This window comes from Pseudophryne corroboree, assembly GCF_028390025.1.
Source record: "Pseudophryne corroboree isolate aPseCor3 chromosome 3 unlocalized genomic scaffold, aPseCor3.hap2 SUPER_3_unloc_72, whole genome shotgun sequence".
In the NCBI taxonomy this organism is placed as follows: domain Eukaryota; kingdom Metazoa; phylum Chordata; class Amphibia; order Anura; family Myobatrachidae; genus Pseudophryne; species Pseudophryne corroboree.
Window position 1 is genome coordinate 422,528 of NW_026967566.1, and position 120,707 is coordinate 543,234.

At 47.6% G+C, this 120,707-nt stretch overlaps 1 protein-coding gene across 1 annotated transcript; it reads right to left on the reverse strand.

Annotated features, from left to right (window-relative positions):
- Positions 1-2,446: 2,446 nt before the first annotated feature.
- LOC134984680 (oocyte zinc finger protein XlCOF6-like) lies at positions 2,447-73,466 on the reverse strand. The gene is made up of 7 exons (XM_063950204.1): positions 73,390-73,466; positions 71,647-71,795; positions 58,121-58,312; positions 56,797-56,875; positions 56,581-56,678; positions 56,176-56,482; positions 2,447-5,094 (listed from the first exon to the last, which is right to left on the reverse strand). Exons 2-7 carry the CDS (start codon positions 71,722-71,724, stop codon positions 3,443-3,445), a joined length of 2,406 nt encoding a protein of 801 aa, XP_063806274.1. The 5' UTR covers positions 71,725-71,795; positions 73,390-73,466; the 3' UTR covers positions 2,447-3,442.
- Positions 73,467-120,707: the final 47,241 nt, after the last annotated feature.

The following is a 120,707-nucleotide window of genomic DNA, read 5'->3' on the forward strand; positions in this document are numbered from 1 at the left end:
AAACGTCTATATATCTGTAGGTATTCTTTGCCGTGAAATAGCGCCACATGCGTGTTTTTAAAGTCCTATTGAAGCGCTCTATAACAGCCGCTTTCACATCGTTATTGGTCGTGAAATGATTTATACCGTATTTTTCTAACACCTTTTTTAGGTTTCTGTTTAGAAACTCTTTACCATTATCGGTTTGTAGCTTCATCGGCACATCGCCGCGCTGGAATATTTTTTCAAAAGCATTAGCGACCGTTGCTGCATTCTTAGCGGTCAGACTTTCACCCCACACCCTCTTACTGAATATATCGATGATTGTTAATATGTATTTAACGCCATCGTTGTATTTTGACAAATCTATCAGCGAGACCAAATCGCATTGCCACTGTTGGTTTATACCCGATACACAAATCATGTTCCTTTTATAGTTTTTTCTTGCTGGCTTGTGCAGCATGTAGGCGTCTTGTTCTTGTAACCACTTTCTTACGTCGGATCTTTTAAATTTATTTTTAACCGACCCATAATATTTATCAATGCTGCTAAAACTACCTGGTTTTAACACTGTGTAATATGCATCTTTCATCCGCCTGATTTGACGCGCTGCGTTGCGTGACATTCTGCGACTGGTGTTACGTGACACTCTGCGACTGGTGTTACGCGAAAATTTTTAATACGGTTTAATATCGAACACTATAAATTTATATAAAATTTAATATTAAAGCGATATAAAACACTATAATTTAATATTAAAGGGTGTGGCGCCTAGGAGAAAGGGGTGTTACCAACTGTCAAGTTTGACAGAAAGGTTGTCTTTATCTACTATGCTGAGTACATAGTCCTCTGTACTGGACCATCCTAATTTCTTAAATTTATAATAAAAAACATTTCAGTTTTTTTTTTTTTTTTTTGAAAAATTGTTGTTGGCCTTACCCTAGTCTCTTGCTCCAAGGGATCTGTATTGAGGTCATTAGTACCACAGCGTTGGTTTCTTGACCTCATTGTCCTAGACTTCTGATGATTGTGATAAATGCACTTCTTGTGTTCCTTCTAAGAGCACTGTTCAGAAATCTGCACGTTATCTTCTCTCCCCAATGTACGGTGGCAGCACTGATATTCTATGGGATACGCTTGATTCCTCTACTGGTTACTGTTGGCATAGTCCTTGCTAAAAAGGCTCTTGTTCTCCTGATCGAGTCAATGAGTCCAGACCAGAATTGGTGATTTTCTTCTATTTTTTTTATATATAAAGTTTTTTTGTTTTTAAATTGCGTTGTTTTTCTTGTTCAATTAATGGTTGTTAATGCATATGTAATATATTTTTGTAAAAATCAAAGGGTCAGTGAGACGTTATGGAGCCAATTTATCATTTATTATTTGCTGCTAATTCCCACGAAACTACTGGATCACCCAAATGTAAGAAGGGACTGAAGCGGGTATCTCCCATACCTTCATAAATGGACATCTCCAGGCAAGGGTCAGGTAAGTTTAATATTTATATACAACAACCCTAATTCACCTACAAGTAAAAAAAACAAACCACAGAACATTGGAATGGACATATTTTATTTAAAACCAACAAATGATAAAACTATTTAATTACACAGAGAGACCCTTCCACCCCCCCCCCCCCCCTTGTAATATCAATCCCACTATTCAAATGCGCTGTCAAAATGGGACATAGCCAAAATTACACTGGAAATCTTTTGCTTTTAAACGACTTTATTTTATATCTTTAATACACAGATTTTTGCCTATATTTTAAACTTACTAAATACTTTACTCTGCACAACAAACTATCGGGTCATTCAGACCCAGCCACAATAGTGGCCCGCAGCAGTTTACCCGGTGGTGGCAAAATGCACATGCGCAGCGGCCACACATATTGCGGTCGCATCTCTAAGGGGTGAATGCGGGCGGGCCTCATATCTCATCTTTTCCAAGTTACTACAAATGATATGAGATCGGTAGCAGCACTACTTTCAGGATTATTACACAGAACGCAGAGGCTGACACAGCAAATAACAGTAACACACACAAGGGATTAATTAGAAATAAGGAAGCATCATCATCATTAAGTCTAATTATCAACTGGTTCTGTGCAGGACACATACACCTCTTTACTGCCTCCAGCAGCCCCTGGTACTGCACTGCAGCCATACACCCTATCTCCCCCCACTGCTGTCACCTGCCCTGTCTCCTCCCACTACTGCCACCACCCTGTCTCCTCCCAGTAATGACACCCACCCTGTCTCCCTCCCACTACTGCCACAGTGTCTCTCCCCCTACTGCCAGTCGTGGCTCGCCCCTACCGTCTCCCCCCCTACTGCCATCCGCCCTGTCTCCCCCCACTACTGCCATCCGCCCCGTATCCCCCACTACTGCCACCCGACGTCTCCCTCTACTGCCATCTGCCCCATATCCCCCCCAATACTGCCACCCGCCCCATCTCCTCCCAGTACTTCCAAAGCCCCATCTTCCTCCACTACTGCCACCCACAGTCTTCCCCCCACTACTGCCAGCCACTGTGTCTCCCCCTGACACCTCAGCACCGCTTGAGGACAATATTACCCACTGACAATGCCTTCGGCAGGCCCCACTACAGCAATAGTGCCACCACTCTGTCTCCCCCCTGACATCTCAGCACTGCTTGGGAATTCTTGGTATTGCTGGTAACAGTCCTTCATCTCCATATGGAAGTAAGCAGGGCAGTAAGGAGGCAGAAGCTGCTTCTGGTACCATGGACCCTGGTCATTTAGGGCTGGGAGAGTCAGAAAGATTATGTAATAGAGTCACCATCTTACAGGTAGCCGGTGAAGGGAGCAGAGAATGGGTGTTATGTGGCAGGAACAGGTTGGTTAGGTAACAGCCTGGCTGCTGCATTCTGTAAAAGCTACAAGCGGTACAATTCTTTTGCTGGGAGACCCAGGTAGAGGACATTACAGTAGTCTATGTGTGATGATGCAATGCATGTATGACTGTAGGTAGAGCTTCTGAGGGAAATAAGTGCTGGAGTCTGGCTATGTTCCTCAGATGAGGATCTGATTGTGGCTGATACCTGATGTCTAAGTGTCACTCCATAATCCAGGACACCAAGAATCCGCACATGATCAGCATTTTGTAACTCTGAAGATCCAAGCACAAGTCTAGTTGGTTTGCAAAGCTGAGCTGTAGCCCTGCCCTTTGTTGGTGAGCTTCTATCATAAGGACGATTCACCAGGTTTGAGTCACAGCGAACTGGCATCACCCACACCTGGAGCTCAGCTAGACATTTAGGATTGGTACTGGGTTCTCAGTACTTGGAGCAAAAGACAGGTCATCTACATAGCAGTGGTAGATGAGGGCATGACACCTGATTATTTCACCCTGCAGGAGCATGTATTTTGCAAAAAGCATAGGAGATAGGAAAAGAAACTTGAAGAGCAACGCATGGCAATGATAAGTATACTCCAGAAGATTAACATGGCTTCTCACCTGTGTGACTTCTCTGGTGTGTAACAAGTTGTGATTTCTGTGCAAAACATTTCCCACACTTAGAACATGGAAATGGCTTCTCACCTGTGTGACTTCTCTGGTGTGTAACAAGTTGTGATTTCTGTGCAAAACATTTCCCACACTTAGAACATGGAAATGGCTTCTCACCTGTGTGACTTCTCTGGTGTGTAACAAGTTGTGATTTCTGTGTAAAACATTTCCCACACTCAGAACATGAAAATGGCTTCTCACCTGTGTGACTTCTGTGATGTTTAACAAGAACTGATTTGTGTGCAAAACCTTTCCCACACTCAGAACATGGAAATGGCTTCTCACCTGTGTGACTTCTGTGATGTATAAAAAGAGCTGATTTGCGTGCAAAACCTTTCCCACACTCAAAACATGGAAATGGCTTCTCACCTGTGTGACTTTGCTGATGTCTAACAAGATGTGATTTCATTGTAAAACATTTCCCACACTCGGAGCAAGAAAATGGCTTCGCACCTGTGTGACTTCTGCGATGTATAACAAGTTGTGATTTCCGGGCAAAACATTTCCCACACTCAGAGCAAGAAAATGGCTTCTCACCTGTGTGACTTCTGTTATGACTAACAAGATCTGATTTCTGTGCAAAACATTTCCCGCACTCAGGACATGGAAATGGCCTTTCACCTGTGTGACTTCGCTGATGTGTAACAAGTTGTGATTTCCGTGTAAAACATTTCCCACACTCAGAGCAAGAAATTGGATTCTCACCTGTGTGACTTCTGTTATGACTAACAAGATCTGATTTCTGTGCAAAACATTTCCCACACTCAGGACATGGAAATGGCTTCTCACCTGTGTGACTTCGCTGATGTGTAATAAGTTGTGATTTCCATGCAAAACATTTCCCACACTCAGAACATGGAAATGGCCTCTCACCTGTGTGACTTCGCTGATGTTTAATAAGTTGTGATTTCTGGGTAAAACATTTCCCACACTCAGAACATGGAAATGGCTTCTCACCTGTGTGACTTCGCTGATGTGTAATAAGTTGTGATTTCCATGCAAAACATTTCCCACACTCAGAACATGGAAATGGCCTCTCACCTGTGTGACTTTGCTGATGTGTAACAAGTTGTGATTTCCGTGCAAAATATTTCCCACACTCAGAACATGGGAATGGTGATGTACCTGTGTGACTTCTCTTATGTGCATCAAGAGTTGATTTGTATGTAAAACATTTCCCACACTCAGAACAGGAATATGGTTTCTCACCTGTATGTATTCTCTTATGTATTACAAGAAGTGATTTGTATGTAAAACATTTCCCACACTCAGAACATGGAAATGGCCTCTCACCTGTCTTAGCTGGCTGATGGGTAATAAGCTTTGTGTTCTGTATAAAACATTTGGCATCTATAGAACAGGGAAACACTGTATCTAATGTCAGAGCTGTAACAGATGCACCAATATCAGAGTGATCAGGAGAACATTTCCCAGGATCAGGGGGATCAGCTGATAGAGCTGGATGTATAATTGGGGTAATGGGGTTAGCTCCTGGAGAATCCTGTCTGCTGTCATTATCTTTTATGTCACAATCCGGGGATAACATTAGATGTCCTTCTGTGATATTCCTGCTTGTGTGTCCATCTGCTGGAAATAAAATATATTATGGAAATGTGACATTTTCTGTAACAATATTAATCTTGTAAACAATAGGAGAAGACGACTCTGAGACACTTAATTGTAAATGTGTGTGTGTATTAAAACACAACTTTTAATGAAGGCTTTATAATATTGTGTCTCAGACTATCATTGTGTCCACCCTCCTGAGAACACTCACAATAACAAATGTAATATTATAATAAGACTTAGATATATCTCTCTCTTGTACTGGTAACTAACCATGAAGTATAAATGGAGATGTAGTCACTCGCCATGTCCTATGTCAGCACCAATGTAAAACAATGGATGGGGAACATATCGTTTGAATTGGAGATTCTAGATGAACAATAACATCAGTCATATGAGCTGATGGATCAGAGAAATGTCTCCTAACGTTACTCCTGGAAGCATTGGTAAGGTAGCATTCCTTTATGTGTGTGCTCATACGCTGGTAAGCCTGTACATGTGTTACTCACCCTTATATAAGGTATATTGCTACAGCAGAGTAGGTGTGGAACAAGGTATTTTATATGCAATACACCATGTAATCATCATCTGCTAGGTTATAATACCCTGTTACACCCCCATCATCAGTGTCTTACCTCTATTCTCTCAATAGTAATAAGGATGATGTGTGTACGGTAAGTATGATACAGAGAATTACATATCAGAATCTATACAGTTGCCGCCATACTTCTGCTTCTCATACGTGTGCTACTGGCAGCAGTGAACATCTGAGTGAGAGTGCAGGGAAGACAGCAGAGTCTGATGAGAAAGAGATTGGATCTGCCTTTGCAGGAATGTACCACACCTGTCACCCCTGTTAGTATATAAAATAATAAATAAGAGGAGCGTGGTCCATCCAGATGTGTTTTCTGGACCTCTCCTCACTAAGTGGCTTCTTATCTACCCTATCTGATAGCTCTCAGTCGCCGCTGGGACCAAGACCCAATCTAATAAGTCCACTACTCCTACTGCCCTAAAGCCGCTCGCTCCGCTCACCGTTCACTGCCGCAGCCTAGTGACGCAGCTGAAGCCATAGGCCGTATTCTGGGGCTAAGTGTGCCCAGTCTTTCCTGCACGCTCCGGATACCTGACTTGGAGGCGCTTTTGCCTCAGGTGGGAGTACTGGCTCTTCCGCTACTGCTGGGGACAGAACGGGCTGCGCACAGTCACCGGAGCCCGGCAGTGATATTGGAAAGTGAGGTGATGATCAAGCACTCTTGCTCCATTGCCCTTTCTCCGAATTCCACTAGTCAATCTGCTAAGGTATCCATGTCGCCCCCCCCCCCGGGACGTTGGACCTCCGGCCCTGCTAGGTATGAAACATGGCTGCTGCTAGTAGAGATGGTGGGGATTGTGAGTCTCACCGGTTCTGTACGAAGGTCCACTGGTAGACCGCCCTCTTCGATGCCAACACCCTTAGCACTCTCTACCTCCACCCGGCGGAACTCCTGCGCTGCAGTTACTCCTCTCCTAACTCTGCTTCTTCAGTCAGGTGACCGAAAAGCCACCTGGGATTATCCCACCGCTATGCCAGCAATTCCTGTGATCGGATGGTTCTGTATGAAAGCCATTGCCCTGCCTTGCATCCCGCCCCAGTCACAGAATGGATGTTTAGGTCACACGGGATCTGGCCAAATAGAGGATTCCCACTTACCATGAGTAACCGCCTACTACTGACTCAATGACGAATCACCACTAGTCGCTGGACTTGGCCTCTGCACGGTAGCAGGTGGGAGGCGGAGCTTGGAGATGCTGAGTGCACCCTGGACAGCCGGAAAACAGAACTATGGAATAGCACTGCAGGTCACTAGATGAAGCGTCTTGAGGCAGATGATTATTCACCCAGTCTTAAAAAAGACTCTTCCCTATTGCTAGGGGCAACTGCAATACAGCAAGATGTTTACAGCAGCGTGAAAATGGTATAATAGCTCTGGAGGCTCACAGGCCTCCTCTTTTTATCTTACTCCAATACACATACCACAGAGGGTAAGTCCACCGTGCTGTTCTCAACCAATCATTGTTTATCCATGTGATGTGCATGCCTTGGTCACATGCACAGCTATCATTTTCCTCTATGGATGGTGGGGATAGTCACTCTCCTTTGACCGGCCCATCCTGGAGGGTTGGTATCCGCCCTGGTGACGTTCAGTCTAGACTGGGGGAAGTTTTCCCATCTAAACTACTTCCAGGAATCTGCCCAGGTACCCAGCTCATCATCTCCAGCCTAAACTTGGGCTCAAGAGATGGGCAGCCTAGATCCCCGATCAAGGTTTCCTGCCCACCGAGAGTTATCCCTATGGAGCTCCAGAAAACCGGCTTGTTTTAAAGCTGGGCTGCTCCTCTCTCTCCCCATGATACTTCCATGTGGGAGGCAAGAGAGGAAGGAATTCCATTTTGGGGGAAAAGTACTGGGGGAATCCAACAGCCTACACCAGGAATGTCTTTTTGGAGCCGAAATTGACGTCAGACACAACCCCGCAAATGCCTGCGTTTTTCCAAACACAAGCAGAAAACGGTCAGTTGCCACCCACAAACGTCCTCTTCCTATCACTCACCTTGTGATCGCCGTTGCAAATGGATTCTTCGTTAAATCCATCGCTCAGCAATGATTCGCTATGTACCCATGCGACATGCCTGCGTATTGCGGTGCATACGCATGCGCAGTAGTAATGTGTCCGCGTTCGCTGCAAAAAACTGCAGCGAGCGATCAACTCGGAATGAACCCCTAAATCCAGTCTGGGGCTTCTATTATAGCAGCACCATAAACCCATTACATATATAAAATGTGTATAACGTGCTCTATCTGCTGCAATGTGTATAACGTGCTCTACCTGCTGCAATGTGTATAACGTGCTCTACCTGCTGCAATGTGTATAACGTGCTCTACCTGGTGCAATGTGTATAACGTACTCTACCTGCTGCAATGTGTATAACGTGCTCTACCTGCTGCAATGTGTATAACGTGCTCTACCTGCTGCAATGTGTATAACGTGCTCTACCTGCTGCAATGTGTATAACGTGCTCTACCTGCTGCAATGTGTATAACGTGCTCTACCTGCTGCAATGTGTATAACGCGCTCTACCTGCTGCAATGTGTATAACGTGCTCTACCTGCTGCAATGTGTATAACATTCTCTACCTGGTGCAATGTGTATAACATTCTCTACCTGCTGCAATGTGTATAACATGCTCTACCTGCTGCAATGTGTATAACGAGCTCTACCTGCTGCAATGTGTATAACATTCTCTACCTGGTGCAATGTGTATAACATTCTCTACCTGGTGCAATGTGTATAACATTCTCTACCTGCTGCAATGTGTATAACGAGCTCTACCTGCTGCAATGTGTATAACGTGCTCTACCTGCTGCAATGTGTATAACGTGCTCTACCTGCTGCAATGTGTATAACGTGCTCTATCTGCTGCAATGTGTATAACGTGCTCTACCTGCTGCAATGTGTATAACGTGCTCTACCTGCTGCAATGTGTATAACGTGCTCTACCTGCTGCAATGTGTATAACGTGCTCTACCTGCTGCAATGTGTATAACGTGCTCTACCTGCTGCAATGTGTATAACGTGCTCTACCTGCTGCAATGTGTATAACGTGCTCTACCTGCTGCAATGTGTATAACGTGCTCTACCTGGTGCAATGTGTATAACGTGCTCTACCTGCTGCAATGTGTATAACGTGCTCTACCTGCTGCAATGTGTATAACGCGCTCTACCTGCTGCAATGTGTATAACGTGCTCTACCTGCTGCAATGTGTATAACGTGCTCTACCTGCTGCAATGTGTATAACGTGCTCTATCTGCTGCAATGTGTATAACGTGCTCTACCTGCTGCAATGTGTATAACGTGCTCTACCTGCTGCAATGTGTATAACGTGCTCTACCTGCTGCAATGTGTATAACGTGCTCTACCTGCTGCAATGTGTATAACGTGCTCTACCTGCTGCAATGTGTATAACGCGCTCTACCTGCTGCAATGTGTATAACGCGCTCTACCTGCTGCAATGTGTATAATGTGCTCTACCTGCTGCAATGTGTATAACGTGCTCTACCTGGCGCAATGTGTATAACATTCTCTACCTGGTGCAATGTGTATAACATTCTCTACCTGCTGCAATGTGTATAACGTGCTCTACCTGCTGCAATGTGTATAACGTGCTCTACCTGCTGCAATGTGTATAATGTGCTCTACCTGCTGCAATGTGTATAACGTGCTCTACCTGCTGCAATGTGTATAACGTGCTCTATCTGCTGCAATGTGTATAACGTGCTCTACCTGCTGCAATGTGTTTAACGTGCTCTACCTGCTGCAATGTGTATAACGTGCTCTACCTGCTGCAATGTGTATAACGTGCTCTGCCTGCTGCAATGTGTATAACGTGCTCTACCTGCTGCAATGTGTATAACGTGCTCTACCTGGTGCAATGTTTATAACGTGCTCTACCTGGTGCAATGTGTATAACGTGCTCTACCTGCTGCAATGTGTGTAACGTGCTCTACCTGCTGCAATGTGTGTAACGTGCTCTACCTGCTGCAATGTGTATAACGTGCTCTACCTGCTGCAATGTGTATAACGTGCTCTATCTGCTGCAATGTGTATAACGTGCTCTGCCTGCTGCAATGTGTATAACATTCTCTACCTGGTGCAATGTGTATAACGTGCTCTACCTGCTGCAATGTGTATAACATGCTCTACCTGCTGCAATGTGTATAACGTGCTCTACCTGCTGCAATGTGTATAACGTGCTCTATCTGCTGCAATGTGTATAACGTGCTCTGCCTGCTGCAATGTGTATAACATTCTCTACCTGGTGCAATGTGTATAACGTGCTCTGCCTGCTGCAATGTGTATAACGTGCTCTACCTGCTGCAATGTGTATAAAGTGCTCTACCTGCTGCAATGTGTATAACGTGCTCTACCTGCTGCAATGTGTATAACGTGCTCTACCTGCTGCAATGTGTATAACGTGCTCTATCTGCTGCAATGTGTATAACTTGCTCTACCTGCTGCAATGTGTATAACGTGCTCTACCTGCTGCAATGTGTATAACGTGCTCTACCTGCTGCAATGTGTATAACATGCTCTACCTGCTGCAATGTGTATAACGTGCTCTACCTGCTGCAATGTGTATAATGTGTTCTACCTGCTGCAATGTGTATAATGCGCTCTACCTGCTGCAATGTGTATAACATTCTCTACCTGGCGCAATGTGTATAACGTGCTCTACCTGGTGCAATGTGTATAACATGCTCTACCTGCTGCAATGTGTATAACGTGCTCTACCTGCTGCAATGTGTATAACGTGCTCTACCTGCTGCAATGTGTATAACGTGCTCTGCCTGCTGCAATGTGTATAACGTGCTCTACCAGCTGCAATGTGTATAACGTGCTCTACCTGCTGCAATGTGTATAACGTGCTCTACCTGCTGCAATGTGTATAACATTCTCTACCTGGCGCAATGTGTATAACATGCTCTACCTGCTGCAATGTGTATAACGTGCTCTATCTGCTGCAATGTGTATAACGTGCTCTACCTGCTGCAATGTGTTTAACGTGCTCTACCTGCTGCAATGTGTATAACATGCTCTACCTGCTGCAATGTGTATAACGTGCTCTACCTGCTGCAATGTGTATAACGTGCTCTACCTGCTGCAATGTGTATAACATGCTCTACCTGCTGCAATGTGTATAACGTGCTCTACCTGCTGCAATGTGTATAACATTCTCTACCTGGCGCAATGTGTATAACGTGCTCTACCTGCTGCAATGTGTATAACGTGCTCTACCTGCTGCAATGTTTATAACATTCTCTACCTGGCGCAATGTGTATAACGTGCTCTACCTGCTGCAATGTGTATAACATTCTCTACCTGCTGCAATGTGTATAACGTGCTCTACCTGCTGCAATGTGTATAACGTGCTCTACCTGGTGCAATGTGTATAACGTGCTCTACCTGCTGCAATGTGTATAACGTGCTCTACCTGGTGCAATGTGTATAACGTGCTCTACCTGCTGCAATGTGTATAACGTGCTCTACCTGGCACAAAGTGTGTAACTTGCTCTACCTGGTGCAATGTGTATAACGTGCTCTACCTGCTGCAATGTGTATAACGTGTTTTACCTGGTGCAATGTGTATAACGTGCTCTACCTGGTGCAATGTGTATAACGTGCTCTACCTGGTGCAATGTGTGTAACGTGCTCTACCTGGCGCAATGTGTATAACGTGCTCTACCTGGCGCAATGTGTATAACGTGCTCTACCTGGCGCAATGTGTATAACGTGCTCTACCTGGCGCAATGTGTATAACGTGCTCTACCTGGTGCAATGTGTATAACGTGCTCTACCTGCTGCAATGTGTATAACGTGCTCTACCTGGTGCAATGTGTATAACGTGCTCTACCTGGCGCAATGTGTATAACGTGCTCTACCTGGCGCAATGTGTATAACGTGCTCTACCTGGCACAATGTGTATAACGTGCTCTACCTGGCGCAATGTGTATAACGTGCACTACCTGCTGCAATGTGTATAATACGCTCTACCTGGTACAATGTGTATAACGTGCTCTACCTGGTGCAATGTGTATAACGTGCTCTACCTGGTGCAATGTGTATAACGTGCTCTACCTGGCGCAATGTGTATAACTTGCTCTACCTGGCACAATGTGTATAACGTGCACTACCTGCTGCAATGTGTATAATGCACTCTACCTGGAGCAATGTGTATAACGTGCTCTACCTGGCGCAATGTGTATAACGTGCTCTACCTGGCGCAATGTGTATAACGTGCACTACCTGCTGCAATGTGTGTAATGCACTCTACCTGGTGCAATGTGTGTAATGCACTCCACCTGGTGCAATGTGTATAACGCGCTCTGCCTGGTGCAATGTGTATAATGAGCTCTACCTGGTGCAATGTGTATAACGAGCTCTACCTGCTGCAATGTGTATAACGTGCTCTACCTGCTGCAATGTGTATAACATGCTCTACCTGCTGCAATGTGTATAATTTACTCTACCTGGTGCAATGTGTATAACGTGCTCTACCTGCTGCAATGTGTATAACGTGCTCTACATGGCGCAATGTGTATAACATGCTCTACCTGCTGCAATGTGTATAATGCACTCTACCTGCTGCAATGTGTATAACGTGCTCTACCTGGTGCAATGTGTATAAGGTGTTCTACCTGGCGCAATGTGTATAACGTGCTCTACCTGGGGCAATGTGTATAACGTGCTCTACCTGGTGCAATGTGTATAACGTGCTCTACCTGCTGCAATGTGTATAACGTGCTCTACCTGGTGCAATGTGTATAACGCGCTCTACCTGGTGCAATGTGTATAAGCAGCACTACTGAGTGGTGCAATGTGTATAACGTGCTCTACCTGGTGCAATGTGTATAACGCACTCTACCTGGTGCAATGTGTATAAGCAGCACTACTGAGTGGTGCAATGTGAATTGGCACTATGATGTGGCCACGCCCCTTCTCCACAAACTCATGCTCCTAAATTTTTTCATTACACTATGGGAGGGGGAGCACCAATTCACTTTCTGACAAAATGTCTAGTTACATTTCTGGTGCAAAGTGTCCAGTATAGCTACACAGCCCAGCAGCACTGTCACCCCCTCCCTCCCCCTTGCAGCACTGTCACCCCCTCCCTCTCCCTTGCTGCACTGTCACCCCCTCCCTCTCCCTTGCTGCACTGTCACCCCCTCCCTCCCCCTTGCAGTACTGTCACCCCCTCCCTCCCCCTTGCAGCACTGTCACCCTCCCTCCCCCTTGCAGCACTGTCACCCCCTCCCTCCCCCTTGCAGCACTGTCACCCCCTCCCTCTCCCTTGCTGCACTGTCACCCCCTCCCTCTCCCTTGCTGCACTGTCACCCCCTCCCTCCCCCTTGCAGTACTGTCACCCCCTCCCTCCCCCTTGCAGTACTGTCACCCCCTCCCTCCCACTTGCAGCACTGTCACCATCCCTCCTCCTTGCAGCACTGTCACCCCCTCCCTCCCCCTTGCAGCACTGTGACCCCCTCCCTCTCCCTTGCAGCACTGTCACCCCCTCCCTCCCCCTTGCAGCACTGTCACCCTCCCTCCCCCTTGCAGCACTTTTGTAGTGTCCAAATCAAGTCTGAGTTTTTATATTTAAATCATTAATAATAACCTTAATTCCAATGGAACCCAGAAGGGGACAGGTAGGACCCCAATTTTGAAAAGTGAGGGGTCCCTGGGACCCACTTTTTTTGGGATCATTGCGATCACTCCCTGGAGCGCTGAGGTGCCAGGTGTATAGCTCCTGGACCCCAGCGCCCTACTACTACCTGCCGCATAGGGAGGGGGGGTTTCCCTCACTGCCGCGGTCGCTGGAAAAGTCTATACATTTTAAAGATGGCACCTAGCGCCAGTATACACCACCGTTCAAAAGTTTGGGGTCATCCAATTTTGTGTTTTCCATGAAAACTCACTTATTTAGCAAATGAGTTGCACAATGAATAGAACATATAGTCAAGACATTGCAAAGGTTAAAAATAATTATTTTTATTTGAAATAATAATTTTCTCCTTCAAACTTTGTTCCTTTGCAGCAATTACAGCATTGCAGACCTTTGGCATTGTAGCTGTTAATTTGTTGAGGTATCTGAAGAAATTTCACCCCACGCTTCCTGAAGCTCCTCCCACAAGTTGGATTGGCTTGATGGGCACTTCTTGCGTACCATATGGTCAAGCTGCTCCCACAACAGCTCAGTTGGGTTGAGATCTGGTGACTGCGCTGGCCACTCCATTACAGACAGAATACCAGCTGCCGGCTTCTTCCATAAATAGGTCTTGCATAATTTGGAGGTGTGCTTTGGGTCATTGTCCTGTTGTAGGAGGAAACTGGCTCCAATCAAACGCTGTCCACAGGGTATGGCATGGCATTGCAAAATGGAGTGATAGCCTTCCTTACTCAAAATCCCTTTTACCTTGTACAAATCTCCCACTTTACCAGCACCAAAGCAGCTCCGGACCATCACATTACCTCCACCATGCTTGACAGATGGCGTCAGGCACTCTTCCAGCATCTTTTCACTTGTTCTGCGTCTCACAAATGTTCTTCTGTGTGATCCAAACAATTTGATTCGTCTATCCATAAGACTTTTTTCCTATCTTCCTCTGTCCAATGTCTGTGTTCTTTTGCCCATATTAATCTTTTCCTTTTATTGGCCAGTCCTTTTACTGCCCATATTAATATTTTCCTTTTATTGGCATTTTCTTTGCCACTCTGCCTAGAAGGCCAGCATCCCAGAGCCGCCTCTTCACTGTAAACATTGACAATGGCGTTTTGTGGGTACCATTTAATGAAGCAGTTAGGACCTGTGAGGCATCTGCTGCCAGTTGAGGACCTGTGAGGCGTCTATTTCTCAAACTAGAGACTCTAATGTACTTGTCTTCTTGCTCAGTTGTGCACCAGGGCCTCCCACTTCTCTTTCTACTCTGGTTAGAGCCTGTTTGTGCTGTTCCCTGAAGGGAGTAGTACACACAGTTGTAGGAAATGTTCAGTTTCTCAGCAAGTTCTCGCATGGAATAGCCTTCATTTCTAAGAACAAGCAAAGACTGTCGAGTTTCACATGAAAGGTCTCTTTTTCTTGCCACTTTCAGAGTATAATCGAACCCACAAATGTGATGCTCCAGACACTCAACTAACTCAAAGATAGTCCAGTGTTATAGCTTCTCTAACGAGCAAACCCATTTTCAGCTGTGCTAACATAACTGCACAAGGGCTTTCTAATCATCCATTAGTCTTCTACCGCGATTAGCAAACACAATGTACCATTAGAACACTGGAGTGATGGTTGCTGGAAATGGGCCTCTATACACCAATGTAGATATTCCATTAAAAACCAGACGTTTGCAGCTAGTACAGTCATTTACCACATCAACAATGTAAAGAGTGTATTTCTGATTGTTTTAATGTTATCTTCATTGAAAAGAAAAGTGCTTTTCCTTATAAAATAAATGTCTAAGTGACCCCAAGCTTTTGAACAGTAGTGTATGATCTGGTGCATCTGAAGATGTGAACCGGACCACTAGCTCAGGAGATGTTCTGGCATGGAACCTTCAGTACTGGATCGCCTCGTATGAGGCTAACATCTTTCCCAACAATCTTATGCAAAGATGGATGGAGACCCGATTCAGTCGTATAACTGCTCGGACCACATCCTGGAGCGTCCTTGCCTTGTCCTCTGGGAGGAACACTTTCTGAGCCACTGTATCCAGAAACATTCCCAGGAACTGGAGCTACTGAGTAGGCTCCTGTTACTGGGAATGTTTCTCAGAAGTAGGGACTTCGTAAATTGAGGATCCACCCATGATGTGACAGAAGCTGAATAGTGCGGCCTATATTGAGCAATAGAAGCTCACTGGATCTCGCTTTTTATCAAGAGATCATCTAGGTAAGGGACAATATTGATCCCTTGGACTCGGAGCTGGAACATCATCTCCACCATCACCTTTGTGAAGACCCTTGGAGCTGTGGTCAGGCCAAAGGGTGGCACCTGGAACTTGTAGCGACCGTTCAACAGGGCAAACCGTAGGTAAGCCTGGTGAGACGGCCATATCAGTAAATGGAGATGAGCATCATTTATATCAAACAAAACCATGAACTCCTGTTCTTCCAAACCCGGAATCACTGCTCGCAAGGATTCCATCTTGAACTTGAAAAACCTTTAGTGAAGGATTCAAGGATTTTAGATTCAAAATGGCCCTTAGCGAACCGTCCGGTTTTGGTACCACAAACAGGTTGGAGTAGTAACCCTTTCCCTGTTGTTGTAGTGGCACTGGAACAATGACTTGGGACTGGGCCAGCTTTAGGATGGCCTGTTGCAGCGTAACTCGTGTATCCTCCAAAACTAGTAAACTTGATTAGAAAAATCGTTGGGGAGCAGCACTGCTGAACTCCAGCTTGTAGCCAAGAAATTAGGTCCTTTACCCAGGCATCCTGGCAGGAGCTTTCCCAGATGCGGCTGAAGTGACGCATGTCGGTGTCCGGAGCCTTAACTCCGGTGCGGTATCCTTGGTGATGCGATCCCGGTGGTTGGCGCAGTTGCGGTGGCGCGGAGCTGCTTGCAGTGGGTCCTTGGGCACATGTGCGGCTTCCGGAGGTCAGGGTCCGGTGACCCAGATGCTGCGGCGGGTAGTTGCTGCAGCAGAGCCCTCTGGTGGTGAATCTGTCTCAGGAAATCAAGGCCGGAGCTGGGTTAGCTTAAGTGCTGCACCTGAGAATGTCCCCAGTGCTGGGGGTGGCCATGTTGGAGACTTGAGATCTGCCAATTGAATCCACACTCTGTGTCCAGCCAATCTGGTATAGTCTTCCCTTATAAAAGGGGACTGGCTCAGGGAGAGAGTGCCAGTGCTTCAAGTTACTTTCCTGTGAAAGGTGCTCCAGCTCTGTGCTCCCAGGCTGCTCCTGGTTCTGGTTGCCATCATCTGTCATGACCTATCACTGCTGCAGCCCTGGCGTTTAACCCATCGCCACTCGTGGAGGCGCTCACGGGGCTCCTGGTCGTAAAGGAGCTTCGGGTGCTAAACATTGGTTCCTGCGAGCGTCTCGCAAGCTCAAGCCACAGTCTTTGCTTCTTCCAGATCTGAGTTCTTCAGCCGCTGTTGTTTCCAAGCCCAAGCCAGTCTTCATTTCTTCAAAGTCAGAGTTTCTCAGCCTCATCTACCAGTCACAAGCCACAGTCTTCCACTTCTTCAAAAACCCAGTCTCCTTCAGCCTTGTCTACCAACCGCAAACCACAGTCTTCGCAATACCGGTGATCTTGAGCTCCATTCCTCAACTTGTTTAATCATAGACTTCAGTTCATTATTCCATGTATTTCAATTCCTCAAGTATCGGTGTACAGTTGTTTGTTCATTAAAAACACAGTTATCCTTCTACAGAGTTCTCATTCTCCAGCCAACTCTAACACCCACTAGTCCTCCACTTCATGAGGAAAAACTACATTCAACCTCCTTGTCTACTTCCTACACAGTAAGCTGTCCTCCCAGCCCAAGTTTTATTGTCGGAACCCCAATCTCCGCCGAGCATGACAACACAGTCGAAATCCCACCTCGAGATCCCCTCAGGGTGGGGGGGCACCATCATGCTGAGGCCCTAGTGGAAGCTGAACTGGTGCTTTGTTCCCGAGAACCTGCGACGGCTGATTTTCTTGTCTTGCCTCTGGTGCCTTCCACCGTGTTTGAGGTGCCTCCGGCTCTTGATCTGAACCTGGCAGTCCGAAAGGGGTAGGAACACCTAGCCAGTGGGGCCCCAGAAGGCAGAAAACTGGATTTACCTGCAGTAACCTTTGAAATCCATGTATCCAACTCAACCCCGAATAGCCACTCCCCTGAGAAAGGAAGATACTCCACACTCTGCGCTTAGAAACTGCGTCCGCTATCCACTGATGCAGCCACAAAGTTCTGCGTGCCGACAATGCCATGGCAGTAGTCCTAGCGTTAATAGCGCCTATCCCCTTGAGAGAGTCACTCAGGACGCGTGCATTGTCCTGATTGTGTTTATGAGAGTCACCAGGGACGTATCTCCAGCAAGGCTTTCTTGAATTCGAGTCGCCCATGTATGAATGGCATGTGTCATCCGGCAACCCGCTATCACAGGTCTTTGTGATACACCAGCCGCTGTGTAAATAGACTTTAATGTAGTCTCTATTTTCCTATCCCCAGGGTCCTTTAATGCAGAGGAGCCAGGGACTGGTAATACCACTTTTTTTGATTGGAGACTGATACGTCTACTGCCGGGGAATCTTCCCAGTTTTACCTGCCTTCCGGAGTAAATGGGAAAGTGTGCAGAAACCGATTTGTCACCTGGTATTTTTTCATCAGGATTTTTCCAGGTTAACTTAAACATGTCATCTAGTTCTTTAGAATCAGGGAAAGTGACACTAGTTTCTTTTTCTGTGCTAAGAAAAATGACTGCTGTACTGCAGCGTCTTCCAAAGGGACTTTTATCACATCCCTGATAGTAAGTATAAGGGAATTAATACCCTGTGCAGAAGGCGAGTCCTCTGTAATAGGATCCCATTCCTCCCACTCCTCCTGTACCTCGTCCTCAGATTCTGAGAGTAAATCAGGCAGCTCACGCTTATGTGGCCCTGAACTAGGGAGGGGGGGCTGTTTATCATCTGCCCTTGCAGCTAGGTCTGCTACAGCCTGCTGCCGTTGTTGTGTCTTTTGATTATTAGCAGTGAGCTGGGATGACATGTCTGTCATCATGGTTTTTATGGCACTGAGCCAGGATGGCTCCTGACCCTCCCCCCAGTCTCCTCACTAACTTGAGTGGACTGACTGCATTGTTCACATGAGAGGGAACCAGCCTCAGAGGGAGAGAATCTGGTGTGACATACACTGTATAATTGGTTTTACCATTTACAGTATACAAACACACAAACGTGTATATATAGCAAGCCTGCCCTTACTGTATGTGAGAAGGAGACACAGAAAGAGGAACAGCACACCCAGGCCCAGCAGACTCAGTGAGACTGCAGGCTGTCTGTATCACGGTGTAACACCGGAGTTCTTGTCCTTTTCAGGACACTAAAGCGTGTATAATAGCGTCTCTCCCCCATATTGACACCCATGTACCAGTTTCCTGTGTATCCCGAGTGTCTGCAGGAGCTGTGTGTCCTTGCTGCTGCAGCTGTAAGCAGAGGAAGTGTGCCGCGACCAGTTGCAAGGTGTTCCGCGGAGCCAGGGCAGTTTCCTGCACCTTCAGAGTGAACTGTTGGCCCGGGCTCTTCTTAGAGGATCAGTCATGCTCCGCTCGTGACGTATGCCTTGAAGATGCGGTGGTGTGATATCATAGGTCACGGCCGACGCTTCTCACCACCCTGCCAGCCCACCCGCCTGCATACACATCTGTCCAGTTCCTGCCTGCATACACAGCTTTCCTTGTGCTCCCACATCCACACCTGCCCGACCACCCACTGCTCAGTATTCGCAGCACACCACTATGAACAATCCCCACCACGGAGGGACCTGGAGGAGGGCTAATATTTGTTTTTTTTTCCTCTAGTGGGGAACAATAGGATTTATGTGGGGAGAATAAGGATTTATGTGGGGAACAATGTGAATAATTTATGTGGGGAGCAACAGAAATTTATGTAGGGAGCAATATGATTTATGTGGGGAGCAATGTGATTGTTTTTTCTGTGTAGACCAATTTTTTTACTACGAGGGCCAATGTGTGTTTTTTGTTTTTTTCTGTGGGGAACTGATGGTGTGCTTTGGCAATTTTAAAATATTGTTTGGTGTGCCGCAAGTAAAAAAAGGTTGAAAATCACTGCCGTAGAGGATGCTGGGGTCCACTTCATGACCATGGTGTATAGACTGTTCTGCAGGAGCCATGGGCACTCTTAAGACTTTTCAATGGGTGTGAACTGGCTTCTCCGTCTCTGCCCCTACTCCAGACCTCAGTTGTAGGAACTGTGCCCAGGGAGACTGACATTTCGAGGAAAGGAATTACTAATTGTGAGATATCTACCAACTCACACCCTCAACCATGCCGCACACATGGCATTTAACATAACACATGCCAATAGGCATGAACCAATTACAGCAACAAGCTGAAACTAACAAAACACAACTTGTGTAACTCTAATAACAAAACTGCAGGTAAAGTACGCACTGGGACGGGCACCTAGCATCCTCTACGGACTAGGAGAAAAGGATTTACCGGTAGGTATCAAAAACGAGTTATATGGTAAGAACTTACCTTTGTTAAAACTCTTTCTGCGAGGTACACTATGGGAGGGGATGCACTGTAGCGGGCACAAGAACCCAGCGTCCAAAGGAAGCATCCTGGGAAGCGGCAGTATCGAAGGCATAGAACCTTAGGAACGTGATCCCGGAGGCCCACGTAGCTGCCTTGCACAATTGATCAAGGTCTCTTTTTCTTGCCACTTTCAGAGTATAATCGAACCCACAAATGTGATGCTCCAGACACTCAACTAACTCAAAGATAGTCCAGTGTTATAGCTTCTCTAACGAGCAAACCCATTTTCAGCTGTGCTAACATAACTGCACAAGGGCTTTCTAATCATCCATTAGTCTTCTTCCGCGATTAGCAAACACAATGTACCATTAGAACACTGGAGTGATGGTTGCTGGAAATGGGCCTCTATACACCAATGTAGATATTCCATTAAAAACCAGACGTTTGCAGCTAGTACAGTCATTTACCACATCAACAATGTAAAGAGTGTATTTCTGATTGTTTTAATGTTATCTTCATTGAAAAGAAAAGTGCTTTTCCTTATAAAATAAATGTCTAAGTGACCCCAAGCTTTTGAACAGTAGTGTATGATCTGGTGCATCTGAAGATGTGAACCGGACCACTAGCTCAGGAGATGTTCTGGCATGGAACCTTCAGTACTGGATCGCCTCGTATGAGGCTAACATCTTTCCCAACAATCTTATGCAAAGATGGATGGAGACCCGATTCAGTCGTATAACTGCTCGGACCACATCCTGGAGCGTCCTTGCCTTGTCCTCTGGGAGGAACACTTTCTGAGCCACTGTATCCAGAAACATTCCAAGGAACTGGAGCTACTGAGTAGGCTCCTGTTACTGGGAATGTTTCTCAGAAGTAGGGACTTCGTAAATTGAGGATCCACCCATGATGTGACAGAAGCTGAATAGTGCGGCCTATATTGAGCAATAGAAGCTCACTGGATCTCGCTTTTTATCAAGAGATCATCTAGGTAAGGGACAATATTGATCCCTTGGACTCGGAGCTGGAACATCATCTCCACCATCACCTTTGTGAAGACCCTTGGAGCTGTGGTCAGGCCAAAGGGTGGCACCTGGAACTTGTAGCGACCGTTCAACAGGGCAAACCGTAGGTAAGCCTGGTGAGACGGCCATATCAGTAAATGGAGATGAGCATCATTTATATCAAACAAAACCATGAACTCCTGTTCTTCCAAACCCGGAATCACTGCTCGCAAGGATTCCATCTTGAACTTGAAAAACCTTTAGTGAAGGATTCAAGGATTTTAGATTCAAAATGGCCCTTAGCGAACCGTCCGGTTTTGGTACCACAAACAGGTTGGAGTAGTAACCCTTTCCCTGTTGTTGTAGTGGCACTGGAACAATGACTTGGGACTGGGCCAGCTTTAGGATGGCCTGTTGCAGCGTAACTCGTGTATCCTCCAAAACTAGTAAACTTGATTAGAAAAATCGTTGGGGAGCAGCACTGCTGAACTCCAGCTTGTAGCCAAGAAATTAGGTCCTTTACCCAGGCATCCTGGCAGGAGCTTTCCCAGATGCGGCTGAAGTGACGCATGTCGGTGTCCGGAGCCTTAACTCCGGTGCGGTATCCTTGGTGATGCGATCCCTGTGGTTGGCGCAGTTGCGGTGGCGCGGAACTGATGGTGTGCTTTGGCAATTTTAAAATATTGTTTGGTGTGCCGCAAGTAAAAAAAGGTTGAAAATCACTGCCGTAGAGGATGCTGGGGTCCACTTCATGACCATGGTGTATAGACTGTTCTGCAGGAGCCATGGGCACTCTTAAGACTTTTCAATGGGTGTGAACTGGCTTCTCCGTCTCTGCCCCTACTCCAGACCTCAGTTGTAGGAACTGTGCCCAGGGAGACTGACATTTCGAGGAAAGGAATTACTAATTGTGAGATATCTACCAACTCACACCCTCAACCATGCCGCACACATGGCATTTAACATAACACATGCCAATAGGCATGAACCAATTACAGCAACAAGCTGAAACTAACAAAACACAACTTGTGTAACTCTAATAACAAAACTGCAGGTAAAGTACGCACTGGGACGGGCACCTAGCATCCTCTACGGACTAGGAGAAAAGGATTTACCGGTAGGTATCAAAAACGAGTTATATGGTAAGAACTTACCTTTGTTAAAACTCTTTCTGCGAGGTACACTATGGGAGGGGATGCACTGTAGCGGGCACAAGAACCCAGCGTCCAAAGGAAGCATCCTGGGAAGCGGCAGTATCGAAGGCATAGAACCTTAGGAACGTGATCCCGGAGGCCCACGTAGCTGCCTTGCACAATTGATCAAGGGTCATACCACGTTGGGACGCCCAAGAAGATCCAACAGACCGAGTAGAATGGGCAGTAATGTGATCAGGAGCTGACAGACCAGCCCTCACATAAGCATTCTAATCCATCTGGCCAGGGTCCGCTTGTGAGCAGGCCAGCCACATTTGTGAAATCAAAACAAAACAAAGAGAGAATCAGATTTTCGAATTGAAGCAGTTCTCTTCACATAGATACGGAGAGCCCATACCACATCCAAAGACTGCTCTTTGGGAGACAAATCAGGAGAGACAAAGGCCGGAACCACAATCTCCTGATTAAGGTGGAACGAAGAAACCACCTTAGGTAAATATCTGGGACGAGTACTAAGAACCGCCCGGTCACAGTGAAAAATCAGATATGGGGAACAACAAGACAAGGCACCCAGATCCGACACTCTACTAGCAGAGGCATTAGCCAGCAAGAACACCACCTTAAAGGAAAGCCACTTAAGGTCAGCTGAACCAAGGGGTTCAAATGGAGGTTCCTGCAACGCCTCCAAAACCACGACAATTCCCAAGGAGCCACAGGCAGGACATAGTGAGGTTGGATACACCCTGAGTGAAAGTATGAACATCAGGTAAAGTCGCAATTTTTCTCTGAAACCACACCGACAAGGCAGAAATATGAACCTTTAGGGAGGCCAGATGCAGGCCTAACTCTAGGCCTTACTGCAGAAAAGCCAAAAGCTTGGCTGTACTAAACTTGGAAGCGTCATAATTGTTAGATGCGCATTAAACAAAGTAGGCATGCCAGACCCTATGGTAAATCCGAGCAGAAGCCGGTTTCCGGGCCCGCAACATAGTTTTAATGACTTCTTCAGAAAAACTCTTATCCCTCAAGACGGAAGCTTCAAGAGCCACGCCGTCAAAGACAGCCGGGCTAGGTCCTGGTAGACACAGGGGCCCTGAACGAGGAGGTCTGGGCGTTGTGGAAGTAGAACTGGACGCTCTGATGACAGGCCCTGCAGGTCTGAGAACCAGTGCCGTCTGGGCCACGCCAGAGCTATGAGAAGCAGATTTCCTTTTTCTTGCTTGAACTTCCGAATTACCCTGGGCAGGAGTGACAACGGAGGGAACACGTACGGCAGCCGAAACCTCCACGGCACCTCTAGCCATCCACGAATGCTGCTTGAGAATCCCTTGTCCTTGCTCCGAAGACCGGAACCTTGTGATTGTGTCGAGACGCCATCAGATCCACATCTGGAAGACCCCACTTTTCCATGAGTAGTTGAAACACTTCTGGATGGAGGCCCCCACTCGCCGGAATGCACGTCCTGACGACTGAGAAAGTCCGCTTCCCAATTCAGGACTCCCGGAATGAATATTGCCGATTTGGCCAGTAGATGGCATTCCGCCCAACGAAGAATCCGTGAGACTTCCTTCATTGCCAAACGGCTTTCTAGTGCCTCCTTGATGATTTTATGTAAGCCACTGTGGTGGCGTTGTCCGACTGTACTTGAACAGGATGGTTCTGAATTAAATGCTGGGCCAGGTTCAACGCATTGAAGACCGCCCGCAATTCCAGAATGTTGATCGAGAGGAGAGATTCCTCTTTGGTCCACCGACCCTGAAGGGAGTGCTGCTCCAGCACCGCCCCCCAACCTCTTAGACTGGCATCTGTCGTCAACAGGACCCAGTTGGATATCCAGAAGGGACGACCCCTGCACAATTGTTGGTCCTGGAGCCACTAAAACAACGACAGACACACCTCTGGAGTCAATAAGATCAATTCAGATCTGATCCGGTGAGGCAGGCCGTCCCACTTGGCTAGAATCAGCCTCTGGAGGGGGCGGGAATGGAATTGAGCATACTCCACCATGTCAAATGCTGATACCATGAGGCCCAGCACCTGCATTGCCGAATGTATCGACACTTGCGGACGAGAAAGGAAGCAACAAATCCTGTCCTGAAGCTTCAGGACTTTCTCCTGAGACAAGAACAACCTTTGGTTGTGAGTGTCCAACAGCGCTCCCAGGTGCACCATGCTCTGAGCAGGGACCAGAGAGGATTTCTTCCAGTTGATGAGCCACCTGTGGGCTTGTAGAAACCGGACCGTCATATCCAGATGACGTAGGAGAAGATCTGGGGAATTTGCCAGGATTAACAAGTCGTCCAGATACGGCAGTATCCTGACCCCTTGACGGCGGAGTACCACCATCATCACCGCCATGACTTTGGTGAAGACTCGCAGAGCCGTTGTTAAACCAAAACGTAACGTCCGAAACTGGTAATGGAGGTTGCCAATAGCAAACCTCAGGTATTGTTGATGTGACACTGCTATAGGAATATGCAGGTAAGCATCATGTATGTCCAGGGAGACCATGTAGTCCCCAAGTTCCAAGGCCAGAACTATAGAGCGAAGGGTTTCCATACGGAACTTGGAAACCTTCACAAACCTGTTCAATGCCTTGAGGTTAAGAATGGGCCGGGAGGACCCATTCGGTTTCAGGACTAGAAACAGCGGAGAATAGTATCCCCGTCCCCTCTGAGCAAGAGGCAACTGTACTACGACTCCTGTATCCAGGAGGGTCTGTATCACCGAGTGTAGAGTTTTTGCCTTTGTCTGGTCCAAAGGGACGTCTGTCTGGCAAAATCGATGAGGGGGTCAGTTTTTATAGGTTATGGCATAACCTCGAGTGACGACTTCCCGTACCCAGGCATTTGAAGTGGTCTTCAACCATTCCTGGGTATACCCTAGAAGCCGGCCCCCCACCCTGTGATCCCCCAGGGTAAGTCCCGCCCCGTCATGCGGCAAGCTTATCGATCTTGGCAGCTGGCTGACGGGCAGCCCAGGCTCTTTTGGGCTTCAGCTTACCAGGTTTGGAAGTGCGGGCCTGCTTTTAGTACGCCTGACCTTTTGCTTTACCTGAAGGATGAAAAGAGCGAAAGATGGTACCTTTAGCCTTCGACACAGAAGGAGCGGTATTAGGCAGACAGGCAGTTTTGGCAGTACAACTAATATGGTTTGATCTGCGCTAAAATGTATAAAGTGGCAGCTAATGTGGTACAAATGAGACTTCACCAAGACCCCCAACAAGAACCAAAGACAAAATATAGTGACCACACCCGGCGCTACTTATTTCACCCAAATAAAAACGATTCTCATTGGTAGCTTACTTTTTCAGTAATATTCATGTTTACATTGGTGTCATAACGGACTTATTTCAAAGATGACAAATATCTGAAAAATGAAGATACACAAAACATAGTGCAACCAATTTTGGTGATGAATTTATTTGTTCAACTCACATAAATATGAGTCAATATGGCATATCATCCACCAGATGGCGTTGGTCCTTAGTTTTCACAGGGATTTCAAAACAATGTGGCAGAGAAACTCCAATGGATGGTACAAAACATCAATCCCCGCAGAGTGTACTGGGAACTCAAAGAAATACATATATATGGTGCAATAGAGCTTAGCCATAAAAAGGTCATTTCCGGTGACGCACTTCCGCATTAGACGGCGATGCACATCAGGATCAAGATTGTCTGCAGGAGGGGGGCAATGAAGAGGGTATTTAAACGGCGCCTGGTGAGTAGAACCTTATGCTTCTGAGGAAGATCGTTTGGACCGAAAGCGAGCTTAAGCACAAGGTTCCTACTACCCGGAAACCCGTCCATTACACAGTTACAGCTGGCTCTGTTTGGAATTCGGTCTCCGGTGTTGATCCCAGATGGGTGATATATGCTTTTAAATATTTGTTTGATGTAAGTGTGTCTTTGTCAGAATAAAACGTTTTTATGGCTAAGCTCTATTGCACCATATATATGTATTTCTTTGAGTTCCCAGTACACTCTGCGGGGATTGATGTTTTGTACCATCCATTGGAGTTTCTTTGCCACATTGTTTTGAAATCCCTGTGAAAACTAAGGACCAACGCCATCTGGTGGATGATATGCCATATTGACTCATATTTATGTGAGTTGAACAAATAAATACTCCTTTAATTCATCACCAAAATTGGTTGCACTATGTTTTGTGTATCTTCATTTTCAGATATTTGTCATCTTTGAAATAAGTCCGTTATGACACCAATGTAAACATGAATATTACTGAAAAAGTAAGCTACCAATGAGAATCCTTTTAATTTGGGTGAAATAAGTAGCGCCGGGTGTGGTCACTATAGTTTGTCTTCAGTTTTGGCAGTAGCCAAGTCAGCCACAATTTTATTTAAGTCCTCCCCAAACAGAATATCTCCCTTGAAAGGGAGTACCTCCAGGGTTTTTCTAGAGTCCAGATCCACAGACCAGGATCTCAGCCACAATATCCGGCGAGCCAGGACTGACGTAGCAGAGGCCTTGGCTGCTAGGATACCGGCATCAGAAGCCGCCTCTTTAATATATTGAGAAGCTGTGACAATATATGACAAGCATTGTCTAGCATGGTCAGAGGAGATTTCAGCATCTAACTACAAGGCCCATGCTTCAATAGCCTCTGCAGCCCATGTAGCTGCAATAGTGGGCCTTTGTGCAGCACCCGTGAGGGTGTAAATTGCTTTCAGACAACCCTCCACACGTTTATCTGTAGGCTCTTTTAGAGACGTGACGGTAGTGACAGGTAGAGCTGAGGAAACCCCCATCCTAGCCACATGTGAGTCCACTGGAGGAGGCGCTTCCCAATTCTTAGACAGCTCTGGCGCGAGGGTATAGCGAGCCAGCATCTTCTTTTGAGGCACAAACTTCGTACCCGGATTTTCCCAGGGTTCCTGACGTATATCCACTAGGTGATCAGAGTGAGGTAAAACCTGTTTAACCACCTTCTGACGCTTGAACCTATCTGGTTTCTTAGGAGGGACGGATGGCTCGGGATCATCAGTAATCTGCAGAATTAACTTAATAGCCTCCAAAAGATCAGGAACATCCATATGTGAACTATCCTCCCCATCAGCCGTATCTGAGTCAGAACCTGTGGGGTCAGTATATGTGCCGTCTTCATCCGACTAGGCGTCAGTGACAGCAGTGGATTGTGAGGAGACAAGGGCTCGCTTAGAGGACCTCTTGGACTTAGGCGAGCATTGGTCAGCCTTTTTAGTAGTCAAGGACTGGTTCAACTTCTTCAATTGAGTAGATAAATCGTCCGCCCACGGCGGGTTAGCTGCAGGCACCACTTACAGTTGTACCGGCATTGGGGGTTAGACAGGGGGTGTTAGTTTATGAACTAGCATATGCAGAAGCGTGGAAAAAGCAGCCCACGGTGGGTCAGTATGTGCCTCCGCTGCCACAGTCCCACTGGGGGGCAAGGAGCCCCCGAAACCAGAGCCCACACCTGCTATATTCTCCCCATATGTGCCTGTGGCTTCAGCAACACCAGCAGTGTGTTCTGCCCCAGAACCGTTACCCTCAGAAGCAGACATGATATAACTTGCAGTATGAGGTAACACAGTACAATTATCAGCAGCACTATACCTCTGAACCCAAACCCCTGCGCAGTGTAGTCAGCACTAGCAGAGATAAAGGAAAGATATGGTGACTAAATCAGAGAAAAAATAAGAATTTACTCACCGGTAATTCTATTTCTCGTAGTCTGTAGTGGATGCTGGGTACTCCATAAGGACCATGGGGAATAGACGGGCTCCGCAGGAGACTGGGCACTCTTAAAAGAAAGATTAGGTACTATATCTGGTGTGCACTGGCTCCTCCCTCTATGCCCCTCCTCCAGACCACAGTTAGGGAAACTGTGCCCCGGAAGAGCTGACATTACTAGGAAAGGATTTGGAATCCAGGGTAAGACTCATACCAACCACACCAATCACACCGTACCACTTGTGATAACTATACCCAGTTAACAGTATGAAGAACAAATGAGCCTCATTTAACAGATGGCTCATAACAATAACCCTTTAGTTAAGCAATAACTATATACATGTATTGCAGAGAGTCCGCACTTGGGACGGTCTCCCAGCATCCAGAATTACCGGTGAGTGAATTCTTATTTTCTCTGACGTCCTAGTGGATGCTGGGTACTCCGTAAGGACCATGGGGATTATACCAAAGCTCCCAAACGGGCGGGAGAGTGCAGATGACTCTGCAGCACCGAATGAGCAAACTCAAGGTCCTCCTCAGCCAGGGTATCAAACTTGTAGTAATTTTGCAAAAGTGTTTGAACCCAACCAAGTAGCAGCTCGGCAAAGTTGTAAAGCCGAGACCCCTCGGGCAGCCGCCCAAGAAGAGCCCACCTTCCTCGTGGAATGGGCTTTTACCGATTTAGGATGCGGCAGTCCAGCCGCAGAATGCGCAAGCTGAATCGTGCTACAGATCCAGCGAGCAATAGTCTGCTTTGAAGCAGGAGCACCCAGCTTGTTGGGTGCATGGAGGATAAATAGAGAGTCAGTTTTTCTGACTCTAGCCGTCCTGGAAACATACATTTTCAGAGCCCTGACTACGTCCAGCAACTTGGAATCCTCCAAGTCCTGAGTAGCCGCAGGCACCACAATAGGTTGGTTCAAATGAAACGCTGATACCACCTTTTGGAGAAATTGGGGACGAGTCCTCAATTCTGCCCTGTCCATATGGAAGATCAGATATGGGCTTTTACATGACAAAGCCGCCAATTCTGACACACGCCTAGCAGAAGCCAAGGCCAACAGCATGACCACATTCCACGCAAGATACTTTAGCTCCACGGTCTTAAGTGGCTCAAACCAATGGGATTTCAGGAAATCCAACACAACGTTAAGATCCCAAGTTGCCACTGGAGGCACAAAAGGGGGGCTGAAAATGCAGCACTCCCTTAACAAACGTCTGAACTTCAGGCAGTGAAGCCAGTTCTTTTTGAAAGAAAATAGATAGGGCCGAAATCTGGACCTTTATGAACCCTAATTTTAGGGCCATAGTCACTCCTGACTGTAGGAAGTGCAGAAAACGACCCAGCTGGAATTCCTCTGTTGGGGCCCTCCTGGCCTCACACCAAGCAACATATTTCCGCCATATGCGGTGACAATGTTTTGCTGTCACATCCTTCCTAGCTTTTATCAGCGTAGGAATGACTCCATCTGGAATGCCCTTTTCCATTAGGATCCGGTGTTCAACCGCCATGCCGTCAAACGCAGCCGCGGTAAGTCTTGCAACAGACAGGGCCCCTGCTGTAACAGGTCCTGTCTGAGAGGCAGAGGCCATGGGTCCTCTGAGATCATTTCTTGTAGTTCTGGGTTCCAAGTGCTTCTTGGCCAATAGTTCTTACTCCTCTCTTTCTTATCATCCTCAGTATCTTGGGTATGAGAGGAAGAGGAGGGAACATATAAACCGACTGGTACACCCAGGGTGTCACTAGTGCGTCCACAGCTATCGCCTGAGGGTCCCTTGACCTGGCGCAATATCTTTTTAGCTTTTTGTTGAGGCAGGACGCCCTCATGTCCACCTCTGGCCGTTCCCAACGATTTACAATCCGTGTGAAGACTTCTGGATGAAGTCCCCACTCTCCCGAGTGGATGTCGTGCCTGCTGAGGAAGTCTGCTTCCCAGTCGTCCACTCCCGGAATGAACACTGCTGACAGTGCTCTTACGTGATTCTCCGCCCAGCGAAGAATTCTGGTGGCTTCTACCCTCGCCACCCTGCTCCTTGTTCCGCCTTGGCGGTTTACATGAACCCCTGCGGTCTGACTGGATCAGAACCGGTTGGTCGCGAAGCAGGATCTCCGCTTGGCTTAGGGCGTTGTATATAGCCCTTAGTTCCAGGATATTGATGTGAAGGCAAGTCTGTTGACTTGACCACAGACCTTGAAAATTTCTTCCCTGTGTAACTGCCCCCCACCCTCGGAGCCTTGCATCCGTGGTCACCAGGACCCAGTCCTGAATGCCGAATCTGCGGCCCTCGAGAAGGCGAGCACTCTGCAGCCACCACAGGAGAGACACCCTGGCCCTGGGGGATAGAGTGATTAACCGATGCAACTGAAGAGGTGATGCTGACCACTTGTCCAGTAGGTCCCATTGGAAGGTCTTCGCATGAAACCTTCCTAAGGGGATGGCCTCGTTTGATGCCACAATCCGTCCCAGGACTCGAGTGCAGTGATGCACTGATACCTGTTTTGGTTTTAATAGATTCCCGACCAGTGTCATGAGCTCCTGAGCTCTCTCCATCGGTAGATAAACCCCTTTCTGGTCTGTGTCTAGGATCGTGCCTAGGAGAGGCAGATGAGCTGTAGGAACCAACTGCGATTTTGGAATATATATAATCCAGCCGTGTTGCAGTTACACTTTCAGAGAAAGTGATACGCTGTTCAGCAACTGCTCTCTTGATCTCGCTTTTATGAGGAGATTGCCCAAGTACGTGATAATAGTGACACCCTGCTTCGGCAGGCGCACAATCATATCCGCCATTTCCTTGGTGAATATTCTCGGGGCCGTGGAGAGACCAAACGGCAACATCAGAAATTAGTAACGACAATCCCGTACCGCAATTCTGAGGTACACCTAATGAGGTGGATAAATGGGGACATGAAGGTATGCATCCCTTATGTCCCGATTCACAATAAATTCTCCCCTTTTTAGGTTTGCACTGACCGCTCATAGCGATTCCATCTTGAACTTGAAACTTTTCCGGTATATGTTCAGGGATTTTTAATTCAATATGGATCTGACCGAACCGTCTAGTTTCGGGATTACAACATAGTCGAATAATAACACCATCTTGTTGAAGGAGGGGACCCTTGACTAGCACCTGTTAAAGATACAATTTGTGAATTGCAGCTAACACTGGCTCCCTCTCTTGGGGGGAAGCCGGCAGGGCTGTCGGTGAGGGGGCATCTTCTCACAGTCCAGCTTGTATCTCTGAGACACAATATCTATTGCCCAGGGATTTAACAGGGAGTGAACCCACTTGTGGCTGAACTTACGAAAGCGTGTCCCCACCGGGCCTAGCTCCGCCTGTGGAGCCCCAGCGACATTGGTGGATTTTTGTAGAGGCCGGGGAGGACTTCTGTTCCTGGGAACTAGCTGTGTTGTGCAGCTTCTTTCCTCTGTCCCCGGCTCTGACAAGAAAGGACGTACGTCAGACTTTCTTGTTTCTTTATTCGAAATGCTGCATTTAATAATGTTGTGCTTTCTTAGGCTGTGCAGTAATATAAGGCAAACTAGCAGAATTACCAGCTATAGCTGTGGAGACCAGGCCTGAGAACCCTTCTCCACACAATCCTCAGCCTTCCATATGCCTCCTAAGTCGGCATCATCTGTCCATTGCATATTCTACAGGACACGTCAAGTAGAGATCGACATAGCTTTGACTCTAAGACCCAGTATACTCATGTCTCTTTGGGCATGCTTTATAATTATATATCTATCACTTAAGACAGCATCTTTAATATATTTATATTAAGGTCTCAATCTCTGCTGATAAGGTACCTGTCCACGCTGCCACAGCGCTATAAACCCATGCCGACACAATCGCCGGTCTGCGTAGTATACTAGAAAGTGCACGCTATCTGCAGGATCCCTGAGAATAGCAAGTGCTACCGTCTGTGCAAACAGGATACCTTAGGGGAAGATTCTTACAAGATAAGCATGTTAGGGATGTAGGAGTGCTTGATAAATTCTCCTCATCACTTTTGCCGCTCAGACATGGTAATAATCTGTTAATGACTACACAATTTGTGACTGAAAATCACCTATATATGAGTATATAGAAGTGAAATCAATCTGACCACAGTGCACCTGATTTGAGGGTCAGAACAGGACTGACATTACACATAAAAGTCAGCACACATACTAGCAGTCACATGTTAAAGCATTAGACATTGCCATATTAGAATACAATACACAAAGTGGAAAGCTGCTCAATCAGATTGTAATGTCACTCAGGTGCTAAAATGGGAGGGGTAATTCTGTGTAGGAAAAAAACTGTGTTCCCTAATGCACACAGAGTGAATAATATTACTATATAATAATAGTCAGATAATACGGAGATCTTAGTTGCGTATATCTGCAGATATAGGGTTAAGCCCCCAGGCCGATCGACAAGGCTTCTCCGTCACTGGGGGTCCCTAATACTAGGTATGGGTCATATGAGAATACAACCTCCATAATAACTTATACATAAGTAGGAAAATTGTACTTCTGTTTAACTGGCTCTTTTCCAACATAACATGCAGAAAACACAGTAATATACAGGACTCATATGCAATAGGTACTAAAAATGAACACTTCAAACTAAGAAGTGTCACAATCCGGGTATCTGGACGCCATTGCCTGCCGTTTAGATGTCTCCTGAGGCTGGCTCAGCGTTCCAAGTCTGGATCTCATATGGGTTTACACTCTGTATATCCCTCCTGTCACTCTGAGACGCTGTCACAGCAGCGCCATGTTTGAATCCAGCATGGCGTCTCCCGTCCTCAGCGGCCGGCGCCGCCATTACTACTATGTTTGCACATGGTTTTCCAAACCAGTTTTCCCTCCAAGTTCTAACATGGGCGCAGCCATGTTTGATCTAATCACATGCTCCAGTTTCACCAATCCACTGCCTCTGGAAATCTGCATAATTGCCCAGCCAATGCCTGCATAGCTGCAGGTATAAGTATCCTGTGTCTGGGACAGAAAGATGTCAGTGCTTTGTTTGTCATACCTTGTTCCAGTCTCTCTCCTGTGGTTGTGTTTCCAGGTTCCAGCTCCTGTCTCCAACATCCACTAAAGAGACCCGCACCTGCCTACCATCCTGCGGTGCAGCCTGACTCTGCAGTCCTCCGTGGCTGATCCAGTTTCCAGCTATTTCATCTGCTTCCAGCAGTATCCACTACCACCGGTAATCATCCTTCAACTCCTCTGTTTCCACGCTCCCTAGCATCTTACTATATTCACTCCGTGTTTCATCACCTGGCTGGTTCCACCCAGCATTCATTCAGTGACTTTACCATCTGGCTGATTCCATTCCGCATCCACTCCGTGTCTTACCACCTGGCTGGTTCCATCCAGCAATTACAACAGCTGATTCAAGTTACCAGCTTCATCTGTTCCATCTACTGGCATGTTCCTTGGATATCTTCACTACTACAGCCAGGCCTGGTAAGGTTATTCCATCTAAGGGCTTTAACAGCTGTTCTTACCTACCAGTGTCCTGTGTAACCATTTCATGATCAGAGTGCTCCAGGAATCATATTATTTATCATTGCCATTATTTATCTTGAATGCTGTTTGTTTACACGGAGTCTGTTAATAAACTTTTATTTTGACTTTTACCTGGTTGTCATGGTCACACCTTCGGGTTTCATTTAACACTTACATGTCCAGGGGTCTGATTAAACCTCCCCGGTTTAAGTTCCTCTCAGCCCCTACAACTGAGGCTTTCTCCTGCCAGCCAAAACCCTCAGTTGTGACAGTAAGCACTGACCATATGAATCCAGCCGGAGACCAGGATCAAGCGGCTAGGCCGATGCAAGAACTGGCAGCCCGACTTGAACATCAGGAGGCTGCACAAGGCCATATCATCTGCTGTCTCCAGGATCTCTCTACGCGGCTGGATGGGATTCAAACGACCCTCCGTGAACCTGACACGTCCGGTGCGTCCACCACAGTGACACCAGCTGTAACCCCACCCACCTTGCCCATTTCCATTCCACGTCTTCATCTTCCAACGCCAGCAAAATTTGACGGATCTCCAAGGTTCTGCAGGGGATTTCTCAACCAATGCAAAATCCATTTTGAGCTTCAACCTGGCAATTTCCCCAGTGACCATACTAAAATTGCCTATATCATCTCCCTTCTCAGCGGCTCAGCCCTTGACTGGGCATCACCTTTATGGGAGAAGTCTGATCCCCTGCTGTCCTCCTATACTGACTTTGTGGCAACATTCAGGCGCATCTTCGACGAGCCAGGCCGGGTAACCTCTGCTTCATCTGAGATTCTCCGTTTACGCCAGGGAACACGTACTGTGGGACAGTATTTAATACAGTTCCAAATCCTGGCATCCGAACTGGTATGGAACGACGAGGCCCTGTATGCTGCATTCTGGCATGGCTTATCTGAGCGCATCAAGGATGAGTTAGCTACCAGAGACTTGCCTTCTAAGTTGGATGAGCTAATTTCATTATGCACTAAGGTTGATCTACGGTTCAGCGAAAGAGCAATTGAGCGAGGAAGGTCATCCACTCCAAAATCTTCTGCTCCTCCTCCTCGTTAACCATCTCCGTCCGAAGATGAGCCCATGCAAATTGGTCGTTTCAGTCTATCCCCTGCTGAGCACCAAAGACGTCTTTCCGAGTTCCTCTGTCTCTACTGTGCAGCTCCGTCTTACGCAATCAATGCCTGTCCCAAACGTCCGGGACTTCAAGTCCTAGCTCGCCAAGGAGAGGGCCGGCTAGGAGTAATGCTCTCCTCTCCATCCCCTCGTGATTGTAATCTCCCAGTCTCGCTTCAAATTGCTCAACGTTACAGGAACGTCATTGCTCTCCTTGATTCCGGAGCAGCTGGGAATTTCATAACCGAAGCTTATGTTAAACGGTGGTCCCTACCCACCGAGAGACTTCCTTCGTCCATCTCCTTAACTGCCGTGGATGGCAGCAAGATTTTTGACGCAGTTATTTCAATAAGGACTCTACCAGTTCGTCTGAGAGTGGGAGTTCTTCATGCAGAATTTATTTCCTTCCTAGTGATTTCAAGGGCCACACATCCAGTGGTTTTGGGCCTTCCATGGCTCCGCCTCCATAATCCATCGATTGACTGGACGACTACGCAGATACTAGCAAGGGGTCCCTCCTGTTCTGAGACCTGTTTGTCCAAAGTGCTTCCTGTTTGTTCTTCTCTCCCCAGGTCGTCTGATGTCCCACCTCCTCCATATCAAGACTACACGGACGTGTTCAGTAAAGCTTCTGCTGATATCCTTCATCCTCATAGAGAATGGGACTGCCCAATTGATCTCATTCCAGGGAAGGTTCCACCTCGAGGCCGAACTTACCCGTTGTCTCTGCCTGAGACGCACTCCATGGAGGAGTACATCAAAGAGAACCTGGCGAAAGGTTTCATCCGACCTTCTTCTTCTCCAGCCGGCGCAGGCTTCTTCGTTAAGAAGAAAGACGGTGGTCTGCGACCATGCATCGACTACAGAGGTCTGAATGAAATTACCATCAAGAACCGGTATCCTTTACCCTTGATTACAGAACTCTTCGATAGAGTCAGCGGAGCAACCATCTTTACAAAGTTGGATTTGAGGGGTGCCTACAATCTCATCTGGATCCGTGAGGGCGACGAGCGGAAGACCGCCTTTAACACCCGTGATGGACATTATGAGTACCTCGTCATGCCCTTCGGATTGAGCAACGCTCCAGCTGTCTTCCAGCATTTTGTCAATGAGATCTTCAGAGACATCTTATACCTCCATGTCGTGGTATATCTAGACGATATCCTCATCTTTGCCAATAATCTAGAGGAACATCGTTACTGGGTAAAGGAGGTTCTGTCCCGTCTCCGAGTCAATCATCTCTATTGCAAATTGGAGAAATGTGTTTTTGAAGTTAAATCCATTCCGTTTCTAGGTTACATTGTGTCCGGTTCCGGACTAGAGATGGATCCTGAGAAACTACAAGCAATCCAGAATTGGCCGATATCCTTAACCCTCAAAGGGGTCCAGAGGTTCTTAGGGTTCGCCAATTATTACAGAAAGTTTATACGAGACTTTTCCACCATTGTGGCGCCAATCACTGCATTAACTAAGAAGGGTGCTAACCCGTCAAAGTGGTCTGAAGAAGCTACGCAAGCTTTTCATCTTTTAAAGCAACATTTCATCTCTGCACCAGTTCTGAAATAGCCCGACATCAACTCTCCTTTCATCCTAGAGGTGGATGCCTCCTCCGTTGGAGTAGGAGCGGTGTTATCCCAGAGGGCTAAAGATGGCCATCTACATCCTTGCAGTTTTTTCTCCCGGAAGTTCTCCCCAGCTGAGCGCAACTATGCCATTGGCGACCAGGAGTTGCTAGCCATCAAGCTCGCTCTAGAGGAGTGGAGATATCTGTTGGAGGGAGCTTCTCATTCAATCACTATACTTACCGACCACAAGAATCTTCTATACCTGAAAGGCGCACAATGTCTTAACCCTCGTCAGGCCAGATGGGCACTTTTCTTTTCCAGGTTCGACTTTAAACTTCAGTTCTGTCCGGGCTCTCAGAATCGCAAGGCTGATGCCCTTTACCGCTCTTGGGAGCAAGAAAACGAGTCAGAGTCTTCAGAGAAGCATCCTATTATTAATCCGTTGGCATTCTCCACGGTAGGGATGGACTCTACGCCCCCACCAGGGAAAAGTTTTGTGAAGCCGGTGTTGAGGAAGAAGCTCATGCATTGGGCCCATGCTTCCCGTTTTGCCAGACATACAGGCATACAGAAAACCCTCGAGTTTATCTCTAGGTCCTATTGGTGGCCAACTCTGAAGAAGGACGTCAAGGAGTTTATTGCCTCTTGCCCAAAGTGTGCCCAACACAAAGTTCCCCGCCAGTCTCCTGCGGAGCAACTGGTTCCATTATCTGTTCCCAGTCGACCGTGGACCCATTTGTCTCAGAACTACCTATATGCAACAAGTTTAATACCATCTGGGTAGTAGTTGACCGGTTCACCAAGATGGCACATTTCATACCCCTCACCGGTCTTCTGTCAGCTTCCAAGTTGGCTCAAGTGTTTATCCAAGAGATCTTCCGACTTCACGGTCTTCCTGAAGAGATCATCTCTGATCGTGGAGTACAATTCGTAGCCAAATTCTGGCGAAGTTTGTGTCAAGCCCTCCAAGTCAAGTTAAAGTTTTCTACAGCTTACCATCCTCAGACCAATGGTCAAACCGAGAGGGTGAATCAGGACTTGGAGGCCTTCCTCCGCATTTGTGTGTCTTCCTCCCAAGATGACTGGTTTCAACTCCTTCCTTGGGCCGAGTTTAGCCACATCAATCAATACCATTCCTCATCTTCTTCAACACCATTCTTCATCAACTACGGATTCCACCCTAAAGTTCCAGAATTCCAACCGCTTCCAGCAACTTCTGTTCCAGCAGTGGATGTCACCTTGCGCCAGTTCTCAAATAACTGGAAGAATGTCCGCGCGGCCCTGCTTAAAGCCTCATTCAGGTAAAAGAAGTTTGCCGATAGGAAGCGTAGAGCGGTTCTGCTCTCAAGGTGGGTGATCGTGTATGGTTGTCCACGAAGAATTTGAGGTTGAGAGTTCCTAGCATGAAATTTGCACCTCGTTTCATCGGCCCTTTTAAAATTGAACAGGTTATCAATCCCGTTGCTTACAGGCTTCAGTTACCTCCCTTCTTGAAAATACCCAGGACATTCCATGTTTCCCTGTTGAAACCACTGATCCTGAATCGGTTTCATTCTGCACTTCCTCCAGCTCCTAAAGTTCAGACTCAACGGGGAGTCGAGTATGAGGTGGCCAAGATTCTGGACTCACGTTTCCGTTACGGTCAGTTACAGTATCTTATTGACTCAGATGTTCATGCTCCTGCCCCTTGGTCCGGAATTTCCACTCAAAGTTTCCTCTAAAGCCTAAGAAGTGTCCTGGGGCCACTCCTAAAGGGGGGGGGGGGGTGCTGTCACGATCCGGGTATCTGGACGCCATTACCTGCCGTTTAGATGTCTCCTGAGGCTGGCTCAGCGTTCCAAGTCCGGATCTCATATGGGTTTACACTCTGCATATCCCTCCTGTCACTCTGAGACGCTGTCACAGCAGCGCCATGTTTGAATCCAGCATGGCGTCTCCCGTCCTCTGCGGCCGGCGCCGCCATTACTACTATGTTTGCACATGGTTTTCCAAACCAGTTGTTCCTCCAAGTTCTAACATGGGCGCAGCCATGTTGGATCTAATCACATGCTCCAGTTTCACCAATCCACTGCCTCTGGAAATCTGCATAATTGCCCAGCCAATGCCTGCATAGCTGCAGGTATAAGTATCCTGTGTCTGGGACAGAAAGATGTCAGTGCTTTGTTTGTCATACTTTGTTCCAGTCTCTCTCCTGTGGTTGTGTTTCCAGGTTCCAGCTCCTGTCTCCAACATCCACTAAAGAGACCCGCACCTGCCTACCATCCTGCGGTGCAGCCTGACTCTGCAGTCCTCCGTGGCTGATCCAGTTTCCAGCTTCCAACTATTTCATCTGCTTCCAGCAGTATCCACTACCACCGGTAATCATCCTTCAACTCCTCTGTTTCCACGCTCCCTAGCATCTTACTATATTCACTCCGTGTTTCATCACCTGGCTGGTTCCACCCAGCATTCATTCAGTGACTTTATCATCTGGCTGATTCTATTCCGCATCCACTCCGTGTCTTACCACCTGGCTGGTTCCACCCAGCAATTACAACAGCTGATTCAAGTTACCAGCTTCATCTGTTCCATCTACTGGCATGTTCCTTGGATATCTTCACTACTACAGCCAGGCCTGGTAAGGTTATTCCATCTAAGGGCTTTAACAGCTGTTCTTACCTACCAGTGTCCTGTGTAACCATTTCATGATCAGAGTGCTCCAGGAATCATATTATTTATCATTGCCATTATTTATCTTGAATGCTGTTTGTTTACACGGAGTCTGTTAATAAACTTTTATTTTGACTTTTACCTGGTTGTTATGGTCACACCTTCGGGTTTCATTTAACACTTACATGTCCAGGGGTCTGATTAAACCTCCCCGGTTTAAGTTCCTCTCAGCCCCTACAACTGAGGCTTTCTCCTGCCAGCCAAAACCCTCAGTTGTGACATGAAGTAGAGAGAATTTTTAGTACTGTATACCCTGCCTTCAGAGAGCGGGATACAGGGAGACTCACCACACTTCCATATCCAAGCAAATACGCTCGTAAGACGCTGAGTGGATTCAGACGCTACTGATGTACACTACCGCTCTTATATAACTGATAACGGACACAGTCGCTCCTGCGGACACGGACGCTCAGCGACTTCCACGTTAAGGCCTGCGACTCGGTCTGGGCGGGATCTCTAGTGTACACAACCGCAGCGTCTAAGTTGCGACCGAGTACCCTCGTGGTAGCGTCTGAGCCGGAAGTGAGGTCATTCAATTCATGAAACGAGAGACGTGCGGAAACTGGTCATGAACTCGGAGGAGGGGCGGCCAGGAGAGCGTCTGAATCCCCCTGCTGACTTAAACCCTAAGGATCGCGACCTCTACCTAGTCCTGGCACCTATGATCCCTAGAGTGTAGCGCTGTCGCACTCAAGATGTTCGGCGCATCAACACACTATTTGTAGTCTCCACCAAATTCAGCGTAGCTGTGTCCTGACCCCGCTAGTAAGAGGAAGTCCATAGACTCACCGTCTCCCCATGCTCCGGCTACAGCCTGGTTACGTCTGCTGGACCTGCTAGAACATCCGACACAGACGCCCGTCGAGACAGCACTAATACCCGAAGGTAAGTGTTGTTGCGACCCGGTGAGGAGTTGTTGGAGCGACTCTTTCTAGCATGCGTTTAAGACGCTATTAACAAAAGTCGCTCAAAAAAACATAGTAAGTCTATAAAAATGAAATAATAAAAGCTTGAGGCTATTCTCACAGCAGCTCTGAGACCATGCGGCTTCCTGCCGCACCAAGCAAAAAACTGATCTGACTGAGACAGTGGGTGGGACTATATGGTGAAGGCCCCGATGCATCCTGGGAGGCTAGAAAGATTGTGACCGTGTTGGTACCATTTCCGCTGTCCCTCAACCATATCCCAATGTTATCCTGTGGACCCAGCCAAAGAAAGTCACAGTTTGTACAATGCAGAGGTTATTACTGACAATAATACTACACTGGACTAGCTTACACAGCTATATAACAATAGATATAACACTACACAGTAAGAACTGGATGTATATCACAGGGTAATTGTACTATAAAACCCTGACTAAGTGCACTCTTTCTTACTAACACTGTCTAAAAAGGCAGGTAGAATACTTAAGTGTCATGTAAAGTCACAACGCTGACAACCAGGCGGCTTCACATAGGAGGATTTGCCCAAGCAGTACCAGGAACAGTGAGCTGAGGGATAATGGCGCCGCAGACACTGACAGGGAGTGAGGGAAAGACAGAGATGCAGCTCCAGGGCGGGAACACTTGCTGGAAATGGCGCCCTGGGGCTGGGGGAGGGGCTTCAGGTCTAAGCCTTATCCCCTCTGCTGGCAAAACCACCAGGTACTGTGGGCAATATAAGAATTGGTTTAGAGAGAAAACCTGATCTGCGCCCATGCCCTGGTGATCTAGTGGGATTGCCTGTACTGCCAAAGTGTCCACCGCCAGCGTGCACAGCCCGCCTCCCACTGACCGCGCCAGATCGCGATAAAGACCGGGACCCACTTACCACCTCCCGAAGCGCGGCCACGCGATCCTGGAGAGCCCCAGCCGTGTGTGTCTAACGTGAAGAAAACCGGAGCCTCCGCTGTAGGTACCCGGCAACCAGGGCTCGGGAGTGTACAGCGCCGCTGGGGAGAGCTGGAGCTGCAGCAGTGAATGTCACAAGACATTTACTATCGCCGCTGCCCTTGAAGTCTTCACTTTTTACTTCATAAAAAGCTTTTCTCAGGGCTGCTTGGAGCAGCCCCTCTGTTAAGTGCCTGCTTACTGCAGCACCAACTACAAAACTGAGCTCCTGTGCAGGGAGGCGCGGTGATATAGGAGACGGCGCTGTGCATACTGGGAACAGTCAAAGCTTTGAGCCTGTTGGTGCCTCGGATCAAGAGCCTACTCTACACCCTATTGTCCAATCCTTGTGGAGCCCAGTGTACCCCGCAGCTGAAATCCTGTTTTCTCATAAATCCTAGAGGATGCTGGGGTCCACTTCATGACCATGGGGTTTATACCAAAGCTCCAGAACGGGCGGGAGAGTGCGGATGACCCTGCAGCACCGATTGACCGAACTTGAGGTCTTCATCGGCCAAGGTCTCAAACTTGTAGAATTTAGCAAATGCGTTTGACCCTGACCAAGTAGCTGCTCGACAAAGTTGCAATTCTGAGACCCCCCGGGCGGCCGCCCCTGATGAGCCCACCTTCCTAGTAGAATGGGCATTCACTGACTTCGGTAACGGCAATCCAGCCGTAGAATGAGCTTGCTGAATCGTATTACAGATCCAGCGAGCAATAGTCTGCTTGGAAGCAGGACACCCAATTTTGTTGGGAGCATACAGGACAAACAAAGACTCTGTTTTCCATATACGAGCTGTTCTAGCAACATAGGTTTTCAAAGTCATAACCACATCTAGAGACTTTGACTCAGTGAACGTGTCAGTAACTACTGGCACCACAATAGGTTGGTTTATGTGGAAAGATGAAACCACCTTTGGAAGAAAATGTTGACGAGTTCTCAACTCTGCCCTATCTTCATGGAAGATCAGGTAAGGGCTCTTGTGAGGCAAGGGCCCCAATTCAGACACCCGCCGTGCGGATGCCAATGCCAAAAGCATCACCACTTTCCAAATGAGAAACTTCTACTTTATGTCTTGTAGAGGCTCAAACCAATCCGATTGAAGGAACTGCAACATCACATTAAGGTCCCATGGTGCCACTGGAGGCACAAATGGAGGCTGGATGTGCAGAACCCCTTTCACGAAGGTCTGAACCTCTCGAAGAGAGGCCAATTGTTTTTGGAAGAACACTGACAAGGCCGAAATATGGACCTTGATTGATCCCAATCGGAGGCCCGCCTCCACACCAGCCTGCAGAAATTGGAGAAAACGTCCCAACTGAAACTCTTCCGTAGGAGCCTTCTTGGATTCACACCAAGATACATATTTTCTCCAAATACGGTGGTAATGTTTCGACGTTACGCCTTTCCTGGCCTGAATAAGAGTGGGGATGACTTCCTTGGGAATACCCTTTCGGGGTAGGCTTCGCCGCTCAACAGCCATGCCGTCAAACGTAGCCGCGGTAAGTCTTGATACATGCACGGCCCCTGCTGTAACAGGTCCTCGCGAAGAGGAAGAGGCAGAGGATCTTCTATAAGCTACTCCAGAAGATCTGGGTACCAAGCCCTCCTTGGCCAGTCTGGGGCAATGAAGATTGCTCAAACTCCTGTTCTTCTTATGATCCTGAGCACTTTTGGGATCAGCAGAAGTGGATGGAAGACATACACTGACCGGAAAACCCACTAGGCCACTAGCGCATCCACCGCTAATGCTCGAGGGTCTCTCGACCTGGAACAATATCTCTGAAGCTTCTTGTTGAGACGAGATGCCATCATGTCTACTTGAGGAACTCCCAAAAGACTTGTCACCTCTGCGAAGACTTCTTGGTGGAGGCCCCACTCTCCTGGATGGAGATCATGTCTGCTTAGGAAGTCTGCTTCCCAGTTGTCTACTCCCGGAATGAAACTTGCTGACAGAGCCTTTAGATGTCTTTCTGTCCAGAGGAGGATCTTCGTCATCTCTGCCATTGCTGCTCTGCTTTTCGTTACACCCTGCCTGTTTATATACGCGACTGCTGTTACATTGTCCGACTGGATCTGCATGGGATGATCCTGAAGATGTACCGCTTGTTGAAAGCCGTTGTAAATGGCGCTCAATTCCAGCACGTTTATGTGAAGGCAGGCTTCCTGACTTGACCATTTCCCTTGGAAGCTTTCTCACTGAGTGACAGCTCCCCAGCCTCGGAGACTTGCATCCGTGGTCACCAGGAGCCAGTCCTGAATCCCGAATCTGCGTACCTCCAGTAGGTGAGAGCTGTGTAACCACCACAGGAGTGAAATCCTGGCTTTTGACGACAGGATTATCTTTCGGTGCGTGTGTAGGTGGGAACCCGACCACTTGTCCAACAGGTCCCACTGGAAAACTCTGGCATGTGACCTGTCAAACTGTATGGCCTCGTAGGCTGCCACCATTTTCCCCAACAACCGAATGCACTGATGGATCGACACACTTGTTGGCTTCAATATCAGTTTTATACCATTTTCTGGATTTCCAGAGCCTTTTCCACCGGAAGAAAAACTCTGAACTTCTGTGTCCAGGATCATCCCGAGAAAAGACAACCATGTCGTTGGTTCCAACTGTGACTTTGGATAATTTATAATCCAACCGTATTGTTGGAGTATGGACAGGGAGATTGTGGCTCCTTTTTGACGCAGGAGAACCATCATCTCCGCCATCACCTTGGTGAATACCCTCGGTGCCGTGGAGACACCGAAAGGCAACGTCTGGAATTGGTAATGGCAATCCTAAACCGGGAATCTCAGATAAGCATGGTGAGGAGGATAAATGGGAACATGCAGGTAAGCATCCTTTATGTCTACCGACGCCATGTAGTGTAGTCCCCCTCCTCCAGGCTGGAAATCACTGCCCGGAGTGATTCCATCTTGAACTTGAACAGTTTTAAGTAGAGATTCAGATTTTTTAGGTTTAGGATCGGCCTGACCGAGCCGTCCAGCTTTGGAACTACAAAAAATAGGATTTTAGTACCTACCGGTAAATCCTTTTCTCCTAGTCCGTAGAGGATGCTGGGGACTCCAAAAGGACCATGGGGTATAGACGGATCCGCAGGAGCTTGGGAACACTATAAAAACTTAAACTGGGTGTACTGGCTCCTCCCTCTATGCCCCTCCTCCAGACCTCAGTTAGAAAACTGTGCCCAGGAGAGATGGACATTTCGAGGAAAGAATTTATCATTTAAACACAGTGAGTGTTATACCAGCTCACACCACGAACATACCGCAAGACCTGGCCTTCTACAGAACACCAGCCCACGGTATGAAACCATACCGCCATATGCTGAGAGAATATGTAACACAACCTGTGTGTCAGCCTACCAACAATAAAAATCTACATGCCATGGCATGAACAATGTCAGCGATAGCCTGACAGAGAAGAAACACCACAAAGTGCAACCAAAATCAAAACCTGCAGACACAGTACGCACTGGGACGGGCGCCCAGCATCCTCTACGGACTAGGAGAAAAGGATTTACCGGTAAGTACTAAAATCCTATTTTCTCTTACGTCCTAGGGGATGCTGGGGACTCCAAAAGGACCATGGGGTCTATACCAAAGCTCCAGAACGGGCGGGAGAGTGCAGACGACTCTGCAGCACCGATTGAGCAAACATGAGGTTCCTGTTATGCACACCAGTGCCTGCAGGAAAGTACTGGTGTCAGAACTGTTATGCACTCCAGTGTCTGCAGGAATGTACTGGTGTTTGAACTGATATGCAAAACAAATGGACTCACAGACAAACTGGGGAATATGACATAACGTACACAGAACGTGATAGGGTAACAAAATACACACAAAGTGAACAGAGAAGCCCAGAGGCTAAGGAACTGGGTATCTCCCTTGTATTAGAACTGCTAAGATGGAAAAAAGCAAGATGTTGTGTTTTAATACGTAGAGAACCCGAAATGCTGTTGCTAAGGGCAACAGCAAAACCCTAAAGGGTTACCAACGGGTGTGGCAGTAAACTCCTTGGTCAGAGATGGAATGATAGACACAAGGAGATTCTCCACAATCCTAATTCTCACTTGCAGTGCACAGGTTTTAGCTTACTGCCACTAAACTGACCCCTGACACCTAGCACAGTGAGACAGGATTAGACAGGCAAGTCTTAGAATACAGCCGCAAACTTGCTAAGTTCACAGAGTAGTAACAGAACCCCAGCAAGCTAAACGACTGACTCCAGTCTTACTGCTAGGTCTGGATTGGCAGAGTGTAATACCAAATCCCCAGGCCTATTTGCAGTAAGCAACAAACAAATACAAAGCTACACAGTACTGGCTAACTTTCATGAACTGACTAACCAACAAAGATTCAGCAGCATCTGCTTACCCTGAAAAGAGGCCTTATAAAGCAGGTGCTGTCCACGCCCCACTCAGACCTCACAGACTGTGAGCACAAAAACCAGCACCGGATCCCCTGCCGTGCACAGAGCCTATAACCACTGCACAGCAAAAGACCCGAACCGGAGTATCAGCTGCGCTCAGGTTACTCCACTAGCACTTGTCTCCCGGTTGCCATGACGACGTGGCAGCACAGGGCAGGAGACCCTAACAGTTCCCATCATCCAGGGTATCAACTTTGTAGAACTTAGCAAAGGTGTTTGAAACCCGACCAAGTAACCGCTCGGCAAAGTTAACCCGCTGAGACAACTTGGGCATCCGCCCAACAATAACCCATCTTCCTAGTAGAATGGGTCTCCCCCGACTTTGAAAACGGCAATCCAGCCGTAGAACTAGCACACGGAATCGTATCACAGATCCAGCGTGTAACAGACCGCAGAGACGCAGGCGCCCAAGCACGCTGGGAGCATACCGGACAAACAGAGCCTGTTTCCCCAAATTTACACGGCCAAAACTGTCCTGAAACGGAGCCTAACTGTAGGCCAGCATCCACTCCTGCTTGCAAAGAACGGAGAAGAACGACTCAGCTGAAAATCTACCGTAGGAAGCTTCTTAGATTTACCCCAAGACACATATTCACGCCAAAGACGGTGTTAAGGCTTCGCCGTAACTTCTTTTTTAGCCTGAAGAAGTGTGAAAATGACCTCACTGGGAATACCCGATCGGACTAGGGTATGGCGTTCAACCGCTACCCCCTTAAATGCATCCGCAATAAGTCCTGATACACACTCGGATCTTGCTGTAACAGTTCCTCCCGTAGAGGAAGAGGCCAGGGGTCTTCTATGAGTAAATCTTGAAGAACTGGATACCAAGTCCTCCTTGGCTAGACCAGAACAATGAGTATCGCCGGAACCTCTGTTCCTCTACTTTTATCCCCTTCAGCAGAGTGAAAGCGGAGGGGACACATAGACCGTCTGAAAACCACTAAGGTATTACGAGGGCATCCACTGCTATAGCTTGAGTGTCCCTTGACCTGGAACCATATTCCTGAAGTGTCTCGTCAAGGCGAGACGCCCACATGCCCAATTGAGGTACTCCTCAAAGACTAGTCACTTCTGCAAACTGTCTCTATGACGACAGTATTTCTCCCAGATGGAAAGCGCGTCTGCAGAGGAAATCTATTTCTCCGTCTCTGGCACTTGACCTGCTCACCGAAAAAAGGCCTCTCAGGCCACGCCCAACTTCTTCATCAATGGAACATACAGATGGATTGGTACTGCAAATCTGATCCGACTAGAGTCCTCAGACCTCTTACCACAGGAAAGCACAGAACCTCAACCGTTCAGTATCTACTCTGATACCACCTCCAACATCTGCGTCGTTGAGAACATCAGCCCTTCCCTGTGTTGAAGAACAGACAGAGAGAAATAACGATTTGCACCACTCGTTACTTGACCTCGCCTCAATCAGGCGAACATCTCATTACAGAATAACAATGGATCTTACTATTTAAAGAAAACCATCACACTACCATCACTCCAGTGAAATGGCAAAGACCATCCTGGCCATCGTTCCAGGTAATCTGAATGCGTAGAACAACGCATGTAAACTATTATTATTTTTAACCGGGACAGGAGGACAAGGCCCTGAACCTGACGCACCTCTGATATGGCGTCGCGTATTATCTCCCCTTCCAGATGGGAAATGGTAAGATCTATTAGGAAAACAGTGAGGGAAAACAACTGTAACTCCAGACATTCCCCCCCTGGATTCTACAAGTAACTCACGGGTTCTGGTCTATTCCCGGACTAACTGAAAAGTAGTAGATGAGTCCCCACCGCAGTGGGGTCCAGGCGGGTAGACTCAGCCCATGTGGTGGATGTGTGAGAAACAGAAAAGAACCTACGCTTCTGCGAACCTACCAAGGCTGCAGAACACTAACCTTTTCACACTCCATCTGCACAGAAAGGAAAAAAGCCCGGCATCGAACTAGTTAAATCGACTGCATTCCAAAAAAGAATGCGTCACCAACCATCGTGAGGGAATCTAACTCACCAAGTTTTATCAGCAGCATTCGCTGAGATTGACTGAACTGAGGCCTCCCCAAACAGCGGCACACCGTCCCAGGGAAAAAACTCCAGTATCTCTCGGAGTCAGCCACCGTATTTCCCCGGCTACCTCCTGTATACGCACTGCAGCCTGCCTATAGAGACAACCAAACATAAGGAAAATCCCCTATCTCTGCAGGATAATTCTATCGGATGTCCTTCCGAATATAAACACTCCCTCCTGTGCATGTAATGCATATAAGTCCAAAGAATAGCAATAAAATATCACTTAGCTTCCTGCGTACAATCCTTTGTGACAGGGCCCCGTGTCGACCAGGAGTTGACTTTCACAGTATTCTATCCGCCGCGGGAAAAGAATAAACATTCGGACTCCTTGAGAGGACTGGAGACCCACTCGTCACGGCCGACCTAGAGCTTTATCAACAGAGCGACCAGCACATGAGAAAGATTACTATTACTGCAGCATTCATTATAATCATAAGATGAATATACATATCGTAATACACATATACACACATATCCCACCCATATACACATACATATAACATACATATAAGCGGATTGTCCAGAACCCTCGGGACCCAAGTGACATCAATATGTACTGAATGTGTATGACCATGTACTGAATCCGCAGTTGTGGCTCTACCAGGAAAGATTATAGTCGACAGAAAACCTAGCAATCGTCGACAGCAGGGAGTAGTAACCAGGCAAAATAACATTCTTGCGACCCCGAGGGGTCCGAGGGAATTATACATAAATATTTTTAATAGCATTCCCCCACAAATATATTCATGTCTGTGCTCGAGCCCCAGACTCCCTGAACCGAACCATATAAATACCTATAAATATATATACAGGTATAAGTTAGTTACAGCATGTCAATTTACACCCAGTAATAACAGTTGGTGCCGACAGGGTCACCCACATACTACTGTGTCTCCCCTACACCCACATACTACTGTGTCTCCCCTACACCCACATACTACTGTGTCTCCCCTACACCCACATACTACTGTGTCTCCCCTACACCCACATACTACTGTGTCTCCCCTACACCCACATACTACTGTGTCTCCCCTACACCCACATACTACTGTGTCTCCCCTACACCCACATACTACTGTGTCTCCCCTACACCCACATACTACTGTGTCTCCCCTACACCCACATACTACTGTGTCTCCCCTACAGTGTTACTATGAACAAGTATAGCACAACCGATCTGTTGACTCTGTATCAAGTACCAAACAGGTGTCGGCGATGCCGACAATGAACCCCAGAGGCGTTTGTGACAGAACATTCACACATGTCGACACAAGTGTATATATGACAGGGAACACACAGAGTATACACAACCATGAGTACATGCCCATTTCCAAATTAAATAGTGTTATACATTCCTACATAACACTAACAATATGTGCCCCCCCTTGTTTGTGCTATACACATGTTTTGGCGGAGACATTGAGAAAAAATGGCGCCGTCTCTTGCTGTGAGGGCTAAGTCCCGCCCCTTATCGGCAGGCGGTAGCCCGTTATATTATAACCATTATATGTACACAGGGGACCATACACAGTGGCTACCCACTGTATATGTGCTCTGGGAGTGTAAAATAATGTAAAACCTAACAATAAAGTCTTTAGAGAAACTCAGGAGAGCTCCCCTGGGGTGTGTCCAGTCTCTCTGGGCACAAAGTCTAATAGGTCCTACACACTGGCCGATTTTTTGAAAGATATGAACAATCTCGTTCATCGCTGGTCCCCCGTCGGCTGTGCATGCAGGCCAATATGGACGATCTCGTCCATATTTGCCTGCAGTTCTATGGAGCCGCGTGACGGGGAGAGTGAAGAAACTTCACTCCCCCCGTCACTGCCCCCCCCCGCCACCGGGTAGCTCGTCGGCCGTATCCGCCATCGGGCAGCTCGGCGGCGGGTCGGCCAGTGTGTAGGGCCCTTAACTGAGGTCTGGAGGAGGGGCATAGAGGGAGGAGCCAGTTCACACCCAGTTTAAGTATTTATAGTGTGCCCAAGCTCATGCGGATCCATCTATACCCCATGGTCCTTTTGGAGTCCCCAGCATCCTCTTGGACATAAGAGAAACATCACATTGAATGCTAGTTTTCACCACCGCTTCCAGTGTACACAGGGGGGCTATAGCGAGTCCCGTATGCCTCCAGGGCCCCTGCCATAGCACCGCTCCAAAACTGGGGGACCCCTTTAGCGGGGCCCCCTGATTGTACTCACCACTCTTCTCACCTTCCCCCAACTCCCACGGTGCAGGTATACTGTCGCCCAAACATCCCGAAAATAACAAAGTTTAAAATAAAACTGAAGAAAAATCCTCTGGAGCTCCAGAGTGGTATCCTCTCCTGAGGGCACATTGTTATAAACTGGCTGCAGTAGGGGACATAGAGGGGAGGAGCCAGCACACCCAGTGGAAGAAATTAAAAGTGCACCGGTTCTTTGGACCCCATCTATATCCCATCGTACTAATTCCCCAGTATCCCTTATGGATGTCATTTTCACCGTAGAATTTTAGTATCATTTCATTAGTATATCAGTGTAATAGGGGTTGAAGGCTCCTGATGTATGAGATACACCAGAGAGTGTGGGGAGGAGACTGGTCAGATCTCTGGGCTTTTAACACACAGTGATATGATGTGAGGGGGAGAGCAGGAGTATAATAGGGGCTGATGGCTCCTGATGTATGAGATAGACCAGAGAGTGTGGGGAGGAGACTGGTCAGATCTCTGGGCTGGTAACACAGTGACATGATGTGAGGGAAGAGCAGGATTATAATAGGGGCTGATGGCTCCTGATGTATAAGATACACCAGAGAGTGTGGGGAGGAGACTGGTCAGATCTCTGGGCTGGTAACACACAGTGACATGATGTGAGGGGAGAGCAGTAGTATAATAGGGGCTGATGGCTCCTGATGTATGATATACACCAGAGAGTGTGGGGAGGAGACTGGTCAGATCTCTGGGCTGGTAACACACAGTGACATGATGTGAGGGGGAGAGCAGGAGTATAATAGGGGCTGATGGCTCCTGATGTATGAGATATACCAGAGAGTGTGGGGAGGAGACTGGTCAGATCTCTGGGCAGGTAACACACAGTGACATGATGTGAGGGGGAGAGCAGGAGTATAATAGGGGCTGATGGCTCCTGATGTATGAGATACACCAGAGAGTGTGGGGAGGAGACTGGTCAGATCTCTGGGCTGGTAACACAGTGACATGATGTGAGGGGAGAGCAGGAGTATAATAGGGGCTGATGGCTCCTGATGTATGAGAGAGAGTGTGGGGAGGAGACTGGTCAGATCTCTGGGCTGGTAACACACAGTGACATAATGTGAGGGGAGAGCAGGAGTATAATAGGGGCTGATGGCTCCTGATGTATGAGATACACCAGAGAGTGTGGGGAGGAGACTGGTCAGATCTCTGGGCTGGTAACACAGTGACATGATGTGAGGGGAGAGCAGGAGTATAATAGGGGCTGATGGCTCCTGATGTATGAGATACACCAGAGAGTGTGGTGAGGAGACTGGCCAGATCTCTGGGCTGGTAACACACAGTGACATGATGTTGGGGGGAGAGCAGGAGTATAATAGGGGCTGATGGTTCCTGATGTATGAGATACACCAGAGAGTGTGGGGAGGAGACTGGTTAGATCTCTGGGCTGGTAACACACAATGACATGATGTGAGGGGAGAGCAGGAGTATAATAGGGGCTGATGGCTCCTGATGTATGAGATACACCAGAGAGTGTGGTGAGGAGACTGGCCAGATCTCTGGGCTGGTAACACACAGTGACATGATGTTGGGGGGAGAGCAGGAGTATAATAGGGGCTGATGGTTCCTGATGTATGAGATACACCAGAGAGTGTGGGGAGGAGACTGGTTAGATCTCTGGGCTGGTAACACACAATGACATGATGTGAGGGGAGAGCAGGAGTATAATAGGGGCTGATGGCTCCTGATGTATGATATACACCAGAGAGTGTGGGGAGGAGACTGGTCAGATATTAGGGCTGGTAACACACAGTGAAATGATGTGAAGGGGAGAGCAGGCGTATAATAGGGGCTGATGGTTCCTGATGTATGAGATACACCAGAGAGTGTGGGGAGGAGACTGGTCAGATCTCTGGGCTGGTAACACACAGTGACATGATGTGAGGGGGAGAGCAGGAGTATAATAGGGGCTGATGGCTCCTGATGTATGAGATACACCAGAGAGTGTGGGGAGGAGACTGGTCAGATCTCTGGGCTGGTAACACACACAGTGACATGATGTGAGGGGGAGAGCAGGAGTATAATAGAGGCTGATGGCTCCTGATGTATGAGATACACCAGAGAGTGTGGGGAGGAGACTGGTCAGATCTCTAGGCTGGTAACACACAGTGACATGATGTGAGGGGGAGAGCAGGAGTATAATAGGGGCTGATGGCTCCTGATGTACGAGATACACCAGAGAGTGTGAGGAGGAGACTGGTCAGATCTCTGGGCTGGTAACACACAGTGACAGGATGTGAGGGGGAGAGCAGGAGTATAATAGGGGCTGATGGCTCCTGATGTATGAGATACACAGAGAGTGTGAGGAGTAGACTGGTCAGATCTCTGGGCTGGTAGCACACAGTGACATGATGTGAGGGGGAGAGCAGGAGTATAATAGGGGCTGATGGCTCCTGATGTATAAGATACACCAGAGAGTGTGGGAGGAGACTGGTCAGATCTCTGGGCTGGTAACACACACTGACATGCTGTGAGGAGGAGAGCAGGAGTATAATAGGGGCAGATGTCTCCTGATGTATGAGATACACCAGAGAGTGTGGGGAGGAGACTGGTCAGATCTCAGGGCTGGTAAAACACACAGTGACATGATGTGAGGGGGAGAGCAGGAGTATAATAGGGGCTGATGGCTCCTGATGTATAAGATACACCAGAGAGTGTGGGGAGGAGACTGGTCAGATCTCTGGGCTGGTAACACACAGTGACATGCTGTGAGGAGGAGAGCAGGAGTATAATAGGGGCTGATGGTTGATGTATGAGATACACCAGAGAGTGTGGGGAGGAGACTGGTCAGATCTCTGGGCTGGTAACACACAGTGACATGATGTGAGGGGGAGAGCAGGAGTATAATAGGGGCTGATGGCTCCTGATGTATGATATACACCAGATAGTGTGGGGAGGAGACTGGTCAGATATTAGGGCTGGTAACACACAGTGACATGATGTGAAGGGGAGAGCAGGCGTATAATAGGGGCTGATGGCTCCTGATGTATGAGATATACCAGAGAGTGTGCGGAGGAGACTGGTCAGATCTCTGGGCTGGTAACACACAGTGACATGATGTGAGGGGGAGAGCAAGAGTATAATAGGGGCTGATGGCTCCTGATGTATGAGATACACCAGAGAGTGTGGGGAGGAGACTGGTCAGATATTAGGGCTGGTAGCACACAGTGACATGATGTGAAGGGGAGAGCAGGCGTATAATAGGGGCTGATGGCTCCTGATGTATGAGATACACCAGAGAGTGTGGGGAGGAGACTGGTCAGATCTCTGGGCTGGTAACACACAGTGACATGATGTGACGAGGAGAGCAGGAGTATAATAGGGGCTGATGGCTCCTGATGTATGAGATACACCAGAGAGTGTGGGGAGGAGACTGGTCAGATCTCTGGGCTGGTAACACACAGTGACATAATGTGAGGGGAGAGCAGGAGTATAATAGGGGCTGATGGCTCCTGATGTATGAGATACACCAGAGAGTGTGGGGAGGAGACTGGTCAGATCTCTGGGCTGGTAACACAGTGACATGATGTGAGGGGAGAGCAGGAGTATAATAGGGGCTGATGGCTCCTGATGTATGAGATACACCAGAGAGTGTGGTGAGGAGACTGGCCAGATCTCTGGGCTGGTAACACACAGTGACATGATGTTGGGGGGAGAGCAGGAGTATAATAGGGGCTGATGGTTCCTGATGTATGAGATACACCAGAGAGTGTGGGGAGGAGACTGGTTAGATCTCTGGGCTGGTAACACACAATGACATGATGTGAGGGGAGAGCAGGAGTATAATAGGGGCTGATGGCTCCTGATGTATGAGATACACCAGAGAGTGTGGTGAGGAGACTGGCCAGATCTCTGGGCTGGTAACACACAGTGACATGATGTTGGGGGGAGAGCAGGAGTATAATAGGGGCTGATGGTTCCTGATGTATGAGATACACCAGAGAGTGTGGGGAGGAGACTGGTTAGATCTCTGGGCTGGTAACACACAATGACATGATGTGAGGGGAGAGCAGGAGTATAATAGGGGCTGATGGCTCCTGATGTATGATATACACCAGAGAGTGTGGGGAGGAGACTGGTCAGATATTAGGGCTGGTAACACACAGTGAAATGATGTGAAGGGGAGAGCAGGCGTATAATAGGGGCTGATGGTTCCTGATGTATGAGATACACCAGAGAGTGTGGGGAGGAGACTGGTCAGATCTCTGGGCTGGTAACACACAGTGACATGATGTGAGGGGGAGAGCAGGAGTATAATAGGGGCTGATGGCTCCTGATGTATGAGATACACCAGAGAGTGTGGGGAGGAGACTGGTCAGATCTCTGGGCTGGTAACACACACAGTGACATGATGTGAGGGGGAGAGCAGGAGTATAATAGAGGCTGATGGCTCCTGATGTATGAGATACACCAGAGAGTGTGGGGAGGAGACTGGTCAGATCTCTAGGCTGGTAACACACAGTGACATGATGTGAGGGGGAGAGCAGGAGTATAATAGGGGCTGATGGCTCCTGATGTACGAGATACACCAGAGAGTGTGAGGAGGAGACTGGTCAGATCTCTGGGCTGGTAACACACAGTGACAGGATGTGAGGGGGAGAGCAGGAGTATAATAGGGGCTGATGGCTCCTGATGTATGAGATACACAGAGAGTGTGAGGAGTAGACTGGTCAGATCTCTGGGCTGGTAGCACACAGTGACATGATGTGAGGGGGAGAGCAGGAGTATAATAGGGGCTGATGGCTCCTGATGTATAAGATACACCAGAGAGTGTGGGAGGAGACTGGTCAGATCTCTGGGCTGGTAACACACACTGACATGCTGTGAGGAGGAGAGCAGGAGTATAATAGGGGCAGATGTCTCCTGATGTATGAGATACACCAGAGAGTGTGGGGAGGAGACTGGTCAGATCTCAGGGCTGGTAAAACACACAGTGACATGATGTGAGGGGGAGAGCAGGAGTATAATAGGGGCTGATGGCTCCTGATGTATAAGATACACCAGAGAGTGTGGGGAGGAGACTGGTCAGATCTCTGGGCTGGTAACACACAGTGACATGCTGTGAGGAGGAGAGCAGGAGTATAATAGGGGCTGATGGTTGATGTATGAGATACACCAGAGAGTGTGGGGAGGAGACTGGTCAGATCTCTGGGCTGGTAACACACAGTGACATGATGTGAGGGGGAGAGCAGGAGTATAATAGGGGCTGATGGCTCCTGATGTATGATATACACCAGATAGTGTGGGGAGGAGACTGGTCAGATATTAGGGCTGGTAACACACAGTGACATGATGTGAAGGGGAGAGCAGGCGTATAATAGGGGCTGATGGCTCCTGATGTATGAGATATACCAGAGAGTGTGCGGAGGAGACTGGTCAGATCTCTGGGCTGGTAACACACAGTGACATGATGTGAGGGGGAGAGCAAGAGTATAATAGGGGCTGATGGCTCCTGATGTATGAGATACACCAGAGAGTGTGGGGAGGAGACTGGTCAGATATTAGGGCTGGTAGCACACAGTGACATGATGTGAAGGGGAGAGCAGGCGTATAATAGGGGCTGATGGCTCCTGATGTATGAGATACACCAGAGAGTGTGGGGAGGAGACTGGTCAGATCTCTGGGCTGGTAACACACAGTGACATGATGTGACGAGGAGAGCAGGAGTATAATAGGGGCTGATGGCTCCTGATGTATGAGATACACCTGAGAGTGTGGGGAGGAGACTGGTCAGATCTCTGGGCTGGTAACACAGTGACATAATGTGAGGGGGAGAGTAGGAGTATAATAGAGGCTGATGACTCCTGATGTATGAGATACACCAGAGAGTGTGGGGAGGAGACTGGTCAGATCTCTGGGCTGGTAACACAGTGACATGATGTGAGGGGGAGAGCAGGAGTATAATAGGGGCTGATGGTTCCTGATGTATGAGATACACCAGAGAGTGTGGGGAGGAGACTGGTCAGATATCTTTGCTGGTAACACACAGTGACATGATGTGAGGAGAGCAGGAGAATAATAGGGGCTGATGGCTCCTGATGTATGAGATACATCAGAGAGTGTGGGGAGGAGACTGGTCAGATCTCTGGGCTGGTAACACACAGTGACAGGATGTGAGGGGAGAGCAGGAGTATAATAGGGGCTGATGGATCCTGATGTATGAGATACACCAGAGAGTGTGGGGAGGAGACTGGTCAGATCTCTGGGCTGGTAACACACAGTGACATGATGTGAGGGTGAGAGTAGGAGCATAATAGGGGCTGATGGATCCTGATGTATGAGTATAATAGGGGCTGATGGATCCTGATGTATGAGATACACCAGAGAGTGTGGGGAGGAGACTGGTCAGATCTCTGGGCTGGTAACACAGTGACATAATGTGAGGGGGAGAGCAGGAGTATAATAGGGGCTGATGGTTCCTGATGTATGAGATACACCAGAGAGTGTGGGGAGGAGACTGGTCAGATCTCTTTACTGGTAACACACAGTGACATGATGTGAGGAGAGCAGGAGTATAATAGGGGCTGATGGCTCCTGATGTATGAGATACACCAGAGAGTGTGGGGTGGAGACTGGCCAGATCTCTGGGCTGGTAACACACAGTGACATGATGTGAGGGGGAGCAGGAGGCTGATGGCTCCTGATGTATGAGATACACCAGAGAGTGTGGGGAGGAGACTGGTCAGATCTCTGGGCTGGTAACACACAGTGACATGATGTGAGGGGGAGAGCAGGAGTATAATAGGGGCTGATGGCTCCTGACTCCCTCACTGGGAAAATAAATATTCCTCATTCGTTGTACTGACAGAGGAGGGTGTAGGATAAGAGATTGCTGTAGTGACTGAGCAGGGAGAATATGTGACTCTTTTCTGTAATAAGTGTTTATTACTCACCTGTGCTGATATCGGTAGGGATCTCCTCCTCCTTACACTGCTGATCACCCCTCACATACGTCTCTTCTTCTCCCTCTATATCTTCTGCCTTTATATCAGTCACATACGTCTCTTCTTCTCCCTGTATATCTTCTGCCTTTATATCAATCACATACGTCTCTTCTTCTCCCTCTATATCTTCTGCCTTTATATCAATCACATACGTCTCTTCTTCTCCCTCTATATCTTCTCCCTTCATATCAGTCACATACGTCTCTTCTTCTTCCTCTGTATCTTTGATTTTAATATTATTTAATTGGGCTTCACCCTATGTAAACAAGACAAATATAATGACACACAGCTCCTCTACACAACATATAGTGACAGTCACTTTGGTTTATTGGGACGACCCTATAGCCCACCTACCTGATCCTCCTGTGGGATCCTGTGATACTCCTCTGTACAGTCCTGGGTATACAGAGGACGGGGACATCTCTCTGGGGTATTTCTGTTACTGGGCCCATCTGTAGGAGACACACAGTGACTGAATACAGTGTATATATGTGATTATCAGATGATGTGTGTATATAGGGGCCCCCATACCTGCTCTCCCCTGTACAATACATGACAGTCTCCTCTTACCCAGTGATGTGAGGGGCCGGTGATTCTCCATCATCACGTCCTTGTACAGACCCCTGTGTTCCTCTATATACTCCCCCTCCTGCATGGAGACATAGACAGTGACATCCTGACACCTTATAGGCACCTGACACACACAGTGATACAGTCATCACCCAGTCACATCCCCTGGTGTTACTGTATAATGTCCCATTCCCAGCAGTCACCTCTCCAGTCATCACCCAGACACATTCCCTGGTGTACTGTATAATGTCCCATTCCCAGCAGTCACCTCTCCAGTCATCACCCAGACACATCCCCCGGTGTTACTGTATAATGCCCCATTCCCAGCAGTCACCTCTCCAGTCATCACCCAGTCACATCCCCTCGTGTTACTGTATAATGTCCCATTCCCAGCAGTCACCTCTCCAGTCATCACCCAGACACATCCCCTGGTGTTACTGTATAATGCCCCATTACCAGCAGTCACCTCTCAAGTCATCACCCAGACACATCACCTGGTGTTACTGTATAATGCCCCATTCCCAGCAGTCACCTCTCCAGTCATCATCCAGACACATCCACTAGTGTTACTGTATAATGCCCCATTCCCAGCAGTCACCTCTCCAGTCATCACCCAGACACATCCCCTGGTGTTACTGTATAATATCCCATTCCCAGCAGTCACCTCTCAAGTCATCACCCAGACACATCACCTGGTGTTACTGTATAATGCCCCATTCCCAGCAATCACCTCTCCAGTCATCATCCAGGCACATCCACTAGTGTTACTGTATAATGTCCCATTCCCAGCAGTCACCTCTCCAGTCATCACCCAGACACGTCCCCTGGTGTTACTGTATAATGCCCCATTCCCAGCAGTCACCTCTCCAGTCATCACCCAGACACATCTCCTGGTGTTACTGTATAATGTCCCATTCCCAGCAGTCACCTCTCCAGTCATCACCCAGACACACACCCTGGTGTTACTGTATAATGCCCCATTCCCAGCAGTCACCTCTCCAGTCATCACACAGACACATCCCCTGGTGTTACTGTATAATGCCCCATTCCCAGCAGTCATCTCTCCAGTCATCACCCAAAAACTTCCTCTGGTGTTATTGTATAATGCCCCATTCCCAGCAGTCACCTCTCCAGTCATCTCCCAGACACATCCCCTAGTGTTATTGTATAATGTCAGATTTCCAGCAGTCACCTCTCCAGTCATCACCCAGACACATCCTCTGGTGTTATTGTATAATGCCCCATTCCCAGCAGTCACCACTCCAGTCATCACGAAGACACGTCCCCCGGTGTTACTGTATAATGCCCCATTCCCAGCAGTCACCTCTCCAGTCAGCAGCTGAATGATCTTATTGGTGAGTTCCAGGATCTTCTTGTCATTGTGTCTCTCATGTATTAGTGAGTGAGGTGGAGGCACTGGGATGGGGCTCTGGGTTCTACTCAGTCCTCCTGACACACGGGGATGGCTGTTGAGTATCTCACACTCATTGGATGTCTTCTTCACTACTGTGTAATCCTGTGTAATGGAGGAGACATCAAATATCAATATATACACTCCCAGACCCCCCTCACCTTCCCAGTCATGTCCCTGTATTATTATTATTATTATTATAGATATAAGTGATGTTACTGTGATGCTCCCAGATCCCCTCACCTCCCCAGTCATGTCCCTTTATTATTACTACAGATATAAGTGACTTCACAGTGACGCTTCTAAATCACATCACCTCCGCAGTCATGTCCCTGTATTATTTCTATAGATATGAGTGACGTCACTATGAAGCTCCAAAATCCCTTCACCTCCCCAGTCATGTCCCTGTATTATTACTATAGATATGTGATGTAACTGTGACGCACTGATTCTGTCACCTCCCCAGTCATGTCCCTGTATTATGACTATAGATATTAGTGACGTCACTGTAATGCTCCCGGTTCCCCTCACCTTCCCAGTCATGTCCCTGTATTACTACTAAAGATAAAAGTAATGTCACTGTATAGCTCCCAGATCCGCTAACCTCCCCAGTCATGATCCTGTATTATTACTATAGATATGTGATGTCACATTGACGCTCCCAGATCCCCTCACCTCCACAGTCATGTCCTTGTATTATTACTATAAATATAAGTGACGTCACTGTGAAACTCCCAGATTCCCTCACCTCCCCAGTCATGTCCCCATATTATTATAGATAAAAGTGACATCACTGTGCCACTCCCAGATCACCTTTCCCCCGTCATGTCCTTGCATTATTACTATAGATTTGTGAATTCACAGTGACGCTCACACCTCACCAGTCATGTTCTCGTATTATTACAAAAGATATAAGTGATGTCACAGTGACATCCCAGATCATCTCACCTCCCCAGTCATGTCCCTGTATCATTACTAAAAATAAGTGATGTTACAGTTACGCTACCATATTCCCTCACCTCCACATGCATGTCCCTGTATTATTACTATAGATATAAGTGATGTTACTGCGACACTCCCAGATCCCCTCATCCTCCCCAGTCATGTCCCTGTATTATTACTATAGATATAAGTGATGTCACAGTGACAATCCCAGATCCCCTCACCTCCCCAGTCATGTCCCTGTATCATTACTAAAAATAAGTGATGTTACAGTTACGCTACCATATTCCCTCACCTCCCCATGCATGTCCCTGTATTATTACTATAGATATAAGTGATGTTACTGTGACACTCCCAGATCCCTTCATCCTCCCCAGTCATGTCCCTGTATTATTACTATATATATACACGTTAGGTTACTGTGACGCTCCGAGATTCCATCACCTCCCCAATCACGTCCCTGTATTATTACTATAGCTATAAGTTAGGTCACTGTGACGCTCCCAGATCCCCTCACCTCCCCAGTCATGTCCCTGTAGTATTACTATAGATATAAGTGATGTCACTGTGACACTTCCAGATCCCCTCACCTCCCCAGTCATGTCCTTGTATTATTGCTAAAGATATGTGATGTCACAGTGACACTCCCAGTTCTCCTTACCTCCCCAGTCATGTCCCTGTATTATTACTTTAGATATAAGTGATGTCACTGTGAACATCCAGATATCCTCACCTCACCAGTCATGTCCCTGAATTATTACTATAGATAAAAGGGACATCACTGTGATGCTCCCAGATCCCCTCACCTCCCTAGTCATGTCCCTGTATTATTACTATAGATATAAGTGACGTCACTGTGCCTCTTAGTTCCCCTCACCTCCCCAGTCATGTCCCTGTATTATTACTATAGATAAAAGGGACATCACAGTGACGCTTCCATATCCTCTCACCTCCCCAGTCATGTCCCTGTATTATTACTATAGATATAAGTTAGGTCACTGGGATGCTCCCAGATTCCCTCACCAACCAAGTCATGTCCGTCTATTATGACTATAGATATTAGTGATGTCACTGTGACGCTCCCATATCCCCTCACCTCCCCAGTCATGTCCCTGTATTATTACTAGAGATATATGTGATGTTACTGTGACACTTCCAGATCCCCTAACCTCCCCAGTCATATACCTGTATTATTACTATAGATATAAGCGATGTCACAGTGAGGCTGCCAAATCCCCTCACCTCCCATGTCAGGTCCTTCTATTATGACTATAGATATTAGTGATGTCACTGTGACACTCCCATATCCCCTCACCTCCCCAGTCATGTCCCTGTATTATTACTAGAGATATAAGTGATGTTACTGTGCCAGTCCCAGATCTCCTCACCTCCCCCAGTCATGTCCCTGTATTAGTACGATAGATAAGTGATGTCACTGTGACGCTCCCAGATCCCCTCACCTCCCGAGTCATGTCCCTGTATTATTACTAGATATCTGTGATGTCTCTGTGACACTCCCAGATCCCCTCACCGCACCAGTCATGTCCCTGTATTATTACTATATATGACGTCACGGTGCATCTCCTAGTTCCCCTCACCTCCCCAGTCATGGCCCTGTATTGCTATAGATCAGGGTTGGCCAAACCAGTCCTCGAGAGCTACCAACAGTACACATTTTCCAGACCACCTAGCTGGTGCACAGGTGTAGTCATTACTAATTTAGATGTGCTGCATACATTCCTAACTGACAATTCTACAGATCTCCAGGAGGCCTGGAAAACATGAACTGTTGGTAGATCTCGAGGACCGGTTTGGCCAGCCCTGCTATAGATATTAGTGATGTCACTGTGACACTCCCAGATCCCCTCACCTCTCCAGTCATATACGTATTATTAATATAGATATAAGGTCACAGCGGCGCTCACAGATTCACTCACCTCCACAGTCATGACCCTTTATTATTACTATAGATATAAATGATGTTACTGTGACACTCCCAGATCCCCTCACCTCCCCAGTCATGTCCCTGTATTATTACTAGAAATATAAGGTCATAGTGATGATCCCAGATCCTCTCACCTCCCCAGTCATGTCCCTGTTTTATTACTATAGATAAAATAAGATTTTACTTACTGGTAAATCTATTTCTCGTAGTCTGTAGTGGATGCTGGGAACTTCGTAAGGACCATGGGGATAGACAGGCTCCGCCGGAGACATCAACACTTTAAGAAAGAATTTAGATTCTGGTGTGCACTGGCTCCTCCCTCTATGCCCCTCCTCCAGACCTCAGTTAGAGAAACTGTGCCCAGTAGAGCTGACAGTACAAGGAAATGATTTTGGTAATCCAGGGCAAGATTCATACCAGCCACACCAATCACACCGTATAACACGTGATAACAACCAGTTAACAGTATGACAAATAACAGAGCATCAGGTCAAACCCTGATGCAACCATAACTTAACCCTTATTGAAGCAATAACTATATACAAGTTTTGTAGAAGAAGTCCGCACTTGGGACGGGCGCCAAGCATCCACTACGGACTACGAGATAGATTTACCAGTAAGTAAAATCTTATTTTCTCTAACGTCCTAGTGGATGCTGGGGACTCCGTAAGGACCATGGGGATTATACCAAAGCTCCCAAACGGGTGTGAGAGTGCGGATGGCTCTGCAGCACCGATTGAGCAAACACAAGGTCCTCCTCAGCCAGGGTATCAAACTTGTAGAACTTTGCAAAAGTGTTTGAACCTGACCAAGTAGCCGCTCGGCAAAGCTGTAATGCCGAGGCCCCTCGGGCAGCCGCCGAAGAGCCCACCTTCCTAGTGGAATGGGCCTTAACTGATTTTGGCAGCGGCAATCCAGCCGCAGAATGAGCCTGCTGAATCGTGTTACAGATCCAGCGAGCAATAGTTTGCTTTGAAGCAGGAGCACCAAGCTTGTTGGAAGCATACAGGATAAACAAAGACTCTGTTTTCCTGATCCTAGCCGTTCTGGCTACATAAACCTTCAAAGCCCTGACCACATCAAGTAACTCGGAATCCTCCAAGTCAGTAGTAGCCACAGGCACCACAATGGGTTGGTTTATATGAAAGGATGAAACCAATTTCGGTAGAAATTGTGGACGGGTCCGCAATTCTGCTCTATCCGCATGGAAAACCAGATAGGGGCTTTAATGTGACAAATCCGCCAACTCTGACACATGCCTAGCCGAACCCAAGGCCAATAGCATGACCAGCTTCCACGTGAGATATTTCAACTCCACCGTTTTGAGTGGTTCAAACCAGTGGGATTTCAGGAAACTCAACACCACGTTAAGATCCCAAGGTGCCACTGAAGGCACAAAAGGGGGCTGAATATGCAGCACTCCCTTTACAAACGTCTGAACTTTAGGTAGAGAAGCCAACTCTTTTTGAAAGAAAATGGATAGGGCCGAAATCTGGACCTTAATGGAACCCAATTTTAGGCCCAAATTCACTCCGGACTGTAGGAAGTGAAGGAAACGGCCCAGCTGGAATTCCTCCGTAGGAGCATTCCTGGCCTCACACCAAGCAACATATTTTCGCCATATACGGTGATAATGTTGAGCTGTCACGTCCTTCCTAGCCTTTATCAGCGTAGGAATGACCTCATCCGGAATGCCTTTCTCTGCTAGGATCCGGCGTTCAACCGCCATGCCGTCAAACGCAGCCGCGGTAAGTCTTGGAACAGACAGGGCCCCTGTTGCAACAAGTCCTGTCTTAGAGGAAGAGGCTACGGTCCTCTGTGAGCATTTCTTGCAGATCTAGATACCAAGTCCTTCGTGGCCAATCTGGAACAATGAGTATTGTTCTCACTCCTCTTTTTCTTATTATCCTCAGCACCTTGGGTATGAGAGGAAGAGGAGGAAATACATAAAACCGACTGGAACACCCACGGTGTCACCAGGGCGTCTACAGCTATTGCCTGAGGGTCTCTTGACATTGCGCAATACCGCTGTAGCTTTTTGTTGAGGCGGGATGCCATCATGTCCACCTGTGGCAGTTCCCACCGACTTGTAATCTGTGTGAAGACTTCCTGATGAAGTCCCCACTCTCCCGGGTGGAGGTCGTGTCTGCTGAGAAAGTCTGCTTCCCAGTTGTCCACTCCCGGAATGGACACTGCTGACAGTGCGCTTACGTGATTCTCCGCCCAGCGAAGAATCTTGGTGGCTTCCGCCATCGCCACTCTGCTCCTTGTGCCGCCTTGACAGTTTACATGAGCTACTGCGGTGATGTTGTCTGACTGAATCAGAACCGGTTGGTCACGAAGCAGGGTCTCCGCTTAACGTAGGGCGTTGTATATGGCCCTTAATTTCAGGATGTTGATGTGAAGGCAAGTCTCTTGACTTGACCATAGACCTTGGAAATTTCTTCCCTGTGTGACTGCACCCCAAACTCGGAGGCTGGCGTTCGTGCTCACCAGGACCCAGTCCTGAATGCCGAATCTGCGGCCCTCGAGAAGGTGAGCACTCTGCAGCCACCACAGGAGAGATACCCTGGCCCTGGGGGATAGGGTGATCAACTGATGAATCTGTGACCCGGACCACTTGTCCAGTAGGTCCCATTGGAAAGTCCTCGCATGGAACCTGCTGAAGGGAGTCATGAGTTTCTGGGCCTTCTCTATCTGAAGGTAAACCCATTTCTGGTCTGTATCCAGAATCATACCCAAGAAGGGCAGACGAGTTATAGGAACCAACTGTGACCTCGGGAAATTGAGAATCCAGCCATGTTGCTGTGACACCTTCAGCGAAAGTGACACGCTGTTCAACAACTGCTCTTTTGATCTCGCCCTTATTAGGAGATCGTCCAAGTATGGGACAACTGTGACTCCCTGCTTGCGTAGGAGCACCATTATTTACACCAATTACCCTGAAATTGGTCATGACAATCCTGTACCGCAATTTTCAGGTACACCTGATGGGGTGGATAAATGGGAACATGAAGGTATGCAGCATTTATGTTTAGATACAACATCAAATCCCCCACTTCCAGGCTGGCGATGATCGCTCTGGGCGATTCCACTTTAAATTTGAACCTTTTCCCGTATAGGTTCAGAGATTTTAATTTTAAAAATAGGTCTGACCGAACCGTACGGTTTCGGGACTACAGCCAAGGTTGAGTAGGAATGACTTCATCCGGAATGCCTTTCTCGCCTTCCTTGTTGCAGGAGGGGTACCTTGAGCACCACCTGTTGGAGGTACAATGTGAATTGTATTTAATATTATCTCCCTTCCTGGGGAGAAGCCAAAAACCGGCGAGGAGGCACCTTTCGAATCCCAGCTTGTAACCCTGAGAAACAATTTTTTTATTGCCCCGGGAACCACCTGTGAGTGAACTCAGATGTGGCTGAAGAGTCGAAGAAGTGCTCCCACTGGGGCGGACTCCCTTACCGGAGCTTCAGCATCATGCGTTGGATGTAGTAGAGGCCGTGGAAGACTTCTGTTCCTGGGAACTAGCTGTGCCCTGTACCCTTACCTCTGGTAAGAAAGGACGCTCCTCGTACTTTCTTGTTATTCTGCGACTGAAAGAACTGCATTTGATAATGTCGTGCTTTCTTAGGCTGTGAGGGAATATAAGGCAAAAGATCAGAATTACCAGCTATAGCTGTGGAGACAAGGTCCGAGAGCCCTTCTCCACACAATTCCTCAGCCTTGTAAGGTAAACCTTCCATATGCCTCTTTTAGTCGACATCACCTGTCCATTGCATGTTCCACAGGACACTTCTACCAGAAATCGACATAGCGTTGACGCTAGAACCCAGTAGACTAATGTCTCTTTGGGCATGTTTTATATATATATATATATATATATATATATATATATATATATATATAAAAGTAATATATAATACTATATTACTTTAACATCCATCCATCTACATTGTATACCTGTGGTGGGTTTTTTTTTCTTCATACTAGTTTAGCAGTCTGCTGACAGTGTCCACCAGGTCCGTTATACAGTATATATTTATATATATATATATATATATATATATATAAGCACTGCAGTACGGTAGGCCACGGCTGTACCTACCTCTGTGTCGTCAGTGCACTCGTCGTCCATAAGTAATATAATACTATACTATCCATCCATCTACATTGTATACCTGTGGTGTTTTTTTTTCTTCATACTAGTTTAGCAGTCTGCTGACAGTGTCCACCAGGTCCGTTATATATACAGTATATTATATATATATAAGCAGTACGGTAGGCCACGGCTGTACCTACCTCTGTGTCGTCAGTGCACTCGTCGTCCATAAGTAATATATAATACTATACTATCCATCCATCTACATTGTATACCTGTGGTGGCTTTTAGTTGTGCGCATTAAAATATGGAGAACAAAAATGTGGAGGTTAAAAAAATAGGGAAAGATCAAGATCTACTTCCACCTCGTGCTGAAGCTGCTGCCACTAGTCATGGCCGAGACTATGAAATGCCATCAACGTCGTCTGCCAAGGCTGATGCCCAATGTCATAGTACAGAGCATGTAAAATACAAAACACAAAAGATCAGTGAAAAAATGACCCAAAAATCAAAATTAAAAAGCGTCTGAGGAGAAGCGTAAACTTGCCAATATGCCATTTACGACACGGAGAGGCAAGGAACGGCTGAGGCCCTAGCCTATGTTCATGGCTATTGGTTCAGCTTCACATGAGGATGGAAGCACTCATCCTCTCGCTAGAAAAAAAGAAAAGACTTAAGCTGGCAAAAGCACAGCAAAGAACTGTGCGTTCTTCGAAATCCCAAATCCCAAAGGAGAGTCCAATTGTTTCGGTTGCGATGCCTGACCTTCCCAACACTGGACGGGAAGAGCTTGCGCCTTCCACCATTTGCACGCCCCCTGCAAGTGTTGAAAGGAGCACCCGCAGTCCAGTTCCCGATAGTGAAATTGAAGATGTCAGTGTTGAAGTACACCAGGATGAGGATATGGGTGTTGCTGGCTCTGGGGAGGAAATTGACAAGGAGGATTCTGATGGTGAGGTGGTTTGTTTAAGTCAGGCACCCGGGGAGACACCTGTTGTCTGTGGGAGGAATATGGCCATTGACATGCCTGGTGAAAATATCAAAAAAAATCAGCTCTTCAGTGTGGAAGTATTTCAACAGAAATGCGGACAACTGATGTCAAGCCGTGTGTTGCCTTTGTCAAGCTGTAATAAGTAGGGGTAAGGACGTTAACCACCTCGGAACATCCTCCCGTATACGTCACCTGCAGGGCATTCATAATAAGTCAGTGACAAGTTCCATAAACTTTGGGCAACAGCGGAAGCAGTCCACTGACCAGTAAATCCCTTCCTCTTGTAACCAAGCTCGCGCAAACCACACCACCAACTCCCTCAGTGTCAATTTCCTCCTTACCTAGGAAAGCCAATAGTCCTGCAGGCCATGTCACTGGCAAGTCTGACGAGTCCTCCTGCCTGGGGTTCCTGCCTGGGGTTCCCCCGATGCATCCTTGAGTGTAACGCCTACTGCTGCTGGCGCTGCTGTTGTTGCTGCTGGGAGTCATCCCAGAGGGGAAGTCGGAAGACCACTTGTACTACTTCCAGTAAGCAATTGATTGTCCAACAGTCCTTTGCGAGAAAGATGAAATATCACAGCAGTCATCCTGTTGCAAAGCGGATAACTGAGGCCTTGACAACTATGTTGGTGTTAGACGTGCATCCGGTATCCGCCGTTAGTTCACAGGGAACTAGACAATTGCTTGAGGTAGTGTGCCCCCGTTACCAAATACCATCTAGGTTCCACTTCTCTAGGCAGGCGATACCGAGAATGTACACAGACGTCAGAAAAAGACTCACCAGTGTCCTAAAAAATGCAGTTGTACCCAATGTCCACTTAACCACGGACATGTGGACAACTGGAGCAGGGCAGACTCAGGACTACATGACTGTGACAGCCCACTGGGTAGATGTATTGCCTCCCGCTGCAAGAACAGCAGCGGCGGCACCAGTAGCAGGATCTCGCAAACACCAACTCGTTCCTAGGCAGGCTACGCTTTGTATCACCGCTTTCCAGAATACGCACACAGCGTATATGCTTCAGAGGATGGAGGAGCAGCAAAAGGCCATTCAAGCCTATACATCTGGCCACGATATAGGCAAAGGAGGTGGAATGCACCTGTCTCAAGCACAGTGGAGAATGATTTCAACGTTGTGCAAGGTTCTGCAACCCTTTGAACTTGCCACACGTAAAGTCAGTTCAGACACTGCCAGCCTGAGTCAGGTCATTGCCCTCATCAGGCTTTTGCAGAAGAAGCTGGAGGCATTGAAGGAGGAGCTAAAACAGAGCGATTCCGCTAGGCATGTGGGACTTGTGGATGGAGCCCTTCATTCGCTTAACCAGGATTCACGTGTGGTCAATCTGTTGAAATCAGAGCACTACATTTTGGCCACAGTGCTCGATCCTAGATTTAAAACCTACGTTGGATCTCTCTTTCCGGCAGACACAAGTCTGCAGAGGTTCAAAGAACTGCTGGTGAGAAAATTGTCAAGTCAAGCGGAACGCGACCCGTCAACATCTCTTCCTTCACATTCTCACGCAACTGGGGCTGCGAGGAAAAGGCTACGAATTCCGAGCCCACCTGCTGGCGGTGATGCAGGGCAGTCTGGAGTGACTGCTGATGCTGACATCTGGTCCGGACTGAAGGACCTGCCAACGATTACTGACATGTCGTCTACTGTCACTGCATATGATTCTCTCACCATTGAAAGAATGGTGGAGGATTATATTAGTGACCGCATCCAAGTAGGCACGTCAGACAGTCCGTACGTATACTGGCAGGAAAAAGAGGCAATTTGGAGGCCCTTGCAGAAACTGGCTTTCTTCTACCTAAGTTGCCCTCCCTCCAGTGTGCACTCCGAAAGAGTGTTTAGTGCCGCCGCTCACCTTGTCAGCAATCGGCGTACGAGGTTACTTCCAGAAAATGTGGAGAAGATGATGTTCATTAAAATTAATTATAATCAATTCCTCCATGGAGACATTCACCAGCAGCAATTGCCTCCAGAAAGTACACAGGGATCTGAGATGGTGGATTCCAGTGGGGACGAATTAATAATCTGTGAGGAGGGGAATGTACACAGTGAAAGGGGTGATGAATCGGAGGATGATGATGAGGTGGACATCTTGCCTCCGTAGAGCCAGTTTGTGCAAGGAGAGATTGATTGCTTCTTTTTTGGTGGGGGCCCAAACCAACCAGTCATTCCAGTCACAGTCGTGTGGCAGACCCTGTCGCTGAAATGATGGGTTCGTTAAAGTGTGCATGTCCTGTTTTTACAACATAAGGGTGGGTGGGAGGGCCCAAGGACAATTCCATCTTGCACCTCTTTTTTCTTTCATTTTTCTTTGCGTCATGTGCTGTTTTTGGAGTATTTTTTGGAAGGGCCGTCCTGCGTGAGATGGGCCAGGTGTTTGTGTCGGCCACTAGGGTCGCTTAGCTTACTCACACAGCTACCTCATTGCGCCTCTTTTTTTCTTTGCGTCATGTGCTGTTTGGGGAGTATTTTTTGGAAGGGCCATCCTGCGTGACACTGCAGTGCCACTCCTAGATGGGCCAGGTGTTTGTGTCGGCCACTAGGGTCGCTTAGCTTACTCACACAGCTACCTCATTGCGCCTCTTTTTTTCTTTGCGTCATGTGCTGTTTGGGGAGTATTTTTTGGAAGGGCCATCCTGCGTGACACTGCAGTGCCACTCCTAGATGGGCCAGGTGTTTGTGTCGGCCACTAGGGTCACTTAGCTTAGTCGTCACACAGCTACCTCATTGCGCCTCTTTTTTTCTTTGCATCATGTGCTGTTTGGGGAGTATTTTTTTGAAGGGCCATCCTGCCTGACACTGCAGTGCCACTCCTAGATGGGCCAGGTGTTTGTGTCGGCCACTAGGGACGCTTAGCTTAGTCGTCACATAGCTACCTCATTGCGCCTCTTTTTTTCTTTGCGTCATGTGCTGTTTGGGGAGTATTTTTTTGAAGGGCCATCCTGCGTGACAATGCAGTGCCACTCCTAGATGGGCCAGGTGTTTGTGTCGGCCACTTGTGTCGCTTAGCTTAGCCATCCAGCGACCTCTGTGCAAATTTTAGGACCAAAAGTAATATTGTGAGGTGTGAGGTGTTCAGAATAGACTGGAAATGAGTGTAAATTATGGTTATTGAGGTTAATAATACTATGGGATCAAAATGACCCCTATATTCTATGATTTAAGCTGTTTTTTAGGGTTTTTTGAAAAAAACACCCGAATCCAAAACACAACCGAATCCGACAAAAAAAAAATCGGTGAGGTTTTGCCAAAACGCGTTCGAACCCAAAACCCGAAAAATTTCCGGTGCACATCACTAATATATATATATATATATATATATATATATATACATACATACATACATACTAGGGTCAATACCATGGTATCCTTATCTAGGGTTCACATCTCCGATGATAAGGTATCTGTCCACGCTGTTACAGCGCTATAAACCCATGCCGACACAATCGCCGGTCTGAGTAGTGTACCAGAATGTGTGTAAATGGACTTCATAGTACTTTTACTGCAACCAATATGCAGGATCCCTGAGGATAGCTGTTAAGTCAGCGCTACCTTTTGGGTAAACGTGACAAAGCCTTGTCCACCCTAGGGGAAGATTCCCATCGTATCCTGGCCTTAGTGGGGAAAAGATACTCCCTGAGAATTCTTTTTGGGAAGCTGCAGCTTCTTGTCTGGAGATTCCCGCTCTTTCCTCATGAGAGGAGGGAAATTTATCTCAGCTTTCTTCCCCTTAAACATGTGTACCCTCGTGTCAGGGACAGATGAGTCATCAGTGACATGCAAATCATCTTTTATTACAATAATCATATATTGAATACTTTCCTGCCATTTTGGCTGTAACTTTGCATTATCGTAGTTGACACTGGAGTCAGGCTCCGTGTCGATATCAGTGTCTATTATCTTGGATAGTGAGCATTGAGAGATTCTGAAGTCTCTGCGACATAGGGACAGACATGGGTAGATTCCCTGTCTGTTCTCTAATCTTTTGTGCAATAAATTCACCTTAGCACTTACACATATCCAATCAGGTGTCGGCGTTGTCAACGGAGACACCCTCTCACACACATATTTGCTCCATCTCCTCCTTATGGGAGCCTCTTACCTCAGACATGTCGGCACACATGTACAGACACACCACACACTCAGGGAATGCTCATCTGAAGACAGCTCCCCCACAAGGACCTTTGGAGAGACAGAGATAGAGTATGCCAGCACACACCCCAGCGCTATATGACCCAGGAAAAAACACAGCAATTTAATGTTTACCCAGTAGCGCTGTTATTGTCTGCGCCGAATTATGTGCCCTCCCTCTTCTTTAAAACCCTCTCTTCTACCGTGGTATAAGCAGGGGAGAGTCCGGGGAGCTTCCTCTCAGCGGTGCTGTGGAGAAAAACATGGCGCTGGCGAGTGCTGAGGGAGAAGCCCCGCCCCCTCGACGGCGGGCTTCTGTCCCACTTAAAGTGTAAAATTGGCGGGGGCTCATGCTTATATACAGTGTCCAGCTGTATATATGCTCCTTTTGCCAAATAAGAGGTTTATATTGCTGCCTAGGGCCCCCCCCCCCCTGCACCCTGCACCCTTACAGTGACCGGAATATGTGAGGTGTTTGGGAGCAATGGCGCACAGCTGCAGTGCTGTGCTTTACCTCAGTGAAGAACGGAGTCTTCTGCCGCCTGTGAAGTCTTCTTGCTTCTAATACTCACCCGGCTTCTGTCTTCCGGCTCTGCGAGGGGGACGGTGGTGCGGCTCTGGGATCGGACGGTGAGGGTGAGATCCTGCGTACGATCCCTCTGGAGCTAATGGTGTCCAGTAGCCTAAGAAGCAGGACCTAGCTTCAGCGAGAAGGGATGCTTCACTCCCCTCTGTCCCACGATGCAGGGAGTCTGTTGCCAGCAGATCTCCCTGAAAATAAAAAACCTAACAAAATACTTTCTTATAGCAAACTCAGGAGAGCTCACTGAAAAGCACCCAGCTCGTCTGGGCACAGTATCAAACTGAGGTGTGGAGGAGGGGCATAGAGGGAGGAGCCAGTGCACACTAGAACCTAAATTCTTTCTTAAAATGCCCATGTCTCCTGCAGAGCCCATCTATCCCCATGGTCCTTACGGAGGCCCCAGCATCCACTAGGACGTTAGAGAAAAGTGATGTCACAGTGATGCTCCCAGAACTCACCTCCCCAGTCATGTCCCCGAGTTATTACTATAGATATAAGGTCACAGTGATGTTCCCATATCCTCTCACCTCCCCAGTCATGTCCCTGTACTATTACTATAGATATAAGTGACGTCACTGTGACACTCCCTGATCCTCTCACCTCCCCAGTCATGTCCCTGTATTATTACTATAGATGAGGTCACTGTGACGCTCCCAGATCCTCTCACCTCCCCAGTCATGCCCCTGAATTATTACTATAGATGAGGTCACTGTGACGCTCCCAGATCCACTCACCTGCCCAGTCAGCAGGTAGATGATCTCCAGGGTGATTTTTATTATCCTCTCAGTCCTGTGACTCATGTCTTTGTCCATCCTCGGTGAATCAGAGAGAATACAGAATATGTGATGTGTAATAAAGACTCCGTTCCTCACAGCTGGAGTTCCTGGAATAAATATAATACATAAAACATATTGCACATGTAACATAGTAAATATGGAATAGAGTGGTCATTAAGTCTCATATTTCCCCACAGCCATAGAGTCCTGGTCAGTGTCTCCGAGGTTCCTGTGACCCAGCTCCATAAGGCTGTACTGCATAGTGAACATATATATTGGTAGATGCTCAATTAGCTTAGTGATATCATTCAGGTGCTCGAAAGGGAGGGGTATTTCTGAGCAAGAGAGAAAGGCAATTGGTTTCCCCCAGCACCCTGAATGATAACAGTAACCAGATATAAATTCCACATAATAATAGAATTCAGAGATCTTCGTTACACATATTTGCGCAAATGTGTGAATAAGCCCCAAACCGCGTCTCTGTATATTTGGGGTCCCTGGCGCTATATCTAGGTGCAGGGTGTGGCACCCCAAAACACCAGCATAAACCAGAAAGCCCAGCGTAGCATACCAGTGAAAAAACTATAGTGTTAATAAATTAGTATTTAGGAAGCCGAAGCTATAGAGGGGGTGATACAAACATGAAATGTAATTAAAATAGAGATTATGTGGGATTTATATCTGGTTACTGTTATCATACATCTCTTCTGATACTGGCATTATATAATACAACCCGGTGTCTCTACAGCAGATGGCCGTCGTTATACGTGTGGCGCCTCCTAGCGGACATTTCACATGTTGCACCATTATAGTGACGTGACTGCTGGGAGGACGGAAATGAGGGGCTCAGCCTGCAGCTGTCACACTGCCAGTGGTGTAGTAATGCTCTGCAGCTGTCACACTGCCAGTGGTGTAGTAATGCTCTGCAGCTGTCACACTGCCAGTGGTGTAGTAATGCTCTGCAGCTGTCTCACTGCCTGTGGTGTAGTAATGCTCTGCAGCTGTCACACTGCCAGTGGTGTAGTAATGCTCTGCAGCTGTCACACTGCCAGTGGTGTAGTAATGCTCTGCAGCTGTCACACTGCCAGTGGTGTAGTAATGCTCTGCAGCAGTCACACTGCCAGTGGTGTAGTAATGCTCTGCAGCTGTCACACTGCCAGTGGTGTAGTAATGCTCTGCAGCTGTCACACTGCCAGTGGTGTAGTAATGCTCTGCAGCTGTCACACTGCCAGTGGTGTAGTAATGCTCTGCAGCTGTCACACTGCCAGTGGTGTAGTAATGCTCTGCAGCTGTCACACTGCCAGTGGTGTAGTAATGCTCTGCAGCTGTCACACTGCCAGTGGTGTAGTAATGCTCTGCAGCTGTCACACTGCCAGTGGTGTAGTAATGCTCTGCAGCTGTCACACTGCCAGTGGTGTAGTAATGCTCTGCAGCTGTCACACTGCCAGTGGTGTAGTAATGCTCTGCAGCTGACACACTGCCAGTGGTGTAGTAATGCTCTGCAGCTGTCACACTGCCAGTGGTGTAGTAATGCTCTGCAGCTGTCATCATAATAATAATAATAATAATAATAACAACAACAACAGGACACCACAGGCTGCTCCCCCTGTATAATAATAATATCAGGGCACTACAGGCTGCTCCCCCTGTATACTAATAATATCAGGGCACTACAGGCTGCTCCCCCTGTATAATAATTACCTGATCTCCACGGACACTGCAGCAGTAAGTAAGTAAGTAAGTAAGGTGGAAACAGTGATTGGCACAAGCTGATTCCCAGTGACTGGTTCCTCCCCGCCCACAGCCCCGCCCTCTGTAATGAATATTACCATACATGTCCTCAGTGCAGGAGGCCGGCGGCCATTTTCTTGTAGACCAGTCCGGCAGCAGCAATAGGTTCCCAGTCCGTGTAGTGACGTCAGGAGCGGCGGCCATTTTCCCCTGGTCTGAGCTCCGCCTTCTTCTATCATTCCCACAAGGCAGCAGGAGCAGAGAGCAGCCATTGCTGTGTCTGGCAGCAGGTAATGGTATTATTATTATTATTATTCTATAGGCTGAGCAGCTCTGGTGTCATGTTCTGTACTACAGGGGGAGCAGCCTCTGGTGCCTTGTTATAGTGCAGCTGGAGCAGCCTCTGGTGCTGCATTATCCCTGTACAGGTGGCTGCCACTCTAGTGTCCTATTACTGTAATACAGGTGGCATAGATCCCGCCGTTACCATAATACAGGTGGCGTAGACCCCGCCGTTACCGTAATACAGGTGGTGCAGACCCCGCCATTACCGTAATACAGGTGGCATAGACCCAGCCGTTACCATAATACAGGTGGAGCAGACCCCGCCGTTACCGTAATACAGGTGGCGCAGACCCCGCCATTACCGTAATACACGTGGCGCAGAACCCGCCGTTACCGTAATACAGGTGGTGCAGACCCCGCCGTTACCGTAATACAGGTGGTGCAGACCCCGCCGTTACCGTAATACAGGTGGTGCAGACCCCGCCATTACCGTAATACAGGTGACGCAGATCCCGCCGTTACCATAATACAGGTAGCGCAGACCCCGCCGTTACTGTAATACAGGTGGCGCAGGCCCCGCCATTACCGTAATACAGGTGGCATAGATCCCGCCGTTACCATAATACAGGTGGCGTAGACCCCGCCGTTACCGTAATACAGGTGGTGCAGACCCCGTCGTTACTGTAATACAGGTGGCGCAGACCCCGCCATTACCGTAATACAGGTGGCATAGACCCAGCCGTTACCATAATACAGGTGGAGCAGACCCCGCCGTTACCGTAATACAGGTGGCGCAGACCCCGCCATTACCGTAATACAGGTGGCGCAGACCCCGCCATTACCGTAATACAGGTGGCGCAGACCCCGCCGTTACCGTAATACAGGTGGCACAGACCCCGCCATTACCATAATACAGGTGGCATAGATCCCGCCGTTACCATAATACAGGTGGCGCAGACCCCGCCATTACTGTAATACAGCAGGGGCACAAGACACTGCGGTTACCAAAATACAAGTGGCGCAGACCGCGCCGTTACCGTAATACAGGTGGCGCAGACTCCGCCATTACCGTAATACAGGAGGCGCAGACCCCACCGTTACCATAATACAGGTGGCACAGACCCCACCGTTATGGTAATACATTTGGGGCAGACCCCGTGGTTACCAAAATACAAGTGGTGCAGACCCCACCGTTACCGTAATACAGGTGGCACAAGACCAAACTGTTACCGTAATTCTATACACGGGACATTGCAGGTGTTGTGACCTGTGGCATTGTGCTGTACAGGAGGAGCGGCCTGTGTTGTCAATGTATACAGGAGGAGCAGCCTGTGTTGTCATAATATACAGGGGTAGCATCCTGTGCTGTCATAGTATACAGGGGGAGTGGCCTGTGTTGTCATAGTATACAGGGGTAGCTTCCTGTACTGTCATAGTATACAGGAGGAGTGGCCTGTGTTGCAATAATATACAGGGGTAGCATCCTGTGTTGTCATAGTATACAGGGGTAGCATCCTGTGCTGTCATAGTATACAGGGGGAGTGGCCTGTGTTGTCATAGTATACAGGGGTAGCTTCCTGTACTGTCATAGTATACAGGGGAAGTGGCCTGTGTTGCAATAATATACAGGGGTAGCATCCTGTGTTGTCATAATAGACAGGAGGAGCAGCCTGTGGCATCCTACTCTACAGGGGAAGCAGCCTGTGGTGTCCTGTTGTTTTTGTGGTTTTTGTTGTTATTATTATTATAATACAGAAGTATCAGCCTGTGGCGTCTTATTATTATTATACAGGAGGAGCAGCCTGTGGTGTACAGTTATTATTATTATTATTATTATTATTATTATTATAATACAGGGGGAGCAGCCAGTGGTGTATTATTATTATTATTATTATTATACAGGGGGAGCAGCCTGTGGTGTCCTGTTATTATTATTGTACAGTAAGAGCAGCCTGTGGTATCCTGTTTTTATACAGGATGAGCAGCCTGTGGTGTCCTGTTATTATTATACAGGGGAAGCATTATTATTATTATTACTATTATACAAAAGGGAGCGGCCTGTGGTGTCCTGTTGTTGTTGTTATTATTATTATTATAGATTGGGAACAGCCTGTTGTGTCCTATTATTATTATTATTTTTTGCAGAGGGAGCAGCCTATGGTGTCATTTTATGTTTAATATACAGGGAGAGCAATATGGGGTGTCCTGTTGTTATTAGTACAATACAGGGGGAACAGGTTTTTGTGTGTGGTTATTATTAGAATGGGGGAGCAGCTTGTGGTGTCCAGGTATTATTTATTATTATTATTATTATTATTATACATTGGAAGTGGTGGTGATGTCACAGTGACCACTTATATCTATAGTAATAATACAGGGACATGACTGGGGAGGTGAGGGGGACCTGGGGGCGTCACAGTGACATCACTTATATCTATAGTAATAATACAGGGACATGACTGGGGAGGTAAGGGCGATCTGGGGGTGTCACAGTGACGTCACTTATATCTATAGTAATAATACAGGGACATGACTGGGGAGGTGAGGGGGATCTGGGAGAATCACAGTAACATCACTTATATCTATAGTAATAATACAGGGGCGTGAGTGGGAGGTGAGAGGATCTGGGAGCGTCACAGTGACATCACTTATTTATTTTTCATCCACTAGGGGGCACTGTAGTACTCTTGGGATATGAACGGTGAGATAGCAGGGATAGGCACATTTAAATATTTAAATGTGTAACCCTTTTTCCCCCCTCCATACTCCCAAGATGCCTCAGTGATCTTTGTGCCTTCACTAGGGAAGGTCACATTTTGGAGTCATTCCAGGGTTTACTTTAAATTTTCTAAATATTTTTTCTTGTATCAATCACACTCCCTTCCCAGCTTATTAGAAAGCGTGGGTCCGTGAGTGTGTGCTGCTGTTGTGCAGCGAAGGCTTATTGGTGCTTAGACAGGGAAGCCCCCCATAGACCTTCATCAGTGTTGTCTGTCTATCTGCATGACAAAATCAGAAACAGCAGCTTGTCTGTGATAACTGTGAGAACAGCTTATGCTGCTGCCGCTCCGTTGGGCCTGTTTGTTGCTTCGATAGTGGGGCAGTCAGCTGCTGCTGCCGCCCCTCCATGTGCGGGGAAAGTGTTTTGCATGAGCTGCTTACTAAGGTATAGCTTTACTGGCTCAATCTCCCCTGCTTCCCGGCTCCCACCAGCGGTCAGACACATACTGCCACTGGGCGCCTGCGTCGCTCCACACCTGCCCACTCCCCGGCTCCTGGCAGCGCAGCTCCAAACCGCTGCCACTGGCCTCTACAATCTGCCCCTCTAGACAACTGGGAAGCGGCTCCCAGCAGTGGTCGAATAATGCTGCCGCTGGGCACCTGTCAGGCTACACCTCGCAGCTCCAGAGAAGTGGCTCCCGGCAGCGCGGCTCACAGCAGCGGACAGATCACACTGCCGCCGCTGGACGCCCGTCACATTACACATCTACCCCGCTCTCCAGCTGCCACAAGTGCACAGACCACAGTGGATAGCTGCTGGGGGAGGTCATGGCGGTCCCTAGTTCAGCGGTTCCCCCTAAATATAAGGGATGGTGGCCAGGGCTATAAGGGACATAACAGGCTATTAAGCCTAGGTTATTAGTGCTTTTGGGGGTACATAGGTTTTACATCTAGGGTATAGTCAGATGTCTATAGGTTTATTAAAACATGCTGGGACGCTTTTTTCACACAAAGGTGACACACCTACTTCTTCCTACAACAATATGTCAGTCCTACAACACACGGCCACTGGAGGGGGCAGGGGTGTTTAGTAGGTGGCACAGTGACCATCATAGATTTCCTCTATGACACAGTGCGGTGCACGCGGTATTATAGACACTACCGTTATTTTCACTGAGTTGTGCGGACGTTGTCTCACTGTATTATTGTCTGTCTGCATGACAATATGAGAAACAGCAGCTTGTCTGTGATAACTGTGAGAATGCCTGATTTGCAGTCAGAGTTGTCCGCTGCACAAAAAGACCGTGAGGCGGCTAAGTCTGATTCACGGGTAATACCGTGTGAGCAGCCAATGTGGGCTCAGGATGTTTCTAGAACTTTGCTGGGTTACAAAGTCCATGTATAATTCAATTTCTAAGAATGGTCATCGTTTGTCTCATAATCACATTCTGATGATTCAGTGCCACATCTGATATCTCAGCATTGGGTCAGGGGTCAGATAGTGAGGTCACTAATAGCCCGAGCTATGATGATCTCATTAGAGCGGTACGCCAGCTGCTAGGTTGCACTGAAACATATGAGGTTTTATTGCTAGCAGACTATGGGCGACTGTGTGTTTTTCTTATTCATATCTCTTAATAAGCATTTAATAGAAGCATGGCTAAATCCAGTTAAACGTTTTTCTGGGACAACACGATTTCTGTCTAATTATCTTTTCCCACAGGCTATGACAACTAAATCGCCATCGGTGGAGTCTTCAGTTTCTAAACTTTCACTAAAATTGACTATTCCAGTCCCGGGTGCAGCTACGCTTAAAGACCCCTCGGAGAGTAAGCTGGAGGCCATGCTAAAGTCCATGTATACAGCAACAGGGGTGATGCTTATACCTGTTTAAGTTGGAGTTTGGGTTAACAAGGCTGTAGTTGCATGGGTGAAACAGCTCAGGTTAGGCCTACAACAGGGTTTTTCCTCAGACCAGCTTATATTTCTTACCGATCACATTTGTGAATTGGTTGAGTATTTAGGTACGGCTTCGTTGGACAAGTTTGTTCTCGGCTTGCAGCCCAACAGCTGCTGTGGTTGCGTTCTTGACAGGCCGAGGCAGAATCAAAACGAGGAATAGAGGCGTTGCCTTCTACTGATGTTAACTGGTCCTGAATTGGACAAATTAAATTCCCAGTAAATGAGGGGGGGATCTGTTTACCTGCCAACCATGCAGAGGGACGGGGTTTTCAACAAACCACTAACCATCGTCAGGACTTAATCCAGTGGCATGACGGGCTTCCAGCCCATCTCTGCTCTTCAGTTGTGGGAGCACACCTTCAGAAGTTTCCCTTTGCATGGTTTCAGACATCACAGATGGGTGGATCCGCAGTTTTGTTTTAAGAGGTTTCAATGAGTTTGATTGTCTATCACCGATGCAGTTTTTCAAGACAGGTCTGCCTGTGTCAGCAGACAAGTGAGCAGGTCTGTAGACGGCTATTCAGTCTCTCGTACATTCAGCAGTTTTGGTTCAGGTTCCAGTACACCAACAAGGTCAAGGGTTTTATTCCAATCTTTTTGTAGTACCAAAGCCGGATGGCTCAGTCAAACCGATATGGAACCTAAAGGGGTTCAATCGGTACGTCATTTACTACACATTCAAGATGGAATCCCTACGGTCAGTGATTGCAGGTTTAGCACCACAGCAATTCATGATTTTGCGGGATCTCAAGGATGCGTACTTACACATTCCAATTTGGCCACCGCATCTGGTGGACTTAAGTTTGCAGTACGACAAGCGCCTCGGGTATTCACAAAGGTGATGTCTGTGATGATAGTTCATATCAGATCCCTGGGAGTGATAATCGTTCCATACTTAGATGACCTTCTCATCAAGGCTTCGTCTCAACAAATTCTTTAACATGCCTTACTGTTGTACAGTGTACTAGCTCAGTATGGTTGGATTGTCAAAGAATTCCGTTTTAGGAATGATTCTGATTACGGTGGATCAACGCATTTACCTGCCACAACAGAAAGTACATGCTATTCGTCATCTAGTACTGCTAGTACTCAAACCACGGACAGTCTCGGTGCATTTGTGCATTCGACTGTTAAGACAGATGGGGGCATCTTTCAAAACACTTCAGTTCGGAAGATTTCACTCAGGTCCCTTTCAACTGGATCTTCTCGCATAGTGATCCAGCTCTCATCTACAAATTCATCAGATGGTGTGCTTGTCTCCAGGACAATATCATGTGGTGATGTTCGGCCCAATTGAGGATTCAAGCAACCTCTCGCATGGCCATGTGACTTTGAGTCCATCCCCTTTTTGTTGATGTATGCAACTTCTGTTGCGTTGTCCGACTGAACCTGAACAGTCTGAAACAGGAGCAAGTGAACTGCCTGACGCAGAGTGTTGTAAATTGCCCTGAGTTCCAGGACACTGATTGACAGTAATCCTGTGATAATGAGCTGCTGAAACTGGCTTCCTAACACGTAACATAGTTGGTATAACCAACTGTGGAATGCCCTCTCGTCTTGAAAGTGGTCTCAACAGCCACCCCGTAAACCGCAGTCGCGCTAAATCAGGGTAAAGGAACGACCCCTGCTGTAGTATAACTTGGAAAACAGTATTTCTCTTAGCCTTAGCTTCGGCAAGGCGTGTTGCACAATTGGGTGCCTTGTCATACAAGCCACTGTATCTGGTATTTCATACTGACAGAGCGGAACTTTGGACAAATCACGCTTTTCTAAAACGGGTAGTATCTTCTTTCATATCAACCAATCGTAATTCCTGTTTTCCCGAAGATTCAGGTACTCCAGCTACTTTGGATGTGGTACGCGCACTCCGTGTTTATGTAGCCCGAACATCAACTGTACATATAACGATACTTTGTTTGTTCTCTATGATGCAGTCAATATAGGTTGGCCAGCTTCCAAACAGACCTTGGCCAGATAGATTAACCTGACCATTCGTCAGGTACACTTTCAAGCTAGTCGATGGGAACGTCATGGGCAGCAGGCCTTAGAGCTTCTATGACGCAACCTTGCCGTGCAGTTACATGGCCATCAGTGCACACGTTTGTGCGCTTTTACAAGTTTGATAATTCTGCGGCATCAGCTTCTAGCTTTGGCCGTGTAGTGTTACTGGTACCAAACAGCTCTTCCGCCCAAGGGGGAAACTTTGGTAGGTCCCAAGAGTACTCCAGTGACCCCTAGTGGATTAGAAAGAAAACGGGATTTTGATACTTACCAGATAAATCCTTTTCGTTGCACCCACAGGGGGCACTGGACGCCCACCCAGAGCAGTTTCTCCTGGCTGGTGGTAAGTTCAATAGTTCTTATGGTAACACATTTTCACCGACCTGTTCAAATGTGAAGGTGATTGTTATCTATTGTCGTGTCAAGTTTCTAATTGTCCGTTATGTATCACTACTCTTGTGGCTCCACATACAAAATCTCAGTGCAGGAAAAAGGTTCGGAGTCTGGAATTGGATAATTCTGATGATGGAAGCAAGTCTCAAAGGTTGGGGAGCAGTGGTCCAACATTGTCAGTTTCAGGGTCTATGTTCAGACCGAGAAAGATTACTGTCAATCAATGTCCTGGAACTCAGGGCAATTTACAACGCTCTGCGTCAGGCAGTTCACTTGCTCCTGTTTCAGACTGTTCAGGTTCAGTCAGACAACGCGACAGAAGTCGCATACATCAACAAAAAGGGGTTGGTCTCAAAGTCACAAGGCCATGCGAGCGGTTGCTCGAATCCTCAATTGGGCCGAACATCACCACGTGATATTGTTGGCGGTCTTCATTCCAGGAGTGCACAACTGGGAAGCAGATTATCTCAGTCGGCAGGATTTTCCTCCAGGAGAATGGGCCTTACATCCAGAAGTGTTCCAGATGTTAGTCCAACGGTGGAGTTACCCAAAGGTGGATCTAATGGCTTCTCGCCACAATCATCAGACAGATATGTGTCCAAAACAAGAGATCCAAAGACAGTGGCAGTGATTGCTCTCACCTTGGCGTGGCCGTATAGCCTTGTGTATCTATTTCCATTTCTCCTGCTTCCTCGGTTGCTAAAGTGGATCAAACGATAGTCCACGACCGTCATACTAGTGGCGACTCGTTGGCCTCGGAGAGTGTGGTTCTCGGATCTCCATGGTCTACTCGCAGATGATCCCTGGCTGATCCCACTACGTCCAGACCTACTACAGCAGGGGTCGTTCCTTTACCCCGATTTAGCGTGGCTGCGTTTTACAGGGTGGCTGTTGAGACTACTTTCAAGATGAGAGGGCATTCCACAGTTGGTTATACCAACAAGTTTCAGCAGCTCATTATCACAGGATTTGGCGAGCTTATATAGGTTGGTGTGAAGCTAGGCTGTTTCCGACATCTTCTTTCAAGTTATTCCATCTTTTGCTATTTTTACAGACGGGGTTAGATGGAGGACTACGTTTCGCAACACTAATGGTGCAGGTCTCTGTCTTGTCAGTTTTCTTTCAAAGGCGTTTCGCTCTTTTGCCAACAGTTCACAATTTCCTGCAAGGTGTCCTTAGAGTTCAACTTCCATTCATTCCACCTACAGCTCCATGGGTCTTGAATGTAGTTTTGCATGTTTTTGCAGTCAAGTTTTGAACCCTTGCAACTCGTGAATGGTAAGTTTATAACATGGAAAACCATGTTTCTCCTAGCCTTAGCTTCAGCAAGGTGTGTTGCACAATTGGGTGCCTTGTCATGCAAGCCACCGTATCTGTTATTTCTTACTGGCAGGGCGGAACTTTGGACAAATCCTGCTTTTCTACCACAGGTAGTATCTTCTTTCACATCAGACAGCTCTTCCGCCCAAGGGAGAAACTTTGTTACGTCCCAAGAGTACTCCAGTGACCCCTAGTGGCTAAGAAAGAAAACAGAATTTTGATACCAGATAAATCCTTTTCTTTGCATCCACAGGGGGCACTGGACACCCACCCAGAGCAGTTTCACCTGGCTGGTGGTAAGTTCAATAGTTCTTATGGTAACACATTTTCACCGACTTGTTCAAATGTTAAGGTGATTGTTATCTATTGTTGTGTCACCTTTTTAATTGTCTGTTATGTTATGTGTCAACTTTATAGTTGTCCGTTATGTTATAATGTTATATGTAATTTTCCATTGTTCAACCTCTCTGTCGCTCCTATTTGGCTCAGCAAAAAAGCACTAAGGCATTCAGGATTGGGTGCTGGTGACCACGGATGCCAGCCTGAGAGGCTGGGGAGCAGTCACACAGGGAAGAAATTTCCAGGGCTTGTGGTCAAGCATGGAAACGTCTCTTCACATAAACATCCTGGAATTAAGGGCCATTTACAATGCCCTAAGCCAAGCAAGACCTCTGCTTCAAGGTCAGCCGGTGCTGATCCAGTCGGACAACATCACGGCAGTCGCCCACGTAAACAGACAGGGCGGCACAAGAAGCAGGAGGGCAATGGCAGAAGCTGCAAGGATTCTTCGCTGGGCGGAAAATCATGTGATAGCACTGTCAGCAGTGTTCATTCCGGGAGTGGACAACTGGGAAGCAGACTTCCTCAGCAGACACGACCTCCACCCGGGGGAGTGGGGACTTCACCCAGAAGTCTACCAAGTGATTGTAAACCGTTGGGAAAAACCAAAGGTGGACATGATGGCGTCCCGTCTCAACAAAAAACTGGACAGATATTGCGCCAGGTCAAGGGACCCTCAGGCGATAGCTGTGGACACTCAAGAAGGAGAGGAGTAAGAACTATACTCGTGGCTCCGGATTGGCCAAGAAGGACTTGGTACCCGGAACTTCATGAGATGCTCACAGAGGACCCGTGGCCTCTACCTCTAAGAAGGGACCTGCTCCATCAAGGACCCTGTCTGTTCCAAGACTTACCGCGGCTGCGTTTGACGGCATGGCGGTTGAACGCCGGATCCTGAAGGAAAAAGGCATTCCAGAGGAAGTCATCCCTACTTTGATAAAAGCCAGAAAGGATGTAACCGCAAAGCATTATCACCGCATTTGGCGAAAATATGTTGCGTGGTGCGAGGCCAGGAAGGCCCGACGGAGGAATTTCAACTGGGTCGATTCCTGCAAACAGGAGTGTCTATGGGCCTCAAATTGGGATCCATTAAGGTTCAGATTTCGGCCCTGTCGATTTTCTTCCAGAAAGAACTGGCTTCAGTTCCTGAAGTTCAGACGTTTGTCAAGGGAGTGCTGCATATACAGCCTCCTTTTGTGCCTCCAGTGGCGCCTTGGGATCTCAATGTAGTTTTGGGGTTCCTAAAATCACATTGGTTTGAACCACTTAAATCTGTGGATTTAAAATATCTCACGTGGTAAGTGATCATGCTGTTGGCCCTGGCTTCGGCCAGGCACGTGTCGGAATTGGCGGCTTTATCCTGTAAAAGCCCTTATCTGATTTTCCATTCGGACAGGGCGGAATTGAGGACTCGTCCTCAGTTTCTCCCTAAGGTGGTTTCAGCGTTTCACCTGAACCAGCCTATTGTGGTGCCTGCGGCTACTAGGGACTTGGAGGACTCCAAGTTGCTAGACGTTGTCAGGGCCCTGAAAATATGTTTCCAGGACGGCTGGAGTCAGAAAATCTGACTCGCTGTTTATCTTGTATGCACCCAACAAGCTGGGTGCTCCTGCGTCTAAGCAAACTATTGCTCGCTGGATTTGTAGTACAATTCAGCTTGCGCATTCTGTGGCAGGCCTGCCACAGCCAAAATCTGTAAAAGCCCACTCCACATGGAAGGTGGGCTCATCCTGGGCGGCTGCCCGAGGGGTCTCTGCTTTACAACTTTGCCGAGCTGCTACTTGGTCAGGGTCAAATACCTTTGTAAAATTTTACAAATTTGACACTCTGGCTGAGGAGGAACTTGAGTTTTCTCATTCGGTGCTGCAGAGTCATCCGCACTCTCCCGCCCGTTTGGGAGCTTTGGTATAATCCCCATGGTCCTTACGGAGTCCCCAGCATCCACTAGGACGTCAGAGAAAATAAGAATTTACTTACCGATAATTCTATTTCTCGTAGTCCGTAGTGGATGCTGGGCGCCCATCCCAAGTGCGGATTGTCTGCAATACTTGTACATAGTTATTGTTAACTAAACGGGTTATTGTTGTGAGCAATCTATTCAGAGGCTCCTCTGTTATCATACTGTTAACTGGGTTTTATATCACGAGTTGTACAGTGTGATTGGTGTGGCTGGTATGAGTCTTACCCTGGATTCAAAATCCTTCCTTATTGTGTCAGCTCTTCCGGGCACAGTATCCTAACTGAGGCTTGGAGGAGGGTCATAGGGGGAGGAGCCAGTGCACACCAGGTAGTCCTACAGCTTTCTATTTGTGCCCAGTCTCCTGCGGAGCCGCTATTCCCCATGGTCCTTACGGAGTCCCCAGCATCCACTACGGACTACGAGAAATAGAATTATCGGTAAGTAAATGCTTATTTTTTTACGGGAGTACTACATGTCACAAAGTGGAAAGCTGCTCAATCAGATTGTAATGTCACTCAGGTGCTAAAAGGGGAGGGGTAATTCTGTGTAGGAAAAAAACTGTGTTCCCTAATGCACACCGAGTGAATAATATTTCTACATAATAGTCAGATAATACGGAGATCTTAGTTGCGTATATCTGCAGATATAGGGTTAAGCCCCCAGGCCGATCGACAAGGCTTCTCCGTCACTGGGGGTCCCTAATACTAGGTATGGGCCGGGGGTGCAGGACCCCACGATGTCGGCACAGGTCGGCCACCCCAGGTCAGCACACAGGTGAGAATTAATAAGGGTTAATAAGAAGCACAGAAGTGCTATGTAAGTGGTGTGATTAAAATAATATATACAAAGTGATAGGAAAAATAATAAGTGTTAATAAAGTGTTAAGGTGTGCCGACCTGAAGCAGCCCGGCCATACCGACACAGGGGCCACCACACCCCACACCCACCCCATAAATAATTACAAATATATATCTGGGTTAAATTCCCAGTGTAAGGCCACATGGTAATGGCACCTACAGCATCTGAGAGCCAGCTTACCTGGGGATACCCCTGGCTTCCCCTATGGCACTTCTAGAGTCAGCAATCCCTCCTAATGCTGACCCATTTATGCCTCTCTATATACAATACACAAAGTGGAAAGCTGCTCAATCAGATTGTAATGTCACTCAGGTGCTAAAAGGGGAGGGGTAATTCTGTGTAGGAAAAAAACTGTGTTCCCTAATGCACACCGAGTGAATAATATTTCTACATAATAGTCAGATAATACGGAGATCTTAGTTGCGTATATCTGCAGATATAGGGTTAAGCCCCCAGGCCGATCGACAAGGCTTCTCCGTCACTGGGGGTCCCTAATACTAGGTATGGGCCGGGGGTGCAGGACCCCACGATGTCGGCACAGGTCGGCCACCCCAGGTCAGCACACAGGTGAGAATTAATAAGGGTTAATAAGAAGCACAGAAGTGCTATGTAAGTGGTGTGATTAAAATAATATATACAAAGTGATAGGAAAAATAATAAGTGTTAATAAAGTGTTAAGGTGTGCCGACCTGAAGCAGCCCGGCCATACCGACACAGGGGCCACCACACCCCACACCCACCCCATAAATAATTACAAATATATATCTGGGTTAAATTCCCAGTGTAAGGCCACATGGTAATGGCACCTACAGCATCTGAGAGCCAGCTTACCTGGGGATACCCCTGGCTTCCCCTATGGCACTTCTAGAGTCAGCAATCCCTCCTAATGCTGACCCATTTATGCCTCTCTATATACAATACACAAAGTGGAAAGCTGCTCAATCAGATTGTAATGTCACTCAGGTGCTAAAAGGGGAGGGGTAATTCTGTGTAGGAAAAAAACTGTGTTCCCTAATGCACACCGAGTGAATAATATTTCTACATAATAGTCAGATAATACGGAGATCTTAGTTGCGTATATCTGCAGATATAGGGTTAAGCCCCCAGGCCGATCGACAAGGCTTCTCCGTCACTGGGGGTCCCTAATACTAGGTATGGGCCGGGGGTGCAGGACCCCACGATGTCGGCACAGGTCGGCCACCCCAGGTCAGCACACAGGTGAGAATTAATAAGGGTTAATAAGAAGCACAGAAGTGCTATGTAAGTGGTGTGATTAAAATAATATATACAAAGTGATAGGAAAAATAATAAGTGTTAATAAAGTGTTAAGGTGTGCCGACCTGAAGCAGCCCGGCCATACCGACACAGGGGCCACCACACCCCACACCCACCCCATAAATAATTACAAATATATATCTGGGTTAAATTCCCAGTGTAAGGCCACATGGTAATGGCACCTACAGCATCTGAGAGCCAGCTTACCTGGGGATACCCCTGGCTTCCCCTATGGCACTTCTAGAGTCAGCAATCCCTCCTAATGCTGACCCATTTATGCCTCTCTATATACAATACACAAAGTGGAAAGCTGCTCAATCAGATTGTAATGTCACTCAGGTGCTAAAAGGGGAGGGGTAATTCTGTGTAGGAAAAAAACTGTGTTCCCTAATGCACACCGAGTGAATAATATTTCTACATAATAGTCAGATAATACGGAGATCTTAGTTGCGTATATCTGCAGATATAGGGTTAAGCCCCCAGGCCGATCGACAAGGCTTCTCCGTCACTGGGGGTCCCTAATACTAGGTATGGGCCGGGGGTGCAGGACCCCACGATGTCGGCACAGGTCGGCCACCCCAGGTCAGCACACAGGTGAGAATTAATAAGGGTTAATAAGAAGCACAGAAGTGCTATGTAAGTGGTGTGATTAAAATAATATATACAAAGTGATAGGAAAAATAATAAGTGTTAATAAAGTGTTAAGGTGTGCCGACCTGAAGCAGCCCGGCCATACCGACACAGGGGCCACCACACCCCACACCCACCCCATAAATAATTACAAATATATATCTGGGTTAAATTCCCAGTGTAAGGCCACATGGTAATGGCACCTACAGCATCTGAGAGCCAGCTTACCTGGGGATACCCCTGGCTTCCCCTATGGCACTTCTAGAGTCAGCAATCCCTCCTAATGCTGACCCATTTATGCCTCTCTATATACAATACACAAAGTGGAAAGCTGCTCAATCAGATTGTAATGTCACTCAGGTGCTAAAAGGGGAGGGGTAATTCTGTGTAGGAAAAAAACTGTGTTCCCTAATGCACACCGAGTGAATAATATTTCTACATAATAGTCAGATAATACGGAGATCTTAGTTGCGTATATCTGCAGATATAGGGTTAAGCCCCCAGGCCGATCGACAAGGCTTCTCCGTCACTGGGGGTCCCTAATACTAGGTATGGGCCGGGGGTGCAGGACCCCACGATGTCGGCACAGGTCGGCCACCCCAGGTCAGCACACAGGTGAGAATTAATAAGGGTTAATAAGAAGCACAGAAGTGCTATGTAAGTGGTGTGATTAAAATAATATATACAAAGTGATAGGAAAAATAATAAGTGTTAATAAAGTGTTAAGGTGTGCCGACCTGAAGCAGCCCGGCCATACCGACACAGGGGCCACCACACCCCACACCCACCCCATAAATAATTACAAATATATATCTGGGTTAAATTCCCAGTGTAAGGCCACATGGTAATGGCACCTACAGCATCTGAGAGCCAGCTTACCTGGGGATACCCCTGGCTTCCCCTATGGCACTTCTAGAGTCAGCAATCCCTCCTAATGCTGACCCATTTATGCCTCTCTATATACAATACACAAAGTGGAAAGCTGCTCAATCAGATTGTAATGTCACTCAGGTGCTAAAAGGGGAGGGGTAATTCTGTGTAGGAAAAAAACTGTGTTCCCTAATGCACACCGAGTGAATAATATTTCTACATAATAGTCAGATAATACGGAGATCTTAGTTGCGTATATCTGCAGATATAGGGTTAAGCCCCCAGGCCGATCGACAAGGCTTCTCCGTCACTGGGGGTCCCTAATACTAGGTATGGGCCGGGGGTGCAGGACCCCACGATGTCGGCACAGGTCGGCCACCCCAGGTCAGCACACAGGTGAGAATTAATAAGGGTTAATAAGAAGCACAGAAGTGCTATGTAAGTGGTGTGATTAAAATAATATATACAAAGTGATAGGAAAAATAATAAGTGTTAATAAAGTGTTAAGGTGTGCCGACCTGAAGCAGCCCGGCCATACCGACACAGGGGCCACCACACCCCACACCCACCCCATAAATAATTACAAATATATCTGGGTTGAATTCCCAGTGTAAAGCCACATGGTAATGGCACCTACAGCATCTGAGAGCCAGCTTACCTGGGGATACCCCTGGCTTCCCCTATGGCACTTCTGGAGTGAGCAATCCCTCCTAATGCTGCCCCATTTATGCCTCTCTATATAAAATACACAAAGTGGAAAGCTGCTCAATCAGATTGTAATGTCACTCAGGTGCTAAAAGGGGAGGGGTAATTCTGTGTAGGAAAAAAAACTGTGTTCCCTAATGCACACCGAGTGAATAATATTTCTACATAATAATAGTCAGATAATACGGAGATCTTAGTTGCGTATATCTGCAGATATAGGGTTAAGCCCCCAGGCCGATCGACTTTCTGCCCTGCGGTTGACCTAAAGTGACGTCACCGCTGAGCAGAAAGTTCCCACCATTGGTTACAATGTAGTGCATAGGCGCTACATTGTAACACTGCCGTGTGCCGCCTGTCAGTCAGTACAGGAGCACACAGCCGATCAGGAGAGTGCCACAACGTGGCGCTCCCTGATTGGCTGAAGAAACCCACTTAGACAGAAGTCAGAGTGGGTTTCTGGCATTCGGGGAAAGGAGTCCTATGTGAAAACATGGGGCCCCTTTCAGTTCGTGGCTCGTGTGTCCGTTTTTTTATTTTAATCAAGTACCTGGATTACAAAAGGATTCCCCGAGGAGCCTGGGACCCTGGATCTGGTGAGTAGAATTTACTTTGTATATATTATTTTAATCACACCACTTACATAGCACTTCTGTGCTTCTTATTAACCCTTATTAATTCTCACCTGTGTGCTGACCTGGGGTGGCCGACCTGTGCCGACATCGTGGGGTCCTGCACCCCCGGCCCATACCTAGTATTAGGGACCCCCAGTGACGGAGAAGCCTTGTCGATCGGCCTGGGGGCTTAACCCTATATCTGCAGATATACGCAACTAAGATCTCCGTATTATCTGACTATTATGTAGAAATATTATTCACTCGGTGTGCATTAGGGAACACAGTTTTTTTCCTACACAGAATTACCCCTCCCCTTTTAGCACCTGAGTGACATTACAATCTGATTGAGCAGCTTTCCACTTTGTGTATTGTATATAGAGAGGCATAAATGGGTCAGCATTAGGAGGGATTGCTGACTCTAGAAGTGCCATAGGGGAAGCCAGGGGTATCCCCAGGTAAGCTGGCTCTCAGATGCTGTAGGTGCCATTACCATGTGGCCTTACACTGGGAATTTAACCCAGATATATATTTGTAATTATTTATGGGGTGGGTGTGGGGTGTGGTGGCCCCTGTGTCGGTATGGCCGGGCTGCTTCAGGTCGGCACACCTTAACACTTTATTAACACTTATTATTTTTCCTATCACTTTGTATATATTATTTTAATCACACCACTTACATAGCACTTCTGTGCTTCTTATTAACCCTTATTAATTCTCACCTGTGTGCTGACCTGGGGTGGCCGACCTGTGCCGACATCGTGGGGTCCTGCACCCCCGGCCCATACCTAGTATTAGGGACCCCCAGTGACGGAGAAGCCTTGTCGATCGGCCTGGGGGCTTAACCCTATATCTGCAGATATACGCAACTAAGATCTCCGTATTATCTGACTATTATGTAGAAATATTATTCACTCGGTGTGCATTAGGGAACACAGTTTTTTTCCTACACAGAATTACCCCTCCCCTTTTAGCACCTGAGTGACATTACAATCTGATTGAGCAGCTTTCCACTTTGTGTATTGTATATAGAGAGGCATAAATGGGTCAGCATTAGGAGGGATTGCTGACTCTAGAAGTGCCATAGGGGAAGCCAGGGGTATCCCCAGGTAAGCTGGCTCTCAGATGCTGTAGGTGCCATTACCATGTGGCCTTACACTGGGAATTTAACCCAGATATATATTTGTAATTATTTATGGGGTGGGTGTGGGGTGTGGTGGCCCCTGTGTCGGTATGGCCGGGCTGCTTCAGGTCGGCACACCTTAACACTTTATTAACACTTATTATTTTTCCTATCACTTTGTATATATTATTTTAATCACACCACTTACATAGCACTTCTGTGCTTCTTATTAACCCTTATTAATTCTCACCTGTGTGCTGACCTGGGGTGGCCGACCTGTGCCGACATCGTGGGGTCCTGCACCCCCGGCCCATACCTAGTATTAGGGACCCCCAGTGACGGAGAAGCCTTGTCGATCGGCCTGGGGGCTTAACCCTATATCTGCAGATATACGCAACTAAGATCTCCGTATTATCTGACTATTATGTAGAAATATTATTCACTCGGTGTGCATTAGGGAGTACTACATGTCCCAGCAAGCCTCCCCGCAAGCTGGCACTTGGAGAACCACAAGTACCAGCATGTGGGCGAAAAACGGGCCCGCTGGTGCCTGTAGTACTACTGTAAAAAAAAATACCCAAATAAAAACAGCACACACACACCGTGAGAAGTAAAACTTTATTACACACTACCGACACACATACTTACCTATGTCGACACATCGACTGCCACAGTCTCCGACGATCCGAGGGTACCTGTGAAAAAATTATACTCACCTGCCAGCGTCCAGAGATAAATCCACATCCAGAGTATAATCCAGGTACTTGGCAAAAAAAATAAAAAAAACGCAAAAACCCGACCAACGGACTGAAAGGGGTCCCATGTTGACACATGAGACCCCTTTCCCCGAATGTGCAGGGACCCCAAGTGACTCCTATCACTGAGGTCCCTTCAGCCAATCAGGAAGCGCCACTACGTGGCGCTCACCTGATTGGCTGTGCGATGTCTGTGCTGTGACAGCGCATCGCACAGCTCCCTCCATTACTTTCAATGATGGGAACTTTGCGGTCAGCGGGGGGGTTACCCGTGGTCAGCGGCTGACCGCGGGTGACCTCACCGCTAGGCGCAAAGTTCCCACCATTGAATATAATGGAGGGAGCTGTGCGATGCGCTGTCTGCTCAGACGTGCAAAGTGCCAATCAGCGGAGTGCAAGGACGTTGCACTCGCTGATTGGCTGAAGAGACCTTTCAGTGACAGCTGTCACGGAGAGGTCTCTGCATTCGGGGAAAGGGGTCCCATGTGTCAACATGGGACTCCTTTCAGTCCGTTGGTCGGGTTTTTGCGTTTTTTTATTTTGCCAAGTTCCTGGATTATACTCTGGACGTGGATTTCTCTGGACGCTGGCAGGTGAGTATAATTTTCTCTAACTTCCTAAGTGGATGCTGGGGACTCCGTAAGGACCATGGGGAATAGCGGCTCCGCAGGAGACTGGGCACAAAAGTAAAGCTTTAGAACTACCTGGTGTGCACTGGCTCCTCCCCCTATGACCCTCCTCCAAGCCTCAGTTAGATTTTTGTGCCCGAACGAGAAGGGTGCACACTAGGTGGCTCTCCTGAGCTGCTTAGTGAAAAGTTTAGTTTTAGGTTTTTTATGTTCAGTGAGACCTGCTGGCAACAGGCTCACTGCATCGAGGGACTAAGGGGAGAAGAAGCGAACTCACCTGCGTGCAGAGTGGATTGGGCTTCTTAGGCTACTGGACATTAGCTCCAGAGGGACCGATCACAGGCCCAGCCATGGATAGGTCCCAGAGCCGCGCCGCCGGCCCCCTTACAGAGCCAGAAGACAGAAGAGGTCCGGAAAATCGGCGGCAGAAGACGTCCTGTCTTCAACAAGGTAGCGCACAGCACTGCAGCTGTGCGCCATTGCTCTCAGCACACTTCACACTCCGGTCACTGAGGGTGCAGGGCGCTGGGGGGGGGGCGCCCTGAGACGCAATAAAAACACCTTGGATGGCAAAAAATGCATCACATATAGCTCCTGGGCTATATGGATGAATTTAACCCCTGCCAGAATACACAGAAAAACGGGAGATAAGGCCGCCGAGAAGGCACACTGGCGCCATTTTCCCTCACAGCTCCGTTGGAGGGAAGCTCCCTGGCTCTCCCCTGCAGTCACTACACTACAGAAAGGGTTAAAAAAGAGAGGGGGGCACTAATTAGGCGCAGTATAAACAATACAGCAGCTATAAAGGGAAAAACACTTATATAAGGTTATCCCTGTATATATATAGCGCTCTGGTGTGTGCTGGCAAACTCTCCCTCTGTCTCCCCAAAGGGCTAGTGGGGTCCTGTCCTCTATCAGAGCATTCCCTGTGTGTGTGCTGTGTGTGTCGGTACGTTTGTGTCGACATGTATGAGGAGAAAAATGATGTGGAGACGGAGCAGATTGCCTGTAATAGTGATGTCACCCCCTAGGGGGTCGACACCTGAGTGGATGAACTGTTGGAAGGAATTACGTGACAGTGTCAGCTCTGTATAAAAGACAGTGGTTGACATGAGACAGCCGGCTACTCAGCTTGTGCCTGTCCAGACGTCTCATAGGCCGTCAGGGGCTCTAATTTCTGATAATACGAGTACCACCAAAAAGGGGTATTATGTTCGGTGAGGAAAAACTACCTGTAGTTTTCCTGAATCTGAGAAATTAAATGAGGTGTGTGATGATGCGTGGGTTTCCCCCGATAACAACTGATAATTTCTCTATCGTCCTAGTGGATGCTGGGGTTCCTGAAAGGACCATGGGGAATAGCGGCTCCGCAGGAGACAGGGCACAAAAGTAAAGCTTTTCCAGATCAGGTGGTGTGCACTGGCTCCTCCCCCTATGACCCTCCTCCAGACTCCAGTTAGATTTTTGTGCCCGGCCGAGAAGGGTGCAATCTGGGTGGCTCTCCTAAAGAGCTGCTTAGAAAAAGTTTAGCTTAGGTTTTTTATTTTACAGTGAGTCCTGCTGGCAACAGGATCACTGCAACGAGGGACTGAGGGGAGAAGAAGTGAACTCACCTGCGTGCAGGATGGATTGGCTTCTTGGCTACTGGACATCAGCTCCAGAGGGACGATCACAGGTACAGCCTGGATGGTCACCGGAGCCGCGCCGCCGGCCCCCTTGCAGATGCTGAAGTAAGAAGAGGTCCAGAATCGGCGGCTGAAGACTCGTGCAGTCTTCTAAAGGTAGCGCACAGCACTGCAGCTGTGCGCCATTTTCCTCTCAGCACACTTCACACGCAGTCACTGAGGGTGCAGGGCGCTGGGGGGGGGCGCCCTGGGAGGCAAATGTAAACCTATATAAAGGCTAAAAATACCTCACATATAGCCCCCAGAGGCTATATGGAGATATTTAACCCCTGCCTGGATTCACAAAATAGCGGGAGACGAGCCCGCCGAAAAAGGGGCGGGGCCTATCTCCTCAGCACACGGCGCCATTTCCTCTCACAGCTCCGCTGGTCAGGACGGCTCCCAGGTCTCTCCCCTGCACTGCACTACAGAAACAGGGTAAAACAGAGAGGGGGGGCAAATATAGTGGCAATATTTGATATATAAAGCAGCTATAAGGGAGCACTTATTATAAGGCTATCCCTGTCATATATAGCGCTTTTGGTGTGTGCTGGCAGACTCTCCCTCTGTCTCCCCAAAGGGCTAGTGGGTCCTGTCTTCGTTAAAGAGCATTCCCTGTGTGTCTGCTGTGTGTCGGTACGTGTGTGTCGACATGTATGAGGACGATATTGGTGTGGAGGCGGAGCAATTGCCAAATATGGGGATGTCACCTCCTAGGGGGTCGACACCAGAATGGATGCCATTATTTGTGGAATTACGGGATAGCGTCAACTCGCTTAAGCAGTAGTTTGACGACATGAGGCGGCCGGACAATCAATTAGTGCCTGTCCAGGCGCCTCAAACACCGTCAGGGGCTGTAAAACGCCCTTTGCCTCAGTCGGTCGACACAGACCCAGACACAGGCACTGATTCCAGTGGTGACGGTGACGAATCAACCGTATTTTCCAGTAGGGCCACACGTTATATGATTTTGGCAATGAAGGAGGCGTTACACTTAGCTGATACTACAGGTACCACTAAACAGGGTATTATGTGGGGTGTGAAAAAACTACCTATAGTTTTTCCTGAATCAGAAGAATTAAATGACGTGTGTGATGAAGCGTGGGTTGCCCCCGATAAAAAGGTGCTAATTTCAAAGAAGTTATTGGCATTATACCCTTTCCCGCCAGAGGTTAGGGCGCGCTGGGAAACACCTCCTAGGGTGGACAAGGCGCTCACACGCTTATCTAAACAAGTGGCGTTACCCTCTCCTGAGACGGCCGCACTTAAAGATCCAGCAGATAGGAGGATGGAAAATATCCAAAAAAGTATATACACACATGCAGGTGTTATACTACGACCAGCTATAGCGACTGCCTGGATGTGCAGTGCTGGGGTAGTTTGGTCAGAGTCCCTGATCGAAAATATTGATACCCTGGATAGGGACAATATTTTACTGTCGTTAGAACAAATAAAGGATGCATTTCTTTATATGCGTGATGCACAGAGGGATATCTGCACACTGGCATCACGGGTAAGTGCTATGTCCATTTCGGCCAGAAGAAGTTTATGGACGCGGCAGTGGACAGGCGATGCGGACTCAAAACGGCATATGGAAGTTTTGCCGTATAAAGGGGAGGAGTTATTTGGAGTCGGTCTATCAGATTTGGTGGCCACGGCTACAGCCGGGAAATCCACCTTTTTACCTCAAGTCACTCCCCAACAGAAAAAGACACCGACTTTTCAACCGCAGCCCTTTCGTTCCTTTAAAAATAAGAGAGCAAAGGGATATTCATATCTGCCACGAGGCAGAGGACGAGGGAAGAGACAGCAACAGGCAGCTCCTTCCCAGGAACAGAAGCCCTCCCCGGCTTCTACAAAAGCCTCAGCATGACGCTGGGGCTTCTCAAGCGGACTCGGGGGCGGTGGGCGGTCGTCTCAAAAATTACAGCGCGCAGTGGGCTCACTCGCAGGTAGATCCCTGGATCCTGCAGATAATATCTCAGGGGTACAGGTTGGAATTAGAGACAGATCCACCCCGCCGTTTCCTGAAGTCTGCTTTACCAACGTCTCCCTCCGAAAGGGAGACGGTTTTGGAAGCCATTCACAAGCTGTACTCTCAGCAGGTGATAGTCAAGGTACCTCTTCTACAACAAGGCAAGGGGTATTATTCCACTCTATTTGTGGTACCGAAGCCGGATGGCTCGGTAAGGCCTATTCTAAATCTGAAGTCCTTGAACCTGTACATAAAGAGGTTCAAGTTCAAGATGGAGTCACTCAGAGCAGTGATAGCGAACCTGGAAGAAGGGGATTTTATGGTATCCTTGGACATCAAGGATGCGTATCTGCACGTTCCGATTTACCCCTCACATCAGGGGTACCTCAGGTTCGTTGTACAAAACTGTCACTATCAGTTTCAGACGCTGCCGTTTGGTTTGTCCACGGCACCTCGGATCTTTACAAAGGTAATGGCCGAGATGATGATTCTTCTTCGAAGAAAAGGCGTATTAATTATCCCATACTTGGACGATCTCCTAATAAGGGCAAAGTCCAGAGAACAGCTAGAGATGGGATTAGCACTATCTCAAGAGGTGCTAAAACAGCACGGATGGATTCTGAATATTCCAAAATCCCAGTTAATGCCGACGACTCGTCTGCTGTTCCTGGGGATGATTCTGGACACGGTTCAGAAAAAGGTTTTTCTACCCGAAGAAAAAGCCAAGGAGTTATCCGACCTGGTCAGGAACCTCTTAAAACCAGGAAAGGTGTCTGTACATCAATGCACAAGAGTCCTGGGAAAAATGGTGGCTTCTTACGAAGCAATTCCATTCGGCAGATTCCACGCAAGGATTTTCCAAAGGGATCTGTTGGACAAATGGTCAGGGTCGCATCTTCAGATGCACCTGCGGATAACCCTGTCGCCAAGGACAAGGGTATCTCTTCTGTGGTGGTTGCAGAGTGCTCATCTATTGGAGGGCCGCAGATTCGGCATACAGGATTGGATCCTGGTGACCACGGACGCCAGCCTCAGAGGCTGGGGAGCAGTCACCCAAGGAAGAAACTTCCAGGGTGTGTGGACGAGCCTGGAAAAGTCTCTTCACATAAACATTCTGGAACTAAGAGCAATTTACAATGCTCTAAGCCAGGCAGAACCTCTGCTTCAAGGAAAACCGGTGTTGATCCAGTCAGACAACATCACGGCAGTCGCCCATGTAAACAGACAGGGCGGTACAAGAAGCAGGAGTGCAATGGCAGAAGCTGCGAGGATTCTTCGCTGGGCGGAGAATCATGTGATAGCACTGTCAGCAGTGTTCATTCCGGGAGTGGACAACTGGGTAGCAGACTTCCTCAGCAGACACGACCTTCACCCGGGAGAGTGGGGACTTCATCCAGAAGTTTTCCACATGCTAGTAAACCATTGGGAAAGACCTATGGTGGACATGATGGTGTCTCGCCTCAACAAAAAACTGGACAGGTATTGCGCCAGGTCAAGAGATCCGCAGGCAATAGCTGTGGACGCGCTGGTAACACCTTGGGTGTACCAGTCGGTGTATGTGTTTCCTCCTCTGCCTCTCATACCAAAGGTATTGAGGATTATACGGCGAAGAGGAGTAAGAACGATACTAGTGGCTCCGGATTGGCCAAGAAGGACTTGGTACCCGGAACTTCAAGAGATGGTCACGGACGATCCGTGGCCTCTACCTCTGAGAAGGGACCTGCTGCAGCAGGGTCCCTGTCTCTTTCAAGACTTACCGCGGCTGCGTTTGACGGCATGGCGGTTGAACGCCAGATCCTAAAGGGAAAAGGCATTCCGGAAGAAGTCATTCCTACTTTGATAAAAGCAAGAAAGGAAGTTACCGCGAAGCATTATCACCGCATTTGGCGGAAATATGTTGCGTGGTGCGAGGATCGGAGTGCTCCGACGGAGGAATTTCAACTGGGTCGATTCCTACATTTCCTGCAATCAGGATTGTCTATGGGTCTCAAATTGGGATCTATTAAGGTTCAAATTTCGGCCCTGTCAATATTCTTCCAAAAAGAATTGGCCTCAGTTCCTGAGGTCCAGACTTTTGTTAAAGGAGTACTGCATATACAGCCTCCTGTGGTGCCTCCGGTGGCACCGTGGGATCTAAATGTAGTTTTAGATTTCCTCAAATCCCATTGGTTTGAACCATTGAAAAAGGTGGATTTGAAATATATCACATGGAAAGTGACCATGCTACTGGCCCTGGCTTCAGCCAGGAGAGTATCTGAACTGGCGGCTTTATCTTATAAAAGCCCTTATCTAATTTTCCATTCGGATAGGGCAGAACTGCGGACGCGTCCGCACTTCCTTCCTAAGGTGGTATCAGCGTTTCACCTGAACCAGCCTATTGTAGTGCCTGCGGCTACAAGCGACTTGGAGGATTCCAAGTTGTTGGACGTTGTCAGAGCTTTAAAAATATACATTTCAAGGACGGCTGGAGTCAGAAAATCTGATTCGCTGTTTATTCTGTATGCACCCAACAAGTTGGGTGCTCCTGCTTCTAAGCAGTCGATTGCTCGTTGGATTTGTAGCACAATTCAACTTGCACATTCTGTGGCAGGCCTGCCACAGCCTAAATCTGTTAAGGCCCATTCCACAAGGAAGGTGGGCTCATCTTGGGCGGCTGCCCGAGGGGTCTCGGCATTACAACTCTGCCGAGCAGCTACGTGGTCGGGGGAAAACACGTTTGTAAAATTCTACAAATTTGATACCCTGGCAAAAGAGGACCTGGAGTTCTCTCATTCGGTGCTGCAGAGTCATCCGCACTCTCCCGCCCGTTTGGGAGCTTTGGTATAATCCCCATGGTCCTTTCAGGAACCCCAGCATCCACTAGGATGATAGAGAAAATAAGAATTTACTTACCGATAATTCTATTTCTCGGAGTCCGTAGTGGATGCTGGGCGCCCATCCCAAGTGCGGATTATCTGCAATACTTGTACATAGTTATTGTTAACTAATTCGGGTTATTGTTTAGGGAGCCATCTTTCAGAGGCTCCTCTGTTATCATACTGTTAACTGGGTTTAGATCACAAGTTGTACGGTGTGATTGGTGTGGCTGGTATGAGTCTTACCCGGGATTCAAAATCCTCCCTTATTGTGTACGCTCGTCCGGGCACAGTATCTAACTGGAGTCTGGAGGAGGGTCATAGGGGGAGGAGCCAGTGCACATTACCTGATCTGGAAAAGCTTTACTTTTGTGCCCTGTCTCCTGCGGAGCCGCTATTCCCCATGGTCCTTTCAGGAACCCCAGCATCCACTACGGACTCCGAGAAATAGAATTATCGGTAAGTAAATTCTTATTTTCTAAAATGTTATTGGCATTATATCCTTTCCCGCCAGAGGTTAGGGTGCGTTGGGAAACACCCCCTAGGGTGGATAAAGCGCTCACACGCTTGTAAGAACAAGGGCTCTACCCTCTCCTGAGATGGCCGCCCTTAAGGATCCTGCTGATAGAAAGCAGGAGGGTATCCTAAAATGTATTTACACACATACTGGTGTTATACTGCGACCAGCAATCGCCTCAGCCTGGATGTGCAGTGCTGGGTTGGCGTGGTCGGATTCCCTGACTGAAAATATTGATACCCTAGATAGGGACAGTATATTATTGCCTATAGAGCATTTAAAAGATGCATTTCTATATATGCGTGATGCACAGCGGAATATTTGCCGACTGGCATCAAGTCTAAGTGCGTTGTCCATTTCTGCCAGTAGAGGGTTATGGACACGACAGTGGTCAGGTGATGCGGATTCCAAACGGCATTTGGAAGTATTGCCTTATTAAGGGGAGGAGTTATTTGGGGTCGGTCTTTCAGACCTGGTGGCCACGGCAACAGCTGGGAAATCCACGTTTGTACCTCAGGTCGCCTCTCAACATAAGAAGACGCCGTATTATCAGGCGCAGTCTTTTCGTGGGCAAGCGGGCAAAAGGTTCCTCATTTCTGCCCCGTGACAGAGGGAGAGGAAAAAGGCTGCAGAAATCAGCCAGTTCCCAGGAACAGAAGCCCTCTCCCACCTCTGCCAAGCCCTCAGTATGACGCTGGGGCTTTACAAGCAGAATCAGGCACGGTGGGGGCCCGTTTCAATGAATTTCAGCGCGCAGTGGGCTCACTCGCAAGTAGACCCCTGGTTCCTTCAGGTGATATCTCAGGGGTACAAATTGGAATTCGAGACGTCTCCCCCTCGCCGTTTCCTAAAGTCGGCTTTACCGATGTCTCCTTCTGACAGGGAGGCAGTTTTGGAAGCCATTCACAAGCTGTATTCCCAGCAGGTGATAATCAAGGTACCCCTCCTGCAACAGGGAATGGGGTATTATTCCACACTGTTGTGGTACCGAAGCCGGACGGCTCGGTGAGACCGATTCTAAATCTAAAATCTTGAACACTTACATACGGAGGTTCAAATTCAAGATTGAGTCACTCAGAGCAGTGATTGCGAACCTGGAAGAAGGGACTACATGATGTCTCTGGACATCATGGATGCTTACCTTCATGTCCCAATTACCCTTCTCACCAAGGGTACCTCAGGTTTATGGTACAGAACTGTCACTATCAGTTTCAGATGCTGCCGTATGGATGGTCCACGGCACCCTGGGTCTTTACCAAGGTAATGGCCGAAATGATGATACTCCTTCGAAGGAAGGGAATTTTAGTTATCCCTTACTTGGACGATTCCCGGATAAGGGTAAGATCCAGGGAACAGTTGGAGGTCGGTGTAGCACTATCTCAGGTAGTGTTGCGGCAGCACGATTGGATTCTCAATATTCCAAAATCGCAGCTGATTCCGACGACTCGTCTTCTGTTCCTAGGGATGATCCTGGACACAGTCCAGAAAAAGGTGTTTCTCCCGGAGGAGAAAGTCAGGGAGTTATCCGAGCTAGTCGGGAACCTCCTATAACCGAGCCAAGTCTCAGTACATCAATGAAATTGTTCTGGGAAAAATGGTGGCTTCCTACGAAGCAATCCCATTCGGCAGATTCCACGCAAGAACTTTCCAGTGGGACCTGCTGGACAAATGGTCCGGGTCGCATCTTCAGATGCATCAGCGGATAACCCTGTCACCAAGCACAAGGGTGTCTCTCCTGTGGTGGTTGCAGAGTGCTCATCTTCTAGAAGGCCGCACATTCAGGACTGGGTCCTGGTGACCATGGATGCCAGCCTGCGAGGCTGGGGAGCAGTCACACAGGGAAGGAATTTCCAGAGCTTATGGTCAAGCCTGGAGACATCACTTCACATAAATATCCTGAAGCTAAGGGCCATTTACAATGCTCTAAGCTCAGCAAGACCTCTGCTTCAAGGTCACCCGGAGTTGATCCATTCGGACAACATCACGGCAGTCACCCACGTAAACAGACAGGGTGACACAAGAAGCAGGAGGGCAATGGCAGAAGCTGCAAGGATTCTTCGCTGGGCGGAAAATCATGTGATAGCACTGTCAGCAGTATTCATTCCGGGAGTGGACAACTGGGAAGCAGACTTCCTCAGCAGATCCACCCGGGAGAGTGGGGACTTCACCCAGAAGTCTTCCACATGTTTATAAAACTCGACAAGTATTGCGCCAGGTCAGGGGACCCTCAGGCAATAGCTGTAGACGCTCTGGTAACACAGTGGGTGTACCAGTCAGTGTATGTGTTCCCTCCTCTGCCTCTCATACCCAAGGTACTGAGAATTATAAGATGGAGAGGAGTAAGCACTATATTCGTGGCTCCGGATTGGCCAAGAAGGACTTGGTAACCGGAACTTCAAGAGATGCTCACAGAGGATCTGTGGCCTCTACCTCTAAGAAAGGACCTGCTCCAGCAAGGACCCTGTCTGTTCCAAGACTTACCGCGGCTGCGTTTGACGGCATGGCGGTTGAACGCCGGATCCTGAAGGAGAAAGGCATTCCGGATGAAGTCATTCCTATCCTGATCAAAGCCAGGAAAGATATAACCGCAAAACATTATCACCGCATTTGGCGAAAGTATGTTGCGTGGTGCGAGGCCAGTAAGGCCCGACGGAGGAATTTTCAACTAGGTCGATTCCTACATTTCCTGCAAACAGGAGTGTCTATGGGCCTGAAATGGGGGTCCATTAAGGTTCAAATTTCGGCCCTGTCAATTTTCTTCCAAAAAGAACTAGCTTCAGTCCCTGAAGTTCAGACGTTTGTGAAAGGGGTACTGTATATACAGCCTCCTTTTGTGCCTCCAGTGGCACCTTGGGATCTAAATGTAGTTTTTGGGTTCCAAAAGTCACATTGGTTTGAACCACTTAAATATGTGGAGTTAAAATATCTCACATGGAAAGTGGTCATGCTGTTGGCCCTGGCCTGGGCCAGGTGCGTGTCAGAATTGGCGGCTTTATCCTGTAAAAGCCCTCATCTGATCTTCCATTCGGACAGGGCGGAATTGAGGACTTGTCCTCAGTTTCTCCCTAAGGTGGTTTTCAGCGTTTCACCTGAATCAACCTATTGTGGTGCCTGCGGCTACTAGGGACTTGGAGGACTCCAAGTTGCTAGACGTTGTCAGAGCCCTGGAAATATAGGTTTCCGGAACGGCTGGAGTCAGAAAATCTGACTCGTTGTTTATTCTGTATGCACCCAACAAGCTGGGTGCTCCTGCTTCTAAGCAGACTATATTGCTCATTGGATTTGTAGTACAATTCAGCTTGCACATTCTGTGGCAGGCCTGCCACAGCCAAAATCTGTAAAAGCCCATTCCACAAGGAAGGTGGGCTCATCTTGGGCGGCTGTCCGAGGGGTCTCGGCTTTACAACTTTGCCGAGCAGCTACTTGGTCAGGAGCAAATACGTTTGTAAAATTCTACAAATTTGATACCCTGGCTGAGGAGGACCTGGAGTTCTCTCATTTGGTGCTGCAGAGTCATCCGCACTCTCCCGCCCGTTTGGGAGCTTTGGTATAATCCCCATGGTCCTTACGGAGTCCCCAGCATCCACTTAGGACGTTAGAGAAAATAAGAATTTACTTACCGATAATTCTATTTCTCGTAGTCCGTAGTGGATGCTGGGCGCCCATCCCAAGTGCGGATTGTCTGCAATACTGGTACATAGTTATTGTTACCAAAAAATCGGGTTATTGCTGTAGTGAGCCATCTTTTCTAGAGGCTCCTCTGTTATCATGCTGTTAACTGGGTTTAGATCACAAGTTATATGGTGTGATTGGTGTGGCTGGTATGAGTCTTACCCGGGATTCAAAATCCTTCCTTATTGTGTACGCTCGTCCGGGCACAGTATCCTAACTGAGGCTTGGAGGAGGGTCATAGGGGGAGGAGCCAGTGCACACCAGGTAGTTCTAAAGCTTTACTTTTGTGCCCAGTCTCCTGCGGAGCCGCTATTCCCCATGGTCCTTACGGAGTCCCCAGCATCCACTACGGACTACGAGAAATAGAATTTATCGGTAAGTAAATTCTTATTTTTTCACAGGTACCCTCGGATCGTCAGAGACTGTGGCAGTCGGCGTGTCAACATAGGTAAGTATGTGTGTGTCGGCAGGTGTGTAATAAAGTTATACTGTCACGGTGTGTGTCCTGTTTTTATTTGGGTATTTTTTTTCCAGTAGTACTACAGGTACCAGCGGGTCATTTTTTCTCCCGCATGCTGGTACTTGTGGTTCTCCAAGTACCAGCTTGCGGGGGAGGCTTGCTGGGACTTGTAGTACTCCTGGAAAAAACAATATTTGTTCAAAAATCTCAAGGCTATAAGCCTCCCACCCGCAGCCCTTGGATGGGGGGGGGTAGCCTCGGGCTTCACCCCTGGCCCTTGGGTGGCTGGGGGGGGGGGACCCCTTGATTAAAGGGGTCCCCACTCCCCCAGGGTACCCCGGCTAGGGGTGACTAGTTGGATATTTAATGCCACGGCCGCAGGGCACTGTATAAGTGACCCCCGGCTGTGGCGTTATCTGTCCAGCTAGTGGAGCCCGATGCTGGTGTAAAAAATACGGGGGACCCCTACTCTTTTTGTCCCCCGTATTTTTTGCACCAGCACCAGGCGCAGGGCCCGGTGCTGGTTTTAAAAATACGGGGGATCCCCTGGCAAATTTTTCCCCGCATTTTTAGAACCAGGACCAGCTCGAAGAGCCCAAGGCTGGTTATGCTTTGAAGAGGGGACCCCACGCAATATTTTTTTCGTGATTTTACCGTTCCAGCTAAGAAGAAGAAAAGAAAAAAAAAAAAAAAAAAAAAAAAAAAAATATATATATATATATATATATATATATATATATATATATATATATACACTGTGGAATAGCCCGGCACTCACTGGATACGAAGTGCAGTGGGCCTGGGTGCCCTCCGGAATAATGGTGATATGTAGAAAGAAATCGGCGGCACTCCAGGATTTAGTCAAACAAAACTTGTGTATTTAAAGCATCACAAGATACAATGCAAAACCGACGTTTCGGAGCCCAAAGCCCCTTCTTCAAGGTGTATGTGATGTGTGTTTAGAGCTTACCTTATAAGCCGTGAATTACCCGCCAACCGGACGTGAGAACGGACGCCTCCGGCCACTCTGTCCCCGCCGCGCTCCCTGGACTTCCGGGGTCCGCTGCGGATGACGTCGCGCGTCCATGCGCCGGGTTGCTATAGTAGCAGCCGGCGCATAGGATCGCGCTGGCCGGGGCTGTCAAGACACAAATAAGTGAAGGAAAAATTTAAAAGTGGAGCAATTTATTGAACTTCTCCAGGTGGAATCTCGCTTTTAACATTGGACACTAATTCACTCAGCACTTTATTTGGGCACAGTGCACTTTACCAGGATGGAAGCACCCAGCACCTTGCAAAAGAGCATCGACCAGAGTGGCCATAGGGGGGTGATTGCTAACAAAGGAGACACCTATAGCTTTACGGATGAGGATGCTGATCGGCTGCGATTCAAAGAGTGCCTACCTCCCACAGAATCAATACTGGATTCGAAGGACATTTACCAACAACTTTTAAAGTTAAAGAAAAAAGAAACAGATTTCCTACTGCACGGCATATCATTGTCAGATTACCACAGAGATCACATGATTCCCAGGGGTTTCAGAGTTAAAAACATCCCCACATTGGGCCGACATAACCCGGATTTCTGTGCAAGATGGATCGGCATCTTAAACAAGTGCAGTATGGACCTCATACTCTTAGTCATAGAAGAGGTGGGTCGGGAGCTGAAACACACCAGAGACAAGATCATAGAGTTTGAACGGGTACATTTACCCATTCTCCAACAGGATCAGACTCAGGACTGGATCCCCAAACTGCAAAACCAGTGTGACAGTTACAAGCGAGAATTGATCCGCTTCAAACATAACAAATTGGATCTAGTCAAAACCGACTATGAAGAGAACAAAGTTTACAAATGGATCATGGGGGGAGAGAGGTCTGCTCCGGGCCAGAGACAGCCGAGGTTTAACCCTGGCTGGAGGAGACGGAGAGAAGGTCAATCGCTTAGAAAAACCTCCACCACTAGCGACAGTGAATTCGCGGCGGGGGACTCAGAAGATCCCTCACAGACCACCGACATCCCTTTAGAAAAAGCACAAGGGGCCATGAAATCAAGCCTCCCAAAAGATCTCCCACCCGCAGGGGTGGCCAGAACAAAAGGCACCAGAAATCTAGTTGCCAAGAAGAAACTTTAGTTTTTAATCTGTCCACCAGGACCTTCAGTGACACCGAGATGGCGGTCCTGAATAAAGGACTTTCTTTCGTGCCAACGAACCAGCACGACAACTTCAAATGGAACCTAGAATCTCACCGTTTTTCTAGGAAACTACGCCTGCAAGAATTCTATCAAGATAAACCACCTGATCCTACACCGAATATATTTTCTGAATTTCTCAACAATAGATCTCGTTCTACTTTTGACCCCCCCTCAACAAACGCCTCTATTAAAACCTTCACACGGCTTTTGGACACCTCAGTTGATAAATACTCCAAAGCATCTGACAAAATCCACTTCAACATGTCACGGGCAGAAAAAGCAGCCCTTAAAGACCTCAGTGGATACACAGATGTGGTATTCAGACCAGCGGACAAAGGAGGGGGGATCGTAATCCAGAACCTACCTGATTATATCAGAGAAATTGACAGACAACTGGCAGATCTAAACACTTACTCCACATTAACAATGGATCCCACTGCCCAATACAAACGGGAATTGGATGACATCTTGGACAAAGCTAAAGAGGATCAAGAGATTTCCAACAAACTTCACAAAGCTCTCTTACAGCAATTTCCGGTTGTACCAATTCTATTCACCACATCAAAGATTCACAAAAGTCTGGATGAACCCCCCGGGCGCCCCATCATCTCTGCAAGAAATTCTTTATATCAGCCAATATCCCAGTTTCTGGACTTCATCTTACAACCCCTTGTTAAAAAGCAACCTACTTTCATCAAGGACACAACAGAATTCCTTAATGCACTAAAAAGCCTCCATCACATCCCTCCTGACACCCTATTATGTGTAATGGATGTGTGTAATTTATACACAAGCATCCCTCATGCTGAGGGACTAGAGGCAATGAAGAGGTTCCTGATACAGGAAGATGTCCAATGCATTGGGCATGGGTTGTTCCTACAACTACTGGAACTGACGTTGCGGAGAAATTATTTCCTATTCAATGGGAAATTCTACGAACAACGGTTGGGTTGCGCCATGGGGAGCTCAGTTGCCCCGTCTTATGCCAATATTTTCATGTTTCAGGAAGAGAAGAAGTTCTTCTTCCTAGATAACACATCGGAGCACATTTTACTATACACCAGATTTATAGAAATCCAGCACCACAGAGGCAGATTATCTGGATGTCCATGTTACGTGCTCCAATCAAGTCGTGTCTACGTCAGTTTACACAAAACCAACAGACAAGAATAATCTCTTGAGGGCCAACAGTCACCACCCGAGACCTTTAATCAAAGGTCTACCTAAATCACAAATGTTGAGATTAGCTAGGATTAACAGCGACAGAACGACGTTGGCAACCCAACTCGACTCCTTAATCCATAGATTTGTTCAAAGAGGATACGACAGGTCCCTATTAAAACAACAGAAGGAGGAGATTTTATCAATGGACATCAAGTATATACCATCCGCCGAGCCTGCTGAACCAATCCAACAAGTAATTCCATGGAAAACCACATACACCACCACCAGCCCAGTGGTCCAGAGAGCAGTGAGAGCCCTCTGGCCCATAGTGCGAACAGATGAAAATCTTAAATGCTTCAGGTCCAAGAGACCCATGGCTTGCTTTCTGAGGGGAAAGAATATCAAGGACAGTATAGTCCACCCAGATATAACAGGATTCAGTGACATCTCCCCTTCCAACTTTCTAACTAAGAAACCTGGATGCTATAGGTGCCTAGGGTGTACCACGTGTACACACATGCTGACAGGATCCTCCTTCAAGTTTCCCCTGTCCGAGAAGGTGGGACAAATCAGGCAAGTCCTAACTTGCACTTCCAAATACATAGTCTATCTTATAACATGCCCATGTGGCAAAGGCTATGTGGGGAAGACCATCAGGACAGCAAGAGAACGCATGGCTTTACACAGATCTGCCATCAGCCAAGCATTGTCGGGGAAGAAGATCGATCAGCCCATAGCTAGGCACTTCGCTGAGAAGAGACATACATTGAACTCACTCAAACATATTCTCATAGATCAAGTACCAGATACCATCCGAGGAGGAGACAGAGGGGGCAAACTCCTCATGTTAGAAGCAAGATGGATTTTCAAACTCAACACCATTAGCCCCATGGGCTTAAATGAGAATATCGCATGGAATTCCCTGCACTAAAGTGGTACTGAACACACGATGGATGTACCTTGATGGACCTTGGATTACTTTCCATTATAATCCAATACAGTGGGACTATACGTAACTGTTTATTCCATTTGTCACAGCTATGGGAGTCACATTTTAGATTAAAAGACACCCTATACACAAGGTGATGTTATAATAGGGTCCCATCTAGCTGACATCTGGGGAGTGGGAGCACTATTCGGTCTCGCAGCCATCAGCACCTTCTCCCGTCGGGCTACCACGGCTCCTGACAATAGGGGGTTCTCTTACTTATATATATATTTTGAACACACCATAACCCTATTTAATATTTCTCTGACGTCCTAGTGGATGCTGGGAACTCCGTAAGGACCATGGGGAATAGCGGCTCCGCAGGAGACTGGGCACATCTAAAGAAAGCTTTAGGATCACCTGGTGTGCACTGGCTCCTCCCCCTATGACCCTCCTCCAAGCCTCAGTTAGATTTCTGTGCCCGACGAGAAGGGTGCACACTAGGGGCTCTCCTGAGCTCTTTGTGAAAGTTTTAGTTTAGGTTTATTATTTTCAGTGAGACCTGCTGGCAACAGGCTCACTGCATCGAGGGACTAAGGGGAGAAGAAGCGAACTCACCTGTGTGCAGAGTGGATTGGGCTTCTTAGGCTACTGGACATTAGCTCCAGAGGGACGATCACAGGTTCAGCCTGGATGGGTCCCGGAGCCGCGCCGCCGGCCCCCTTACAGAGCCAGAAGAGCGAAGAGGTCCGGAAAAATCGGCGGCAGAAGACGATCCTGTCTTCAGATAAGGTAGCGCACAGCACCGCAGCTGTGCGCCATTGCTCTCAGCACACTTCACACTCCGGTCACTGAGGGTGCAGGGCGCTGGGGGGGGCAGCGCCCTGAGACGCAATAATTCGATAAAAACCTTATATGGCTAAAATAAATGCATCACATATAACTCCTGGGCTATATGGATGCATTTAACCCCTGCCAAAACATACAGAAAAAGGATGATAAGGACGCCGAGAAAGGGGCGGAGCCTATCTCCTCAGCACACTGGCGCCATTTTCCCTCACAGCTCAGTTGGAGGGAAGCTCCCTGGCTCTCCCCTGCAGTCACTACACTGCAGAAAGGGGTTAAAAAAGAGAGGGGGGCACATATTAGGCGCAGTATAAACAATACAGCAGCTATAAAGGGAAAAACACTTATATAAGGTTATCCCTGTATATATATATAGCGCTCTGGTGTGTGCTGGCAAACTCTCCCTCTGTCTCCCCAAAGGGCTAGTGGGGTCCTGTCCTCTATCAGAGCATTCCCTGTGTGTGTGCTGTGTGTCGGTACGTTGGTGTCGACATGTGTGAGGAGAAAAATGATGAGGAGACGGAGTAGAGTGTCTGTAATAGTGTTGTCACCCCCTAGGGGGTCGACACCTGAGTGGATGTACTGTTGAAATTGCGTGACAGTGTCAGCTTTGTATAAAAGACAGTGGTTGACATGAGACAGCCGGCTACTCAGCTTGTGCATGTCCAGACGTCTCATACAGGGGCCCTAAAGCGCCCGTTACCTCAGATACAGACGCCGACACGAGTACTGACTCCTGTGTCGACGGTAAAGAGACAACCGTGATTTCCAATAGGGCCACACATTGCATGATTGAGGCAATGGAAAAAGTTTACACTTTTCTGATAAGATGAATACCACCAAAAAAAAGGGGTATTATGTTTGGTGAGGAAAAACTTCCTGTAGTTTTCCTGAATCTGAGAAATAAAATGAGGTGTGTGATGATGCGTGGGTTTCCCCCCGATAACAATTGATAATTTCAAAAAAGTTATTGGCAGTATACCTTTTCCCGCCAGAGGTTAGGGTGCGTTGGGAAACACCCCCTAGGGGAGATAAGGCGCTCACACGCTTGTAAGAACAAGGGCTCTACCCTCTCTTGAGATGGCCGCCCTTAAGGATCCTGCTGATAGAAAGCAGGAGCGTATCCTAAAATGTATTTACACACATACTGGTGTTATACTGCGACCAACAATCGCCTCAGCCTGGATGTGCAGTGCTGGGTTGGCGGGGTCGGATTCCCTGACTGGAAATATGATATCCTAGATAAGGACAGTATATTATTGCCTATAGAGCAATTAAAAGATGCATTTCTATAGATGCATGATGCACAGCGGAATATTTGCCGACTGGCATCAAGTATAAGTGCGTTGTCCAATTATACCAGTAAAGTGGTCAGGTGATGCGGATTCCAAACGGCATTTGGAAGTATTGCCTTAAAAGAGGGGATGTACCCCAGGTCGCCTCTCAAAAATAAGACGCCGTATTATCAGGCGCAGTCCTGCTTGGCAAGCGGACAAAAGGGTTCCTCTTTTCTGCTCGTGACAGAGGGAGAGGAAAATGGCTGCAGAGATCAGCCAGTTCCAAGGAACAGAAACCCTTTTCCGCCTCTGACAAGCCCTCAGTTTGACGCTAGGGCTTTACAAGTTCAGGCACGGGGGGGTCCCGTTCTCAATGAATTTCAGTGCGCAGTGGGCTCACTCGCAAGTAGACCCCTGGATCCTTCAGATAATATTTCAGGGGTACAAATTGGAATTCGAGACGTATTCCCCTCGTCGTTTCCAAAAGTCTGTTTTACTGACGTCTCCCGCTGACAGGGAGGCAGTTTTGGAAGCCATTCACAAGCTGTATTCCCAGCAGGTGATAATCAAGGTACCCCTCCTGCAACAGGGAACGGGGTATTATTCCACACTATTGTGGTACCGAAGCCAGACGGCTCGGTGAGACCGATTTTAAAATCTAAAATCTAAAATCTGTGAACACTTGCATACAGAGGTTCAAATTCAAAATTGAGTCACTCAGAGCAGTGATTGCAAACCTGGAAGAAGGGGACTACATGATGTCTCGGAACATCAAGGATGCTTACCTTCATGTCAAAATTTACCCTTCTCACCAAGGGTATTTCAGGTTATGGTACAGAACTGTATCAGTTCGGACGCTGCCGTAGGGATGGTCCACGGCACCCCGGGTCTTTACTGAAGTAATGACCGTAATGATGATATTCCTTCGAAGGAAGGGAATTTTAGTTATCCTTTACTTGGACGATTCCCTGATAAGGGTAAGATCCAGGGAACAGTTGGAGATCGGTGTAGCACTATATCAGGTAGTGTTGCGGCAGCACGATTGGATTCTCAATATTCCAAAATCGCAGCTGGTTCCGACGACTTGTCTTCTGTTCCTAGGGATGATCCTGGACACAGTCCAGAAAGAAGGTGTTTCTCCCGGAGGAGAAAGCCAGGGAGTTATCCGAGCTAGTCAGGAACCTCCTAAAACCGAACCAAGTTTCAGTGCATCAATGCACAAGGGTTCTGGGTAAAAATGGTGGCTTCCTACGAAGCAATCCCATTCGGCAGATTCCACGCACAGTGGAACCTACTGGACAAATGGTCCGGGTCTCATCTTCAGTTGCTTCAGCAGATAACCCTGTCACCAGGGACAAGGGTATCCCTCCTGTGGTGGTTGCAGAGTGCTCATCTTCTAGAGGGCCGCAGATTCGGCATTCGGGACTGGGTCCTGGTGGCCACGGATGCCAGCCTGCGAGGCTGGGGAGCAGTCACACAGGGAAGGAATTTCCAGGGCTTATGGTCAAGCCTGGAGACATCTCTTCATATAAACATTCTAGAACTAAGGGCCATTTACAATGCCCTAAGTCAAGCGAAACCCCTGCTTCAGGGTCAGGCGGTATTGATCCAATCGGACAACATCACGTCAGTCGCCCACGTAAACAGACAGGGCGGCACGAGAAGCAGGAGGGCAATGGCAGAAGCTGCAAGGATTTTCGCTGGGCGAAAAATCATGTGATAGCACTGTCAGCAGTGTTCATTCCGGGAGTGGACAACTGGGAAGCAGACTTCCTCAGCAGACACGTCCTTCACCCGGGAGAGTGGGGACTTCACCCAGAAGTCTTCCACCTGATTGTAAACCGTTGGGAAAAACCAAAGGTGGACATAATGGCGTCCCGTCTAAACAAAAAACTAGACAGATATTGCGCCAGGTCAAGGGACCCTCAGGCAATAGCGGTGGACGCTCTGGTAACACAGTGGGTGTACCAGTCAGTGTATGTGTTCCCTCCTCTGCCTCTCATACCAAAAGTACTGAGAATCATAAGAAGGAGAGGAGTAAGAACTATACTCGTGGTTCCGGATTGGCCAAGAAGGGCTTGGTATCCGGAACTTCAAGAGATGCTCACGGACGAACCGTGGCCTCTACCTCTAAGAAAGGACCTGCTCCAGCAGGGGCCTTGTCTGTTCCAAGACTTACCGTGGCTGCGTTTGACGGCATGGCGGTTGAACGCCGGATCCTGAAGGAAAAAGGCATTCCAGATGAAGTCATCCCTACCCTGGTCAAGACCAGGAAGGACGTAACCGCAAAACATTATCACCGCATTTGGCGAAAATATGTTGCGTGGGGTGAGGCCAAGAAGGCCCCTACAGAGGAATTTCAACTGGGTCGTTTCCTCCATTTCCTGCAAACAGGACTGTCTATGGGCCTAAAATTAGGGTCCATTGAGGTTCAAATTTCGGCCCTGTCGATTTTCTTCCAAAAAGAACTGGCTTCAGTGCCTGAAGTTCAAACATTTGTAAAAGGGGTACTGCATATACAGCCTCCTTTTGTGCCTCCAGTGGCACCTTGGGATCTCATGTTGTGTTGAGTTTCCTAAAGTCACATTGGTTTGAACCACTCACCTCTGTGGACTTAAAATATCTCACATGGAAGTGACGAGTTAGCCCTGGCTTCAGCCAGGCGTGTGTCAGAATTGGCGGCTTTATCATATAAAAGCCCTTATTTAATATTTCATTCTGACAGGGCAGAATTGAGGACTTGTCCTCAATTTTCTACCTAAGGTGGTTTCTGCATTTCACATGAACCAACCTATTGTGGTACCTGCGGCTACTAAGGACTTGGAGGGTTCCAAGTTGCTTGACGTGGTCAGGGTCCTGAAAATATATGTTTCCAGGACGGCTGGAGTCAGAAAATCTGACTCGCTGTTTATCCTGTATACACCCAACAAACTGGGTGCTCCTGCTTCTAAGCAGACGATTGCTCGTTGGATTTGTAGTACAATTCAGCTTGCACATTCTGTGGCAGGCCTGCCACAGCCAAAATCTTAAAATGCCCACTCCACAAGGAAGGTCGGCTCATCTTGGGCAGCTGCCCGAGGGGTCTCGGCTTTACAACTTTGCCGAGCAGTTACTTGGTCAGGAGCAAATACGTTTGTAAAATTCTACAAATTTGATACCCTGGCTGAGGAGGACCTGGAGTTCTCTCATTCGGTGCTGCAGAGTCATCCGCACTCTCCCGCCCGTTTGGGAGCTTTGGTATAATCCCCATGGTCCTTACGGAGTTCCCAGCATCCACTAGGACGTCAGAGAAAATAAGAATTTACTTACCGATAATTCTATTTCTCGTAGTCCGTAGTGGATGCTGGGCGCCCATCCCAAGTGCGGATTGTCTGCAATACTGGTACATAATTATTGTTACCAAAAAAATTTGGGTTATTGTTGTAGTGAGCCATCTTTTCTAGAGGCTCCTCTATTATCATGCTGTTAACTGGGTTCAGATCACAAGTTGTACAGTGTGATTGGTGTGGCTGGTATGAGTCTTACCCGGGATTCAAAATCCTTCCTTATTGTGTACGCTCGTCCGGGCACAGTATCCTAACTGAGGCTTGGAGGAGGGTCATAGGGGGAGGAGCCAGTGCACACCAGGTGATCCTAAAGCTTTCTTTAGATGTGCCCAGTCTCCTGCGGAGCCGCTATTCCCCATGGTCCTTACGGAGTTCCCAGCATCCACTACAGACTACGAGAAATAGAATTATCGGTAAGTAAATTCTTATTTTCCATCTCTACGTCTATGCTCCAGGGAACATTCCCTAAATTGTACTGTAATACAGGCACGTTATGCATGGGTGCTCCACTTTTAAATTTTTCCTTCACTTATTTGTGTCTTGACAGCCCCGGCCAGCGCGATCCTATGCGCCGGCTGCTACTATAGCAACCCGACGCATGGACGCGCGACGTCATCCGCAGCGGACCCCGGAAGTCCAGGGAGCGCGGCGGGGACAGAGTGGCCGGAGGCGTCCGTTCTCACGTCCGGTTGGCGGGTAATTCACGGCTTATAAGGTAAGCTCTAAACACACATCACATACACCTTGAAGAAGGGGCTTTGGGCTCCGAAACGTCGGTTTTGCATTGTATGTTGTGATGCTTTAAATACACAAGTTTAGTTTGACTAAATCCTGGAGTGCCGCCGATTTTTATATATATATATATATATATATATATGTATGTATATATATATATATATATATATGTATGTATGTGTATATATATATATATATATATATATATATATATATGTATTTATATGTATATATATATATATATATATATATGTATGTATGTATATGTGTATATATATATATATATATATATATATATATGTGTGTATGTATGTATGTATGTTCCCCACGGACCGGCACTCCCTCCTCCGATTTGATGAAATGGCTCCGGTGCCCTCCAGAGAGATCCACATAAACAGAAAAGAAGAGGCGGCACTCGGAGACTTTGGAGTACAAAAGTGTATTCGGCAGAGAAACCAACGTTTCGGGGTCAGTTGTACCCCTTTGTCAAGGTGAATGATAAGTGTACAATGCATTTAACGTACCTTAAATAGAGAAGCAACCCTCCGTGATTACCGCTAGCCCGGCCGCGCTGAGACCCGCGTCATTTCCGGGAATTGGTGACTGACGTCAGCAAGTACTTCAACGGTCGTCGTGGCAACCTAGGACGCGGTCCGTCCTCTCTGTTTACTTCCGGTGAACAGGTTTTACAAGGTCGCGTCTGGTTGCCGTGGTAACCAGACGTACCAGGCGGCCGGGCTGCGGTGCTGTGTAGAAGAACAGAAATAAAAAAATGGGTGACCAGTGTTAGTGTATTAATAAAACAGTACCCTATCACCACTAGTAGAGCCAGCCTTACATGGAATCTCCACAGATATTAGCTGCAATGGGTAATACACAACACTTATATTGTAGACCTTGCTGCTGGACTAAAAAGGGGGGCTGGAATGCCACCAATCAGCTAGGGGGAGAGAGCAAGAGGAGAGGGCCGGTCTGGGTCACTGGCTACCCACTGATAATCTGTGGGGACCCTTAATGGGTGATAACCAAAAGGAAACGTGGGACAGACATTAGTTATAACCTGGATGAAATAAATGTGCAGTCAAATAAAGCTGTGGAGATAACTCTAGGCCAAAGGGCAGAAGAATATACATAAACAGCAAAGTTGTAACAAGGGAAGAGAGTATTAGTAGTGACATTAGAAGATGTTAAAGCTCAATTTCTCGTTGAGGCCATTTGGACTAGTGGTCCCCAACTTAAAGATCCACCGGGTTTCCAGTTGTAGTAATTTTCCATCCCTGTCGCCTCCTCTAATACATTTGGGGACATGATCAATGATCAGATAACGCAAATCCTTCATGGAATGTCCAGCTGCTGCGAAGTGTCTTGCTACTGGTTGGTCTGATTCTTTACCTTGTAGTGCCTGCTTGATGGCCGAACGATGGAGAGCCATCCTTTCCCGGAAGGATCTGATGGATTTACCCACATAGTGGAGATTACAAGGACATTTAATGATATAAATGATATGCGTTGTTGTGCATGTTAAAACATATTTAATGTTGAAGATCCGTTCGCTATGAGGATGCTTAAAATTGTGGCTCGTGATCATGTACTCACATGTCGTGCATTTTATGCATTTATAGCAGCCTGGTCTCTTTTCTAGAAAAGCTCCTTGTGGTCGACTGCGTCTATTGGCTTCAGTTTGAAAACCAGTCACATCCGAGTGGACTACTCTCTTTTATATTCCTGCCCCGTTGGTAGCAGACCATAGGTCTTTTGCTACGAAGAGAATGGAGGGCTTGGTCCGTAGCCACCAGCTTTAGTGGCCCTCTGAACCACCGGGCTGGACGTGTTTTATTTGGTCGGAAAGATGATAACTGGTTTCTGCACTGGATTCTTAGGGGTTAACAGAGCTTCCCTGGGGATCTGCATTACTTCTTCTTTGTGCTTCAATAGCAGTTGATAGTCATATCTCCTTTCCAGGAATTTCGTAACCATGCAGTCTAATTCTTGTTCTAGAGTATGGCGGTCGCTGGTAATCCGTGACACTCTGATCATCTGAGATCGGGGTAATCCCTCTTTTAAAGCCTTAGGGTGGTGACTACTCGCCTTGAGCAGGGTGTTCCTGTCGGTGGGTTTACAGAATAGACTTGTATGTAAGGTTCCATCACGTATAGTGACTTGAACATCAAGATAATTCAAGGTTTTTGTGTGTGTCTGGTAGGTGTACTTGATGCTTGAGGCCCTGGAGTTGATCGAAGACATCAATGTATTGAATTGGTCCTCACCCCCTGTCCACAAGATAAAGAGATCATCTATGTATCGTGTGAACAGGAGGATATTGTCAGCAACAGCCTTGTCTTTAAAAAATGGCTAGCGGTAATCACGGAGGGTTGCTTCTCTATTTAAGGTACGTTAAATGCATTGTACACTTATCATTCACCTTGACAAAGGGGTACAACTGACCCCGAAACGTTGGTTTCTCTGCTGAATACACTTTTGGACTCCAAAGTCTCCGAGTTGCACCTCTTCTTTTCTGTATATATGTATATATATATATATATATATATATGTATATATATGTGTATATATATATATATGTGTATATATATATATATATATATAATATGTGTGTATGTGTATATGTATATATATGTATATATATGTGTATGTATATATATATATATATATGTATATATATATATATATATATATATATATATATGTGTTTTTTTTTTTTTTAAATATATGAATAATACTTGTGCCTCCTAAATAGACAAACCAAGTACCTAATCCCTTATAATATAAATAGATATGCTTATACCCAAAAAAAAAGCACCAAAAAAAACATGTTTACATTTTTTTTAATTGAATTCACCCTCCAAAGTGTGGCGGATTGAAAATGACGAATTTACTGTCTAAAAGCACTGTTGTCGAAATTTCCAAACATCAATTGAATAGACTTTGGTCGAATTGCAGCATTTTAACATTGCAAAAAAGTCGAATTTGTCAAAAGTCGAATTTTGAAAGTCCGTTTTTTGTCGGAAAGTACTGAATTGCGTTGTCGAATTTTTTTTGAAAGTGCAGTTTTTCGACAATTTCGGGAATTCGCCGCTAATTGCATATACCCCTATATATACACACACGGGCCTTTTACTGCGACCAGCTATTGCCTCAGCATGGATGTGCAGTGCTGCAGCTGCGTGGTCAGATTCCCTGTCGGAAAATATTGATACCCTGGATAGGGACAATATTTTGCTGACAATAGAGCATATAAAAGACGTTCTATGATGCATAGAGGGATATTTGCCGGCTGGCATAAAAAATAAGTGCAATGTCCATTGCCGCCAGGAGAGGGTTATGGACTCGGCAGTGGTCAGGCGATGCCGATTCAAAAAGGCACATGGAAGTTTTGCCTTATAAAGGGGTGGAGCTGTTTGGGGACGGCTGGGAAATCAACATTTTTGCCACAGACTACCCCACAGCAAAAGAAAGCACCGTATTATCAAGTATAGTCCTTTCGGCCCCATAAAAACAAGAGGGCTAGAGTTGCATCCTTTCTACCGAGAGGCAGAGGTAGAGGTAAAAAGCTGCAGCATACAGCCAGTTCCCAGGAGCAGAAGTCCTCCCCCGCTTCCGCTAAGTCCACCGCATGACGCTGGGGCTCCACAGGCGGACCCGGGTACGGTGGGGGCCCGTCTCAGAAATTTCAGCACACAGTGGACTCGCTCACAGGTGGATCCCTGGATCCTTCAAGTAGTATCTCAGGGGTACAGGCTGGAATTCGAGACGTCACCCCCCGCCGTTTCCTAAAATCTGCCTTACCAGAAACTCCCTCAGCCAGGGAGGCAGTGTTGGAGGCTATACACAAGCTGTATTCACAGCAAGTGATTGTCAAGGTACCCCCTCCTTCAACAAGGAAGGGGTTACTATTCCACAATGTTTGTGGTACCGAAACTGGACGGTTCGGTGAGACCAATTTGAAATTTGAAATCCTTGAACACATATATAAAGATTCAAGTTCAAGATGGAATCGTTCAGGACGGTTATTGCAAGCCTGGACGAGGGGGATTACATGGTCTCCCTGGACATCAAGGATGCTTACCTGCATGTCCCCACTTACCCTCCTCACCAGGAGTACCTCAGGTTTGTGGTACAGGACTGTCATTACCAATTCCAGATGCTGCCGTTTGGGTTATTCACGGCACAGAGAGTCTTTACCAAGGTAATGGCCGAAATGATGATACTCCTTCGGAAGAAGGGGGTTTTAATTATCCCGTACTTGGACGATCTCCTGATAAAGGCGAGATCCAAGGAACAGTTGTTGGTGGGGGTAGCACTTTCTCGGGAAGTGCTGCAACAGCACGGCTGGATTCTCAATATCCCAAAGTCACAGCTGGTCCCAATGACACGTCTTCTATTCCTGGGAATGATTCTGGACACAGACCAGAAAAAAGTTTCTTCCAGTGGAAAAAGCCGAGGAGTTGTCATCTCTAGTCAGAAACCTCCTAAAACCAGGACAGGTGTCGGTGCATCAATGCACGCGAGTCCTGGGAAAGATGGTAGCTTCATACGAAGCAATTCTATAATTATTTCACAGAAAGGGTAGTGGACAAGTGGAATAGCCTCCCATCAGAGGTGGTAGAGGCTAAGACAGTAGAGCAATTTAAACATGCATGGGATAGACATAAGGATATCCTTACAAAGAAATAAGGAACAAATAAGGTTAGTGATAAAAAAAAAATAATATATAAAAAAAAAAAAGGGGCAGACTAGATGGGCCAAGTGGTTCTTATCTGCCGACAAATTCTATGTTTCTATGTTTCCATTCGGCAGGTTCCACGCAAGAACTTTCCAGTGGGACCTGTTGGATAAGTGGTCTGGGTCGCATCTTCAGATGCATCAGCGGATAACCCTGTCGCCAAGGACCAGGGTGTCTCTACTCTGGTGGCTGCAGAGTGCTCATCTTCTAGAGGGCCGCAGATTCGGAATACAGGACTGGGTCCTGGTGACCACAGATGCCAGCCTTCGGGGCTGGGGAGCACTCGTCCCCAATTTCTCCCAAAGGTGGTATCGGCGTTTCATTTGAACCAACCTATTGTGGTGCCTGCGGCTACTCGGGACTTGGAGGATTCCAAGTTGCTGGACGTAGTCCGGGCCCTGAAAATCTATGTTTCCAGAACGGCTACAGTCAGAAAAACTGACTCGCTATTAATCCTGCATGCACCCAACAAGCTGGGTGCTCCTGCTTCAAAGCAGACTATTGCTCGCTGGATCTGTAGTACGATTCAATTTACACATTCTGCGGCTGGACTGCCGCATCCTAAATCAGTAAAAGCCCATTCCACGAGGAAGGTGGGCTCTTATTGGGCGGCTGCCCGAGGGGTCTCGGCTTTACAACTTTGCCGAGCTGCTACTTGGTCGGGTTCAAACACTTTTGCAAAATTCTACAAGTTTGATACCCTGGCTGAGGAGGACCTGGAGTTTGCTCATTCGGTGCTGCAGAGTCATCCGCACTCTCCCGCCCGTTTGGTAGCTTTGGTATAATCCCCATGGTCCTTACGGAGTACCCAGTATCCACTAGGACGTTAGAGAAAATAAGAATTTACTCACCGGTAATTCTATTTCTCGTAGTCCGTAGTGGATGCTGGGCGCCCATCCCAAGTGCGGACTCTCTGCAATACGTGTATAGTTATTGCTTAACTAAAGGGTTATTATTATGAGCCATCTGTTAAATGAGGCTCAATTGTTGTTCATACTGTTAACTGGGTATAGTTATCACAAGTTGTACGGTGTGATTGGTGTGGCTGGTATGAGTCTTACCCTGGATTCCAAATCCTTTCCTAGTAATGTCAGCTCTTCCGGGCACAGTTTCCCTAACTGAGGTCTGGAGGAGGGGCATAGAGGGAGGAGCCAGTGCACACCAGATATAGTACCTAATCTTTCTTTTAAGAGTGCCCAGTCTCCTGCGGAGCACGTCTATTCCCCGTGGTCCTTACGGAGTACCCAGCATCCACTACGGACTACGAGAAATAGAATTACCGGTGAGTAAATTCTTATTATAATAATTATAATATGTAATATAATATGTAATATTTTTTGGGTATACGCCACAGTTTTCACTATATGAAAAATAGAACATATGAGAAATATCATCTTGTGTTATTCTACTTTCTGTAGTCAAAAGTCTGAAGTAAAAATTATATGGTAGGTGAGGCAGTGCCCCCCCCCCCCCCCCTCCACCTACCTTACCCGCACTCACCAAATTTATACTACTACTCCTGTGTATATACCGCTGCACCTGTGTATAATGCCCACAGGTATATACCGCTGCGCCTGTGTAGAACGCCCACACGTGTATACCGCCGCACCTATGTATAATCCTTGGGCTCATATATTGTGTGTAAATCTGGCTTTGGTACTAGCCAGTGCCTCCTGAGAAATGTACCTCACTGCACGTCCCTGGTGTGAATGTTTGGTAGGTACGTTGAGTAGAAAGGAGGTAACCATAATGCAGAGGTAAGTGTGCCCGTTACAGGACAGGTGCACTGTGGGGTTGGGATGAGCGTGTCCCGTGGCACGATAGTAATAACACAGGGACATGACTGGGGAGGTGAGGGAATCTGGAATCGTCACTGACAACACTTATATCTAATAATACAGGGACATGACTGGGGAGGTGAGGGGATCTGGGTGTTTTTACTGTGATGTCTCATCCATTTGTGCGGGGTTACACAGTAGTGAATAAGACATCCGGTGAACAGGACCCAGAGCCCCATCCCGCTACCTACACGTCACTCACTGACACTGACCAGAATATCCTGGAACTCCCCAACAAGATCATTCAGCTGCTGACTGGAGAGGTGACTGCTGGGAATGGGGCATTATACAGTAACACCAGGGGATGTGTCTGGGTGATGACTGGAGAGGTGACTGCTGGGAATGGGACATTATACAGTAACACCAGGGGACGTGTCTGGGTGATAACTGGAGAGGTGACTGCTGGGAATGGGACATTATACAGTAACACCAGGGTATGTGTCTGGGTGATGACTGGAGAGGTGACTGCTGGGAATGGGGCATTATACAGTAACACCAGGGGAACTTGTCTGGGTGATGACTGGAGAGGTGACTGCTGGGAATGGGGCATTATACAGTAACACCAGGGTATGTGTCTGGGTGATGACTGGAGAGGTGACTGCTGGGAATGGGGCATTATACAGTAACACCAGGGGAACTTGTCTGGGTGATGACTG

What these genes read in the sequence shown, in the direction of transcription:
- LOC134984680 (XM_063950204.1), bottom strand. Translation starts at nt 71,724, where the DNA reads ATGGACAAAGACATGAGTCACAGGACTGAGAGGATAATAAAAATCACC. An exon ending in TCTACCTGCTGACTGGGCAG is followed by an intron (nt 58,313 to 71,646) that starts GTGAGTGGATCT and finishes TCCATTACACAG; the next exon opens with GATTACACAGTAGTGAAGAA. An exon ending in CCGGCCCCTCACATCACTGG is followed by an intron (nt 56,679 to 56,796) that starts GTAAGAGGAGAC and finishes TGTCTCCTACAG; the next exon opens with ATGGGCCCAGTAACAGAAAT.